Consider the following 134,103-nt stretch of genomic DNA (forward strand, 5'->3'; position numbering starts at 1 on the left):
AAGGTTTCACTGGGAATGATTTCATCGATTTCTTGGAATATTCTGGGTAAATAATGGACTGTGTTGCTTGATTGATATATAGCACCGCCACCCTTCCCACCCATCTTCCCATCCCCAGCCCCATCCTCTAGACTCCCCTACCCTCCTCACTCCTCCTTCTTCCTTCACCGTCTCTTCTGTTCTCTCTCCACCCCTCCTTTCCTCTTCCTCCCCCTTCCCCATCCTCCCCCAACCCCGTCCTCCCCCAACCCCGTCCACTTGATGTCCAGCGTACGCTGAAATGATCAAGACACAGTTTGCACTTAACCACTAAATCTTTATTGAATTTTTATTATAACATCAGTTGATACATTAGCAAATAGAGAGAAATACAGAGTAAATAGCAATAAATGGGCAAGGGTAGGGAGGTGGCGCAGGGGCAGGTGGGCAGTGAGGAGTTAGGAAGAAGGGGCAGGGGTAAGAAGAAGGGCCACTGACAGGGGCATAACCAACGGTTCTTATTCATCACTTTTCTGTAACTTCCATGAATCTTTACCATCTATAGTTATCAATATCACTCCAGCAACAATTTCTCAAAGGGCATCTATCTATCTTAACTCTCTAAAGACTGCTTACAATCTCAATCCCCGGAGTTAATCCTCAGGGCAAAGAGCCTCTATTAGATTATTTTTATCCAATCATCCCTGAACTTTCTCCCACTAATTTCTATCCGTGTCCAACAGCCCCCAAAAGGTTGATCTCCCTGCAGTTCCCTTCAAGTTTATCTGAAATCTTTAGGGGTAGCAATTATAGAGGAAAGAATCACAAGGAGGTGCACATGTTTACTTATAGCGGTATCTAATAGTATCATGCTTTTTAACTAATCCCACCCACTTAAGATTACTTAATAGTCCCCCCCCCAAAATACTTATGATTATATATATCCCCAAGTAAATCGTTACACAAAGAAAAAAAAAAAACAAGCAAAGTTTCCACAGACCACTTTGATAGCTTTCTACAATCTGAAACAACAAAGAACTCTCAATCCTAACTGATGCACCTTCTTTCTTTAAGACGAAAGCGTGGCATGGTTCCCATCAGGCTCTTCATCTCTGCAGGTGGTTCTCTTCATTTCTGCCCAGGTCTTTCCAGCAGAGCGTTCTCTGTTGCCAGTCTTGGAATTCTGATGTTAGATGTCTGTGGTGGATGATGACTGGATCAATTCAGGAGTCCACAAGGTACCTGCAAACTTAAACAGAAACCCTGACTGCACTGTGGAGGTGTGCCCTCTTATTCTGCCTGCCTGAAGTTCACTGTGCCAACTCACATGATTTATTCCAACCAACTCTCCATTTTCCAGTATCTAATACAAGTACCTCATTGCTCAAACTAAACTGACCCTTCAGAAATGTATATAAACTTCCTCCACTTCAACAATCTAGCATGGTGACCTTAGCTAGTTCTCTCCAGGTCTGCCTAACAATGGGAGCTTATATCTTCTTCCTTCATTTTTTAACTAACACTTACAATTTGGGCCAAAAGTCAATCAATTTTGTCATTGTTTCAAAAGGCAGACTGTTGGCTTTGCTAGTAACTTTGATGTTTTATCATCTTTATTTTGCTCCCTTTCCACATTCTTTAGAGATTAATTTGCTTTTCCTTTCTTACGAATAAAGGCATCTTGTTGGAAAATGCCAAAAGTTTTAAAGTATTCAATTAAAACAAAGTTGATGAAAACACATGAGCTAAAGGAAACTTAATAAATTCTGATTCTACAGAATAAGTTTGAGATTACTTATCTTGAACACCTACGCATATAGATAGTATATAGAGCTATAGGGCATAGTACACACTGCCAAACAGATTTTCACAAGCCCTACAAAACAGCCAAAGGTGTGTCAGGGATTTCCTCTGTGAGTTGTTAACTCACACCACCATGCTCCCTCATGATCGTTGTCGTCACATCTCCAGACTTCCGCTTGCAGCGATGGCAATGTCCGTGTGCACATGCTGGGGCTGCAGACAATAGCCCATTTCTAGGCCCTCTGCAGCTTGAAGATCAATTGACAACTGTAAATTTGACACAAAGCAACTTGAATTCAAATGGATGGAGGATGGATTGATTGAGGTAAACTGACGTGATGCTCCAAAAAGTCCAGAAGCACAAATGCACCATTTAAAAAGAAATTAACCTAAAACACATGAGTGACTGACAAGCTTTCAGATTCCATTGGAAAAAAGAAAAAAAGTTGTTTTGGATTAAATAGCCAATTAGGCAATTAGGTATTTTCTTTGAATTTATGTCTCATTTTGTTTGATTTTTAAAGGCCCAATCAAAAAAAAATTTAAACTATAGATGATGTTAAAATAGAAGTTTGAAGATGAACAGGATGAACTATTATACAAGCACTCCAGTCTGAGGAGCCTCTTATTCACAGTGTTGTAAGAGAAGTTCACAGTAAAGAACTATTTTACACTACCTTACGTATCAATTTTAAGTGATTTAAGAAGAGCTGGATAGTAATTCAATGGAAATAACTTTGAAAGCAGAGTCACTACTTTAAAACAGTGTTAAAGGACACTATCAACCTACAGCTAAAACTTTTAAGTATTTAAACATGCAAGGGTAAGGGTGAGTGATAATGAATATGTGAAGGGTGATGCTGATGAAAAGTGAAACTTCACCACTGGACTCCTCTTCATGACAGGCTATTTGAAACATACACCATATCGTTTGCTACTGCTCAAACTGTTGGAGACTGTGTTGAAACAGATGCTCCCAGAAGCCTGCCTCTTTCTTCTCCATGCCATGGAGGTAAAATGGAGTCTCAGCAACCAGGCAGGAAGGCTGTCAAATCCTGCAGCAGGTAAGTGGCAGCAGTAAACACAGAGAGAGGTTAGACAATCAGTTCAAGGTAGTAGCAAGGGGCCAGGCTAGAGGAAGTCAGGCAGTCCCAGGTTAGCACAAAGCATCCAGGAGACACCAGCCGATGTCACTGGATCGAAGACAACTCTTGTGTTGTCTGTTGCTTTGGGTTGCTTTCTGAGGCCTTTCATTCACTGGCAGCTTATCGGCTCCATCCTCTACAGGATGGTAAAATACACTCCCCCTCCCCTAGCATCCTAGTGCTATAGTCTAGTGAGGGGACTGGTAATGAAATGCCCAGGTGCATATGGAGGCAGAGACAAGGACAGATGCTCCCAAGATTTCAGGTGGCACCCTTCCAGCCAGTGAACAATGCTCGTGAAAATTCTTTCTGAAGTTCCGGGTCAAGGTGGTACCATTAACCGTGAGTCTCTCCTTTAAGACTTGGGTACAGGGATTTAGGAGTCCTTATTAGCTACTCATTAGCCCTCATACATGACTGAGAGGTGATCACATTTCACAAATATCTAACCACCTGGAGCCACCAACAGTCTCTGGTTACCAGGCTTTTTGTTTTGTGTGGAAGCCATTGCTGGCATGGTGATGGTAAGGTGTTGTGACAAAGTCAGAGTTATTGGGTACATATGATTTGCACCAGGATGTGAAGGCACACTCAAACATGCACAAATCCCTCTGAGAGCACTTCCTCCTGAGGCCTGAGGTGTTCTGTTGAAGGGGTTTTGCCTGCTCCCCAGAGAACTGGTCGAGTTGCCGCTCCTTGAGTCATGGAAATGGAGTCTGAAGATGGTGAAGTTTCAAAGGGTGCAGCCAGAAGATCACGGAAGCCGTTGGCACTGCACCAGTAATTGTGGCTTCCTTAATAAGGCCTCACTCCTCCAAGGCTGTAAAGTACCTCAACTGCAAGGAAAGTTATGTCCTCCTCCTCACCTCCCCCTCAGTAAAGAAAACAGCATTTCCTGTGTTTGCATCAGCTTCTCAGTAACTCTTAAGTGAGGAATCTGACAGCTCATAATTCAGATGGTGACAGAGGTTTCAGCAGGTAAAACCCAGGTTTCCAGGGTTTGCTGGGAAGTAAACTTGTTATGAATTTTAATTAGGTTGGCAGTTACAGTGGAAAACCAGAGATAATTTGTTGGTAAATATTTTGTTGCTCCCACCAAACAGTGGAGGTCAGTGGGTGCTTTGAGATGGGTTTCAGTCCAGGGTGGCCCTGACCTTCTGTAACCATTTCAGAGGAAAGCCTGTGCTCAGGTTGGTCTGAAGGTGCAGTGGCCCAATGTAGCACACAGTCACTGATGAGAAGCTGAACAGGAGTTCATTTTGAGGGCGGAGATCCTGAAGGGCAGGATGCCTATTCACAGGGCGCTGTAAGACGGAGGCGGGGGTGGCGGCGGGGGTGGCGGCGGCGGAGGCTGCGGCGGCGGGTACTGGGGCACTGGCGGCTGGCGGTACCAATGAGGATTCCAGGTGATCATCACGGGGACATAGAGGGATCGCCCGTGTCCATCTCGCCCCACGGGGTACCAGGCGAATCCTACTGGGTAGGTCGGGTACGCATAGGCGGGGTAGGTCGGATATCCTGGAATTTGAGGTACGTATTCAGTGTACGTCGCCAGGTGAGCTTGGTCATCTAAATTTGGAATTGTGAGTCGAGGATACTGATTCTGGATGGTGACACCGTTAGGACCCCGGCAGTCGTAAGAAACTTGCAGCTTCCACCCTCTTTTCACTTGGAGAACTTGGGCTCCGTTTGGCGCGATGGTGGGAGTGATCAGCCCATCCTTCACATGTCTGGCGACGAAATCTCGCAGGGCTGCCATTTCAGATTCCGACAGTGAGTACACATGCCCGCTGGGAATACTGTGCGCTCCGGGGATCATTTCTATGTTAGGGTCCACCAGACGGTGGTCTGGGTAGACGTTCTCATCCACTGGGGTGTACACATTCTGCACGTAGTAGTATCTCACAGGCTGGTAAACTCTGTACCCCTCTACCGGGTAATAGAACGCCGGTTGTGCTGGTGGCGGGAGAGGTGGTGGTATCGGAGAATACATCCGGCAGTGGTATCTGCAATATTCGGAATCGAAGACGATCGATCGGGTGCTCCACGTGATGTTGGGATCGTGTGTGCTCAGCCAGCGCACCCCCAGGACGATGGGGAAGAACGGAGACTGAGTCACATCGAACGACAGCACCTCGCGGTGATCTCCCAAGTCGACGATCAGGTCATGTGTTTCGTGGACCACGGGGCCCGATGCTATGGGACGTCCATCAATTGCTTCTACAAGTATGGGCCAGTCCTTGATTCTCAGAGGAATGCCGTTCTGGGCCACGTACTCGTGATCAATGAAATTGCCAGAAGCGCCAGAATCGATCATGGCTCGGACGAACAGGCTGTGTCGGCCCGGGAGATGAATCTGGAGCATCACTTGCAAGTGTGGAGATGACGCAGCATCATCTTGGGGGGACCTTATTAATTCCGGCCCGGTCGCTGAAGGTCCCTCTACAGCGGGGCCGGGGAGTTTCCCGCCGGCGAAGCCTTCGAGGCCTTGGCAGGACAGTTGTCAGCGTAGTGGCCTCCATTCCCACAATAGAGGCACAGGTTCAGCTTGCGACGTCTCTCTTTCTCTTCCTGCGTCAGGCGCATGCGGGCGCCCCCCACGGGCTCAGTCGGGTCTACCTGGTGGTTATGGTGATTGTTGACGTGCGGCGCCACCAGCGCGCGTGGCGGGGAGCGCGGCTTGCGGGTGGCGGCAGCCCGGGCCAGCCTTCTCTCAATGTGGATGCACTGGCCGATGAGCGCGGACAGCGACTTGGCCACTTCGAGGCGCGCCAGCTCTGCCTGGATGTGGTCGCTGAGGCCCTCGTGGTACTGGTCGATCAGGGCGGGCTCGTTCCAATCCAGGTCCTGCGCGATCATCTGGAAAGCATTAGAGTAGTCGACCACTGACCCCATGCCCTGGCGCAGACGTCTAATCTTGCGTTTGGCAGCCTCGCGCCGCTGGGGATCTTCAAAGACGTGCTTCATTTCGGTCATGAAGGCTGGGTAGTTGTGCATGAGATAGTGAGAACGCTCCAGTTTGGCCGAGGCCCAGCGGGCAGCGCGGCCCGTCATCATGCTGGTCACGAAGCAGACGCGCACGCGATCGACAGAGAAATCGCGGGTGCTCTTCTCCATGAAGAGCTGGCACTGGGACATGAAGGGAACCAGCATGTCTGGGTTGCCGTCGAACTTCTCGGGAAGGTCTTCTGGGCACTCCTCCTCGATAGGGGAGGCTGGGGCGGCGGCGGCCGCTGCACCGCACAGCTCAATGTCGTCCTCTTCCTCCTCGGGGGTGGGCTCCACTTGCTCCCGGAGGGTGGTGTTCTCCTCGGTGAGTTTCTGCACCTGGTTCTGCAGGTTGTTGTTCTCCTCGGACTGCTTCATGACCTTCTCTCTGAGGTTGTTGATCTCCTCTGAGAGATCCTCCCGCCGGCGTTCTCCCAGGTTTGGGTTGTACTGGCCCCTCTGGCTGCTGCAGGGGGAGTTGGAGGGGGAGGAAGGATCGTTGGGGGGAGGAGGAGGCGGAGGTGGTGGGCAGTCGGGCCCCAGGGTGATGGTTGGGGTGGGAGGAGACCTCCCGCGCGTAGTAGCTTCACTCCTGTGGCAATGGAGGCCTGTGTCCTGGCCTCCGCGTCCGCCTTTTCGCCTTCTGGTTTTCAGAAGCTTTTTGTTTCTGTAAGTGAAGATAAAAGCATAAATTCAACACATACATTCAAAGCACCACAATACGATGTATCTGCTAAAGTACTTTAAATACATGAGTATTTAAAGTATCTCTTTATTCCCCTTGTTTACATCAGTATTTAATAAACAGACCAAAGCCCCACAAAAAAGATGTTAATCAATTAGGACTGTGGACAATGAAAAGCATCCTCCTCTTTGATGTCCAAATGATCCTTTCCTCCTCAAGAATCACCTGTTCATCATAATTTAACAATATGCAACTCTTATAAGCAGCATGGTTACCTTTACTGACTAATAATGTAGAGACACTCCAAGTAAGAACCTTTATAAGCAGAGCAAGAAACCTTCAAGGCAAAGATACCAAAAAATTATGTAAAATAAAGCCAAAATGATAACTACTTGTTACTGGAAAAAACAGCTGCTATTCCAGCCAATAGAGAACCAAGAAAAAGAAAGGTGGAGGGGGGGGTTAAAATCACAATGACTGTATTCATCAACCCATCAAGGGGGGGGGCCCTTTGGCCCACTGTCCCTACCCTGATCCACCTTTATAGACAAGGTAACTATGAATGGTTATCAAAACAAACAACAACTGCCACAAAGGCAGCAGAGAACTGTCTAAATTCCTTTTCAAACCCTAATTAGATTTCCCCTTTGGGACAGAAATGGTACTGAGCAGCAACCTGTATATACTGCTTTCTCTCCTTATTATGCAGTCAACCAACAGTTATTGATTGATGCCTCTTAGGAGTAGCTAGGCTATAAAATAGAACATTCAAAGAATCCCAGTAATAGTGTCCCTCAAACTTACAATGAGGGTTTAATTAGATAATGCAAGTAAAGCACATAGTGCATATTCAACAACTGTTAGCTGATATTAATAAAGTTATTAATAAAAACAGAAACTTTAACTTTCTATATAATGAGGCTGAGATTAAAACAGGGAGGGGCTGCAACTATGGCAAACTGGGTCCCATATCCCACCTAAAGATACTCAGTTTTTTTAAAAAAAGACTGTGTCCATAGGGGTGAATGACTGTGTGAGGGGGAAGCGAGGAGGGAACTTATTGCCCTAATTATGGGTAGGGTGACAATAAATTACACATATATAAATTAGCACACAGGGGCACGTGTACTTCCTGGAAACAGGGTTAAATTCACTTAGAGTAATTATTTTAACACATCAATGATTTCTAAAATGGGCATTGAGTGTTCATATTTGGAAAACTAGGAAAGTGCTCAAAACTTTAAAAATGGAATATATAAAGCCCATAGACTGCCTATTCATTACATTTTAACTTGGCAGTCCTTGCTACCTGTTCCTTTCTGTCCCACCAAGACAAAAACAGACAGCAAATTAATTATGCAAAATAAAGCCACAAAAGTAAAAATGCTATTCAGAGGAGTTAGGTGAAAAACTGCTAATATTTCATCAATCCGGTACGGGTGGGGCGGGAAGGTGATGGTAATTAAACATGGTACCTGGCTACAGAGAAATACCCCTTCCTCCTCCTCTTTCTGAGACGCCTCCAAGTTCTTTAGCCCCTCCCCTGCCCCAGCCCCACCACCCACAGCCATTTCCCCTTATGCCCTAGGCTGTTGGTTCGGCCTCTTCAAGGAGGCTATGCAGCAAGCAGAATCCTTAAGGGACAGAATTACTGTGCCATTTTAATATTTTTAAACTGTTACTTAATTACTTTAATAACAGACTACGGAAACAATTAACAGTTGACATTCAAGATAAGACATTCAAGTTTAGAAAAAATGAGATGTAATTAACACATCATAGCCTGTGACATTGTTTCATGTCCAATTGCTTAAAGACGATTACATTGGTGACAATCAGAATATGAGGTCACCAAATAATGCCATTTTTATTAATTAAATGAAGTGTTTTAATGTCCCATTAAAAAGCAACTAATAAGCACAGGTCATTGTTTCATGTCATGATGACTGAGGTGCCACTTCCGTCATCAAAACAATAATACTTTCAAAAGTTAGAGACAAGACTTTGGAAAAGGCATTTCACAGCACGGCCTGGAGCAGGTCAGAAAGGTTAACCACCTATATGTCAATCACAGTCACTGGGGTGGGCTTTATTGAGGCCCAGGTCTGATGGTTTTCACATCTGCAAAAAAAGGACAGGACAAAAATAACAATACATTAGGAAATCAGTAAACAATCACTGAATTGTTTATGGAAACAGCAGATCAGTAAGACCTTAAAATTCAAATGCTTTTGGGGACAGGAAGATAATAGAAATGTGAAAAGAGACTGGACAATAGGGAGGGGCTACAGCTATATCACTTGGGGATGAATACCTCCCCCCACCCCTACAAACTCTTTTAACTCTTGTATGATTTTTTAAATCCAATGCCAGTCAAACATTCAGGGCCTTATTTGACCTGTGAGATCACTAGTTTGAGGTCCCTAACTTTTACCAGGCATCAGGCTTAAGGCTCCCACCCCCAGGGTTTGTAATTTTGGGGTGGGACTCTTAAGTCCTAAAAGAGTCAACTGCCCAGAACAGAGTTGTTTAACCATTAAAACTGATAGGGTAGTGGGCAAGCAAGTTAAGAGCCGAAGTAAAGTTTACAAATGTTTAAACAGCAACCGGAGCACCAGATGACAGGCAACAGGGGCACTGTGACTTGATCTGAATGACAAGACTATGGCTCCTTAAATGCCTCCTTAGTAGGGACTGGATTGCAGAGGTGGGGTCAAGAGGCCCCATTCCTAAAATAAAACCTCAAAGAACACACAGCATATAGCTAAGCCACCTGGGACAGATGCCACCTTTACACATGAAAAACAGTTCAGTACCACTCTATTTAAGAATTAAATACATTTGATTAATCTTTGACTCTTCACAATGATTTTTGAAACTTTCTATTCCCCCCACCCTACCCTCCCTCAATGCCCCCACCAAAGACACCAAAGCACAACAGCAGCAAAAAACCCATCACACGTTAACCATCACACTAGTAAATGATACTTCACCAAACAATGCTTAATTGTTTTACATTTGCAAATGTCCACATTTCTTTTTGAGAACTGTACAGTTGATGAAATGCAAATTCTAATAATATGCACATTTTAAAAACCATTGTTTTGAACCTCTTTATAATGCAGACACAGAATTTCCAAAGAGAAGAGGGGTTAGGGCGGCAAGGTGGCCAAATGGAACCTGGGGATTTGAAGCTGTAATTATGACATGTTATCCATATATCCATAGACTATATACTTGTTGGAGGCAGTGTGTGTGTAGGGGGTGATTGGTTGGGAGTGACAAATTTGGGGAGCCAATGCTTCCAAATGCCCCTGTAATAGTCCTGGTTCATGGTTTACAACATATGGAACCAGGTTTTAAAATTTCTTCATTTAATTAGAAACATAAATATCTAACTGGCAGTAAACTATAAATTTGTTTTATACAGATATTTTAAAATGCCAGCTAAAACCGTCAATCTGTATTGTGTAACGTAACCACTTTGTTACATTACACAAATTTTAAATATGACAATTATGTACCATTAACTAAACCACTTGCCCCAAATTTAAATAATTAGCTTTGCTTTTTAGTTTATAAAAAAGCTAATTATTTTTAGTGTTTTGAATTAACTTAGGTGTTTTGAATTATAATTACAGCTTACATTATTCAAACTTAAAAATGCAATTTTTTTTTGGTAAGATCCTGTTAAATGTGAGCAAGATAAAACAAGCAGCGTCTTGGACAACCCAGGACAACAAAACACCACAGGAAAGAGCCCGGAACAAAAAACCAGAAAACACCTGCACACACGGAGGAAGACACTGAATAAACCATTTTACTCTGATCATTTAATGAACGCCCACAATATGCCAGACCCAATTAATAATATGTAGGCAAGTCAGCCAGGGCTAATGCCCTAGAGATTCCAAGAAAAAAATCCAGAAATACACATCATCCTCCTTTAGAGGCCAAGCCAGTAGCACCAACAAAGTGACTTAAAACTCCTGTGAAACAAAGTTCAAGTTCTTTATTTTGTATTCACCAAAGCATCTGATTCCATTGGGTCCCAACACAAAGGTCCACTAGTGTGTCCAAACACTTTAAAAAGTTTACTTTAAAGAAATTAAATTTTAATTAAGATTTTAAAAAACCTCAAAACTTAAAAATGTTATTTTATTTTTCATTTGTAGTAAAAACATTTAGCTAGACTGCCTTTAGAGGCGCCAGCCATGTCAGTTTGGAAGCACCTTTCATATAACCCACTATCAGGAATTTAAATTGTGGGTTTATGTTATTTAATATATACAAAGTGCTTATAAAAAGTGGCTTTTTAATGCCATGTATAATTGTTATTGTTGTTAACTGTCCTTATATATTATTATTATATTTATTAGACACCAGTGGATAAAAGGCAAAACCTGCGCAGAAGAGAAACCACAGGAGAGAAACCGCAGGAGGGCGGGGCTGTGCAGCCAGGCTCAGGCAGCGAAGGTGCGCAGGCGCAAAAGGGGTGGGGGGGGGGGAACCCTGATGAGATGGCTGGGGGCGCGCACTGCGCAGGCGCAGGCACCCTCTGGAGAGGCGGGGCCATAGGCCAGCTCAGAAGAGGCAGGCTCAGGGTGGGGCCAAGTTTTGAAAGGCGGGGTCTGGACGAGCTACCTCAGAGGAGGCAGGCTCAGAGAGAGGCGGGGTCTGGAGGTGCCACCTAAAGGAGGGGGGGGTCAGGGGAAGGTGGGGTTTAGGGAAGCCGCCTCAAAGGAGGCGGGCTCCGGGGAGGCGGGATCTAGAAGGCGCGCTCTGGGAAGGCGCGCCACAGAGGAGGCGCGCTCGGAGCAGGCACTGGGCGGCGCTAAGCCTGCTCTGAGCAGATACTGCAGAGAAGGCGCGCTAGGATGGGCGGGGCAGGTCTAAGACGGGCTGCATGCCTCTCCCAGGATCCCCCCTCCCCAAACCCCTCCCACCAGCTTCCACCAGCCAGATTCATTTCATGCAACAAGAGCAATCACCCCCAGATCCAGTCCCCCACCACCACCCCACGCCTCCCAATACTAAGCAAACCAACAGTTTCCACAAACTGTTGCTGGATGCCAATTCGCGCCATCACTACAACTACACCACCACTTCAATCAAGTGCAACTAAGCAAGGCAGCCCCGCCACCACCAAAAGATTGCCTTTTACGCTTACAGTCAGAGCCCCTCCACTCCACTGCCATAGCAGGAATGGTGTGGGCAGAATGTTAAACACTAATTTTTGCCCAGGGCTCCATTTTGTCTAACAGCACCATCATGCAGAGAACCGTCCTAGAGAAAAACATAGTGGGAGCCATTCCAAAGGTGTGTTAGAGACAAAGGGTGGGGTTCCTCTAAGAACAGAGTGATCTTACTCTTCAGCTCCTGTCCGCTTCAACTGGTTTCTTTGTAGCGCAAAACAGTACAGCTTGTCTATTTCTGCAGCTGTTATTACTCTGTAGCGCATTTTAGGTATAAATCGTTCCACAGCTCGTGTACCTCTGCGGTTCCTGAGTCTCGTAGCGCAACGAAGCGCTGTTGTAGTGCTATCGTATCATTTTTGTAGCGCTAATCTTCCACAGCTCACATTTTGTAGCGCATTTAAAGCGCAAATCACTCATCAGTCTGTGGTTCATAAATCGCGGCAATTCATAAATCGCGGCAGTTCATACTGGTTTCAGTGCAAAAGAAGCGCCCATCAGTTTATAGCGCATTGACGCGCCCATCGCTTTGTAGCGCACTGATGCGCCCATCAGTCTGTAGCGCATTGAAGTGCCCATCGGTCTGTAGCGCATTGAAGCGCCTATCGGGTCTGTGGCGCATTTGAAGCGCTTATCAGTTTGTAGCGCATTTGAAGCGCTCATCAGTTGGTAGCGCATCTGAAGTGCCAATTAGTTTGTAGCGGATATCACTTTGCAGCACATCTGCAAATTGGTCTGTAGCTCATGTCCGTCTGCAGCTCATGTCTGTCCGCAGCTCATATCTGTCTACCACCCGTATCTAGACTTAGGTACTAGGAATCAAAGCCCTGAAGGCTTGGATTCTCCACGCAGTTTTGGGGTGCAGCCAGTGAAGGCGTGACAAGGTGTGCGTGGAGACATTCGAGGCGCTATTCCATCTTCCGCAGTTCTCGATAAGAACGGGGAATGAACGTGATCTTAAAGAAAAAGAAACATCCTCACCGCATACTCACCACGCGAGGACTCCTCTGCGAAGGCTGGAAAGACGGGGTCCCACACCTGTGCCAGGCGTGGGCGCCGCTGGCTGCTCGGCAGCCCGGAGTGGCTCCGGACGCGAGCCCGCTCAGCGGACCTTCCTCGAGGTTCGGTGGTCCGTCTCCGCTGGTCTCCTCAGGTCGTAGTCAGGTTTCTTCGACACACACCAACCGAAGTTGAAGCGCGTGTACCGGGAGCGCCGACCCGGAGCTTTATATAGGCTGAACCGAGGAGGGGGGCGCCAAATCCCAGCGTGCTCCGCGGGTTAGGGGGGGGTGGAGGAGGAGCGGGGGCGGAGGGGATGGGGGGATGGGGGAGATGGGGGTGGGGGCGACGGCCCCGCTACACTGGCCCGCCGCTAGAGGGAGTTCGGGATTAAGGAGGGGGGTGCAGGATGCTGATGCTGAACTGGCCGAGCTGGGAGGAAAGAAGAAAGGGAGGGGAGGGGAGAATCGAGGACGGCCGGCCTAGCCAGGCCAAGAATGCAATTGCCCTGGTGGTGGGAGCTGGGAGACCCTTGTGCTTGGACGGGACAGGGTCGGGGGACACGCAGGATGAGCCCCGCGACCACTGGCACCTTCTTGCTGACAGGTTAGTGTCCCGCGCGCGACGGGAGGTCCTGGGGCCAACAGGCCGCTGCTTCCCCACCCCCCCTTCCCGGGTTTGGGGTACCTGGGTGCATTTTCTGGGCATGAGCCCCTCATGCTGCAGAGTCCCCAGTGCACGCTTCCTCCGAGATGCCCTGCACCCCACTTCTGGAACCCTGTGCTTCCCTTGCCAGGCTTGACCCCTGGCCTTTTTTCTCTGCGCCCCCGGGGGCCCCTCCCTGCCCAGCAGCACCGAAATTCCATCTCCAGTTTCCATTCCCATTGCCCCCCACCCGTCCCCAGCAGTCCGGGTGATGAACCTCTCCGGATCCCTGCCTCAGAGGCTGGGGGTCGTCGACCATCTGGGGGTTGGGGGCTTACCTTGCGAATGGGGCTCTGTGGCCCAGAGGCGAGCCCTAGGAAATGGGTGTTGAGCTGTGCCCAGCTCTACCAACACACCACATCTTTTTTTCCCCCTTTTCTTGAATCCGATCTGGAGGGGACATAAAAATATGCATCTGACACGCCTAATTCTCCTTTCTGCCTAAGCGAATTTCTCGGCAACGGAAATCTCGTTTTTCTTAGGTTTTGCGGAGCAGGGAAACGGAATCGTGAAATGCTAGGAGCTAAACAGGGCATTGAGGTCAGGGTTAACCTCGGCTGGGGGCCAGAGACGCTGAAAACACAACGGTTTGCCCCACCAAGTACACTATTTCGAGAAAGCGAAAACAATTAAAAACAGCTGTGGATGCCTCCAGTGTATTTGGCGGGCTTCGGAGACTCCCAGCTACGGCCTTTTGGTGATGATTACGAGGTTTACGCAGAGACATGGATCTCTCTGCAACGTTACGTTTTTCTAAATCTTGTAGGGTGAATGAATACCTTTAGTCACGGTAACCGCAAGTTTAATCCTTTGAAGCGCGTTGCCAAGATTTGGCCACAAATATTTGTGTATGTTTATAAACGTATGTATTTTTCTCTAACGTATACGTTAGAGAAAATTGCAGTGAGTTACGAGACTAAAATACTGATGAGGAAGGAGCTGAAATAAAAAGCCTTAACGTGGATTTCAATTTAGGAAAGTGTTAGGCACTAAGAAAAGGGACAATCTGTTGATAATCTTAGTAAAAGAACTTTAAGTTAAAATGAAAAACCAATTGTCTACAACTGCGTGAGGTTCCTGAGACACAGATGAGACACAGATGAGATTTGTATTTAAAGGCTAAAATAGCAGATTTGAGTAACATTGCTATATATTAATTTGTACATAGAAGATAGATAAGAATTTGACCCGTTGTAGATGACAGAATGGTAGAGATCTCAGTTAAAGCCAGCCTTTCTAAGAGTAAACAAAACTCTAGCACATTTATTGAAACTCTGCTTTTTAATCAGAAATAAAATATTGACCATCAGATATATGAATAAATGAAGTGCAGATTTCCAACACTGAAAGATACCTTCCAAGGAAGTTGGGTGAATATAATTATAGTGTTTAGAAGTGCCTTAGTGTCTTTCCATGCTTAGGATGTTCACTCTTCCCTGCAATGTTGAATGCTTTCAGGATTTCTTATGTTTTCTAGAATACTGTTCTGGTGACTGCCAGACCGTCAAATTCTTCCCACTTTTTTAAATCCAGGAAAGTTACTTCATCTAGTTGTTTGGTAATTGATAGACATTCTGTTTCTAAAAGATGAGATTAAAAAACAGGATAGGTGATAGAAAAAACTCAGGTTTAAAAATCAAAAAAGTTTCACCAAGTTTGAATCTATTTGAATTTTTATTTCAGAATGTTAGCCAGGACTTTTTTTGGGGGGGTAGGGTGGAGGAAAAAAACGCAGCTTTAGTGTTTATCTTTATCATAGTAAAAGTAATTCCTATTCATTGTACAAAATTTAGGGGGAAAAAATCCAGAAAACTGGAGGAAAAAAACACCTCAAAAAGAAAATCAGGATCACCTGTAACCTCTTTATCCTGTGACAACCCCGGTAAACATTAGGGACTCTACTTTCTCTATATACATGTGCCTAAATAATGTATATTTTTCATAGAGTTGCACGGGTGTAATTTCTAAAAATTAAAAATGGGGTCAAGTTAATTTCCTCCATTTTTTTCTCTTCAAGGAGCCTTAGCTTTCTAAATAACATTAAATTTTTAGAATCTTTTTAAAAATGGAAATAATAGTGATTACTTTTTCTAATTGAAATTTAGATGAACATTAGTACAAAAATATTTAAAACCAAAGAACTGAGAGTTTCCTCTGATCTCACTATTCTAACACACACATAGTAATCTGGTATATATCCTTGTGTTTCTTATTCTCTATATATGAAAACATTTTTACTTTGCTTAGAAATAGATTTTTCTAAGGAAAAAAGCAACAATAGATAGTAGCTTTGAGAAAAAAACTTAATCTAAAGCAGCAAAACAATATCAAACATAAAAACAAAAATACAGTGTTAATAGGTAAATACTTGAGATGACATTTTCATGTTACCTAAAGCACAGAACAACATTAAAAATCACCCCCACATAAATACATAAGAATTTAAAACACTCTTTTGATATTTGATGTCATAAGTGAATTTTGGATTTTCTCAGATAGTTCCCAGTGTTATCTGTTTCTTACCCGTCTTGCACAAGATCACACGCATAGCAAAAAGAGATGCTAATATGCATTATTTACTTTATCAAATACTACTGGGCATTGTATGGGAACATTTTAATCCATTTTAATGAGAATTTCCTGTGGATCTATGAAGCTGTTGATTAACTACCTGTGTTTAACTTCAAGTGTAGTAGGAAAATTGTATTTCAAATCCAAGTGGGATGTTCACTTGTCAAATAATAGCTTTCTAATTGGATATTTTACTTATTTAAGACAATTTGCCATGTATCTGTGAAGCTGTTGATTTACCTTTTATATTTAGCTTAATGTCTAGAGTAGGAAAAATATACTTCATAAAAAGTGGAATTTTCACTTGCCAAACAATAACTGGACTTTCTAGTTAGACATTTTATCTGATTTAGATGACAGTTTGCTTTGGATCTGTGAATCTGCTGATTTACTACATGCAATTTGACTTAACTTTTAGTGTGGTAGGAAAAATTTATTTCTCAGCAAAGTAAACTTTTCAGTTGTCAAATATTAATTGGACTTAATACTTGATCATTTTATCCATTTATTATAAAGAGTTTGCCATAAATCTAAAAGCTGTTGATCGACCTCATCTATTTACTTTAAATTCTAGTGTGGTAGGCAAATTGTTTTTCTAAGCAAAGTGGAATTTTCACTTGTCTCTCGGACATTGAAAATTAGCAAGGGACAGCACCAGAGAAAACTGATGAGAAAGATAACGCATATCCAGTTTCTAGCACTGGTTTTAACTGATGAAAACCAGGCTTGAAATAAAACGTTGAAGCAGTGAGGAAACCTTGACATGTTAAAAAATTCTCCGTCAGTTATTCAGATGGGTCGGGGTTTTAAGAAGTGCAGTATTTATGGATCGCATTTTCTCTAAAATAACCAGACACTTTGTTTTTTCTTCTTTTTTACTAAGCGTCCATGCTTACTCTGTCTGGTCCCTTTTCTTTTAACTTACTGTTACCTCAGTTCTAAACACCCAAGGGTAGATTCTGTTGTTGATCTTATTACCCAATCTTGGTGTAAAAAAGGACTCTACGTGAATAGATAACATATGTTTACATGTCCGCTACAGATCCCTGGGCTGGAGCTCTGTGAAGTCCAGAGCTTCACGGAAATATTAACATGATGCTTTTTGTTTCTTTCTGTCCTTTCCAGCTTCTCCAACAGAGACGTGACAGAAAGACCGGCAGACACGGGCAGGCAGGCAGACAGAGAGACATGGACAGATAGACACACGGGCACACGCACATGCAAGGCATCAAGGCTTTTTCTAAACTTTAGGATGCAGTTCTTCTGTTTGCTGCCTCCCTGATTTCTAGAAATATTAAGCCACAAGCAGCACTGCAGAATTGAAAAAAGGAAGCTAGTGTTTCTGAAGATCAACAAGTCTTTTCAAGTGACTGGTTTTCCCGATTGGGGTTTTCAGGATGGTAGAATCAGATAGAGGCTCAATGCTCTTAAAGTTGTTTCACGCGGATGGCTTCTGAACAGCTTCCACACACATTTCTGTCTGAGCAAAATTCCGGGGACTTCAGGTTTTCAAACAGTGTAACTAGAGTAAAGACCGTGTTGAATAAAAAAGAGTAGAGTCTCCACAGTCTGACACGAGAACAAACATTTGCACTGATGTGCCTTCCCTTCTAGTCTTTGTTCCACGTGCATATGTATTTTCACTTGACTCTTAATTTTCGTATGTGTAGATTTTTTACACTTTGCTTTAAAAGATAAATGAATCTTGCTTTCAGCTAAGCATTTGTCAGGGCTTTTCGGAGGCTCTCGTATGTAAGATGCTGTATAGACAAGCAGGATTGCTTTGTGAGCCTGGGGCAATCCGAATTGGTTACTGGGTTTGGGTCTGAGAGTGGTCCTAGGTGAAGGATCACAAGCCTTTGCCCTGGGTCTTCTCTTTTTCAACATTTTTATGGATAGCTTTGATGAAGTTCTAAGATGCTTGCTTTAAAATCCATTGTTGACTTCAAAAAAGTCTATTACAAATAGATAACAGAATTGAGAGTTAATATGGTTTAAGTAGGCTACTATTTAGAAATATATTTTGTAGCAGTAAATGCCTCATAATTCATTGGCCTGTATAAAGGAAGGAGATGACTTTATATGGTAGCAGTTTTTGAGGAGAAGGACAGTTATTATGAACCAGTGGCATGGTGGCTGCAAAATTAAAAAAAAATTAAATTTAGATTCCAGTAATAGTACAGTGTCCATATGTCACAAAAATTAAGAGTAGCCTGCTCTAATTAACCACATGTGTAGTATTGTGTCCATTTCTGGCTGTCACATTTAAAGAGAGACATTGACAAATTAGACAACTTCCAGAACAATCAGTGGGGATGGTGAGGGGTCTGGCAATCTTGTCATAGGAGGTATCCTCAAAGGGTCTGGAAACGTTTAGCTTAAAGACTAAAAGTAGACATAAACTCTCTTCTGTTTGCTTCAGAAAGCAGAACCAGCTGTAGTGGGTGAAAGATAGAGATGGGTTTCAACTTGAGACCTTTCTAACAGTGAAGCTCAAGAAGGGAATCAACTTAGCACCTTTCTTGGTCTCTTTATTTTCAAGTGCCAGAAATATTTATCTTTCTTGCAATGAATATTTAATTTGAGGCCATAACATTTTAGTGCAGGACAGCAGAGACACACTGATGTCACGGTGTAAACATTTTATTTTTTCTGATCAACTGTCTAAAAGAAAGAGTAGTCCTGTGGGTTGCAGGTTGATTTCTTACAACTTGCAAACAGCTGCAACTGGACATTTTAACGCATGCTTTCCTCCCTTTTCATTTCATTTCAAACGTGAAAATCTGAGAACTAAAGTGGCTTTCAGTTGCTTCCTGAAATTGTTCCTTCCCTGGTGTTTCTCACTGCGGGTGTCCGGGGGGCGCCCTGGGTTAAGGGGGAGCAGACTGCTGCCAGCCGCTGGTACAGGACAGCTGAGCCCTACGCTGCTAGAGCCTCTTACCCAGGGGAAATGTGAGGCCATTCTTCTTCCTTCTGCAGTCCCCTCTTCTATGTCCTTGTAATACATAACAGTTACAATTTTTAGCTTTTCACTTGCAAAGAAAACCTTTCAATCAAAAGTAGGCCGCTGACCTTGTGCTCTTTTAACTCCCTTTGAAGTGAGCCTGGTTCGTCAGTGCCCTAGGAGCACCGGCTTCATGTCTCAAACATGTCTTGGGGCAGATTTTCTTTCCACCTGCCTATGGATTGTTTATTTTGATTACGATCTCCAACTCTGAAAATGTGATTGATTGCTCAAAGTTCCTTAGTGGAGTAGGCACATAGGACCTCAGTTCTAAGAAGTGATAAGCCCAACACGTCTCACTCCACGGTGACGATTTTTATGCCTGTGAGTGACCCTTGAAAACTAAGGGGATTCTGATGACAAATGTGAAGAAGGAAGACACCATTCTTCAGGCATCTTTTAAAATCAACGTTGTCATGCTTCTTTGACTCCTGTCCCTTCTCCCCACGCCCAGAACTTTCTCCTCCACTCAGATTGTGAGGTCAGAGATATGGTCACTCGAACCCTGAATATGTGAAGTGTATTTTTAATGTTAAACATGTTCTCTTCTCATTTTCTCTATCTTTTAGAAAAGTGTAATGCACTTTTGTGGGCTTGTAGTAATGTGCTGGGCAGCTTGCGACGGCCGATGGCCCGGCTCCCAGTTGTTGAAGATGCCACAGGCGTCCTGAGCTGAGCTCATATTTCCGAGAGAGAAATGCTCAAAGCCTGAGTGCCTGGCTTGTCAACGCTCGTGCACCTGATCTGCAGGAGGCTACTTGCAATTCCTTGAATGCAGTACTTGCTCCTGCTGCTGGGTTTGGGAAGTAAATAATCCCCAGTGTTTAAATTTTAAAACTTCAGGAAGTTACCTTAGGAAATAAGCAGGTTGCTACGAAACATGTACTGCTGGTATACTTGTTAATGTTATATTCTTGCCAAACTCAATGTTAGAAAAGTGCTGTTTTCTTCTTGGGTCACTTTGGTAAAAATCTTATGTTTTATGTCTTCATCTGAGAATTCCTATGCAGTGTCTATGCAATAGTGTTTAAATGTGTTTCATCACTTTAAAAGCACTCATCTTTAGCATGTCTCATTTTCTAGTTAATTGCCTTGGACTAATCAGTTTTTTTAGACTAGCTCTTTGGCATTCTGTACCACGGATATTGCCCCCGCTTGTGTTGTGACACGGAAGGCAGACATTTCTCTTTTCTGACAAATGAAGCCTCTCATTTCAAAAATGTTTAGGAGTTAGGCAGCTCCAGTGTAAATTCTTTCCCATTCTTTAGCTTTCCACTCATTCATTTGTTCACCACTTTGATTCTTATGGAGATTTGGAGTTCACTGTCAATTTGAAAGAAGAGATCACAGTTAATTTTGCTATAGCAGTTCAAGTGAAATATTTTAGTTCTCTGGGATTTCTTCAGCAATAGACAGAGAAGTAAAAGTTGATTTTTTTTTTTTTACCTTGGAATGCAGAGGGAGAGCAAAATTAGCCCCAAGGTTTTTCATTTTTCTTTTCTCCTTAGCAAATTGGCGCTCCTCGCTGTGCAGTAAAATGACAGTGGCTTTTCTCTCCTCTGAAAGAGTTAATCGATGTAGCACTTTACCATCTTTCATCTTCTGTAGTTACAGAGCTGATTCTAATCAAAGGCCAGTACTGCAGAAGTAGAAGCAGAACAGGTTGCTACATGTGCTTATCAAGATTTGAGATATATGTTATTTTTGTCTAGCCATTGACATTCTAGGAGTTTAGCTTACAAAGATACTCCTTTGGGTGATGAAAAATAAAAGTATAAGGATATTTATATTGATGGTAGTCAATGAAAAATTAGAAAAAATCGTGGCTCCTCTTACTAGCTAGTACTTCTTTTATTCAGTTATTTTTTGAGTGTTGACTGGTTTTGAGACTGTGTTAAATGCTGTGGAATACTCGGTCCTAGATTAGGGAACTTTTAAACTAGGGTGTTGACAAAGATTAATCAATCACACATATCAATGTGCCCTTAGAACTATGGTAAGTGTTACAAATACTAATAGAATTTCTAAGCAGGGGATTTGGCCAGTCAGGGGGATTAAGGAAGGCTTATCTGAGAAGGTACTCAGACCTGAAGGATGAGTAGATGTGAGTGAGGTGAAAAGGAAAAGTATATTGGAGGTCAAAAGAAGAGCTCTGTAGAGGCTCTGTAGCAGGGTGCCCTAGCAAACAGAAGGTGCTCTAGAAAGTCCTGTGAGGTTGGTGCCCGGGTAGAAGGGGAAGCACAGTATGAAGAGGCTGGATGCGGGGGTCAGGGAGCAAATTTTGCTGGGTCCGTTAGACTGCCTCAAAGAGTGTAATCTTCATCCTAAAATCTAAAACCTACCTCTTGGGAGGGCTCTAAGCAGGACTTGATCAAATTTGCGTTTCAAAAAAGAGCACTTTGCATTGTGATAAAAGGATTGGAGGGGTCAGAATAGAAGCAGTAGTTCCAAGTCTACTTAGTAATGCAGAGCAGAGAGGAAGAGATGACCTCCCTTGCTAGAGTAGTGGTGGGGAGATGAAGTTTGGAAGAACGTGTTGAGGGGTAAATAGCAATAGGAGTGGGTCAGGGGTTGAATTTTGGGTGGAGGGTTACCAGAGACGATTTCTCTAGGAAAAAAAATCAGGGATGATTTCTAGATTTCTGTTATATTCATGAGAGTGAGTGGTGACGCCATTCTCAGGATAAGGAATGCTGGAAGAAGACCAGACTCTAAGGGAAAGATCGGGAGCTTGAGGTGATGATAAATAAATTATAATTGAGCCACAAAGGGTAAAGCTATGCAGTCTTAAAATGTGATATCATGTAAACGTGTCCAAGATACATGCTAGGGAAAAAAAGTGTGATCACATCATGGGTAGAAAAGCATGGTATGTGTGTGTTTATATGTGTTTGTGTCCAAACATACATTTATATATGCATAGAATATAGAATGATGTGAGCACTGTTGAGAGGGGATACCCTTAGCAGTGGCGTTGGAGGGACAGCAATAGATATGTAGGAAGGAACTTTTATATTTCATACCCTCCTGGTTATACTCTTTGGATGTATTACAGTGAAAATGTGTGGCTTCTATAATAAAGAAAAATAATGACAGTTTCAAATAAGCACTCATTATTACTGTATTTCTATGTTTTTTTATTTTGGACAGAATTTTTTCCTACAGTTTTACTTCCTGAGCCCAGTCGCTCTTACTGCTTTGCCTTTTAATCCTTTCCCACTAGATTGCACTGTTAGGCTAAATTTCAGTCTGCATCATGTTTTGTATTCTGCCTTTCATTAATTTTAATAATTTTGAAACAGTCCAACATTTTGCAGATGGGGACATTAAATTGTTATGCATATAACTATTGCATGTTTTATGTATCCCATTTTCAAAGATCTCAGTGGATCTCAAGGATCTCCTTCTTCATCTAGTATTTTTGAGATAGAATATAGATAGTACTGTATCCTATCAGTGAAAACCCAGTATGTGCCTCGCTTGGGCTCTTAAACCACAAAGAGAAGTGGATAACCCTCCCTTCTCCACGAACTAGTCTATTAAACCATTGCTTTTTCTTTGATTGGATGTTTCTGTTTTTCTCCGGTTTTGATATGTGATGCAAAGTTGAATCTTGTGCCCATGCAGTTTTTGTTTTTGTGGCATTATTTCCTCAGAATAAATACCTAAGAGTTTATGACAGTCAGACAGTACAGATGTCAATATAACTTACTTCTCATTCCACCTGGCTTTCCTCAGAAGGGTTAAACTGCGGCTCTCCACCAGTTTGCCTTGGCAGATACTGGGAATGAAGACTTGCTACCATACCATCTTCTTAGCCCTGTGGAGCCTGGAATGGTTGGAACCCCTGGGCGTTTGTCTCTGCTGGAGAGCAGCCTCCAGCGTTTATTCCGCTCCACCATACAAATATCATTTTTTCATGTGTCTCCTGACTGTGAAGGAGGCAAAAAAAAAAAAAAAGAATGCTGTATTCTGTAATGCCAACTGCAGTGACAATGGTTTTTTCATTTGAATGTCTGTTTTTTAAAAAAACAAAACACATTTAAAGAAATCTAAACTTTCCTTCATATTAAGTGAAGTTTAAGGGTAATAACAACTCATTTTTTTTTGAGAATGTCATCGTGCGCTAGGCACTCTTGTCAGGGTTTTATGTATATTCACGATGTCTCTATGAGGTGAGCACTGTTTGGTTCTTACCAGTTGAGGAAACTGAGGTTCAGAGACTTTGAATAACTTGCCCAGTGGACAGAAACTGGGATTTTGAACCCAGGTGCTCTGTCTCCAGAGATGCTGATTTTAAACACTAAACACCAGCCTTTCTGTGTTCTTAATTTTTATTTCACTCTGAAGCCTAAAATCTTACCAAGCTTATGCTAAAATTATGAAATTCTAATAACTTTACATTATGTTAAATAATTGTTTATGTTCTGCCCTGCCACGCTCTGCTGTTTTAACAAAGTTTAGAGGCTTCTTATTTTGGCATTCTCGGTTTAAATTCTTGCTGTTATACTTCTCTCAGGAATATTTTTCCTTGACTCCCTTGGAGGTTGGGGTGGACAGTTCTCAGCAAAGCCATTTTTCTCTCCGTAGGTTCCAGCTAACCTTTTAACTTTCTTCTTTTAATGAATTGTTTGTGTCTGTACCTAACACACAGGATTAATTTCCATGGGCATTTCCTCATTGCTAGCTATTTCTAATCTAGCACTCAGGGAAAACTTATTTTGTTCTAGAAAGAAAAGTAAGTTGAAGAGGACCTACTGGTAATAATAATACTATCTCAAATTACATAAAATACGTAGTTCACAAATTGCATCCTCATTTAACCATTTGGGGATAGTATTGATGAGTAGATGATGGAGTCTTTGCAGTCAGCCAAGAAAGGGGTTCAAAATCCAACTCGGCCTCTTACTAGACATATGATCTGGGATTAAGTCATATAATTTCCTAGGAGTTCTTATTCTTATTTTAAAATGGAACTAATAATACCTATTTTACATAGCTGATGATGTAGGGATTGAAATAGTTATCTAGAAAACCTTTAGTACCTTGCACTTAGCACATAAAACTTGGTAGCCAGTGATAATGTCAGCTAACGTTTTTAAGAGAGGAAAATATAAAAACAAGATTTCAGTGTAAGAGACAGTTTACAAAATATTAAGGACAGTTGCATGAAAAAAGGAAGGGAAAACAGAAGGCAAAGGAGAGACATAATGATATGGGGGATGGTGAGAGAGGGGAAGAGATGAGGGGGGCATGAGCTGTGTATCCCATCTGTGCTCCCCTTTGTGTTCTCGTCTGTGTCCCCTTTGAGTGAAATAGGAAAAGAGTCTGATGAAACAGTGGGCAGAGAAAGACATGACAGTTCGGTTCTAAGGTAAGTATATTAACGAGATTACATTTCATTTGGCGTATCCTGCTATTTACTTGAACAGTGATGTCGGACTAAGTTACTATTTATTATTTCTATCCCTTGACATTTTGATTAGATCATCAGCAATCAGTCACTATTCACAACTCTTCAATGGCTTTTATTAAATAGCAAACCCCACCTCCCTAAGTCAGCAAATTATTCAGGTTTGGGAAAGAGTAATGTTTCTTCAGAGAGTGTTTGCCCCCGGCCAGATGAGATGTAGTCACGCTGCTACGAGACTCCAGATGAATCATGGAACCTTAAGACAAACTTTAAGTATTGGATGGTTTCTAGGGAATTTAAGGTCCTGCCAGCCACCATTGGATTCATTCAGGCTTTGAGGATTTTTGAGAGGGAGCATTGAAGAATTGGTTAAATTGTATATCATGCTATGTTAGCTAATTGTGTGACTGTCTTAGTTTGGGTTTTGTAAACACAAGATTCATTTTATTCTTTGCTTTTGTATTTATGAATTAGAGCGAAACTCACATCCAGGTACAACTGTAGCTCATGAACCCAATGAGCACAGTGGAGTTCCTTTCAGGATTTCTGAGGATGGTCCATTATCTTTGGAAAAAGTCCAAGAACCAGTCTATACAGGCTGACATTTTTCTTTTTAAACACTAGATTTAATCTTGAAATGTAATGTATAGAATAAATATTTAAAAAATTTGAGCCATTTTTTCCCATCCTAACAAAGGAAATTTGTTCTCATAGAAAAAAATGGGGTGATCTTTTTCAATGAAAATCAAAGTTATTAAAATACTAGCTTTTTTCCACCAGTAAATATTCTCCATTTCTTAATGTACAGATTGTAATAATTTTCTTTTTTTAATTTAAATAATCTTTTAGTCAATAAAGAATAAATTTCAAAAAGTCTTTTTTTATTAAGCATAAATGAACTAAAGGGGAAATTCAAGATCTAAGGAAGAAGACCGTAGTCACCATTATAGAGATTATAATAATTTTCTACACAAGGAGTTAGTTGGGTTGATCCATGATCTTGAATGTGTAACAAAAAATAGATATTTCAGTATTACTGAGATTTCTCCCTCAAGGTGTGGGACTCGAATCTTTAAGCAGACATGTTATCCATGGTGTTGTGTCTTGCCTTTATTGATGCTGTCTGGTAAGCAGAGGCGTAAGAAGTTGTCTTTTTATTGAGATTTATTGGACTGTGGTCTTATGTGGTCAAAGTAGGACTTTAGATGGATCAATATAAACTTTAAAAAAATGAACATGCTCAAAGCAATGCCAGCCTTAAAATAGAGCTTTATTTTTAAGATGTGTTTGAACTGTTTTGTGCTGTGCTCAGTTGCTTAATCATGTCCGACTCCTTGCAACCCCATGGACCATAGCCTGCCAGGCTCTCCTGTCCATAGGTTTCTCCAGGCAAGAATACTGAAATGGGTTGCCATTTCCTCCTCCAAGGGATCTTCCCTACCCAGGGGTTGAACCGGTGAATCCTGCATCTCTAGAATTGGCTGGAGGGTTCTTTACCACTGAGCCACCTGGGAAGCCTTTTAAAATATTTTACCCTGCCTCTAATTTTTAACAATTGAAGCACCAATCAGATTTGAATTTTGAAATTTGTCTGTAAAAGTCAAGTAGACTGCACTTACACAGGACCTGGAAAGTATGAGCCATGGTGTGTGGGTTCACCCAGCAAGGGTGTACAGTGGCATTAAATCTTACGAGTTTAGTGAGGTTCTGAAAGCCAGAGTGTAAGACCAAAAAAATTCCATAAACTTAAGTTACCCAAGTCAATCCTTTAAGCTACTATAAAGTACATATGTGTAGTTTTGTGTATATAACTGAACAATTACTCTTAGGCACAGCATGGTCTGAGAACCACTGGACTAGAATAAAGAAAGGAACAAAAGGGGTACTGTGTGGACACACACCCCATACTTTTTTTATGGTAACTTCCCAATTGATAAAGAAGTCTGGAACTCTGACAGTGCCTGCTTGCTTGCAGGATTTACTCCATTCTGCTTTCACTTTCATGCGTTGGAGAAGGACATGGCAACCCACTCCAGTGTTCTTGCCTGGAGAATCCCAGGGCCGGGGGAGCCTGGTGGGCTGCCGTCTGTGGGGTCGCACAGAGTTGGACACGACTGAAGCGACTTAGCAGCAGCTATAGGATCAAGTGTCTGTAACCTTCAGACATGCTAATACCTTCTCTTGGTTTTGTAAGGATTGAACTAGACAATCTACATGAAAGCACCTAGCTTGGGACTAAATGATGCGATAGATTTAAATGTAGGTGGTGTTTTTCAGGTCCACATAGATACTTTGTTCTTCGAAGAGTTATGGAGGAGAATTTGGCTACCTGCTTCGTGTCTGTCTAGGTTGAGATTTCTCACTGCCCAGCAGTGACTTTCGTGTTCTTTCAAATTGGCTACACGACTGAAGCGACTTAGCAGCAACAGCATGGGCCAGCTGGAGTTAAGAGAGAGTGAAGGTTTCAGTGATAAGGTTACCCCTACATCTGGCACCTTTGACGTACTTGGTTGAATATCTTATATACTCTTGGGTTCTGTAAGGCTTCTGTTGGTCTTCTAGAGTTCGTATTTGTGTGTGAGAATCACCTGATGAAATTGTGTAACCCACCTCAGCTGGACTCTCCATGGTGGAATCGTGAATATGTGTTTTAAAATTCTTTGTTATACATTTGATAGGGTGTGTGAGAATATGTATTTTTAGAGAGCTGCCCAGATGATTCTTATGTAACCGGCAGGTTGCCTTTGGAACCCAGCAATTAGGAAAAATTGGGGGGTGGGGTATTTTGCCACAAGAGACCATGAACACTTCTGACCCTATTTCATGTTAAATTCCTTGGGAAACGACTACGGTATTCTTCATCTAGATTTAAAAGGACATAACTTCAGTTCTTAGGTGACAAAACCATTTATTAGGCGAATCAGCCATGAGATTGAGCTTTTAGAAGATAGAAAATTAGTATACTTACGTTTGCATGATTTAAAAATTCAATACCAACCAAGTCATTTACTCACGTGGGATGCTAAGGCCTTTGCTTTCCACTCCCAGGTATCACTGAAATGATCACCTGGGGTTTTGTTCAGTTGTTTATTTTTAATAACTTGGGTTTTGAATTGTATTCTCTTTTCATTTTGGAAGGGGACTTGGTATGTTTTGTAATTTAAAGTTCAGAATTTTAATTTAAAGTTTAAAATTCAGTTGAAAAGAAAATAAACTTTTCATCTCTGATTCGCTAAAGTGAGGACCCCTTTCACCATTAGGTGTTCTGTACCCCCAACAAATATCTCTGTCTTCACTTGTCCTTACTCTCTGGTTCATAAAGTATTTTCTTTGCTTATATATGCTTGGTCGCACCCGTTCTAATTTTTCTGGGATTGTGTCTTGTCATTTATGCTCCTTTTCCTTACACCTAGTCTCTGTCTCTCTCTTCCTGTGTCTTTTCCTCAGCTTATAAACACAGTCTGTCTCCCCACACTAAAAGGACCAGCCTTTCTCTCTACCTTGCTGCTCTTCAGTCTGCCATATCATTTTATTTCTTTGCTTCCCTATTCTGGCAACTATTCCTAAAAGATTTACTACATCTGTTGCATCTACATCTTGGTCTTTTGCTTCTGGTTTCTACTCTTATCACTTTATTGGAGCTCCCCTTTAAGGAGTCACCGCTGACTTCTCCCTTTTCACATCTAGCAGTCATCTTTTCTACGCTCTCATCCTTTTTGACCTTTTCACAGTAAGTGAGGTTGTTGATCACACTCCTTTTTGGCATCTCTTCCGTTAACATAAATATGACACTTCAAGCTCAGTTGTCCAGCCTCTCTGACTGCTTTGTCTCTTCCGTCTTTGCTGAATCATCGTGGGTTTTGGCTACGTGAATGTATTTATTAACATGTTCCTCTGCCTTTTTTGTCCCTTTCACTTTTTGTGGATCCCTTCTTGCTGTGTATTTCAGCTCCAGAAGCTTGGGCGGAGGTACGGGGTGCACCCAGGGGGATTTGGGGACTGAGCTAAACCCAGAGGGAACATATCTGAGATGGCTAGAAGAAAAAAGAATGAGATGGTGACCCAATGTTGTAGTTAGGGAAATGGTACCCAAATATCAAGTCTGGAAGATAAGGATGAAGGATGGGAGAGTAAGCAGTAAGACTGGCAGTTTGGATAATTGGGAATAGGATAGGCAAGTAAGCCAAGAACGTTAATGTATATCTTCTCCAGATCATTTTGTACCTGACAGTCTAACACAGGTTACCTGAGGGCATGATCCCTTTAAGGAATTACACTGGGGCTTTGGCTTCAGCAATCATTTCTCTGGTGATGAACTTCAAATCTGTATCTGAAGCCTGCATTAGGTTCTCTTATGAACCAGAGCTCTATTTCCATCTTCCTCTTAGCTGGTTTCACCTAGATATCCAATGGGTACCCCAAATTTGACATATCCCAAATTAAAGTTACCATCTTTCTCCAGAAATGAACTCCTTTTGGGACTTCCCTGGTGGCTCAGATAGTAAAGAATCTGCCTCCGATGCAGGAGACCCTGGGTTGGGAAGATCCCCTGGAGAAGGGAACAGCAACCCACTCTAGTATTCTTGCCTGGAGAATTCCATGGACAGAGGAGCCTGGCAGGGTACAGTCCATGGAGTCGCAAAAGTGTCGGAAATGAAGAGACTTGCACTCACTCAGTCAATATAGTACTGTTCTGTGGCATTCTGGGTCAAACATTCAAAGCCATCATTGATTCTTTTTTTAACCCACGTCTAGCAATTTGAAAAGGATTATCAGTATTATCTCCCATGATGTCTTATAACTGGCCCCACCTTTACTCTTCTTTTCTTCAACCCTTGATTTATGCTGATTGCTCCTTTACATTCCAGAGACAGCCCCTGTTTAGTGTCCCCTGCTCCGATTCTCTGTTCATTGCTGCTGGTGTAATGTTACCAAAACTCAACTATAGATTTAAAAGACATGTTAAAGTTATCGTAATGTTCCTCACCAGGGAAAATTGTTTTCCCTCCAGTAGCAGTTACAGTTTCTACCACTGTGTGTATATGTGTAATTGCTATACATTTACAGTATACGATATATTTCTGTGCATGCATATATATTGTGTGCTCACCCAGTCATGTCCGACTCTTGGTGGCCCCATGAACTGTAGCCTGTCAGACTTCTCTGTGGAATTTTCCAGGCAAGAATACTGGAGTGGGTTATCATTTCCTACTCCCAAGGGATCATCCTACCGCAAGTACTGAAACTGCGTCTCTCACGCCTCCTGCATTGCAGGTGGATTCTCCACCACTGTACCACTTGGGAAGGGGTTATATAATATATATATATATTTCTATATATGACATATGTATTTCTGTACATGAAACATCAGTCCCTATAGACTGTAAGCTCCTTGGAGGGCAGGAACTGCATCTTTACCTTGTATCCCCACATATTCCCTATACTGACATGCAACAAATATTTATTGAATGGAATTCAGTAGCTTGCTGGGCTGGAAGGAATCTGATCCCAGTTAATAAGTAATAGGTAATCTGTGATAGTCATTTTATTTTGACATTAATTTCTTTTTTTGTGCATTTGTTTCATTCTGAAAAGCTTTTTTATTAAGCTGTGCTGATGGCATAAATGGAACAGTTAAATGGAAGACCAAACAGGCCAACAATTTTATTATCAGCAGAAAAATGACTGCTGGGAAGAAAGATGGTGAGTTTAGGTTATAATCTGAATCCCTTTTGGGGAGCTGGTAAATGTCCGCTTCCGATAGTCCTTTTGCTTTTTTAGTCATGTGTGGATTTTTTTTTTGATAAGTCAATCTGAAAAAAAAATCTATTTTCCTAATCTTCTAAACCTTATAATCGTCTGTGTTCTTAATCCGTTATTCTCCAGGTTTATATTTTTACTTTGCTGTAGTTTTGCCTTTTTTAAAAACTAAAAATAATACTTTGTTTTTAACCTATCCAGTCACTAGCTTGCCACTTACACAATTTATTGCAATGCAGTTATTATAACTATTTGTAACATTGAAAAACATTAAGAAGTATGTTTAATATTAATCTCTTAAAAACAGTATTTGCATAACCTTAGAAAAATGGCAAAAGTCATAAAATATTTTGGCTAATTATCAATGATTTTTTGAATGATTTTTGTTGCAAAACCAAATTAGTATGTTTTGCTATTAAATAATTAGATGGCATTTGTTTTCTGTTGAAAAGATGTCCTGACCCTGGAATGATTGACTGTCCTTCTAAATTTTTCTTCCCTATCTTTAATGTGTCCATTAGCAATATGTCAGGACCTTTGAAATAATGCATTTCATCAGGAAGAAAAAGACTTACTTAACAACGGAAAGATTAGTTGTTTTAAAAATATCAATTATCATCATGAGCTTTCACTTAATATTTCTGGATTATTTGTCTTTACAATCCCTCTTAACCACATTCCTCCCATCCCCTCACCTCCACCCCCAAATTTCTACCCTATGTGCTATGTAGCAGAACAGTAGGTTGGTTTCTATAACTTTGGGGTAATCAAATTATCTATTAAAAAATAGCAATTTAAAAATACTTTGAAAAGAACAGGAATTTTTTGTGATAAAATGGACTTACTGCCATATAAGACTTTCTTGGTATTTATAGGAGTGATTCCTGGCTTACCTCATTTTCTTCTTACATTTCTGAGTTGGGGTCACTAACTTTTTTCTAGATAGCATCAAATTATTCCTCAGCTGAAGTCTTCTACTCCCAGATCGGTTTCACAGTAGGACCGAGGCTCCCAGGATCTCTTCTGCTCTTTTGTTTTTGAAACAAACCCATAAACACCTTTGCATGTTTAAGGAATTTTCATCTCTAATATCTAAAAGAAAACAGAGTTTTGTGACAGTAACTTCTCATGGAGAGTTTGCAAAAATTTGTTTTAAAAAGCAGTAGATGCACTTGTTCTAGGATCTAAGCGATTTGTCCCATAGCCATTTCCCCACACCCTCCTTAGATACTCTCAAGGAATTTTCTCTTTTTCCTTCAAGGTATTCATTTCTGAATACTTGATCTGCGTGCATGTGGGCTAAGTCGCTTCGGTCGTGTCCAACTCTTTGCAACCCTATGGACTGCAGCCCGCCAGGCTCCTCTGTCCTTGGGATTCTCCAGGCAAGAATACTAGAGTGGATTGGCATGCCGTCCTCCAGGGGATCTTCCTGACCCAGGGATCGAACCCCCATCTCTTACATCTCCTGCATTGGTAGGCAGGTTCTTTACCACTGCTGCTAAGTTGCTTCAGTCGTGTCCAACTCTGTGTGACCCTATAGACGGCAGCCCGCCAGGCTCCCCCATCCCTGGGGTTCTCCAGGCAAGAACACTGGAGTGGGTTGCCATTTCCTTCTCCAATGCATGAAAGTGAAAAGTGAGAGTGACTAGCATCACCTTATCTGGTTGTTCCTTAATCAAGCTGAGGACCTTCAGCTTCTTCCGCACATCCACTCTTCCTGTTATCTAATCTTTCTAGTTATGGCCCCAGATTTGGCATAGTATTTCTATTCTGTCATCTCCCAAGGATTTGGGATCTGCCCTGATTACTGCTGCTTCACATGAAATTACCAAAACCCTTCCTCTGGACTTCACACTATTTTGCACTTACCTGCAGCCTTCTTTTCCCTTTTCTTTGGTTTCTTCTTTTTAACTTTGATCTCTAGACTTTCTGTCCTCTTTTCAGCATGTCACTCCATTCCTATTTGATTTTCTATAGATACTCTCTCACCAGCTGTTAAGCTCAGTTGAATCCTCCGCTATGGTGGTATTCTTAGTGAAATATACTATCCCAAGGCTTTTACTGTCACATTTTTCAGAATTGCCAAGAGATCCTTATCTCTTCCTGCTTCAAGCTTCATGCTCCCACTGGCCCTCACAATGATTTTCTCCTTGGAACCTGAGCCAGAACTATAGTTCTCAAAATAGAAATGGTCAATACATCTTGAATCTGCCGAGGCAACCAGTTCAGTTTTCTGTGTTCTCTTATTTCCCCAGTTTGTCTTGAACTCACTCTTTAGCTTTTTCTCCCTTCCTGGTCTCCTCCTCTAATTTAAATCCTATTATTATAGTTCTGCATTATTAAAATATCTATATGCAGCAAGCACTGAGTTGACTGTAGTGGGGTATAATAATGGACAGCCACCAAGTGTATTACCTTATGTTATCAAAATCAACAAAATGCATAACTACTCCCAGTTCAAATTCGGGCTTTTCCTCTTTCTAGTCCTGTAGACTTGAACCTGTCCCTCAGTCTCTCTCGGTTCAATGTTGTTGACTCTAAAATTGGAGGACTGAACTTGTTTTTATGGATGGTAACTCTGGTATTAACTAGCAGGAATCCTGGGTTGAGTAGAATGCTGAGGCCATATCCAAATAGGAAGTGGTGCAATGACCTGTCCCTTAGTAGAGAATGGTGTTTGGCACATCCCGACGGATGATATATAAAGCCCTTTTCAATTGCAGTGTTCTATGTGACCAAGTTTATTGATTATCAATTAAAAATGGTTTGCAAAAAAAAAAAAATGGTTTGCAACCACTTTCCAACTGACATTTATGAAAAAAATAACAACAACAGAACAAACACATGTGATCTTTCCATGGAAAAATCAAGATATTTAACTCCATGTCGAAAAATGGTTTTAGTAAGTGGCTTTGGTTGGGGAGGAAAAATCTCAGGAAGAAACTTCTCCGCTTTTTTGTAGAAAAAAGATCCAGGTAGTGGTTTCTTTTCTACCTCATGTAAAGAAAAGTGGTCCTATCTCTTAGAGGAATGACGTTTGAAAAGGCAATTTAATGCCTTCCCGGTGATGAATTCTATCGCCCAAGTGTGGACTATCTGGGACTGAAATAAAAACAATAGCTGACCACTGTTGAATGAATGGTCTTCAGGACTTTGATGTTGAGTAAACTCAAGGGGTGAAGGGCAGACTGCCGAGAAAAGCTTTTGATTCTAAGCCAAGATTTATAAGGCTGGACTGATAAAACACACAGTAACTTTTAAAGAGGAAAAAAAAAAAAAAAGGCAAAACAGGTTGTATACCAGCTGGATATTGATGCCTTTCAAAATATTTTTCTATAGACATTATCTGCTTTAATAATTAAATTTCAATTAGACTATAGAGATAACACATTGAAAAATAAATTAGGGAGAAAACCGTAGATGTATCTGTCTCTGAAAACCCTAAAATGAGTTCTCTTGATGCAGAGATAGCAAAATGGAATTCATCTCTTACAATCAATTCTGATTAATCGGTAGAAGCTTCTTGGAGGGCTGTGTATACAGGGCTCTGAGCCTCATAAAGAGCTTTTAGATATTAAAGCTATAAAAGAGAAGGCTGCGGCTGCTGCTAAGTCACTTCAGTTATGTCCGGCTCTGTGCGACCCCATAGACGGCAGCCCACCAGGCTCCCCCGTCCCTGGGATTCCCCAGGCAAGAACACTGGAGTGGGTAAAGAGAAGGCAAAGGTTATTTTTTCTGTCAGCACTTATACTTCTCAATGATCAGCGAAGCTCATACAGTAAAATAGGTTTTCAGCGATTGTATTTTTTGTGTAACTTTCTTTTTTAATAATAATACAATTCTTCACTTTAGCAGAGAAGTGTTTCTTCTATAAATAGGATTTTGAGGAATTGGGAAATTTAGTTGCTTCGGCAAAAGTTTATTTGAGAAGCTGTACCAGGTAAGTGGCTATTCAGTATTATCTTTGTATCTTAAACATATTTAAAAGTCGTCTTCATCATTTTTATCCAAAATTTTTTTCAAATAATACTTACTATTAAAGCAGTACTGTGAACATCTGAAAAACGTTCAGTCTTATTTAACTAATTTGCACTCGGATAAGGCACCCTTGTCATGCTTCCCAGTGAGTAGCTTCCAAGAGAGGCAAATTAACAAAATTGAAATGCTCTTGTAAACAGGCTTCAATTTCTTATTAATAAATTACTTATTTTAGTGTGTTGTAGTCTTAGACTGATTTAACTATTGCTAAGGGTAATAGATCACTTAATCAATAGTTCTCTTTGTTTAAATTGTGCAGTGTATTTCCCACCCAGCAAATATGTAAGAAAGTATTTTTATAGAGCACATTAAATCCATTCATTTTGATTTGACAGTTTGTTTATGTTACATATGGATTAAATAAAGGCTTTCTATGGTACACTTTTTTTTTTCTCTGAATACATTTAATATGTAGAGTTTATGCTGCCATCTCCTCAAATCATGGCTGGCTCCCAATTATAGTAAGATCATCTTTTCAGAATATACTGTGTCAACGAAGAATCGGGAAATATGCCACAAAAGGGTCTCTGGGTTGCCAAAAGAGACGTGGCAGATGCAGGCTTCTTTTTTTCAGCTCTAGCAGAGCCTTGTGAGTGATACGACAGTACAAATTTGTTCTTACTTTAACACGCAATCCCACCTCATTTGGTAGTCTGGTTTCTAAGCCTGCAGCGGATTAATAGCTGCAAATTAGAAGGCCCAGAGAAGCAGTTAGAGGAAACATTACTGACAGCAATGAGAAATGACAGCTGACAGCTTGTCTACAGATGAGAAAACAGAAAATCTATAAAACGCACAACCTCAAAACGCATTAGCAGACGGCTACCTGCTAAGCACTAGCATGATCGGTAAATGGCAAGGCAACCAAACGCCTGTAAGGGCGTCATTGTATACTAGAGCGGAGTGCAATAATTGATGTGCTAAATGATGATCTTATACCCATAATGAAAAAGGATCGACCGCCGAGTACTTGAGAAAACTCAGCTCTCTAAAATGTTTCCTTCCTTGGGGTTCCTGGTAAACTGAGATTTTACCGTATTCTCTTAAACCGCAAAAAAAATTAGAAGATGATAATGTAAGTGGACCTTTGAAAGTGATTAATTTGTTGATAAGCATTCTATGAGAGAGAGATCAACATAATAGCTGCCTAATAAAGGTCACCTCTATGTGAATACTGACAATCCTTTATGACTTCTTAAAGATTTCAGAGGAAAGGAGGCTTTAAGATTTCAGTCTAGCTGAGACTTGGTCCCACACTCAGCAGCCAGTTTATCTTTATAGTCATCTCCTCCTCCTTGATGCAGACAAAGGCTTGTAAGTGTTCTCTGGACGTTTTTGTGGCGAGTGGACTTTATATATGTCTCTGCACATGTATATGCCGTTGAAAAATCATTTTGATAATTGTGAAGTGTCCTGCTCTCGATTTGCTGGCAGTGTATCACCACAGTCCTTTCAGATTTGATGTTTGGTTAACTCATGCAGATTTGCGTTTGTTTTTAAGTAATTGTAAATAAGCACACAAATGTGCACCCTCCTATTTTCATCTCAGTGTTGCTCCCATGGGGAGAAAATTTCAAATGGACTATTAATAAAGAAAGACAGGATGCTATTTAGCTAGCATGAGGTCCCACTTGATTGCTACTGCCATCACTGTCTGTTATTTGGTTCTTGGCTCTCTGTGTTCACATAATATACATTGTTGAAAATGGTCTGTAGTTTCTATGCCTTATGACGAAAGCATACAGAGAATATAGTTTTATGGAAAGATTTTGCTGGCATGTTAACAAGGGATTTTGGAGCTGCATCAAGATGGTGAAATATTACCCCAACCACTTGTGCCCACATATTCTTTTGCTCTTCTTAACTCAGCTATGTAGTTTTTCCTGTAAAAAATTCTGTTACTTATGACTACCTGTTTTCAATTTTTAATCTTTGCACATCTAGCTACCCTTGTGGTTTGAAGATGATGTTTTTGACCCCCTGTGAGTTGGACTTTTGGTTTAATTGTTTTGACCATTAATGGTGATGGATTTGTATGGATTTAGCAACAGACTGGTTTCCTGTTTCATTTGTATCCATTGGCATGTGCTTGCAGAGGTGATGGATTTGCAGCCATAGACGATTGCAGAGCCATGCGATACACAGAGCGGCCAGACCCTGTGACCTCAGCTTGATTAGCACGACACAGTATGCTTGTGTATTTCAGAGACTGTTCAGCGTATTTCAGAGACATGTCTTTCAGAGATTCTTCAAGTGTTTAAATTTGATTTTCAAAACTTCCTTTGAGAGAAAACAGTATGCTCCAAACTTACTATTTGTGAGGACTACCTAAACATCTGTGAGTGCAACATGTGTTCACTGTTAAGGAACAGCCTTGGTTGGTGTTAATGCAGACTTGCTCAGTATTGTTTGTATAGCCCATGTTTAGAATAGGAGCTCATCACTTTGAATTCTCTGTGTCATTTGTTGTTTTTGAAAGGAAGCTAGGTGTAAATACTGCCCCAATAGCCTCTATTGAAGAGCTGTTTGTTTTGCAAGTAACAAATGGGAAAGGTAAGGTAAAGGGCACTTCTCTAAAATGTTGTGTGGGTGCCCATCATTTAAACTGATGCTACAGAAAGGAAGTATTATTTTCACAAACAAAACATAGTGGCTTAGTCATTTTCCATTTCTAAGGCGATGAATGTGCTGTACGTCTGTATCATGTTTTCCTCCAAGTGAATGGCATACTATGCTTAAAGCGGAGCAGAGTCGCCAAGGTAACTGACCAGCAAGTATGCAGTTCAGCAGATTGCAGAAAGGCAATTGAGTACACATGAATAAAGAAATATGCATGTCATCTTAAAACCCAGGAGGGCCATGGTAGATTGTGGTTTGGCTCAGTAGATCATAGAAAAAAATTTTTGTGTGTGAAAGCAGAAAGTGAGATGTTCTATACTAGTCCTTGAAGTGAGATGATAAGCAGTGACAGGCTCCTTTTATGGTTCCGTTTCAGGCCCGGCCACAAGCCATATAGGAAAAAGAATCAGTTCAATATTATTTAATATGAACAACCTTTCTTTTTGATTTAGAAGCTAGCATTTGCTACCTTATGGCAGCAGAAACTAAGGGAGACTGTTAGTAGTTTATAATGTAAATGAAGAATGGTAACCCATAAACTGCTACACACATATAGGAATTAATGTAAGTTACGAAACTGAAATTGAAGTTAAGCATTATATATGTTTAGTACACAAACATAAGAACTGTTTCCCTGTACCTTTTGCTATGTATTAGATTGGATTAATCCATTCAGTAGGCATTTATACAATTATTCACATATGCCAGACACCTCCGAGGTGCCCAGAAAAACAACACAGGTAAAGTCCAGTGCTGGACTTAACATGTTTTTAATCTCTAGAAAGAATGAAGTGGATAAACTCTGAAGAGAGTCTTTAAATTATGTAAAGCATTCCTGTGCTTTGGATGTGAGATTGTGATCTAGAATTTAAACACCCTTCTGTATAGCATGAAGTAACTTCTCAGCAGGAGTTTACAGCTCTTTGTAATTTGGTTCTTCTTCCCAGTTTTCCTCTCCCTACCAGGATCTAGCATCAGTGGCTTAATTCCCTTTCTCAAAAGGGCCCCACAGTCTCCCACGATTGTATCTTGCATGTTTCACCACCGAAATTGTCCATCTCTGAGTTTCAGAATCTTGCTGGTACCCAAAAAGCCATATTGAATTCTACTTTTTCCATAAACCTTTACCAGATCTTTCCAGCTTCCATTGCTCCTCACCATCTTTCCAGGTCTTGCCACAGCAGTTTGTCTCTCTGTGAGTCATACCTAGTTAGGTGGGTGTCGTTGTCCCAACCAGAAGGGGAACTCACAGAAGACAGGGATTGGGTTTCCTTCATCTTCACAGTCTCCATAGCACCTAGCACTCCGGGGACACTGGAATCTTGATTGGTGAAAAATCTCTAGTTCTCATCCCCACTATATTTCTACGATGTATTTGTTCATTCTTTTTTTCTTTTTTTTGGAATGAGACCATGTTCACAGGTGAGTTCATTGCTCTTGGTGCTTAAAACCATGGGAATGCTTCCTAGTGCTGGTACAAAACAGTTCCAGAAGCAAGTCTCCCTACGGACCTCGGTTACACCTACTTGCTGCTTCCCTCCGTCTGTTACTTTAGCTTTTGAAGTTGTGTTTTCCGTAGTAAAGCTATGGATACATGAAGCTACCAGCCAAATGTCTTAGTTCGGTTCCTCATTTTTGGCAGCCATCCATGGAACTGCAGGGGCAAGTTTTCACAGATACAGCAATGTTTTTTGTGAGTTCCTATTTTTATGCTGAAAAATTACTGTCAGTGATTTTACTCTTCAGAGCTTTTAGTTAGTTGTGAGCCTGGAGTGAGCAGCCTTGGGTTCTTAAGGTTAATTACTGCATTTACAAATCCATCAGTGACTAAGAGAAAGAACTTGCCTGGTAGGGTTTATCTGTTTAAAAATTGCAGCCACTAGCCAAACAAGAAGATAGAAAACCAAAAGAGATTGGAGAGGTGACAAGGGTAATGGCAGTAATGTGTTGGTGGAGATGATGATATCAGAGGGAAAAAAATGATAAGTTGAAACTAATCAAACCAATTTAGTCATTTTAATGTACTCACATCATGTGTCTTCAGGAACCAGTAAATCGTAAAATCTGCCCCATTTCACTTAAAGAAGTGATTTGCCCTGAATTTTATTATGTAATTGTTATTGCTTATTTAGGAGATAGCATAATAGACTAGCTTATATGTATGAATTATTAAATGTCAAGATCAGGTAAAGTGGAATAAATCATTTCTAGGAGAGGTATGAGAACTAATACTCAAAGAGTACCCAATGCCTTTTTGTAAGTATTTCTGAAAGTCACCTTATATTTATCAATGGTATTTATGCTTTGTCTGGCAAACAGTTAATACAGTGGAGATTCTTACCGTTTAAAATTTGCTCTTTATACTTTTCTTTGAAAAAAGGTAAAATGAAAAAGATACTGTAGCAATGATATAGTTGACCACTTCTCATGATGTATTTCATTGGTAATAATCTCCATAAAAATTACCAAAGAGATGTTGTGGTTGTCTTTATTATTTAATAACAATTTAAAAAATTAATTGTGCCTAAATCTGCTGACATAGTGCTTGAAAAGTCTGTAAACACACCAAGTTGAGAGTTGTTCCATGTTTTGTCCTAAAACAAACTTTAACTATCTTGCATGTTGCTTCATTTTTCTCAGAAATGCCTCTATAGTGAAACCCGGTTTGACAGTGTAAGTGAATCTGCAAAAGCAGACCTCATTATTTGTCTTTCTGTCTCTTCTCTTGCCTTTTTGTTTGCAGTGTACACTATTTTCTCCAAGGTACACTCTGATCGGAATGTCTACCCCTCCGCAGGCGTCCTCTTTGTTCATGTTTTGGAAAGAGAGTATTTTAAGGGGGAATTTCCACCTTACCCCAAACCTGGTATGTTCTTGGTGGGGGAAAAAAAAAGAGGTTAATTTATTAAATTTTTTTTCTTTTTATTCAGTGTGCATAATCCAGATAATGTTTAATCAGATATTTCTGACATTATTTGACATGGTCAGTATATATGATAAATTGATTATTATAGGATATTTCCCATTGTAAGATTCAACATTTAATTACAGAAAATAATTCATTTTTGAATTTTGAAGAAAGCATATTTCTGATTGTCTAGTCTTGAGTTTTGTACTTCTGACAAATCATCTACCTATATTCTCATAGAAATAATTATAGCTATAAAATTATGGTTTTCCACATTAAGACTTAGAGTCTTACCTCAGACATTGACTTTTGGAAAATTATACACATATCATAGAAGAGAATGAAATAATGGTAAAAGAAAATTTTCAAAAAAACTTTTACAATATGAAATAATTTTATATAACTTCATGATAATATAATGGGGATTAATTTTTCTTCAAAGTAATACCAATTACAAAGCCTTATTTAATCATCTATTTGTTTAAATTATGTTCTGTTCAATTGTCATAAATGCCATCCAGTTAATGAAGATATAGAAAGAATAGCAAGAGAAAATATATTCTTATTATGACTCTTACTTAAGTAACAAAAATGAGTTTTCTGAAAAGTATGGCATAAATATTATTTTTGTAGATGATATGATGAGTAGTATATCTGAAAATACTCATTTAGTTAAGCATGTTTTCACCAGTATTCAAGAAAAAAAGGCAATCTTTTCATCAATTATTTATAAAATGTTTTCTCATGAGGCATTGTACTTTTGCAAAACTGTATAGCTAAACCTTTTAAGCAGCAGAAGAAAACATATAGTTTCATATAGTTAAGAGCATAGTTTCTGGGGTCAACCAGGATTAAATTCTTGTTTCCCCACTTAATTTGACTATGAGGAGTTAACATGGAAAATTACATATTTCATCGGTAAAATTACGGCTGTAATAGTACTACTTTTATTGGTATGTTTGGAATCAGATGAAGTAATAGTGCCTGTAGAGGCTAGACACAGCAATGAGGCTTGGTACATGCTAATAAAATGATGCTGTTGTTATCGTTTATTATTAATAAATGTCATGTTATTGAAGTTCTTTTAGATTTGGATTTTTCAACTCATCCTCCAGTGTTTTGGAATTACGTTATTTTTGTTTTCATGATACTTTTATAATTTTGAGATATCCCTTAAGATTAAGTTGATAGTGTCCAGAGTTGAATGAAAGAAAGATTTCTCAAAAGAATGAGCATAGGAACCTGATTTTCCTGAAAGTTAGTCGTCTCATTGATAGAACTTCTCCACTGCTATGTGACCCCCACGCCCCCCCAAAAAAATTAAAGGAAAAGATGGTTTGAAAAAAATTGCATGAATATGCTCTTCGTTGTGTCAGATTTCTAGATAAACTAAACCACTAAAATGATTTTCTTCTTTATGTGAGGTCCTAATGTAAATTCTCAGATGGATTTCTTTGGGTTTTATTTAATTTGCTACAAATGTTAAGAAAAAACTTGTTAGACAGACATATTTTTGTTGAAACTATCAAAGCAGCACGTGAAAATAACTTTTATATCTCACTTCTGTGTTTCTTACCTAGGTGAGATTAGTAATGATCCCATAACATTTAACACAAATTTAATGGGTTACCCAGACCGTCCTGGATGGCTTCGATATATCCAAAGAACACCATATAGCGATGGAGTCCTTTATGGGTCTCCAACAGCCGAAAATGTGGGGAAACCAACGGTCATTGAGGTAATTTACTTAGAGCAAAATTATATTCTTGTTTATTTGTAATTTGAGTTTCAAATGCAATTAAAGTTATATGGCAGTGGTTTTCAGTATTTTATGCATGGAAAGACATGAGATAACATTTGGAAATATACCATTTCTTTCTGTTCATCTACAGAGTTTTCTGTTTCAGCTTTTATATATAAAAAGGGCAGTCTAAATTAGTGAAAAAAATTAAAAGACATTTAAAATAAATAGATTCCTATGAATTATATTTAAGAAGATGAATCTACTTATTTCCTCCAGATTTTAAATTCAGATTTCATGTTCATTCAAATACAAGCATTTAAACAGATGTCTTTTGAGCCCCTACCATGTACTGAGCATTATGATAGGTGTTCATGGTAGAAAAATGAATAGTAGCCATCCCCTGCCATGTCTTACAGTTCTGGGGTTGAAGCACTGGAATGGAAATTCAGACTTAGCCAACACTGACATAACTGTTATAATAAGAAGGTGCTGTCTGATGCAGAGTTGTAAGAGGGTAAATAGAAATTCACTAAGTAGAAGGAAGGGTATTTTAGGAAGAAGATACAGCACATCAAAATCTTGAGGCATAAACAAAACCACATGGTCTTAGAGAACTTTAGAGGTAGTTAGAGGACAGCATGCACTCCAGAGGCCAAATGATGGGAACAGAGGTGTTGATGCTGATATGGGCAGATCTTGGAGGGCTCTGTAAGCCATGCAGATATGTTTGACCTTGACTTTGGGAGTTATGGTGGTGCTATAATTAATCAGCTTTTTATCAGTACCTGACATCATACTTGGAAGATATTAGAAATTAAGACAATAAGGACTTCCCTGGCAGTCCAGTGGTTAAATCCAGTAGTTGCTGCTGCTGCTGCTAAGTCACTTCAGTCATGTCCGACTCTGTGTGATCCCACAGACGGCAGCCCACCAGGCTCCTCTGTCCCTGGGAGTCTCCAGGCAAGAACACTGGAGTAGGTTGCCATTAAGGCTCCACATTTTCTCTGCAGGGGACATGGGTTGGATCCTTGGTCAGGGAACTAAGATTCCACATGCCATGTGGCATGGCCAAAATAAAAAAAGATATTAAGACAATAAAAACAATGATGACATCAAACCTTTAATGGGAATTAATTTTTTTTAATGAATGGATATAAATGCTAAAAGTGTTTCACTTTACTATACCTAACAAAATCAGAATTACACTGGCAATTAATGGCAAGAGAGTTCTACAGTTTTAGGCCTCAATGCCTCTAAGATCTTAAATTGGAATTAAAAAAAATTTTATTATTATTTTTTAATTTTATTTTATTTTTAAACTTTACAATATTGTATTAGTTTTGCCCAACATCAAAATGAATCTGCCACAGGTATACCCATGCTCCCCATATTATTTTTAATTGAAGGATAATTGCTTTACAATATTGTGTTGGTTTCCTCTAGATATCAGCGTGAATGAGCCATAGGTATACCTATGTCCCCTCCCTCTTGAACTTAACTCTCCAGTTCTATAAAGACTTACTGGTAGTGACCAGGGCACCAGCATCGGAACTGCTTGTGGAATTGCCAGGGGTTTGCACAGGTCATGGGTGGCATGTTTTCTACCACCAGAAATTTGTAGTAATTTTACAAATTCTCAGGAGGCTACATGCTTTGTGTTTTTCTCCAAAGTTTTAATCAGCCATGGACTGTGGATATGAACTTCCATGTTGACTGAGAGAAGGTGTTTCTTCATCTGAACTGAAGTTTGTATTAACATGACTTTTCGATGATGTCTGTCTATAAATCTGCTTTCTTAAGGCAGTGTTGATATAGAATATATGTAGATATAGGAAAGTTATTTGGAGTTATTGTCAAAATAATTCTTAAAATATGTAGTCAAGTTATAAAAGAAGTATATAAATGGAAGTCACCACATTGCTAGATTCAAAAAGAAAAACACAGTTACCTGGATAGATTCAAAGAAAGCGTTGACTAAAATTCAACACTTCTTCTTGATAAGAGAAAAGAAACTCTGAGCACACTAGGAAAGCAAGTGAGCTTCCTTAACCTAATAGGTTATATATGGAAACTAATAGCAAACATCATTTTTTTAATGGGAAAACACTAGGAGAATTCCATTTAAATTCAGGAACAAAACAAGGATAGCTCCCTTTATCACATCTATTACAGAATATTTTAGAAGTCCTAACCAGTGCAGTAAATAAAGAAATTTATAAGTGTTTGAAAGGAAGAAATGGAATAGTCAATGATATAAAGAGTCTGTAGGCTATTAAAATCTTAAGAAAGCCTGGCAGTTAGTTATAGGATTGATATAAAAAACTTAATCATATTTATTTATTAAATAAGTATTGAGAAAAATGCAAGTTTTTAAAAGATACCATTTTTAGCAATAAAATTCTAATGTACTTGGAATAAATCTAACAAAAGGTATATATGGGAAAAATTATAAAATTTTATTGATTTTAAATAGTGCCTGAATAAATAAAAAGCTATCCTATCATTCAGGGATAAGAAGACTCAAAATCATGAAAGCATTGATTTCTCCCTAATTGATCTATAGATTCAGTGCAGTTCAAATAAAAAAATCTCAATAGGTTATTTCACAAAACTTGACAACTAAAATTGTCTAGGTCTAAAATTGATAAATTAATGGCCAAGAAAAATCAAGACTTTTAAAGACTTTCCTTTTAAAGAGGAAAAAAAAAAGGGAGTAAAATTTCTTTCCTTTCCAGATATCAACATTTATTGTGAATCTGTAGTAACCAATCATAAGTTTGTATTGATACACAAATAGAGAAATTAACCAATGAGTAAAATAGGGAGCCCAGAGACAGGTCCATGTACTTAAAGAACAACAGTATATATCTAAAGAAATGGTACCACATATCACAGATTAGGGAAAAGGAAGCCTATTGGCTGAAACTCAGCCGCATGGCAAACATAAAATTAGATTCTTACTTCCCAAGAAATACAGAATTCATGTCTAGGTATATTGAAGATTTAGCACATTTTTAAGCTATTATATAAAAATGTAGATTTATCTCTGGGCTTTCTGTTTTGTTCCACTGATCTGTATTTCTGTCTTTGTGCCAGTACTGTACTGTCTTTATGACTGTAACTTTATAATATAGTCGGAAGTCAGGAAGGTTGATTCACCCAGAGATAAATCCATGCACCTATGGACACCTTACCATTGACAAAGGAGGCAAAAATATACAATGGAGAAAAGACAATCTCTTTAACAAGTGGGAAAATTGGTCAACCACCTGTAAAAGAATGAAACTAGAATACTTTCTAACACCATACACAAAAATAAACTCAAAATGGATTAAAGATCTCAATGTAAGACCAGAAACTATAAAACTCTTAGAGGAAAACATAGGCAGAACACTCTCTGACATAAATGACAGCAAGATCCTCTATGACCCACCTCCCAGAGTAATGGAAATAAAGACAAAAATAAACACATGATACAAGCTTTTGCACAATGAAAGAAACTATAAGCAAGAATAAAAGGCAGCCTTTAGAATGGGAGAAAGTAATAGCAAATGAAATAACTGACAAAGAATTACTCTCCAATATACAAGCAGCTCAATACCAGAAAAATAAACAACCCAATCAAAAAGTGGGCCAAAGAACTAAACAGATGTTTCTCCAAAGAAGACATACAGATGGCAAACACACACATGAAGAGATGCTGAACGTCACTCAAAACCACAATGAGGTACCATCTCACACCAGTCAGAATGGTTGCCATCAAAAAGTCTACAAATAGTAAATTCTGGAGAGGGTGTGGAGAAAAGGGAACCCCCTTACAATGTTGATAGGAGTACAAAGTGATACAGCCACTATGTAAAACAGTGTGGAGATACCTTAAAAAACTGAAAATAGAGCTGTCATATGACCCAGTAATCCCACTGCAGGGCATGGGCATACACACCGAGGAAACCAGAACTGAAACAGACACATGTTCCCAAATGTCATTGCAGCACCATTTACAATAGCCAGGACATGGAAGCCACCTGGATTTCCATTGGCAGACGAACGGATAAGAAAGCTGTGTATCAGATCAGTTGCTCAGTTGTGTCCGATTCTTTGCGAGCCCATGAATCGCAACATGCCAGGCCTCCCTGTCCATCACCAACTCCCAGGGTTCACCCAGACTCATGTCCATCGAGTCAGTGATGCCATCCAGCCATCTCATCCTGTCATCCCCCTCTCCTCCTGCCCCCAATCCCTCCCAGCATCAGAGTCTTTTCCAGTGAGTCAACTCTTCGCATGAGGTGGCCAAAGTACTGGAGTTTCAGCTTTAGCATCATTCCTTCCAAAGAAATCCCAGGGCTGATCTCCTTTAGAATGGACTGGTTGGATCTCCTTGCAGTCTAAGGGACTCTCAAGAGTCTTCTCCAACACCACAGTTCAAAAGCATCAATTCTTTGGTGCTCAGCCTTCTTCACAGTCCAACTCTCACATCCATACATGACCACAGGAAAAACCATAGCCTTGACTAGACGAACCTTTGTTGGCAAAGTAATGTCTCTGCTTTTGAAGCTGTGTATACACAATGGAATATTACTCAGCCATTAAAAACACATTTGAGTCAGTTCTGATGAGATGGATGAAACTGGAGTCTATTATACAGAGTGAAGTAAGTCAGAAAGAGAAACACCAGTACAGTGTATTAATGCATATATATGGAATTTAGAAAGATGGTAATGATGACTCTATATGCAAGACAGCAAAAGAGACACAGATGTAAAGAATAGACTCTTGGACTATGTGGGAGAAGGCGAGGGTGGGATGATTTGAAAGAATAGCATTGAAACGTGTATTACCATATGTGAAATAGATGGCCAGTGCAAGTTCGATGCATGAAGCAGGGCACTCAAAGCCAGTGCTCTGGGACAACCCAGAGGGATGAGGTGGGAGGGCTTTTCAAGATGGGGGGACACATGTATACCCATGGCTGATTCACGTCAATGTATGGCAAAAACCACCACAATATTGTAAAATGATTAGTCTCCAATTAATTTAAGAAATGTAGAGGAGTATCTTTCTGAATTTGGGGGTAGGAAAGGATATCTTAAATAAAACCTAAATCTTTTTTACTTAAGAGAAATACTTGATCAAGTTACCATAGTAAACTTGTGAACTTCCATTCATCAAAAGAAAACTTTAAAGAAAAGACAACCCACAAACTGGAAGATGATATTTGAAATATATATAACTGACTAATAAGTATGTAAAATATGAAAAAGGACACCTACAATTTCAGTAAGAAAAAGACATGAACAGACATTTTTACAAAGAGAAAACATAAATGCCATTTAAGTAAAGAAGTTTAATCACTATAAGGAGGAATATTCAGATTAAGACTGCAGTGAGAATTTCACCCTCAGTAAAGTTCTTTGGCAGTGGATGTGGGAATTGGACTAATCACTTTTACATAGCTGAATATCGTGGTAGCCTATGATCTAGCCATCCCACTTCTACATATGAACTTAAATACTTGCAGGGAATTCCCTGGCATTCCAGTGGTTAGGACTCGGTGCTTTTACTGCTGTGGCCTGGGGTTTAATCACTGATCGAGGAACTAGGATCCTGCAAGCCATGTGGTGTGACCAAAATACAAAAAAAAGGAAATATTTGCAAATGTCCAGCACCCAAAGGCATGCACAGTCATGTTCCTTGAGCAATGTTTGCATAGAAAAACATTGGAGACCCACAAACCAACCGAGACCCAGAAGTCCATCAAGAAGAGAGTAGATAAATAATTCCTGGGACTGTTATTTCACATAGTGAACACTTACAGCAAGAATGAAGTTAGACTTGCCTGGCAGCAGGAATAAATGCTTTACACACAATGCTGGAAAAACCCCACACCTCTGAAGACTAGTTTATGGTCTTTATAGAGTTCAAAAGCTATCAAAGTGAACAATGTATTTTAAACATACATGCATGTATAATAAAACTATATTTAAAACTAATGGGATGATAAACACAAAATCCAAAATGGTTTCTCTGGTGGGAGAAAGGCAAGCAGCTAGGACAGAAGAGAAACACGTGTGTTGAGCCATGATTCACAGGGGTTCATTATACCCTACTACCAAAATATAAGGTTATGAATAAGTATCAAATAATATCTTTAAAAAGGATGAAAACAGCATATCTTTCATCTAACACAAGTAGTGTTTTATCTGTAAATAACTCATATCCATCTATAAAAACATTTTTAGCATTTTAAAAAATTCTTTTAATAATATAGTGAAAAGATTTTGCATATCTTAAATATTTAGTCACTTACATCCATAATTTATTCAGTAGATATTTATTAAGCATCTAAAATAAATCCACCACTGTTTTAGAAATAAGGTATCCAAAAGTGTACACATGTGCGTATCTCTTTGCTATGAAGGGCTTCACATCATGATAAGTAGACTCTGACAGATGATATTATAGTATTTAAATATCTCATTAGAAATGACGAAAGAACTGAATTCTGTTATAGCTTTTAAAATTAAGCATTAAATATAAATCTGGATAATAAAATCCTTCCTCCCGATTTATGAAAATGTTCTTCACTCTCTTATGTCGCCTATGATTTTAAAAAACTTATTAGAATTATGAAATTTACAATAATGAACTTTCTGATAATTATGTTAAGGCTAGCCAGAAGAATATTACAGTTAATTTGAAAACGTTTAACTTTTTCTTCCTGAGCATTAGCTTTAAGATGTTATAGCAAATAATATTTAGTATTTTTTCCATTGAGAACATGATTAAAATTTTGCAGAGTAAACTTTTAAACTCGTGAGCATTCCCAAATGTCTTTTGCTTCTTTGCAAACAATAATGCCCCATTTATTTAACGACTAGTCTTAATTTTAGTGTTTGGTTGTGAACCTCATGGATCATGTGTCCCAGCAGAGAGCAGCAAAGAAGTCACTGAATCCAAAAGAAATCTGACAGATTGTGGAGAGAGAAGTTCTTTTATCTTTGTGGAATAATACACTTTTCAGAATATGTACTTTTAAATATTGTTAAAGTTTGAGAATTTTTAATTTCCAAATTCTGATTTTTCACTGTTGTCTCAAATGATACTTCTGATGAGGGTGGTATATTTAAAGCTCATCTGTGGTGCTTAAAATCTTTGATACTGGTTCTGAGTGTGCAAGGTATTTCTGTTGTCTGACTTTTTTATCTCAGTGTCAACTGTGGCTGCGATTACTACCAGGACACTGCTGGGATGCTAAGACTGTCATTTGTTTTGTTTTGTTTTTTTGAGGTACCGCAGGCCTGTCTGAGTGATTTCATATCTGTTATAAAGTTAATTATTCCTAGATTTTTGAAGCCACATCCTGCTGTTGGCCTTTGCTTTGTTTGTTGTTTGCAGTGGCTGTTTCTGAGTTGACTTTGATGTAAGTTCATTGACTCCACAAACATTTACCAATTTTTTTTGTGAAGGAATTGATTTGTGGTTTTGAGCATGTGCCATCAGACTGTGATCCCTACTGCTGTGCTCCATCGTGAGATATGATTTCCAAAGGGGTCCTGACATCTCCTGACGGTTTGGTGTGCAGTTTAGTACTAAATGCAGACAACACAGAGATATGCTTGTTTTAAAGTGCACTTTCTGATATGATCCTTAAGTTCCATTCAAAAGTACAGAAATAGATTTTGTATGTTTTTTTTTCCCCAAGTTTAGAATGGCTCTGGTAAGTAATTCATAATAGTTAATCCATTTACTAATGATGCATCTGCATTGCCACTGGCACTTAACAGTCTTCTATAAAAGGGTTTTTCTGATTTTAACTTGTTGTTTTAGCATGTTTAATAGACCTGACTAATTATCTATTTCCCATAATATTGCTAAAAGCTCTGATTCTTGTTGTTCAGAGAAGGAATATTTTGTAAGTATATAGACAAATAATGAAAATGGAAAGAACGACAATTTGTTTTCATTTAGCCCTTAATGAATTTCATTTTTCAAATAACATTTCACTTCTTTAATATGACTTTCTTTTTCTAATAGATAACAGCCTATAATAGGCGTACCTTTGAGACCGCAAGGCACAATTTGATAATTAATATAATGTCAGCAGAAGGTAGGTATGGGAAAATACGTTATTGATTGTTTCCTTATTTGCAACAAGTATTTCACTTATGTTTTATAGGTATATAAAATCTAGTTCAGGATTTTAAAGCTCCACATACCTACCATACCTAATGAAATAGTAAAATGTAGAAAAGAAAACAAGCAATAAAATTCATGACAAAATATCATGACTTGTTTTGGTGCTGAAAACCTCAGGACAGGGAGCCAAATATAGAAGCCACTTATTTCTCCAGGCCTTGGTTGAATCATCTGTTCAGCGGGACTAATACCATTCCTCTTGTAACTCTGAGGTAAGGAAGCGATCATTTAAGGCTCAAAATGTGCTTGACGTAAGGCTGGTCATAGAATTCATCATTGGTATGATTTTATTTTAAAACCTATCATAGCTTGTAGTCTAGTTGTGTTGATGATAAAGAAATGTTAATGGAAATAAACCATCATTTGGGTCATCATTTGGGTCACAGTCTCCTTTCTAAATAGCTAATCATTTAGCTGGAGTAATTGTTGGAGTCCATCAACAATTTAGAATTACACATGCTCAAATTGTTAAGTGATACCTTAGGATTTAGAAGGTTAGGGACACAAGAGTTACTCCGACACTTAGCATATTCTGATGCTGTTTTGGCATTCAGTTGGGAAAGACATACCCCTAAAAACTTAGTGGTTAAAATTTCTAAATCATGGGATGCTATACCAGATATCATTTATGAGGGTGATGGGAGAAGAACTGATACAATATTCCCCCCACCCCATCCCAGCACAGAAAAACAATTCTGTATCCTGAATAGGAAAATTCTTACTTCTGTTTTCTGCTGCTGCTGCTACTAAGTCGCTTCAGTCATGTCTGACTCTGTGCGACCCCATAGACGGCAGCCCACCAGGCTCCCCCATCCCTGGGATTCTCTAGGCAAGAACACTGGAGTGGGTTGCCATTTCCTTCTCCAATGCATGAAAGTGAAAAGTGAAAGTGAAGTCACTGAGTCGCGTCAGACTCTTTACGACCCCATGGACTGCAGCCCGCCAGGCTCCTCCATCCATGGGATTTTCCAGGCAAGAGTACTAGAATGGGGTGCCATTGCCTTCTCCGTCTGTTTTCTAGTACAACACATTTTATCAGGGCCTACTAATTTGGAATTCATAGTAATTCAGTAAAGGCTGTGTTTAAAGTTATCTTTACACTCTATGAAAGAAAGTAATTTCAATAGAAATGAAAATGTAATGCAATACATAATTGAGGAGGATGCTTGATGATTTTGAACCCCTTAACATGAGTTTTTCCTTTTGGCATTTTAGCTGTATTAATTGCAGACAACAAATGTGCTAGTTTAAAATTTAAAATGACTGTTCCTAGCTGCTCAGTTGGTAAAGAATCTGCCTGCAGTGCAATAGATCTGGGTTCGATCCCCGGGTTGGGAAGATCCCCTGGAGAAGGAAATGGCAACCCACTCCAGTACTCTTGCCTGGGGAATTCCATGGACAGAGGAGCCGGGTAGGTTACAGTCCATGGGACTGCAAAGAGCTGGACACGACCGTGCAACTTTCACTGTTTCTTTCATATATGAGAAGAAAGTCCAAGTGCCCATTCCTTTGGCCAGGACAGAAGATTCTCTGTCCACTTTTCCACTTCCCAGGGGCTTTTGTAATTTTGTACCCAGTTGTAATTGGGTACTTGCTGTCAAGCTGTCTATGTAAAATTGGAATATCCTTAATGAGAAGAATGGTTGTGACGTTCCTTTTCCTTGGGGATCTGTCAGTTTAGTTATATTACAGTGGGCTTGGACCACTAACCTCACTAGTATGTTCTCAGAGGGACTCAGAAGTCTTTTGCAAGGTATTTTGAATCCCTACAAGCAAAGAGTTGGACACGACTTAGCGACTGAACAACAACAACAAACTGAAAAATAACCTGGCCTGTGGTTTGAACTGCTTTCTTTTCAAGTCTGGTCTCAGTCTAGTTGACACCGACTATATCCTAACAGGTGATGCTGACGTGTGGGAACCATATTCAAGCAGATACTAATGGAAGACTGCTAGTCAACTATAGGATTGAAAGTTGGCCTGAGGGGCTATTTATCTAAGTTAGGGTTGGGAGAGAACGAATATCTGGGTTTAGAAAGCCTCCTTTTATAGATTATTAGATTGCATTAGATAGTAAGAGGGAGGGGAGGAGGAGAATGAAGGGACAGAGAATGAGATGGTTGGATGGCCTCACAGACTCAATGGACATGAATTTGAGGAAACTCCAGGAGATAGAGGAGCACAGAGGAGAATGGTGTGCCTACCATTCAAAGGGTCACAAAGAGTTGGCCACGACTGAGTGAACAACAGCAGTGGCCAAACCTCTGAAAACCGGTGCACCGCCAGGCAGTCATTTTTCCTTGCTCTTTTTGCTGGAATGCATGTGGTCATTAGGGTATGTGTCTGTGGGCGACCTATACGTGGGCTGTTGGCCCCCAGATAAGGTGAGGAAATGCAGTAACGGGAGCTGAGCATCAGGATAACCATGCTCAGTTCTGTCTCCTGCTGTTTGGGAGCTGCCTCCTGCTCTGGGACGTCTAATGGGAAATGAGTCGTGTGGAATCGCACAATGTGAAGCCCAAGGAGAGTATGTAGAGTGAGTCTCTAAATCAGGTTTTAGTGCCACCACTCTGTTGGCCTCCTGTTCCCTTGGCCTCCGTGGTGTCCAAATATAGCAGGTGCGGGATTTCCCCAAAGTTAGAAAGCTCCGGTGACTCATCTCTAGGAGACTTGGCAAGAGCACTTGGCTGGGTAGCTTATACTGCCTGGAGCCACGGAAGGGTGTGGCAGCTGCCAGCCTCTTTAGGAGCCATGGAAGGTCACAGGCATTAGGGAAGGCCAGGGAGCAGCTCTCCAAGGAGGAGCCTCGATGATAAACAGGAAAAAGTTTTGCATGCTTTTTTTGACAAGTGGATTTAAAAACACCAAATGAAGTGAATAGATGATAGAATTCTAGCCTATTCAACAAACTATACTTGGTATTATTTATAAATATTATTTATTGCCAAGAAACTGTTCTTCCTGACATTTTTCTGCATGACTGTTTCTCAGTATGGGGTGGGGGTGGGGGAAATGTAACATGATTAAGGTACTGTTTATCTATATAAAACAGGAAACATATCTGTATAAAACAGGAAACTTATCTACATCAAAGAGAATAAACAGCATATTTTAGAAGATTACAGATGGGCTATACATCAAACAAATCTAACAAAAGCATAAGCAGAATAAATTACAGTGTAGGAGAAGGGTGAAAAGCCTTCTGGGATTAGGGCTTTGAAAAACTTAATCTTTAGAGACACTACACTCCAGAAAACTCTCCTGAAAACTCTAGAGCCAGAATATCTCCTGACTTCAGCTCTGGCATCAAATGTCCTTTAATATTAAAGAGGTTTCATAATAAATGAGGTCATCGAGGTTTCAGTTATTACATAATTTTTTTATTTATTAAATAAGAATGGACAGATAGTACATGAGTTATAGTAAGTCAGAGGGGAAAAGACCCTGGCGCTGGGAAAGATTGAGGGCAAGAGAAGGGGTCAACAGAGGATGAGATGGTTGGATGGCATCACTGACTCAATGGACATGAGTTTGAGTAAACTCTGGGAGTTGGCGATGGACAGGAAAGCCTGGCGTGCTGCAGTCCATGGGGTCACAGAGTTGGACACAACTGTGCCACTGAACAACAGCAGCAATACATAATGTAATTATTATTGGGGACTTTAAATCTGTGGATAGTCCAGAAATTTTCACGGCAGAATCCAAATAAGTAACATGTGCATATTATTATAAGAATTGCTAAAGTTTAATATTTTCTAAGTTCTTACTGTATATTAGGAGCTCTGGTGAGCACTTTATATACACAGTCTCTTTTAGCTCAGGTAAAAATCATGTGAGGTAAGTTCATATGATCTAAAAATTAGCTTCCTCTTCTGAAAGCATGGAGAAAAATACAAGTACCTACTCGCTTTCTGATTGTGAGTATTAAATATGGTAATTCACCTGTTTCCCTTGAAAGTAGCTTTTATTATTACAGAAATATTACTAAACGAGAAGAAAGCTCTTCTTTGTCTTAATAGAACAGCCAGAATATAGGAAATGACATTTTATAATTCAAGACTAACATTTGAGAAGCTGAAATCAATTATATTTATTTCAAGTTTCTTATATCAAGAGTCTGAATTGGACATTGGGTTGGCTTAAAATATTCTTTTTGGCATCTTTAGAGGGAAATTATTGATGAGACTTTAAGGAGGAAAAAAGCTAGGTAAATCTCTAACAATGTGAGATATGGAATTTCAACAGAAACTTTACGATTTCTCTAGAATATCTAATTATGGAGTGATCCAAAGAATGAAATAGTTATGATTTCAAAGTACTTATTGAAAATGCAGTCAATATTTATTTTAGTTAAATGTAATGTTTTAGCATGCTCTAAAAAGATCAGTAATACTGCAAATTAAAAATACGGTTTTCCATATCCTATATAAGCAACCCACAAACAAGTCCCGGTATTTTGTCATATCTTCTCTATTTGAAAGGATACTGTTCTGTGTCTCAGCTTCCTCCTCTGTTCAAATAGAAATAGCACTGCCTAGGGTTGTAATGATTAAACAACGTGAAAAAGATCTGTCAACTTTAAAACAAGACAAACACAAAATATTTTTCTCAGTTCTGGAAATGCTGCTTCTACCTGGGTACGTTGGCCGGGTGAGGAGGCTGGCAGGCCACTGGCAAGTTAGAGACAGATACGAGATTTGGCGTTTTGCCTTTTCTTTCTTTGTTTCTTTTTTCTATAATTGCAAACTGCCCTGCTGTCCCTTGGATTTGATTACATCATAGATAAAATTCTGGGTCAAATGTATGTGGTGTTTTTAGATAAGATATAGCCTCTGTTACTCGGAAAGCCTTTGAAGTCAGGAATAATATTGTTCCCCAAAGCCAGGACTGTGACACGTCAACAAATCTCAAGTTCTTTTGTTTCCCTTTCAAAAGACTCCCTCATTAAAGGTGTGCATACCCTTTTCCCACCAAAATTAGACTTCCCGTTACCCTATCAAGCAGAATTCTTCATTAAAAATATGAACGTAGAAGAAATGCTGGCCAGCGAGGTTCTTGGAGACTTCCTGGGGGCCGTGAAAAATGTGTGGCAGCCCGAGCGCCTGAACGCCATAAACATCACGTCAGCCCTCGACCGGGGTGGCCGGGTCCCACTGCCCATCAACGACATGAAGGAGGGGTAAGCGGACTTCATCTCATCGCTTTAAGTGTGGATTTTTAAATGTGGTGATATTACCAAACTTAGTGTAGATGGAAGAGGGCCTGTGGCATTTTTCTTTTTAATAAGCGGTAGGTATTGCAGAGATGTGGAAAAAAAATAGCAATTTTCTGTATTGACAAAGAGGTTACGTTAATGGTCCTTTATATCTGATGTTCCAGGTCCTTTGAAAGCTAATTGTAGATCAGGACTTGCATCATAAATTACAGTGCTAAGTCTTTTTTGTACCTTCTGTAGAGAAGCTGATTATTTAGGGCCCTGAGTTTCAAAGGAAATTGATGCCCCAGTTATCAGCTGCAGAAGGACATACAGATTGCTGTAACTTTATTCTAGGAAACTATTTCTTCGCCTTTAACATTCTTTCCACCATGTGGCGATGATTGATGGCTGGGGTGGATTTGAAACCCATTCCTAAAGCCTGGCCTTGTCACTCACAAGCTGGGTGACATTGGGCAAACTGCTGCACCCCTCTGGGCTTCAGCTTCCTCGTCTGCTCCAATGGGAACAACCTTGGGGTTGTGGTGAGGATTAAAGAGAGAATGCATTTGAAAGGGACTTGTCTATTCTCAAGTCTTACAGATATAGAATGTGACTTACACCCTTGTAGGGGTTATAAAACACTTATACCCGAGCACAATGACAGATTGAATGCCCACATTGATGAAATTTTACTGTTTAATTTCTAATCTGCAAATTGAGGCAGATCTGCTTTAAAAAAAAAAAAAAACTAAATCCTATAAAAGTACGAGATACAGAATAAATCACATTGTGCGTAACATATGCTTTTCCATCTTTTCTTTTATCCATATTCTTGGTAACATTTATACAGAGGACATCTGGAATTAACCAGAATGTCTGGATTAATAAGAATCAAATGTAAGGGCAACTTCAAAGGAGAACTTTGTTGGAAATAAGGGAAGAAATCCCAAATAGACACAGATAAGGTAGAGTGAGTAGTCAGAAAGGGGATGGAAGCATAAGCAATGACCTGCAAAGTCCAACTCACAAATTTCAGAATTCAGTTGTATCTCGTATGGTATAATAATGGGTTTTTGAAGTCAGTCAAGCATACCTGCAAGTGTTCGGAGAAAAACAGTTGCTTTATTTCTTGCCTGTCTGCTGGTTGGCTTTCTCTTTGAAAACAGAATTCTGGGCTTAACATTTTACTTCAGAGGTTACAACCTGGATCTTTTTCCCAGTGAGTAATTAAAGTAGAACCATAGGAGGAGATGAACAGGAGTATCTCCCACATTCTCCAAATGTGGAGTCTATTAAAGAAATGTTTGTTGATTTGGCTCTATTGAGTCTTAGCTGTGTCATGTAGAATCTGTGGTTGCCGTGCACAGGCTAGCTGTGGTGCTGGGCTCAGTAGTTGGAGTGCATGGACTTAGTTTCTCCATGGCATATGGAATCTTGGTTCTCCCACCAGGGATCGAACCCACGTCCCCTGCATTGCAAGGTAAATTCTTAACCAGTGAACTGCCAGGGAAGTCGCTGGAGTCTTTTCAACAGTTTCTTAAAGCAATGTGTTCCACAGTGATTGTTAAAACAATGACTAAAAGATGCTGGAGGAAGCAACAGGAAAACCAGTCATTGGTAGAGTCTGCCATGGTTGTGCTTTCTTCTGGACTCACCCCTTCCCTAATCAGTAGTGTAGGCGCCACCCACAGAGGCACTTTTAGCCACCACTAGACTAAATTAAGGGCTTTCCTGGTGGCTCAGATGGTAAAGAATCTGCCTGCAACACGGGAGACCTGGGTTCGCTCCCTGGGTCAGGAAGGTCCCCTGGAGGAGGGCATGGCAACCCACTTCAGCATTCTTGCCTGGAGAATCTTCTTGGACAGGGGAGTCTAGTGGGCTCCAGTCCATGCAGTCACAAAGAGTTGGACGTGACTGAGTGACTAAGCACAGCACAGAGACTAAATTGAGCTAACACCTCTCTAAACCAAACTCTGACTTAAAACAGTACTGTTCAAATGTGTCTAGCTTAAGAATTGCCAGTAGAGTTTATTAAAAATATATCTAGGTTGCTGGCCTCTGATCCCCCCTAGAGATCCTGGATCTTTTGAGTCTAGGGCTGGGCCTGAGCATGTGAGTCTAAATTAAGAACAGAATTTCTTGTTGTACAAGTACTTGTTGGGAATCTAGTCATTAGCTGATGACCCCCAGCACCTGCTAGCAGGAGGCATGTGTTGTCAGTCCCGTGGCATTTATTTGGACCCTGTTGTCTCAGATCCCTTCCCAACTAGAAATGCTTTCCATGAGTTTTAATTTAATGTTAAGCTGCAACCTTTGCAAAGTATTCATATGGTAAGTCATTTAAAATAGAATTTCTATAAATTGTACCCAATGCCAACTTTATTACTCCAGTGTACCTATATGAGCACCAATGGAGTAGGATCCTACTTGAGTATAATTGCATAAGAAAAATTTGTCCCTGGAAATCATTTTGCATGTTTTTTTTGGTTGTTATGTAATGTCAAGGTAACAAAAATAGGTTTTGTTTTTTTTTTTTTTTACCATATTTGCCTTAAATTTAGAATAAATTCAGTGCTTAACTCACCTCTTGTGCCTTTCTTCCTTTTTAATGGTGAATATCATGATTCTTAATTCACTTGTTGAACTTTTGGCGGGGGGCTTCCCTGGTGGCTCAGCAGTAAAGAATTCACCTGCAATGCAGGAGATGTGGGTTCAATTCCTGGTCAGGAAAATTCCCTGGAGAAGGAGATGGCAATGTACTCTGGTATTCTTGCCTGAGAAATCCCATGGACAGAGGTGCCTGGTGGGCTGCAGTCCATGTGGTCATAAAAGAATTGGATGTGACTTAGCGACTGAATAACAACATCATGATTCCTAATCCACTTATTAAACTTTTTGCCTCTGTACTTTCTTTTGAAAGTAACGTGGCCTATAAATGTCATTAAAAATGAAATACTGGAAAGATCAAGGTTATGGTCAGAGATGCAAAGGAATTGCATCACTTTATTTTCTAAAATTTTATTTAAAAATATACTTCAGAAGTATTAAACACCTACTAACTGTGTTCTGCTTTATACTTTGAGTGAGTTTCAGTCCGTGATTTTAAAAAATCTCCTTAAATTATTTCCTATTCTGACGCATGGCAGCCACAATTTACTAACTGAAAAGTTTTCCACATTAGTCAAACTCGCAGCAGATGGCCAAGAGGAGCTCTCAGTAGTAGACCCTCAGAGTAAGCCTCCAGCCCTTCCACAGCCCACAGTGCATTAAATATCAGTCACCAGGAGTCCCTGCTACAGCGCCCAAGCTCCTCGTCTTTCTCAATGTGCATTTTTCCCCCCTCATTTCTGCAGACCTCACTGACAGCTTTTAAACTTCTAAATCTAACAGAAACCAATGGTAAAGATTTCCTTCAGAGTGAATAAGCTCCTGCAAAGGAAAGCTGAACCTCCTGAAAAGATTCCCTTTCACTTTCCAGACCCATAACCCCAGGGCAACTGTGCTCTGTCTCTGGGTGTGGTCTCAGGGCTGCTTTTGCTCTTGAGTTTGAGCCAGAGACTAAGGACTCGTGGATGCATTTAGCCTGGGATAAAGCTGGTGGAAAGAGGAGCAGGTTCATATTTCAGTCTGAGCATGGCGTAGCTGCCAACTCAGGGTGAGTGATGTGGTGTAAATGGTGGTTATGAAGGGAATGATGGGGTGTGAGGATTAAAGAATATACTCACTTTTCATAAGAGATTGTCAAACCTACCACTGTTTCCTCTGGTTACCAAAGCCTGTGGATCTAGCCTCAGTCAGCAACAGAGAATCCTAGTTTATTCTCTAGACAATCTCACAGAGTGCCGCACTCTAATTAATTGTCTGCTTTTTGCCCTGTGAAGGGCTCAGAGAGAAGTTACACTTGGAGAAGAAAATGTAAGTCAGAGGCTGCCAAAGACTCATCTGATGCAAGGCCGTGGTCCGGGGCAGTCTATAGTGCTCTGCTCAGTCAGTCCCCATCGTTGGTGATTGATAAGATAGCCTTTTATTCTTAAATAATGTGCCTCCTGTATTTTTGATGCAACTATTCTTTCTTTTAGGGAATGATGATATGAGATTGGACTTTTTGAGCCTTTAATAACATAATTGGAAGCCAATATAAGCCCATTTTTATAAATATAAACATAAGTCAATTTAAAAAAATCCATGCAACTCTGTATCTATATGTCTGTAACTATATGTCTTTAATTTCTATTCTTCTAAGTTCTAGGCATAGATTTATTTTCTTTCTTCCATTGTTTAGCATTTAGTAAATACTTTTTATGGGGGAATAATGTATTACTCTCTAGGGTACAGTTATTTAAAGAATACAGTTGAAACATATACATTACCATATGTAAAATAGGTAGCCAGTGGGAATTTGCTGTCTGATGCAGGGAACTCAAAACCAGTGCTCTGTAACAACCTAGAGGGATGGGATGGGGAAGGAGGGGACCTATGTACACCTATGGTTGATTCATGTTGATGTATGGCAGAAACCATCACAAGATTATAAAGTAATTATCCTCCAATTAAAAATAAAATTAAATTTAAAAAATAAAGAGTATAGCCTATGCTCACATCTCTTAGGGACCAGGAAGTAATCAGATAATTAGAAAACAGTGTTGTATGTATCGTAGTTAAGGTATTCATGGAGATGACTCCTCCCCCACTTCTGGTCGATGTCAGAGGGTTCATAGAGGAGATGAGGTTTAAAATATGAGTACAAATTAGCCATCCTAAAGGAAACCAGTCCTGAATGTTCGTTGGAAGGACTGATGCTGAAGCTGAAACTCTAATACTTTGGCCACCTGATGTGAAGAACTGACTCATTTGAAAAGACCCTGATGCTGGGAAAGATTGAAGGCGGGAGGAAAAGGGGAAGACAGAGGATGAGATGGTTGGATGGCATCCCCGACTCAATGGACATGAGTTTGGGTGAACTCTGGGAGTTGGTGATGGACAGGGAAGCCTGGTGTGCTGCAGTCCATGGGGTCGCCAAGAGTCGGACACGACTGAGTGACTGAACTGAACTGAAATGAACAAATTAGCCAGCTCAAAAAATGATAAAAGGAGAGTTTGGGCAGAGGGAGCAGCTTGAGCAAGAGCCATTAGGTGGGAAGAAGCCAGGTGGATTTGGAAAGTTGCTTTGTGTGTGCAAATGGGGGACAGGGACCCACAAATAATAATGACTAAAGAGGCAAAGACCAGACCATGTTAAGACCTCGTACTCCAGGAAGAACTGTTTGGATTTTATCTTGGGTAGCACTAGGGACCTTGCAAACAATCGTGTATGTTAACATTTTCATTTTAGCAAGTAGGCCTGCTGAGCCCCCTGCACTGCACAAGCTAAAAGAGTAGATCAAACCCAAATGCCTCCTTTCTTCAAGCAAGAAAAGCCTCCCACAAAATCCCCCAGAAAGGTCTGAGTCTTGGGTGCCAGTTGATAAGATCATTCTTCCCTTCTTCAGTAAAGAGGAGAAACAAACAGTAGTAGAAGTAGAGTCTAGAAATGACCTTTATTCTTTATTTTTTGTTCTGAATTAGATGCTTTATTTAGTTTTATGTCTTCTTTGTTTTTCATCTTATTTTTAAACTGACTGATATGCACAGAACAGAGAAGTGAACAGAGGCAAGAATCAACATGTATTTTTAAGAGTTCCCAGGTAGCATGTAACGTACCTGGACACTTTCTTCTCTAAACCATCCTCTGTCTCTTATATACATAAAATCACGAATAAAATACATTCATCATTTGGACAACTAGGTAAAGAATATAATCATTGGATCTGTTTATCTGACTGTTGCTGGAAAAGCAGGAGAGTTTTGACATACTTTTTTTTACCTGTAACATGGTTTTGCACTTTGTATGCGTAAAGACCATAGTAAATGGGTTTTACCTCAAGGGAAATTGAGTTGTTCAAATTGGAAGAAAAGGATTCTTCAGAGGAGCAAGGTTTATTTCGAGTACTCAATTCCTAAGATTGTGAGTCACCGTGTTTTGTTAACATTTTCTTGAGAGCCTTGTACTTGATAATACACTGCCATGCCATCTGTTTACATATATTTGAAAGTTTGAAAGCATGGCTAAGATCATAAATGTAAAGATCATCCTCATTTCTCTTCATAAAAATTTTTAATTTCTGCCTACCAAAAAGCTAGCCTGTCAAAATAGCTGTAAATCAAAAACTGCATATCAAAGATCTAGGAAAAGAGCAGATTATGAAAAATATATTTTAGCATGTATAGCATGAATTATTATAATTATTACACATGGCCTCATACAAATTTATCTTTTAAAAAGCCAAGATGTTAAAACTTACTGGCTGTACAAAACAAAAAACACTAAATACCTATTTTTTAACCTACAAGTCTAATCCAATATCTACTTCTCTGGAGTAGTCTGTTTGCAGTTTTTAAATTAACTTGTTTATTTTTCCAATTTTGTTATAATTGATGATGTAACATTGGATAAGTTTAAGGTGCACAGCATGAAGATTTGGTAGAAGTATATGTTATGAAGTGATCACCACAATAACTTCAGATAACATCCATTACCTCACAGTTAGTTTTTATTTTCTTGTGATGAGAACTTGTAAGAACCACTTTCTTAGCAGCTTTCAAATATACAAATGCTTCTGTTTCTAAACCGGTATCTTTCCTGCTGCAGATAGACGCCCTGAGGACAGGGAGGGAGACTGAGTTCCAGGCGCATAGTCAGGGTGCTGCTGCTTCACGCCCTTGACTAGAACTGGGGTGTTGGCTGTGGGAAGGGACAGAGTGGACAGGTGTGTGCGAGAGCTCTTTCAGGGCAAATGTCAGAGACAGATGATAGGGAAAAGGACGGGAGTCAGTGATACTGGGGCTTGAGCATCTGCCCTTGCCAATCACTGAGAGAGAAGAAGATGGAAGGGGTGACAGGTGGAGGTGGGATAGGGTGATGATGAGCTCAGTTCGGAACATACTAACTTTGTGAAGCTGCTGGATCGTCCAAGTGGAGATGAAAGTAATTTGGCAGTGTGTGTCAACTGTCATAAAAATGTTTCCACTTCTAGGCATCTCTTTTAAGATAGTAATGTTAAAGAATATGCACAGAGATCATCTTTACAGTATTATTTATAACATCAAAACATTAGAAGCAACTTATGTGGCCAGCTCTGAAATAATTATGAATAAATTCATGTGCACTTAAAAATTATATTCCTATAAAAATGTAATTGCAAAGACTATAAAATATGGAAAAATGCTTATGAGAAAAATGCTTATGATGCATTAAGTGAAAAAGTGGGATACAAAATTATAGTTTGGAGATGATTGCAATTAGGTTAAAATATATGCACTTGAAAAGTATTCTGCAAGGTACATTGGAAAATGAAAATCATGATCTTGGTAATAGAAATTAATTGTTTTTATATCCCAAGTTTTATGTAATGTTTTTATATTGCTTTTGTAATTTGAGGTAAAAAAAAACATTTCAGAGCACCCAAAACTGATGCTTATGCCTATTTATGTTATCTTGAAGTGAATTAATTTAAAATCTTACTAATTATAAATGCAAATCAATGTTATGTAAAAGCAAGAGGACTTTTAACAATTTTTGAAATATTTAATTTCTGTATTTACAAATATATTTCACAGTTATCAAGGAAAAATATGGTCTTTGCAAGGCAGTTAATAAGAGGATAGAAATTGGCTTTATATGAAGCTTAAGAGTAACAAGTTGTTCTAAATGGAATGTATTTCTCTTTAAAAATTTTTATTGCAGAGTAGTTGATTTAGAATGTTGTGTTAGTTTCAGGTATGCAGCAAAGTGAGTCAGTTATACATATACGCATATCTGCTGTTTTCCAGATTCTTGTTCCGCATAGGTCATTACAGAGTACTGAGTGGAGTGTCCTGTTCTATGCAGTAGATCCTTATTAGTTATCTATTTTTTGTGTAGTAGAGTGTATATGTCAATTCCAGTCTCCCAATTTATGCCTGCTCCCATCCTTCACTTTCCCACCAGTAACTATAAGTTTGTGCTCTACATCTGTAACTTTATTTGTTTTATTAGTAAGTTCATTTGTACTATTTTTTAGATTCTGTGTATAAGTGATACCATATCGTGTTTGTCTTTGACTTCATTCAAGTTTGACAGTCTGTAGGTCCCACCCATGTTGCTGCAGATGACATTATTTTGTTCTTTTTTATGAATGAGCAATATTCCTGTAAATGGAATCTATTTCTACTCACTAATCCTGTGAATTCTTTACCAGTGGTTTCTTCTACTTTTTCTGAACTTATAAATTTTTAACTTGACATAAAGCACAACCAGCTGAATCTGTGTAAGTGTGCTCTGGGACACAGCTGTTAATTAAGGATGTGGCTTCACAGTCACATAACTTTGAATTTTTGTGCCATGCTTTTATTTCATTTCATTAAAAAACAGCTTTATTGAGATATATTTTACATATTATACAATTCACCTATTTAAAGTATATACAACTCAATATATTTTAGTTTATTAACAAAGTTGTACAATCATTACCACGGTCAATTTTAGAGCATTTTTATCCTTCTGACACTCCCTTCTCACATGCATTAGCAGTCACCACCACTACAACCCCCAGCCCTAGGCAACCACAATTTATTTACCTGCTGTCTCTATGAATTTGCCTATTCTGGGCATTTCATATCAATGGAATCATACAATATGTGGTCCTTTGGGACCAACGTCTTTCACTTAGCATATTGTTTTCAAGGGTCATCCATGTTGTAGTATGTACAGTACTTCATTGCTTTTTATGGCTGAGTAATATTATATGGGGGGCTTCCCTGGTGCCTCAGAGGTTAAAGCGTCTGCCTCCAATGCGGGAGACCCAGGTTCGATCCCTGGGTTGGGAAGATCCCCTGGAGAAGGAAATGGTAACCCACTCCAGTATTCTTGCCTGGAGAATCCCATGGACGGAGGAGCCTGGTAGGCTAAAGTCCACGGGGTCGCAAAGAGTCGGACACGACTGAGCGGTATTATATGGATATTTTACTTTTTATCCATTTGATGGTTGATGAGTACTTGAATTGTTTCTGCTTACTGACTATTACGAAGAATGTGGCTATGAACAAGGTTTTTGATAGATGTGTTTAAATTTCTCTTAGGGTATGTACTTAGGAATGGAATGGCTACATCATATAGTAACTCTGTATTTAATCTTTTGAGGAACTCCCAAGGTGTTTTCCAAAGTGGTTGCACCATTTTACATTCCCACCAGTAGAGTAGGAGAGTTCTAATTTCTCTACATCCTGGGCAGCACTTCCTATTGTCTGTATTTTTCATTATAGCCATTCTAATGGATGTAAAGTGGTATCTCATCGTGGTTTTGATGTCTATTTTGCTGCTGATAATGATGTTGAACATTTTTTCATGCACTTATTGGACATTTGTATATCTTCTTTGGAGACATATATATTCAGATCCTTTGTCATTTTAAAATTAGGTTATTTGTCATTTTGTTATGGAGTTGTTAGAGTCTTCTATATGTTATAGGTGTAAGTCCTTTATTACATATATGATTTGTAAATATTTTCTTTCATTCTGTGGGTTGCCTTTTCACTTTTTTGATGATGCCCTTTGAAGCACAAAGTTTTAAATTTTGATAAAATGCAATTTATTTTTTTCCTGTGATTGCTGGAACTTTCTGTGTCATAACTAAGAAACTACTGCCTAATCCAAGGCCATTAAGATTTGTTCCTGCTTTCTTTTCAGAGTTTAATTGTTTTGGCTCTTACATTAAGCTTTTGATTTTTTTTTTCCTTGAGTCAGTTTTTTATATGGTGTGAGGTAGGGGTCCAGTTTCTTGCTTTTGCATGTGGATAGCCAATTGTTCTAAAGTACCATAAAGACTGTTTTTTCCCTCATTGAATTGTCTTGGCACCTGTGACAAAATCAACTTGCTAAAGATTTTCTTTTTGGATTCTGAATTCTGGTCCATTGGTCTACATGCCAAGCCTTATGATAGTACCACATTCTCTTTATTCCTACTGCTTAGTAGTCAGTTTTGAAATCGGTAATTGTGAGTCTTCCAACTGTGTTTCTCTTTTTCAAGAATTTTGTGTGCATGTGTGTCACTTGAATTTTCATATGAATTTTAGGATCAGTTTGTCAATTTCTGTAAAAAAGATGGCAGGAATTTTGATGGGTTTATTCCATTTTATAAGTAATAATGGCACTGTCATTAAGAAAATAACTAATATTTATTTAGAGTAATCTTCTGGTTTTCCCTTTTCTTTTGAAAAGACCTTTGAAATCCCTAGCTGCTCAAGCTGCTCCAAGATGACTTAAACACTATTATCTGTCTTCTCTTTTATTGTGAAACTCTTATTGGTCAATTAAATTGAGTTCCCCTAGTTGCCAAGATACATATCAAGAAAATAAATTTTGTTTGCCTAATTTGTGTTTACTAAACAGGAGTTTTTCTCTTACGTCAGCTTCTTAGATAAAGATTTAGAGACCTTGTATTGAGGCACCTACCAGTAGGGACTCTGTGCCGTAGAAAAGCCTAAAAGATAGAACTATTAGAAAGAATAGGTCTGCCTGCAGTTCCACACCTCAGGATGTAATATCACAATCTTATTAAAATGAAATTAGATGAAGAATTATTACTGATGATTATCTTAGTGATAATATTATTTAAACAATTTAAGAATATTTTGAATGGAGTCTATCAAATCTAATCAAAATATGATACAGGGTGAAAAAATTTTTAGGAAGTAACAAAGTCAAGAGAGTGTCTGTACACCAAAACACTCAGTAAATATTGGTTGAATAAAGGAAAGAATGGAAAGAAGCCCCTACATGAATCACTGCTTTAAAAGCCCAGGCCTCTACCTTAGGGATGATTCTAGATAATCCCTCAATTCAAAAGGATAAATCCTGCTTTCAGGGTAGATTTATTTCAGTGTTTCCAATTTTCTTAAAGGATAACCTGAGAATTTCACATTTTTGCAGCGTTTATGTCATGGTTGGTGCCGACGTCCCATTTTCTTCTTGTTTACGAGAAGTTGAAAATCCTCAGAATCAATTGAGATGCAGTCAAGAAATGGAGCCTGTAATAACATGTGACAAAAAATTCCGTACTCAATTTTACATTGACTGGTGCAAAATTTCATTGGTGAGTTTTTATTTTGTTTTTGCAACTGTAGCTAGAAGTGATGTGGCCGAAGATAGCATTTGACTAAAACCTGAACTGCTTTTAGGAACAAATCCTGGGTTTACTTTGTTAACTGCAGTTGACTTCCCTTGACTTTTAGGGATTTGGTGAGACCGTTGACAGTGCCTCCATTTAAGATAGTGTGCCTCCACTTTTGTACTCAGTCTACTCTTGATTAGTTGTTGGGGCCGGATTAGCTTGGCAGGTGGTCTGAATGATCCCCCGGACATCCAGGTGGCTACTAAGTCAAGTTTTGGAGTCTGTGTAACATGGGCAGGAAGCCTCAAGTATGCTGCCTTGTCCCACTTTGGAAGGCAAGACTGGAGTGCAATGATAAATCTGAAACTAAAGCAAAAGTGTGCTATGATTCTGTGTCCTGGAAACTCATTGTCGGGAAAGATCAAGGAATAAAGGAAAAGAAGAGGAAAGTTAGAATCTTACCCAGAACCTCTTAAATATTATTTTTCCAAATCACTTTTTAATTAGCATGCTCAAAGACTTAGGAACATGTGAGTAAGATTTCATATGTATGTCAGATACATATGATATTGTACATACAATTTCTATTATATTTTTGATCCTCCTTTCTGGAAGCTAGGAATGTTGGTTTACTCCTTTAGTGACCTTTAGATTTAACTTCAGTCCACTCTTAATGATTGGTGGTGAGTTAGGTCTAAGTTTAAAGTTGACATTTGAACAAAGTTATTGACACACAAACACAAGTGTCACGTGATGTCTTAGCAAACCAGCTGCAGGTGCCTGTCCCAGATCCGGGACGGGGAACACCCTGCTCACACTGAAGCACTTCGCACCCGTCGCCCTGTGCCCCAGCATCCTCTTTCCACGTCACATGTGCCTTAGGAAGATAATGCTCTTTCTCTGTTTTCTCAAACTCAGTGAAAGTATTCAGATGCTGTGTGGTTTACGTGTTCCACTCAATGAATGTTGAATTTGCAAAGCTCAATGTTTTGGCCATGTGCTAATCATAAAAGCACACAAAAGATGGAGTGGCTGCAGTCGTAACTTAAATAGATCCCTCTCACCAGAGCAGCAGACAGAGAGCCCTGGAGATGCCATTTTACCTGTGCTTGAGCTGTACACTATTCATGGTTAGGAAAATTATCTAATTTCTAAAGGTTTAAAAATGACATGCTTTGAAGACTGCATTTTCTGTGGTGAGACTGCATAAAAAGAAAGGTTGGGAGTTTTTGTTTTTTTCTTTTGCATGTATGTATGTATTGGTTACATCTTACCACAGAAGATTTCAAGACGCTTAAATAAGAGTCAGATAAATAAGCATAATAGAGCAAATATAAAAGAACTGGAAAATCAGGACCTGCACTTTACCAAAACATAAAGCCTAAGGTCAAGTTTGACAGTAAGCTTCCTAATGTCCCTGGTAAAATGAGGAAGTTAATTTGTTATTTAGTTCTCATTCTTAAAGGAGGCAGAGCATCAATTCCTTGGCAAAAGATATCCTAGCACTATATCAGTAGCAAAATTCTTCAAGTGGTGTTTAAGGGCGAGGATACTGAAAAATGCTGCAGATAATTCTCCCCAATATTTTTTAAGGCAGGGAACAAATGTAGTAACAAATTTCACATGGCTGTTTTATTGTGTCCTTCAATAAAACCCTTAGCATAATTAAATGCAGCTTAGTGAAAGCAATTCAGTTAGTGTGGAGGTAAATTAATATAGTACAAGTGTTATACATTTTTTGTGCCTGGGATAGAATTTACTGAAGCAATAGCATTGAATGTTCCTTAAATTATTTTTAAGGAAAATAGTTTATTTTTCCTAAAAATGACTCCTGTCTGCTGGATGGCAGAGGATCAAAGTTGTAGGCATTTAGAAAGTGTCTCTCTCCCTCTCTTTTTTGACTCCCTTTCACTAACCTTAGAAACCATACCTGCATACTGGTTATCAGTCAGTTGACGGTTTGTTGACATCTGCACTAGAGATTTGTCACTAAGAAACAAGAAGTATGCATAGTCATGTGGAGGATTTTTGCTTTGGGGGAAGTAAAGTGAAAAAGAACAATCATACACGTGTACACATTTTTTGTGTACATATATATGTATGTATATATGTTGTAGGAAGGACCTAGAAAGGCCAATATAAACTTTTAATTTGTTAACTTTCATTTATTACTTCTTCCTAGTTTCCATAAATAATTGCAAGTTCAAGGTGATAAAGTAATCAGGAAAGGTTGCTTTTTAGAAATTAGTCTGTCTTGGTATGTCTAGATCTTAAGCTGTCATAATATTTGCAACTATTAATTTCATGTGTAATTATCTTCTTTTGTATCAGGTTGATAAAACAAAGCAAGTGTCCACCTATCAGGAAGTGATTCGTGGAGAAGGGATTTTGCCTGATGGTGGAGAGTACAAACCCCCTTCTGACTCTTTGAAAAGCAGAGACTATTACACGGATTTCCTAGTTACCCTGGCTGTGCCCTCGGCGGTAGCACTGGTCCTTTTTCTAATACTCGCTTATATCATGTGCTGCCGACGGGAAGGAGTGTGAGTACTTTAAAACACTAATAAAAAAGTATAGAACTGCTAAGATAATATATAAGATTCCATTAAAACCCAAGTTTCATTTAGCTCATAAAACACCTTGTAAATGAAATTTTGTTCAAGTCAAACTACAGTACTTTATTCCTTTCAAATGAATTAAAATAGTTTTGAGTCTAGTAAACTAGAGGTTGTAATTATTATATTCAAAAATGATTAAGGCTAAATGTAAACTCATACTGCCAAAACAGTCCCAAGGATAATTGAGGCTAGCTATTTTGGTTATATAAGCCGTCCTGTGTAAGCAGAGACTGTGGAACCTATTGACATGGTAATTGCACTTTAAATAAATTGTCTCAGTCTCAGTTTGATCAGAAATGATGGTTAAGATTTCTTCTTGCAATTTTTCTGGATGTCAAGCAGGGCAGTACAACCTAAATGTTTAAAAGTACCTATGTAGATATATATAAACCTAGGAGTTAAGTAATGAAAATAAAATGATAATTTGAGCAATGAGTCTTCACTTCATGAATAGTTAGTGCTTTCAGGACATCTGTGTCAATTAAAATAACCTCCTGAGATTATCTGGAAGTCAGGGTGACAAAGCAAATGATAAAATATTAATAAAGCAGCAAGTAACAAATTCTTCCATTTTTTCATGTAGCCTGATTTCATTATGTCATAGAATTTATTTCCAAGAGCTCGATGCTTAATCTCCATTTTTTCCCATTTTTTCCTGTGTTTCTCATCAGTATTCCATTTCTGTGTGTGTATTCATCCAAGTAATGTCATAAACCTGCTGGCAAATGCTGCCTGGTTGCATTTAATAGTAACAATGTCAGCATTTCCACCTCATGCGAGATCTGTGCGCATATAGTCTTAATGTTCCAAATTTCAATGCTATTATTTAATTCATAAATTTTGTTTTGTTTCTAGGGAAAAGAGAAACATGCAAACACCAGAGTAAGTGTCTTCTTTCCTGTTATTTTCTTGTCATTTCTTTCTCATGTCTCAGTTGCTCATCACGTGCCATACATGTGTCATGCTTTTTTTTCATTCATCATCTTTCATAGTTTATTTCATACATGTGAAAGCTGCTTTCTAAATAGAGAAATTTAGGAGGGGTAGAGAATAAAAAAGATGTGAAAACTAAGATTATATAGGTAAAAATTAAACCTAAAATATTTCAGGTTCAGAATATTAACTTGCCATTTATATTATGTGATTTCCCAATCTGCATTTCTATAAACCAGAGAACAGATGAAAAGACCTTTCATACACGTATTCCTGAATCTACAGTAATAACCTACCATAAAATGAAACTTATGTGAGTATGTATAAATGCCCCATCAGAAGCAACAGTATAAAAGCTATGGTAGTTTTATATTAATCGTAGAGATTAAATAGAATAGTAGTTTGCTACCTAGGGCTGTAATATTAACACAGTGCTTTATAGCTTAGTTTAACGAGAAATAACATTTATTTAAAAGTTAGTTTCTAATTTTCAGTTTTGTTGTTAAAAGTATGTGAAACTTATCTTTTTCTGAAATAACTTGTAGAATGCCCAAAGTGCAATAATGTCTTCTTATTTAAAAAAAAAAGATTTTGTAACTTTTTCAAACTGATAATCTGTGGAGCTAATATGTGATTTTAAATCTGTGTTGTTTTATTTCTTTTTGACCTAGCATCCAACTGGTCCATCATAGTGCGATTCAGAAATCCACCAAAGAACTTCGTGACATGTCCAAGAATAGAGAGATAGCATGGCCCCTGTCCACACTTCCTGTATTTCACCCTGTGACTGGAGAAATCATACCCCCTCTACACACAGACAATTATGAGAGCACCAATATGCCGTTGATGCAAACGCAGCAGTAAGTGTCCACTTGGAATCGTCACTATTAATGCATGAATGTATCTGCTTAATGTCTTTCAAGACCAGAGCTCTTCATTATGGTTGCATTTGTTTGTTTGTTTATAACTGGAGGAGAAAAGTACCCAAAGAACACTGATAGTGTAGATCCTAACCCCACGGCACATACATAAAATTACTTTGAGGAAATTTTTTTTTTTTCCTTCACTAGTCTAAACAAGATGACATTCACCTTAATGTTAGCACAATGAATGAACTCACATATGCTTGCTCAAAGATGAGTTAACTGTGAAAAGAGAGGCATATCCTAAAGCATAGCAAATTGATTATTTTTTAAAGCTATTATTAGAATTATTTGGTTCTGTTAACCTGTTGTTTAATGATCTTACCAGAGAGCTATTTAATCTAAATTTTTGCCTCAGGGTTTTTAAGGTTTGGGGTTTTTTTTTTAAATGATTTTCTTATATATCAAAATGAATAGTTCCAATTTTGGCTGTAAAGACACTTTAGTACAGACCTTCTCTGTTGTGCTAGAAGGACTGTGGTCAGAAAGCTTGGAGGACACCTTTGTAAGGGGTAGGTGTAGAGGAAATTAGTTGAGGAGATTGCCCATTTGTTCCTGAGAACCCATGATATATCTAGAAACTCTGTTTTAGTGTAAAGAACTTGTAGGTGAAAGTGTCATTTACTTCGAAGAACACGACTCTTACTTTTTTAAACATATGTTAAAATGGGTTAAATTCAGTTTCCCTAAGGAAGTCACAGTTTACTTTTGAGAGTCTTCTCTTTTTCAGTTGACTTTTGTAAATAGAATGAATATATCTATCCCTCTCACCCCCAAACACACAGACATACATACATACAGAGATACTCACACATAGATATTAGGATAGGATATAAAAGTAACCTCTTACTGGTTAGAGATTTATTTGAACAGCATATTGGGTACATTTTTACTTTGCAAATGCTTGTTTTACAGCCATGTAAATGACATGTGGTAATTTGAAGATTAAATAGTGATTAATATGAGTAGTATAGACAGGCTATAAATTTATCAAAAGATTTTGCCAATCTAAAAGTATTACGAAAGCATGCCTAGCTAGCTCAGTCAGTAGAGCATGAAACTCTTAAAAGTGTTATGAATATTTTCCTGAAGTCCTCTAGCAGTATGCTCTTATTATTGAATAGGCCAAGGTATGTATTTGTGTGTACGTGTGTGTATGTGTGTGTCTGTGAGTAACTGATTCAATCTATTAGCAGTAGGGAAAATGGCATATGTTTAAAAGTTTGAGTTTTGGAAACAATATTCTATCATTGATATAAATATTAAAGTTTCACAAAATCGAGTTGTACTGAACGGAACTGATGGATTTTTATGTCCTCAAATGGTTAGTGGGGTCACTGTGAAACCTCTTTCTTAGGATTATTAGAAGCCGTTGAGAAAAATTAGGAAATTCAAGAATGTTGAATATTACAGTATCCAAGAATATTGTAATAGTTCACAATTTTGCAATCTCTCCTGTCTTTCTTAGATGACAGGAGAAATTATGAACAGCTTTATTGTTCATTTTCAAACTGAAAAGAATTGAAGAATTCTTTCAAGTTTCTATTTCTCACATTCTTTCCCTAAGAATGCTAGTAAATGTCAATACCTGTTCTTCAAAGGTTGATATATATCTTCAAAAAAGAAGCAGTCACATAAATTTGAGAAACAGGACTTTTTGTTTTTTGGTTTAAACTGGGGGAGTTCTCAGAGCCTTTAGTGTGTTAATATGCCCTGTGAATCCATGGGAAAGGATCAGAAGAGGTAAAGAACGAAGTTTGGGAATCTTCTACTGACAAAATAACAGTGCTGTCAAATTTTAGAAGAGAAGAATATTCATTACAATGAATAGGGGAAATTTAATGTGACTTTACAATAAGTCAGTAAAACTTTAAGGGAGGATAAAAGGCTGGGTCATTTTTTAGATGTGCTTTCTAACTATATATGTTGAGAATAAGGATAACTCCTTAAGCTTTATTTTGATTCTCTGTGACTAGGATTTGACAGTGTTGCTACTAATACCCAAGTAAAATAAAATTTCCTGTCTAGTTTATAAATAAATGCATCTTCCTGGTCCTTCCATAACCCCATCAAGACTGTCATTATGTTGATCAGATCTCCCTATTTGCAAATGCAATAGATTATTTTATTGAACTTGCAACAATTTGACCATACATGTATTGTTAAGTCCAGAAAACCTTTATATTATTCATATTTCTGCTAATGGAAAAAGTCCATTAACTAGCACTTCTATATAAATAGGGTACATAGATAATTGATGATGTTCACAATGATTATTCTGAGCCACTGCAAGATCATCAAGTGCGTCTGACTCATCAGAGGAAAATTAAATTACATTCGATGTAGTTTCGGTGTTGAGTGTATATTATCTTTCTTTTATTCTTGGAAATGGATAATATGTGCATGGTCTCTATGGTAACTGTCTATAAGCCAGAATATGTGATTAACCTCATTTTCCAACCATGCCAGAAAATAGGGAATTTATTGTATCGGGTTCATCACAATTGTCCTTTATGCGAATTCAGTTTTTGCTCCTAACCTGTTTTTGAAGGTTTGTTTCAGCTCAGGTACACACATACATAAATATTTTGGTCATTTGGATCAAACTGAATTCTCAGTGTTAAAATGAGATATTATATTTGATGAGGCATTACAGAACTTGATAACCAGGTATATTCTTGGATAGAGCTGCCTGGTATTTATTAAACTTTTTCTAAAAGGGCATGAGTTTCATCTTCACATAGGCATACTGACTGTACTGAATTTATTGTTCATAATGTGGATAGCTACATCATTTTGTATTTATTCTTCAGATTTGACATCAGAAATATTTAGGCATAAGATAGGGTTGCACGTTTATGTTGACTTCTAAGCAAGGCTTAAGAACGTTCAAAGCTTTTCTTCAGAGCTGCATAGAAGCCTGTTTGGGTCTTTTAAAGAAGTCAGTCTGATGTATAGCAAGCCTTGTAGCACTGCAGTCTAGAGAAAGCTGTGTAATGGGGATGCTGCCACTGTCACTTATCAATTACACAACCTTCTTTTTTGGTAGAAGGCTTCATATGACTCCAGACTGGCCCCTTAAATTAGATAGTAAAAAATGTTTAATCATTGGCAGATAATAAAATTGAGGTATGGATAAGAGACTTTAAATCAGGTCAAAACCAGGATTAGATTATTTACCAGTCTTGATAGCAAGTCAGCGATAGATGCTGTGATCATTGACCTCTAGGATTTCTGATTCAGGCTACAGGCAATGTGATTGAACAGATAGTAGAAAGGGTAACTGGAGCAGGTCCAGAGACACGGGACTTGCTAGAAAGGAAGTTATTTTCTGTTCCTTCTCCTTTTCAGATTAGACAGACAGCACAGATGAGCTTAAAATTATTACATGTATAGAAATATAAAGCATATTTATTTGATGTTTGCTAATGTCTTTATTGTTCGTGTGTGTGCTTAGCTGTGTCTGACTCTTTTGCCATCCCATGGGCTGTAGCTCACCATACTCCTCTGTTCATGGAATCTTCCAGGCAAAAAATACTGAAGTGGTTTGCCGTTTTCTTCTCCAGGGGATCTTCCCGACCCAGGGATCAAACCCACATCTCTTGTGTCTCCTGCATTGGCAGGCAGACTTTTTTTTACCACTTGCATCACCTAGGAAGCCCCAGTGTCTTTATTGGTTAATAAACTTTAATTCTGGACTGATTTAAAAGGTACAGAAAAGTTGCAAAGATAATACAGAGTTCACAGAGGTGCCCCCACCACAGTTCTCCCGTTGTTAACGTCTTACTGTCCCATAATACATGTGTCACAACTAAGAAACCAACATCGCATGCGTGCTATGTCACTTCAGTCACGTTCACCTCTTTGTAGCCCACAGGCTCCTCTGTCCATAGAATTCTCCAGGCAAGAATACTGGAGTGGATTGTCATGCCCTCCTCCAGGGCTTCTTCCTGACCCTGGGATTCAACCTGCATCTCCTATGTATCCTGCATCGGCACTCAGATTCTTTACCACCAGCACCAACTGGGAAGCCCAAGAAACCAACATTTCTGCTTTACTATTAACCAGACTTCAGACTGTTCCCCCCCACCCCAGCCCAGATTTCACTAGTTTTTCCCTCAATGAGCTTTTTCTTCTCCAAGATTCTGTCTAGGACAGAATAATCGGCATATCTCTTTAGTCTCTTCTGCTCTAGGCAGTGTCTTAGACTTTCCTTGTTTCTCATGACCTTGACAGTCTTGAGGAGCACTGGTCAGGTCTTCTGTAAAATGTCCCCCACCCTGAAGTATAGTCAGACTTCTTACATCTGTGTTTAACAGCTTGTCTTTGTAGCTTAGTGAATATGTGACCGTTAATAGGAAGAATTTTTTCCACTAAAAGCAGTTTCCTGACTTATTACAATTTATTGCTAGAAAGCACACTCTCAAGTAATTCTTAAAAGTCAGTTTGCTTTAGGGACTTTGCTGGTGGTCCGTGGTTAAGACTCCCCCTTCCAGTGCAAGGGGTGCAAGTTTGATCCCTGGTTGGGAAGCTAAGATCCCACATGCCTCTTGGCCAGAAAACCAAAGCATGAAACAGAAGCAATGTTGTGGCAAATTCAATAAAGACTTTAAAAATTGTGCACATAAAAAAAAAAAAAACTTAAAAATAAGAGTAAATTCTCTTTGCCCAAAGAATCATTTTTGTGATTAGATGTTATGTTTCTTACCAAAGACATAATATCAAAAATATAATATAGTTTTAACTGATGTGTGAGGAACCTGCCTGCCTACGCAGGAGACATAAGAGACGCAGGTTCGATCCCTGGGTCAGGAAGATCCCCGGGAGGAGGGCATGGCAACCCACTCCAGTATTCTCGCCTGGAGATATTCCACGGACAGAGGAGCCTGGCAGACTACATACAGTCCATAGGGTTGCTAAGAGTCAGACACGACTGACGTGACTTAGCACACACGATGAATCTCATCAGATCAGATCAGTCGCTCAGTCGTGTCCGACTCTTTGCGACCCCATGAATCGCAGCACGCCAGGCCCCATAGGTAAGCTTTTATATTCATTTAAATTATGAGCTTCCCTGGTGACTCAGATGATAAAGAATCTGCCTGAAATGCAGGAGATCCGGTTTCAATCAGGAAGATCCTCTGGAGAAGGGAATGGCAACCCACTTCAGTATTCTTGCCTGGGAAATCCCATGGACAGAAGAGCCTGGCAGGCTACAGTCCATGGGGATCACAAAGAGTCAGACATGACTGAGCGACTAACACACCGTAATTTAAATTAAGAAAGTCAGATTCCAAGGCATAGAATTTTAGGTCCTAAAAGGACTATTGAGAGATAATCTAGCCTGGTTATCCCCAAACCAAGTTTGAGGCCACACTCCCCTGTGAGGCTTTAACAATACAGATCCCAGGGCCCTGCTTCTAGGGTGTATTATGGTGGAGCAGGAAAAATAAAATTGGGAATCCCAGCTTTTAAATATTTGAAGTGCTTCCATTTTAGGATTCAGGTTTTCTGGCATTTCTGCTGAGGGTGGTGGGAGGGAAACAGTTTCTCCTAATTCCCCTTGAGGGGTCTGTGCGAAGGAACATGTGGCAGTCTAGACTGTTGGGCTTCGTGAGTTTATTATGCCCATCAACCTCTCTGCTTTCACACTCCCTTAAATTGCAGAAGGGGATGGTGTGGAGAAGTGAGAGGTGAGTGATGACTAGAAAATGATGTCTTAATGGGATGGAGAAATGGTAAACCTTGAAAGGATAAAAACCACCCAGGAAATTGTACTCACTTTGCAGTTTTATGGACAGCATTGACCAGAGGCTCCCCAATATTCAATTTTCTAAAAAATGATTTATTCTTAAATTTATAATGTATCATGCAGTCTTTTTTGGGGTAGATCTGCCTCCTCATTATCTTTTTCTTATACCAACATCAATATCAGTTGATTTTTCCTTCATGGGAGGCATCTTCAATGAAGAGTTTATGTAAGGAATGATAAGGGAAGGTAATCCAGACATTTTCCAGGAAGATTTTACTTGGCTATACCAAAATTTTCCTTATTCATTATGCTAAACGTAACACCTAATCTGGGGTGATTTGGTCTCCCTCAAAACAGGAAGTAGGTTGTGTTTAATCTTTTACAAATTATCAGTATAAAAGTAGAATTAAGTCTTCTAATTATAGATATTTAGTAACTAATCATTTTGCTTTTACCTAAAGTATTTTTCCATTTGTCTTCCCTTGGGTACTAGTGAGAACCAACTTCATGGTAAAATTCCATAAATAAAAAATTAGGTTTCAATAAAAGTTATTATCAGTTGAAGAGACTTTCTGGAGATGAAGATAATAATTTCTTGTTGACAAGAAGTGTCAAGCAGCCAAGGATATGTCAGAGCCATTGACTTTTTAAAAAATTCAGCAAGGATACACTAAAAGCAATAAGTATATCTCTCTGATGGGTTTTGATTCTAGTGATTTTGACTCCATTTTAAACTTGTGGTAGACTTGCTTTTGGCTTTATAAAAGTAGGAGGGAAAAACCTAAAATAAACAAATATCGCCTTTCTTCTTTATATTGCATGTATATTCTACATCGATTTTAACTAAAATTAGATCTTGAAATTTAAATTTGTGGTGATGTTTCCAATTTCTTTGTGTCCTTCCTTCCTTCTTTGAGCCAAATAATGACTTGATTCCTTAGTAAAAGTAGTCATAGGACCCAAATCAGCATTTCTGTAGAAAAGAATTTGTAGAAAATTTAAGGTTTGGTAATACCAGTTTTTGTTGATAATTGAGAAATGCCCCAAAGATGTTACTATTTCGTATTGTTAAATGAATCCATACTAATTCACAAGAGAAGTGTTTTGTGTTCCCCGTAACTAAACTAATGTCATTTGTTTTCAACTCTGGCACAGATTCTGTGGCTTTTATAGAAATCACTTAACCTTTCTTTGCTCTGGGTCTTCAAGCAAGTGGGAATATAATGAGTTGATAATCCTCAACCTTACTCATAGAATAACTCTACGGGGTATCCAAGAACATCAAATTACTTTAAAATGGTTATACAAATAATAAATGATTGTGTACTCCCCCTAAATCACTTATTTGTTAATTTGCAAGTTATTACCTTTGCTATCTTAAAGGATAGAGTTTGTGCAATAGCTAATTTACATAATTTTCTATTTAAATACCTGTAATTAATGGTAGTAAAATAGAAAATAATTAATGCTGATAATTCAGAGAATTACAGTTTTTGTAAATCTTTTCTCTACATAGTTCAGTTTACCCATAATAATCTTTCTGTTAGTCCTTTAATAACTTAATTATTCTAAATAGTCTTATGACTTTATAAAGGTCCTTTCTTTGAAGGATTATAGGACTTCTATTTGAAGTCAGACCCCACTCTCCTGTCTAATTGCCTTTAGCAACCTGCTTTCACCAAAGATGAAAACGTTTCCATTTTCTTACTGCATTCTCTGCTCAGCTATAGCGAAGTCAGTAGTGGGGCATTTTTTCAGTATGCCTTAAGCAGCGCTCTTATGAGGTATCCCTTCCGCCTTTAAATGAAATACGTACTTCAAATACGCCCATCATAGGTATATTAACACTCACAGGCTCACACGTAGCCACAAGTTTGGACAACCACAAAATCAGGTATGTGTATACACCTTGGAGACAGAGGAGGTTGAATCTCCACAAATTTTTTGTTGAGCACCTTTTTGTACACACTGTGCTTACATATATGCAACTCATGTAAGTTTCCGTTGAAGTTGCAAGGAGCATATGTACATCGTTAACCAACTGGGACACACGCTGCAGATACTTTTAAATCTCTAAACCAATGTAGCACACACAGTTGCTCATACTTCTCTTAATTTTTTGCTTATTTGTGTGTGGCACTTTCTCAACTAATCAGTTCTCTTCAAACTTAACCAACCCCATAGCTATTTAGAAAGTTGTAGCAGAAGAGGGGGAAAAAATGATGGCTAGAGAAGAAATTACAGGGTATAGATCGACTCAGATCTATGATTTGAAAACTGTGCTCCACAGAAGGGTAAGAGGGCTGACCAGTGTGTGGGGTGGGAGTGGGCGGCAGCCACGTCATTCACAGCTTGATTTCTGAGTTTGGTTATCTTTATCTAGGGTTTTTGAGATTTTCTTTGTCCTGTTTGGTGTCTCTGTTTTGTCAAAATGTATTGATTTAATCCATCAATAGGCTAAATAGAGCTAGAGATGATAGGAAATGAGGATGTGTGTGTGTGTGTGTGTGTGTGTGTGTGTGTAAGGTATATTGTATTTGTTTCCAATGTAGAATAGACCCAAAGTTAGTTGTACCTAAGATGTTAAAACAAAACTCTTGTTTCCTCTTGAAGGGGCAAATATCCCCTTCCCAAATGCCAATGAAATTACATTTTTGACTTTGGTAGTAAAGATGTTTGTTCTTCCATCTTTAAATCTATAACTTAATGTCCTTTCCGTGATTTGTAAATTCATCTTTTTACTTTTGTGATCAAAAGCATTTACAAATACATTTTGTGAAGTACTGAAAGAATAAACAAAGAAAAATACTCCTTGAGACCTCACAAGGATAAATAGGGCTGATAGGTAATAGCAAAAAAAAAAAAAGAATGTGATTATTGAGATGAATTATAAAGTAACTTTTTCAAACTGAATTAAATTTGATTTTATTTCCTTAACCATATCTTTTAAATAGAATAGAAATTAAAAAAAAAAAATCACTTGAGGTCATTAACATTCCTATGGATTAGTTTAAGAGTTTAAACAATGTTTAACTAGCATGTCCTGTTTTCCAGTTTAGGCCCTTGTATTTGGAGCATAATATTTGCCTGGCTGAAATGATTCAGATCAGTGGTTTTCAAACTCTGTTTCTTGGAGGTTTCTTTAAAATGCCTTAGGGGCCAGCATGAGAGGCAAAGGAAACAAAGGAGACGGCATTCCTGGCTCCCTTGTTTCAACCCAGGCAACCTCACATTTATCTCTTTTGTACATCAAGAGTTCTGCTTAAGATTTCAATTAAAAGGAATTCCATTCCTGAAGAGAAACAAAAAAACCTTGAAAATCCCTGGCTTAAAATCTAAGCCCTATTGACTCCTAGAATTTCTTCTACACGGAATCTAAACTGTACATTTTTGTAAACTAGTTTTCATATCAAAATATGAAAATGAGTGGGTGAATGTGTGTCAGTGAACATGCACGTTACATTAATCTTTTTAAGTATCTTCATTTTTGTATGTGTTCATTCAAACGTTGTACGCTTACTGCTAGGGGTACTATACAAAATAGGAACATTCTTATTGTTAAGGCACTTTGGGGCAATTAAATATTAAGTGAGGAGAAGTACAGTGAGAACATGTATATGAAAGCATGCTGAATGGTAACCTAATTGGGGAAGGAATGCCTGGAGAGGACAGAGGCATAGAAGAGGTGGTACTTGAGATGTTACTTTCTAAATTAAAAGTAATAAGTTAAATATTTTAATTAACATTCCTTGTGGGATACTTTAAATTATGGGAGTAACAAGAGGCCACTCTAACAAATTTTGGGTTGAGTTTGCAAGGATAAATGAGGGCTAGTTGGCGGCAAGAGGTCACAGAGGCCATGGTGGTGGTGGTTCCGTTTCAAGCAGTGCAGGGAGGGCTCCATATAGGAGCTAGGTATGTTGGGTTGGACTTCTGCACCACACTAAGAAACTTGAAACTTAATTCACAGGTAGGTATAAGGAAATAATGAAATGTGTTCATTTGAATGACATAGTCAGATTTGTGCCTTGGAGGATCGTCTGGCTGCAACGTGCACAGTAAGTGATGAGGAAACAAGAACGGGAATGAGGAAACAATTCAGACCAGTTGCAAAAACCCAAATGAGAAATGGTGATGGCTTCCACCAAGGCAGCAGTAGAGATGGGGAGATGTGAACAGATTCACAGGAGACTGAGGAGACTCATGAAGGGTTCCCAAGTGATTGGATGTGGGGACTGAATGAGGGGGGGAGAGTCAGTGAGGATTTCTGTACTTTTGACTTGTCCAGCTGGTGGATAGCCAGTGTCATTTCCTGGAAGTTGGAGGGAGGAGCATGGACTTGGCACAGTGACTGAAGATGGTGATACATGTTGTTCTGTGAGTGTGTACATGTGATCTAGACCTGGATCTGAAAGTGTACAGGTTATAGGCACGCAGCCAGGAGTCCCTGTGTTCACATCTTTATCTACCACTTCCTAGCTATGTAGCCTTGAACCTCGGCCTACTTCCTCATCTGTAAATTGGGAAAAATAATATTGATACCTACCTCCTTGTGTTCTCATGAGATAAAATTTAACAGGTAGCAGAAACTCCCTGAATCTTATCAAATATTGTTATTATTCATCTTTCTCAGACCTCGGTTTCCTCATCCATAAACTTGTGAGGGTTGGGGGACCATGTTTGTGCTGGATTAGATGATTTCTGGGGTCCTTTCTAGCTATGAAGTTTTTCATTCTAATGTGCCTGCTCTCTGTTTACATGTGTGTGAATAAAAACAGTTTTACTAAAAAATGTTAATCATTTCTAGGAACTTGCCACATCAGACTCAGATTCCCCAACAGCAGACTACAGGTGAGTACTAAAAATAGTAAGTTGATGTTTATGAATGAAGCTAATAGATTAAAAGATTGTTTAGTAGTAGATAATTTATGAAGCTTTAGCTCTACCAAGTAAGGCAAAACAGTAGTGTCATTCTTTAATCAGAGTTAGAACCTCAGGATAATAGCTTAGATTATTGCATAGATTGGCATCAGAGTGATAAACACAGCGTAAATGATCTTAAAGCAAAAGCATCCATGGAGGTCCTGTCTAATTAAGGAAGGCTGAATAAAATCCCCTTCCTTCAGCAAAGCTCCCTATTCTTCCCCTTGGTATGAAAGATTCTTAGCTTGGATGCTTCCAGGATTTGTCTCAGTAAGTGAGCAGCTTGAAACTGACTCTTACAAAAGAAAACCATTGTGGCTAATCAGTGAGGCTTCAGGGGGATAAAGGAAAAATGGTTGGCCTGGTTTTAATGCAGCTTTAAAAAGCTGTTATAACATGACCAATAACAAGATGGCGGACAATTCTCCCTGTTTCCCTAAGACTTGCTTTCTTTAAGTTTATTTCTTTCAAGTGTCCCTAAAAATATTCCACGGCCAATTATTTCATTCATCTCTGTACCAAGTAGATAACTTATTCATGATTGTCTTCTAATTAGTGGTTGATTCCTAGTTCTAATTGCCAAGCAACCAGTAATGCCTTTGTAGCTCTTTTGGAAAAGCAAGAGAAGTTTTAAAACTGTAAGTTGGATGTGGAATTCTGAGTATGAATAGTGGTATTGTGGTGGGGAAGCTATTAAGTAAGTCTCGTTAAAACTTTAGGCACATATAGAAAATCTGTGCATATTTTCATTCAAAAAATTATCTTCTCTATTAATGCTTTCGGGGAATTTAAGGAGATTTTCGTTTGACAACTTTTCAAAGATTTGAGGCAAGTATAATGAAGTTGTTCATCAGATTTTAAGTATGAGATAACGTTTATACGAATTTTCCCCAGAGTTTTGATTGCTATGTTTTAATTAAATGTTAACATGTTTCAACAAGACTGTTCAATATATTGATGCAGTGATTCTATTGTGTGAGTGTTCAGGTGATTGATGAAGGAACAAACTGCTATAAATGTGCCTAAAGAGCAAAGAAATAAATGAGTCCTTACTACCACTAATTTCATGACTTTTTTTCAAGAGATAAAATTTTAAAAGGGTATTTCTGCAGTGAAAATGCTAGAACTTCTTCCTCATAGGCTTCAATCTCTCCTAAGATGTCTTTCCTCTGTTTCTTAATTATTTCAGACAAGGAATGAAGGAAGATAATATCTAGAAAAATAGTAAATAGTTCTTTTGAATATATACAAAATCTAGATTTTACTTCTCTCCCCTCCCATTGGGGGAAATAAAGAAACCTAAGTATATGATGTTAGAGAGATTTATTTAATAGTTGCATAAATTCTTAGCAAGTAGACTTGTTAGCTTGCTACATTTTAGTAATAGGCACCATTTCCAAATTAAAAGACAATTTATGCCTGAGCAAGTGTTATAAGAGCCAATGAATTTCCCTAGGGGGATTTTAGGTTGTTCAGCCTAATTTTCTAAGTTATTTTTCTAAAACAGGTTTTGGGAAACAAGCATTTTGCTTGAGTCAGGAAAGCTTTCATCTCCTTTTTAGTTAACACTATAGCCTATTACCTTCTTGTTTTCTTATATTTTTCTGTTATTTGGGGTATATTATTGCACCATCTCTTCTTGGTTATTTTCGACTTGTTCTCGTTTTCAGTGAGTCCCCAAAGTACCTAAATGCTAAAGGGAGAGAAACCACCCTAGCATCTTTTATAATTGTGATAGATTGTTGTGTTTCTTCCTCTGATAAATGTAACACCAAATAGACTTGTGACTCCTGGAGAGAAGAGCTAAATGGGCACGTTACACTCCTTACTCCCTTTCTATTCATTTGAATGAAAAAATAAAGTTTGTTTATCAATTTTATTCCATTCTGTGTGCACATGTGTAGATTCAGTGCTATGGATGTGTCAAAATTTCCATGGGCACAACTTTGCTGTCCCTCCATCCTGGTTATCTTAGTATCACGAGGAGGCAACAACATTTGTGCAGGGTTTACATAATTTGCTTTTTGCAAGTACCTCAAAGCATTATGTTGATATCACAGTTTTCTTTATGAAGGTGATTTAAGCACAGTGTTTGTCTCTTGGATATCAAGATATTTTATTTGAGCTTCCTCTATGGAATTTGCCAATGGAGAGTATATTTTGAAGTTTGTTTTCTTTAGTTAGTTGTTTTCTCTTAAAAGATCATCAGAACTTTAAGAAATGAACTAACTGCTGGGGTTGTAATCCTGCACTTACGCACTGGCTCAGATAATAGAGCAGTTAAGAGCTGACAGTAAGTAGTAATACCATTTAGACCAGCCGAAGCCATCAGTTCTGACATCCCTTCAGATTCTCTCATTTTCTCTGTCCTTTCTACCCACATGATTTTTTCTAAAGAGCTGTGATTAAACAATGCAGTCATACATCCCACAGTCAGAACCCATTCTTTTTGTTTATTGTGGGAGGAATTTTCAGACCATACCTTTTGAGAAATATAAAACATTATAACTTTGACCCAAGAGTGAAAGTCGTTCAGTCATGTCCGACTCTTTGCAACCCCGTGGACTATACAGTCCATGGAATTGTCTAGGACAGAATACTGGAGTGGGTAGTCTTTTCCTTCTCCAGGAAGGAGAGGACTAATTTAGACTTTCCTCTTTTTTTTCTTGTTGTTGTTGAAAACCAAATGCAAAGAAATAATGCAACATAATTATGTTAAGAAGATAGAAAATTACACCTTGCTATAATTTGTTTTGCTCAAAGTCTAAAAGTTGTCCATGTCTAACTCAAACTCATATTCATTCTTACATATTGCAGGTAAATGGTATTCCTGAAGAAAGAAAACTAACCGAAGCGATGAATTTGTAATCAGATAATATAGCACTTTTGCGTGTGTGAGTGCTCAGTCACTCAATTGTGTCCAACTCTTTGGGACCCCATGGAATGTAGCCCACCAGGTTCCTCTGTCCATGGGGTTTTCCAGGCAAGAATACTGGAGTGGGTTGCCATACCCTCCTCCAGGAAATCTTCCTGACCCAGGAATTGAACCCATATCTCCTGCATTGCAAGTGGATTCTTTACCACTTAAGCCACCTGGGAAGTCTTAATATAGCACTTTCATTTTTTTCTCTCTTCCAATAATGCATGAGCTTTTCTGACATATGGTATGCATGTTGACAGTATTAAGTATATACCAAATAATATACAATATAACATTCATTTTACTAATTTTTTTTGTACTTAAGGCATTTTTGACAATTTGTAAAACATTGATGACTTTATATTTGTTACGATAAAAAGTGATCTTTAAAATAAATATTATTAATGAAGCCTGATGTGTGGCAAAATTTACTTCAGAAACTATTTGATAGCCTCCTGTATAAGTAGGAATCTTTTATTGCTAAGAACAGGTTCACCTATTTATTCTTTATTTAATGAGATTTTTATTAAGCACTTCCTGTAATATATGAATGTATGCTTTTGTGTTCCAAGTAAGTAACACATTTACTTAAATAGCATTGTGGCCCGTAAAGCTTATTCTTTCATATACTGCTTCTTGGAGTGTTGTAGGGTAAACGTGGTTCTTTGGATCTGACAGTTCAGATCTACAGTTCATGAAGGGCCGCCCAGACTGCATATTTACCCTGACTCTGTAATCACATATTTGGTTTTAGAAGCATGCCAGGAGTTGTTGCTCAAAAAGAGAACAGTTGCCTGCTGATGATGACATGAAGTAGCTCCAAAACCCCAGGATCTCCTGTGGTAACACTACTTTCAAGGCTTAGCAGAGTGTCTTGATAACATATTGGCCTGCTTCCTGCATCATGGACACTATCAGATCAGTGCGTCCATCAGACAAGCTCAGAGGCTGTCTGGGAAACCTTGTGGTCTAGACCATCTGGAAAATCTCCTCTTAATCTGCTCTGGGCAGATTTCTGTATTACCTATTAATTAATTGCTCAGAGTTACACAAATGCTATGTAAATCTGATTCGAGAATCCAAAAAGATTCCCCATCAGTGTTGTGTGCCACGACTTGTCTTCCACTTAGGGGGGCATACTCTATCATGTCCTTGACATTGAAACTTCTCCTCCCAGGCACACCTTCCTGGGACTTAACAGAGAATGTGGTGTTGGTGGTTTAGTCATGAATCACGTCTGACTCTTACAACTCTATATAGACTATAGCCTGCCAGGCTACTCTGTCCATGGGATTTCCAGGCAAGAATGCTGGAGTGGGTTGCCATTCCCTTCTCTAGGGGATTTTCCCTACCCAGGGATTGAACCTGCATCTCCTGTGTCCCCTTCATTGGCAGGTGGATTCTTTACCACTAGCACCGCCTAGGAAGCCCTGAGCACTCATGAGTCAGCTACAGTTTGTGTTACAGTTTTCCCTCCAATGGCTAGCAAAAGGGTAGGGTACATAAGGTTGAGTGTTCGCCACAATCTAATGGACAGAAAAAGGCAGGGATGGTATCTTATTCACATTTCACAAAATTAAAATGTTATTTATGTTTTATTGAAACCTTACCACATTATTAACAAATCTCATGTTTTAAAAGATTGTACATGGGCAACAAGGATTTCCGTGGTTAGATCATCTCACTTTATGTTCCATTAATAGGCTGCAGTTCATCATAGGTAATTTATCACGTAGTTTTCATATTGGTGTTTATATTTGTTAATATCGTGGCAGCGATGGTGGCGTGCTGCTTGGATCTTCTTTCAGGAAAGAATTTGCCATTCAGCTGCGAGGAGAGTGGTTAGCTGAGAGCTTCCAGTTGTTAGCACCTTCAGGATCCGCTCTTGGCCTTTGAACAAAGGCAGAGCCTTCCTGGGCAGTTGCCCTCTAGCCATGACTGAGCACGGTCTGAGTCCTAGGGCCTGGTGTGTGTGTGTGTGTGTGTGTGTGTGTGTGCACGTGTGCTCAGTCATATCTGATTCTTTGCGACCCCATGGACTGTTGCCTGCCAGGCTCCTCTGTCCATGGGATTCTCCAGACAAGAATACTGGAGTGGGAAATCTTTATTTTGAAGCTTTCTATTGGATTGCCTGTGACTGTCAGATGTATGTTGTGGTCAGATGACCTCCTTCCCAATCCTGCTTCCTCTCCACCCCCTTTCCTTTCAGAGATGTCAGATTCCCATCATTGGGTTGAAGATTTTCCCTGAGGTTGAAGATTTTCCTTGCCCATTTCTGCTTCCATCCCCTCTTAACTGTCACAGCTTTGGTCCTAATAAACATTTGAACTTGCAATTCCATTTCAGCATCTACTTTCCAGAGGCTCCAACTGATCATTATGATTCTTCTTTACATTCCCAATGTAAAGACCCACAAATGTAATGTAGGTCTTTGTAATGACCCACAAATGTGGATCAATGGTTCAAAAATGGCTCACTGAAGGAAAAAAGTGATAAAAAAATAAGCACCTTATATAGGTACACAAACTATAATTCAAAACAATGCCATGGACATAAGAAATGATTAGGGCTCCCATTTAAAATATAGACTATAAATCTCTACGTACTGGAATACATGATTTTTGGTGTGGATTTTACATCAAAGAAGCCCAAACAGAAAAGTGCCAGCCTTAAAAGTGGATTTTATTGGGTCAGAAATCTGTTCCCTCAATAACTAGTTTGTTGTCTGTTTTGACTAATGTCTGTTTTTGCATCCTTTTCAAACAATACATAATTCCTTTTTAATAAACCAATTGGGAATGAAACTGATTGAATTTATAGATAAATTCAGCACAGAAGTAGTGAATTAGCTTGGTTCTCCCCAGAACAGGCCGTTCATTTTGGGAGGTAATCCCAGGAAGCCAGAGTATAGAAGCAGAAAGGGTTGAGGAGGTTAGGAAGACAATGAAGGGTATGTCATTGACTCTGGCTCTTCTGGAAAGCATAACTCAGTCCTACTGGGATCCTCTAGTGAACTGTGTAGCATGAACCTCGGAATTTTCCCACCATGTGACAGAGGTTTAGACATTTCATTCACTGATTCACCATCTTGTAGATGAGTTGCTCGGCGGGGCATTAACTCCCCTGCACTGGTGGGCTCTGGCTGGGTGAGATGCTGGTGCTCTGGAGAAAAACCTGGGGTAGAGCAGCTCACAGATGCTATGGACACTGGAGGTGAGAAACTCAGAAAGCTGAATGAGCTTTTAGCAAAATGTCTTGATCAAGGATTGTTGACAGTCAGGGTTTAAAGGCAATTATTATCACTAGTACTTATTAGCTGACATTTCAGTCCACAGTCTTGCAGAACATGCCAATTAACTTGTGGTATACATGAGAGTCATATGTAAGGGAGAATTGCCTGATCAGTTTTTGCTCTATCTTTGAGGTCTCATGCCTCGATTTTCACATAGGATTGATTTTCATGTAGGGAAAAGATTACGTTGTGAATTGTGTTGATGTGACAAACATATCCCGAAATCTGTGTCTTAACACTGTGAAAGTTTACTGTTCAGTCACATGAGAGCCCACCACCCCTATGTCAGCCTTGCTCTGTGCATGTATGATTTGGAACACGTGATATCCAGGACTTCTATGGAATAGGAAATTAAAGCCGAAAGGTCTCGTGGATTGTTTGTAAGAGATGGGCTTTGAAATGGCTTCTATCCCTCTTATGTGTACTCTACTGGCTGGTAATATCTTATTACCCAGACATAATCGTCATGGACACTGGGAAATACAGTCTTCCTGTTTACTCAGGAAGAAAAGCTGGTGTGCTGAACACAAGCGCTGTCCCACAGATGTGGACTGGACACAGCATGTGACCAGTGCTCATGGATTAACAGCTACGTGTGAAAATGAAGGACATACGCAGGGAAGTAATTCTGCCATCCCGGTGACCTAATTTGTCAAATAGCGTTTTTAGTTCAGTGGGATTAAAGACAAGAAAGAAACTGCCTAGGTATAAAAATCAAGCTAAAAAAACCACATTTTGGAGAAATACTGCATTGAATTATTATAGAAAAATACGTGATTTTAAGTTCACAGTCCTTATCTGCTATTTCCAAATCCAAAGATATCAATTTTTTAAATAGCTTCATAGAAAATCCATTTAATGATAGAACTTGACCTGAACAAAAAGGAATGCTTATCCTTCTCAATCCTACTTGGTATGAGTCTTTGCTATAGGAAGTTTAACATTTATTATAGGGTATTGCCCTTACCCTATTAACTATGTTACATAATATAAGGAACATACCTTATATTAGTTGCACTTAAAGAATCTTAATATTAAAATATACCTCTTCTCAAGAGTTTTCAGTAATGTACTGTGGACTTAAGTCAGTAATTTTATAAATAATATATTTAATGACTTTTGTATGACAAGTTTATTTTTATTGCCTAAATTTGGGGGTCCATGTATGTGTCTAAAGCAAATTAAGTACTAAAACAATAAGGCAAGATTGAGATAAATTTGTCTAACAATAATATATTTTCCTGTTCCTTTTTTCCCCCTCAAATCATCTCAAAATTTCTTATTGGATTTAGTATCAGGTCATTTCATTCATTCATTCAGTGAGTATTTATTTAGGATCTGTTATGTTCTGGGCATGGACTTACGCTTGGTAAATAAGATGGACATAATGTTACGAAAGACAATAAACAAAGTCTAGTACACTGGCGCTAGTTGGTGTTAAATAAATATTTGTTGAGGGAATTAATCTAATGTTAATAAGTAAAGGCTATGAAGGTTAAAGTAGTGTTGCAATAGGGAATGAAGAAGGGAGGTGCTTAGATTAAATGATGAAAATAGGTCTATCTTAAGGGAAAACATTTAAGATAAAATTGGAAAGATGATCACATGCCAGTCATGGTTAGCATTTGTATCAGATGAAATAGCATGAAAATGGACCCAGAACACCTTCTTATGCCAGAAAATTTTTAAGTGTCCAAAGAATAATGGAGGTTTACCCAAGAGAATTCAGGAGCCAGCTGGAAGGGGCTCACACTGCCCGTATATAGGACCATTTGGGTAACAAAATTAGTATAGTAATATATTATAAACTATAGATCAGAGTCCCTGAATCTACACTGATAAAAAATGAGTGAATGCGTGCATGCATGAATGAATAAATGCCTCATTACAGTAGAATATCAGCTAATGTAGAAGATAATGATGGCATTAGCAAATCATCATTTTGGAACCACCACAGAGGTAACTGTTTAACACAAGAATCATAGATAATTAAGTAGAAACCAAGATCTGGATACTAGCTATTCTAGGGTGTCATTGCTTCTGAGTCCTCCCAATGAACACAGCTAGAAAATATGAAGATGTATATATGTACACACACACATCTTCTCTATCTCCGCAGTAAAATAGGATGTTTACATAGTCTCAAAATATCTCCCTATAATGTAATGATTAAGTACTATATTAATTTCCTGAAGCTGCTCTAATATAGTATCAAAATCTGGGTGGCTTAAGACAACAGAATTTTCTGTCTCACAGTTCCGCAGGCTAGCAGCTGAAATCCACATGCCAGCAGGGCCATGCTCCTTCCACAACCTTAGGGGAGAATCCTTTCCTGCTTCTTTCTGGTTTCTGGTGGTTTGCTGGCCATCTTGGCATCCTTCCTTGCACTGCATCCCTTCACTCTCTATCGTCACATGGCATTCTCTCCTTCTGAGTCTGTGTCTTGTATTCTTCTCACAAGGACACCAAATCGGATTAAGGGCTGACTCTATTTCAGTGTGACTTCTTAACTATTACATCTGCAACAACCTTCTTTCCAAATAAATTCACTTCTGAGGTGCTGGGAGTTAGGACTTCACTGTAACTTTTTATTTCCCCACATTTAATGTATTAATTGTCAAAATGCTTTCAAGAAGGTAAGACCAAACTGTGTTTCTTATTTAGTTGCTAAGTTGTGTCCCACTCTCTTCAACTCCATGAGTTGTAGCTCACCAGGCTCCTCTGTCCTTGGGATTTCTCGGGCAAGAATACTGGAATGGGTTGCCATTTCCTTCTCCAGGAGATCTTTCTGACCCAGGGATCAAACCTGTGTTTCCTGCATTGGCAGGCAGATTCTTTGCTGCTGAGCCACCAGGGAAACACAGCCCAATACCAAGCTATACTCCAATAAGAAAACAAAAAGATGATAATGTCAATTTACACCCTAATCCATGCAAAGGCTGGTTGGCAAAGATGACAATAATGATAATATTCATTGCTACTATTGGTTCTAATTAATATATATAATTTTTACACATAAGATTGTTTATTGCAGCAAAATTTTGCAAGTATTTTTAATACCACAAATGAGAGATTGAATAAATTGTGGTACTTTCCTACAACCATTTAAAATGAGTGTAGATTTACAAAGCAATCTTCTTAAAAAATTCTTTTTAATTTTGTATTGGAGTATAGCAGATTATCAGCATTGTGATATTTTCAGGTGGACAGCAAAGGGACTAAGCCATACATATGCATGTATCCATTCTCCCCCAAACTCCCCTCCCACCCAGGCTGCCACCTAACATTGAACAGAGTTCCTGTGCTATTAGGTCCTGTTGGTTATCCATTTTAAATATGGTAGTGTGTACATGTTGATTCCAAGTTATCTAACAATTCCTTCCACCCATCCTTCCCCCCAGCAACCTGTAAGTTTGTTTGCTAATTAATATTTGTTTGATTACCATTAAAGACGAACATTTTTTACACAGTGTTCTGGCCATCTTGTTTTTTCTTCTTACTGTATAACAAAAACCACACATAGTATTAAATTTGCAATCTTAACTGTTTCTAACTGTACAGTTCAATCATGTTAACTGTATTCAGGTTGTAGAGCAACAGATTTCTGGAACTTTGTCATCTTCCAAAATTGAAACTGTATAATCATTAAAGACTAATTTCTCCTCCCCCTTGTCTCAGTCTTTGGCAACTACCTTTCTACTTTCTATTATGATTTTTGACTATTTCATGTGAATGGAATAATATAGTATCTGTCCTTTTATGACTGGCTTATTTCAGGTAGCCTAATGTCCTGAAGTTCCTTCTTGGTGTAGCATATGACAGGATTTCCTTCTTTTTTTAAGGTAGCCTAATATTTCATTGTATATCTATATCACATTTTCTTTATCCATTCATCTGTTGATAGACATTTGATTTGCTTCAACCCCTTGGCTATTGAAAATAATAGAGCAGTGAATAAGTGAATATGGATATGTAAATATCTCTTCAATATCCTGCTTTGATCAATATATCTTAACAATAACCTTGGCAAAAAGCAGTAACTTTACTGTAAAAAAAAAGTATGAAAGACACTTTGAACCAAGCTATTAAAGTTACCATCAGCAGTAATTAATGGGACAAGTTGATACCACATGCTTCCAGAAAGAACGCAACAAAAGAACCACCATTTCTGTGATATTCTTGCCAAAAATGCCTATCCTAAATCTAGACAAGAAGAAATATCTGATAACACCGAAATGAGGGATGTTCTATGAAATAACTGGCCTTATTGTTCAAAAGTATCAAGCTCATTGATATATATATCTGAGGAACTCGAGATTAAAAGAGACTAACCAAATGCAATGTGTATCTTGAGCTGGAATTCTCAGCTCTTTTAGAAAATAAATTTTATAGCTAGAGAAATAGATATATACGTAGAAATAAAAAATTCAAGTGTGATAAAATATTAATGTTTCATAAATTTGAGTATGTGGTAAAGTTATACTGTATTTAAAATGCTTTGCAAATCTGAAATTATCTCAAAATAAAATTCTTAAAGATAGCACTAACTAAAATGTTAAGAACGGATAAAAGAACAAGGGGTTAAATGTAGAGGAAAGAGGAGCAACTTTTGAGAATGCAGATGAGGAAGCAAAAACAGAACTATTTGTCTTTGAGAAATATTTTGTATACAGAACTGATGAGATTTGTTGAAGACTTGAAAATGTGGGGAAAGGAGGAACAAAAATAATTTCTGGAGCTTTGTCCTAGTTCTTGGGTATATTTTTTTATTTACTGAGTTTGAAAAGGTTGAGCAAAGAATATATGTCAAGGATAAAACCAAGAGTTCAGTTTTGAATGTTTTTTTCCTAATTACAAAGGACAGACAGCTCTTACCAGTGCAAAGAGCAAGGTTAGACATGCTGTCTCAGGAATTTTCTATGCCATTTGCCAAATTTTTGTGTATATAAGTTGGTGGTAAGCCCCTGAAACAAATTCTATTGGCTCTCACAGATAGTGAAACGTTAACTGGACATGTATGCTGAAGTGTGGTAATGTCTATTTCAGTCCAAAGTGTTCAAAGGTTCTGTTATTGATATAGATAATGAAGTCCAGGGGTCCTGTTTCAGGTGAATGTGTAACACGGGGCTATCTTAGACAAACCTAAAGCAGAACAAACACATTTCAAAAGTAAATAGTTATGGCTTCATTTGTCTGTGGGGATTCCTCATCTGTGAAAATTATTGAAAAATTGAAGTGAATAATTAAAATGGATTCCTGTTAGTGTTCAGGGATCTGAATATTGAGATCATGAACCACAGGCCAAGCTAGGTAGTTAGGGTCATCTCAATGAATTCTTTATTGACTGTACATGGAATTTCTGGTGAGACATACCAGTGTCTTTGGTGCTACAGCTATCAGATAATCATGGATTAGATATACACATGAGATGTTTCTTAAAACAGCTTGGATCTATCATGATGACAGATTCTACATCAGGGTGATTCAAGCCTATTTTGTGAGAAATGACAAGTGCTTAAATTTTTTAAAATGGGTTGGAAGTTGTATGCTTCAACTAGATTATGCTAAGTATCTTATTTCTTGATGTGTCATTTATCTACTGCTACAGTTCTGCTGTGTAACAAATTACCCTCAAAATGATAAGATTTTTGGGCTCACTTTGAGCCAACCATTTAGGCTGGGTTTTATTAGAAGTTTCTTCTAGTCTCAGTTAAATTTCCTCATGTATTGTGGTGCTGACTGACTACTGATCTAGGATGGCCTCAACTGGTACGGTGGGAAAGCTTGGTTTCCTCCAAGTTTATTTCATTTAATTGGGCATTTTTATTCATGGGCATTTTCTCATAGCATGGCAGAAACACAAAAAGGTTAGCAGAAAATGTACTTCTTTCAAGCCACACTTTGGGAAACAGTTTCTAATATGTCATTTGTCAAAGCAAGTAAACTGATGGAGCCCTAAATCAGAGTAGGAGAAGAATATGATTACCCCTATAAGATCACAGGCATACTAAATACGGTACAGTTATTAACTGGGGCCATTAATATAATCAGTCTACCATAGTCTGCACACTGACCCTGAATGTTTATGTTCCTTTCACATGCAAACTATACTAAGCCCCTTTCCAGGCTCCAAATTCTCACCCTAATACAGCAACAGAACTTAAAGTACACGATTTGATGATCTACATCAGATGTAGATGCTTCTCCTTGAGTGTGGCCCTTCTTGATATGAAGATATACTAAACTGAGTAATTGCTCTCATTTCCATAATTTCTCATAGAATGATGAGATAGAGACTTGATAAATACAATGGGTACTTCTTTTTAAAAGACGGAAGCATTGGAGACGTAGAATAATCAATGGTTTGTTTTCAATCACTATGTAGAAATTATCATACACTTAACAGCTTAGAACAACACAATGATCTCACAGTTTCCATGAGTCAAGAATCTGGGTATGGATTAGATGAGGCCTCTGCCCAGGGTCTCACCAGGCTGAACTCAGGGTACTGGCCTGGCTATGATCTCATTTGAGACTCAGGGTGCTCTTCCAAGCTCATGGGTTGCTGGAAGAATTCAGTTCCTTGTGGTTGTAGTACTGAAATCCCTGCTCTCTTGGTGGGTATAGGTTGGAGACCCTCTCACTTCCTCAATTTTACTCCAAGTTCCTTGTCCCTTGCATAGTTATTCACAATGTGGTATTTCCTTTTTCAAGGTCAGCAGAACCTCTCTCATTTTGAATCTCTCTCTTTAGGAATGGCTCAGACATTATTTTAAGGGCTTCCTTAATTAGGTCAAACTTGAGGACAAACACTTTTTCAATGAACTAAAAGTCAACTGGTTAGTTACCAAATCACACCCTTTTCTTAGTCCCCTCTATACTCAATGAGAAGGGATTATACAGGGTATAATTATATCAAGTATGAATAATGGAAGTTATCTTAAAATTCTACCTGTTATGGTCCTTCCACTAGTTCCCAAAGATTCATGGCCTTTCCAAACATTTGCTCCTTTCCTAGGGGCAATATTCCCAGGAATATCATCCTATTATAAAATCTGTTTAAAGTAAAAAAACAGTAAAGTAAAAAAAAGAAAAGAAAAGAAAAAATCTCATCATCTAAGTTTGAATTTCATGATGTTATCAGCTCCAAGTCCAAAACTTCATGATAAAGCATTATTTAAAAAAGATGCAAATAAGGCTCCTGGATGTCATCTATTAAGTGAAGTTCTTGAAGTCTGATTTCTCTTAACCTATGACCCTGGGAAACCCTGTTATTTTCCCCCAACACACCTTGGCTACAATGGTGAGAGAAGTGTAGGATAACAGTTATCAACATTCTGGCTCAAAAGAGTGAGAAAACAGTAGATTAAAAGGAAACATTGGTCCATTAACAGTCCTGAAATCCAGCTGGGCAAATGTTTTTTCTTATATTAGGTCTCAAGAATTGGGAAAAATCGTATGTGACTCTTGCTTTCATTTGAAGACACTCATTTGAGTCACTCATTCTAATTTCGTGAAGGATATTTGAATCACTTATTCTAATGTCATGAAAGCTAGCATGTATTATCCAGAGAAGGCAATGGCAACCCACTCCAGTACTCTTACCTGGAAAATCCCATGGATGGAGAAGCTTGGTAGGCTGCAGTCCATGAGGTCGCTAGGAGCCAGACACTACTGAGCGACTTCACTTTCACTTTTCACTTTCATGCATTGGAGAAGGAAATGGCAACCCACTCCAGTATTCTTTCCTGGAGAATCCCAGGGACGGGGGAGCCTGGTGGGCTGCCGTCTATGGGGTTGCACAGAGTCGGACACGATTGAAGCGACTTAGCAGCAGCAGCAGCAGCATGTGTTATTAGCCTGCTTCTTGCCAGTAGAATTTGGGAGTGTATGGGAGGTACTAAACAATTTCCTTTAAATTTTATCTTTACCTTTTCTCAAGAACTTAATGGACTTTTCCACGGATCTCATGGAGATCAACTTCAGTAAACAAAAGCCAGATCCCTAGACTTTTTTGAGCTAATTCCTTCTCTGTCTTTGATAAACATATCCTCTCTATCTCATTTCCTGCTGAGATGGCCAAGGGACAGCGCTTTTATGTCTCTTTGAGGCCCTGTGGTTTGATTGGAAAGATCTGGGAGGCACACCCTTAGTCTCTTGCAGTGGTCATTTATGTGACTGAATACATTTAAAATTTTTAAAGTTTTTTCTTTTTTAGGAAAGCAAAGGGTGGTGTACAGTATAGGACAGCACAAGACTTGGAAGTAGACACATGAGTTTAACTGTTTTTACTCTCCTCACTAGCTGTGTGAGGTTCCATGAAATAGGGGTCTCTGTTCCCTTAGCCGTAAAAAGGGCAGGATGAGCATCCTCTGGGGTGGGGAGAGGATGCTTGTCATGCGGTGGTAAAGAGTATAGAAACTGGTTCCCGGAGTTCAAATCCCAGCTCAGCCACCTATTAGCTATGGGACCTCAGTGTCATTTTTTTTTTCCTTTGCCATCTTTAAAAGAAAAAAATTAAAAAAAAAAAAGTTGGCTGAGCTGAGTCTTACTGCTGTGCATAAGCGTCCTCTAGTTGTGGTGCATGGGGGCTGCTCTCTGGATGAGGTGGCTTCTGTCGTTGTGGAGCATGGGCTCCAGGGTGCATGGTTACAGGGTACAGGCTTAGTTGCCCCATGGCGGTGGAACCTTTCTGGACCAGGGACTTAACGTCTGTCCCCGGCATTGGCAGGTGGATTCTTAACCACTGGACTACCAGGGAAGTCCTGTGACCTCAGTGTTCTTACTTGAAGGGACAAGAGGATATGCAAGCAATGCCAACTTTAGAGGTCCAATTGTGTGAATCAGAGACGTTTGACCATTTGGCTCATCCACCTTTTTCCTTATGCCACATTTGGTAGCCATTTCTGTCTCTAGGCTTTTTGTGTCACCTAGAGAGGCCAGAATTTCAAAAGTTAACTTTTAGTATATATTGTATATAATATTTCTTCCCTCAATTTCTCTTTGCTGTCATATTTAAGGCAAATCAGGAGTATCTTCAACAATTTTTCTTGAAAGTCTCCTTGTCTATATATGCAAATTTATTGCTTGTGAGTTCCGTTTTCCACATTAGTGCAGGACACAATTTTTCTAAGCTTTCTGACACTACACAACAAGAATATATCTTCCTATAATTTCAAATAATCGATTCCTTATTATTGTTTTGAGCTCTCTGTAAACCCAGATTTACAGTATCTGTAAATAGTAGTATTTGTAAATCCAGATTTCTACTAAAAATCAGTTCCAGGAAATTGAGTCTTTTCCTATCATGTTCCTCATAATTCTTTCTGCTTAGAAAAAAACTTTAAACAGAGTTCTATACCCAGTTTTTAAAAAATGAGGATGTAATTAACATATTTCCAGATAAACAATAGCTGAGGGAGGCCTTTTTTTCCTAACCATTAAATATGCTTCCCTGGTGACTCAGTGGTAAAGAACACTCCTGCCAATACAGGAGACATGGAGTTCAATCCCTGGGTTGGGAAGATCCCCTGGAGAAGGAAATGGCACCCCACTCCAGTATTCTTGCCTGGGAAATCCCATGGACAGAGGAGCCTAGCGGGCCACAGTCCATTTGGTCACAAAGAGTCAGACACAACTTAGCAAGTGAACATGCACACACGTAAGAATGCTAAAAGGAATCCTTTGGGGTGTAATGAAAGGACATTCAACAGTAACTTGAAGCCGTATAAAGAAATAAAGATCTCCAATAAAGATAAATACATGGGAAAATTTAAAAGCCAGTGTTACTGGAATTTTGGTTTGTAACATAACTACACTTTTTCTTTTTTACATGATCTAAAGACAAATGCATAAAAATAATTATATAAATCTGTTATGTGACATAATAGATAAAAACACAGTTTGTCTCATCAATAACATCAAGGAGGGTACTGCTATATAGCAGCAGAATTTTTGTATGCTATTGAAGGTGGTATCAATTCAAATTTAAATGTTAGGTGTGAGTCCTCTGGGGTGTGTGTATGTGTGTATGAGTGTGTGTGTGCTTGTCTGTGTTAGGAGATTAGTCCTATCTGACTCTTTGCAACCCCATGGACTGTAGCCCGCCATACTTTTCTGTCCATGGAATTTTCCAGGCAAGTATACTGGAGGGGGTTGCCATGCCCTTCTTCAGGGGATCTACCCAACACAGGTATCAAATCCAGGTCTTCTGCATTGTGGACAGATTCTTTACTGTCTGAGTCACTAGGAAAGTCATGAGTCCTATGGTAACCACAAGGAAATATTTATACAATGTACACAAAGGAAATGAGAAAGAAATTAAAGAATTTTCACTTCAAAAAATCAACTAAGCACTGAAGAAGGCAGTGATGGAAGAATGAGGAGATAAAAGGTACATGATATGTTTAAAATAGTCCCTGCTAAAGGAAATAAATCCTAAATATTCATTGGAAGGACTGATGCTGTAGCTGAACCTCCAATACTTTGGCCACCTGATACGAAGAGCTGACTTATTAGAAAAGACCCTGTTGCTGGGAAAGATTGAAGGCAAGGGGAGAAGGGGCGACAGAGGTTGAGGTGGTTGGATGACATCACTGACTCAATGCACATGAGTTTGAGCAAGCTCTGGGAGTTGGTGATGGACACGGAAGCTTGGTGTGCTGCAGTCCATGGGGTCGCAAAGAGTTGGACACTACTGAGCGACTGAACAACAACAAATATCTAAAACAGTGAACAAAATGTCAGAAGTAAGTCCTTTTATAAGTAATCACTTTAAAAGTTAAATGGATTAAACTCTTCAATCAAAAGTCAGAGATTGGCAGAATGAAAAACATTATTAACTCTATACTGTATACAAAAAACTCACTTCAGATCTAATGACACACATAGGTTGAAAGTTGTCAACTGATTTGCAGTCCGGGTGCCAAGAATGTTTAATGGGGAAAAGGACAGTCTTTGCAATAAATTGTGCTGGGAAAACTGGATGTTCACGTGCAGAAGAATGAAGTTGAACTCTTACTTTATACCACATACAAAAATTACTTCAAAATGGATCAAAGACCTGTAACAGGAAGTGTACTTTCATTAGATTTAGCACTATATTATTTTATAACATATTATGACGTAATATTGGAGAAGGAAATGGCAACCCACTCCAGCGTTCTTGCCTGGAGAATCCCAGGGATGAAGATGCCTGGTGGGCTGCTGTCCATGGGGTCACACAGAGTCGGATACGACTGAAGTGACTTAGCAGCAGCAGCAGCATGACATAATATAACATATAATAGAGCCTCTATAATTAAAACTATATAGGGCTGTTGCATAAGTAGCTAGTAATACAGAGTAAAAAGTACATAAATTGTTACATTCACATGAATGAATTTAGTATACATTATAGATAACATTCAGAAAACTAAGATCATGGCATCTGGTCCCATCACTTCATGGGAAGTAGATGGGGAAACAGTGGAAACAGTGTCAGACTTTATTTTCTTTGGGGGGTGGGCTCCAAAATCACTGCAGATGGTGATTGCAACCATGAAATTAAAAGACGCTTACTCCTTGGAAGGAAAGTTATGACCAACCTAGACAGCATATTAAAAAGCAGAGACATTACTTTGCCAACAAAGGTCCATCTAGTCAAGGCTATGGTTTTTCCAATGGTCATGTATGGACGTGAGAGTTGGACTGTGAAGAAAGCTGAGTGCCAAAGAATTGATGCTTTTGGTTTTTTTTTAATAAATAAATATTTTATTTTTATTTATTTTTAATTTTTTTATATTTTATTTTATTTTTTAACTTTACAATATTGTATTGGTTTTGCCATATATCAACATGAATCTGCCATAGGTATACATGTGTTCCCCATCCTAAACTCTCCTCCATCCTCCCTCCCCATACCATCCCTCTGGATTGTCCCAGTGCACCAGCCCCAAGCATCCAGTATCGTGCATCGAACCTGGACTGGCCACTCGTTTCATATATGATATTATACATGTTTCAATGCCATTCTCCCAAATCATCCCACCCTCTCCCTCTCCCACAGAGTCCATAAGACTGATCTATACATCAATGTCTCTTTTGCTGTCTCATATACAGGGTTATTGTTACCATCTCTCTAAATTCCATATATATGTGTTAGTATACTGTATTGGTGTTTTTCTTTCTGGCTTACTTCACTCTGTATAATGGGCTCCAGTTTCATCCACCTCATTAGAACTGATTCAAATGTATTCTTTTTAATGGCTGAGTAATACTCCATTGTGTATATGTACCACAGCTTTCTTATTCATTCATCTGCTGATGGACATCTAGGTTGCTTCCATGTCCTGGCTATTATAAACAGTGCTGCGATGAACATTGGGGTACACGTGTCTCTTTCAATTCTGGTTTCCTCAGTGTGTATGCCCAGCAGTGGGATTGCTGGGTCATAAGGCAGTTCTATTTCCAGTTTTTTTAAGGAATCTCCACACTGTTCTCCATAGTGGCTGTACTAGTTTGCATTCCCACCAACAGTGTAAGAGGGTTCCCTTTTCTCCACACCCTCTTCAGCATTTATTGCTTGTAGACTTTTGGATCACAGCCATTCTGACTGGTGTGAAATGGTACCTCATAGTGGTTTTGATTTGCATTTCTCTGATAATGAGTGATGTTGAGCATCTTTTCATGTGTTTGTTATCCATCTGTATGTCTTCTTTGGAGAAATATCTATTTAGTTCTTTGGCCCATTTTTTGATTGGGTCATTTATTTTTCTGGAATTGAGCTGCAGGAGTTGCTTGTATATTTTTGAGATTAGTTGTTTGTCAGTTGCTTCATTTGCTATTATTTTCTCCCATTCTGAAGGCTGTCTTTTCACCTTGCTTATAATTTCCTTTGTTGTGAAGAAGCTTTTAAGTTTAATTAGGTCCCATTTGTTTATTTTTTCTTTTATTTCCAATATTCTGGGAGGTGGGTCATAGAGGATCCTGCTGTGATGTATATCAGAGAGTGTTTTGCTTATGTTCTCCTCTAGGAGTTTTATAGTTTCTGGTCTTACGTTTAGATCCTTAATCCATTTTGAGTTTATTTTTGTATATGGGTGTTAGAAAGTGTTATAGTTTCATTCTTTTACAAGTGGTTGACCAGTTTTCCCAGCACCATTTGTTAAAGAGATTGTCTTTAATTCATTGTATATTCTTGCCTCCTTTGTCAAAGATAAGGTATCCATAGGTGCGTGGATTTATCTCTGGGCTTTCTATTTTGTTCCATTGATCTATATTTCTGTCTTTGTGCCAGTACCATACTGTCTTGATGACTGTGGCTTTGTAGTAGAGCCTGAAGTCAGGCAGGTTGATTCCTTCAGTTCCATTCTTCTTTCTCAAGATTGCTTTGCCTATTCGAGGTTTTTTGTATTTCCATACAAATTGTGAAATTATTTGTTCTAGCTCTGTGAAGAATACCATTGGTAGCTTGATAGGGATTGCATTGAATCTATAAATTGCTTTGGGTAGTATACTCATTTTCACTATATTGATTCTTCCAATCCATGAACATGGTATATTTCTCCATCTATTAGTGTCCTCTTTGATTTCTTTCATCAGCGTTTTATAGTTTTCTATATATAGGTCTTTAGTTTCTTTAGGTAGATATATTCCTAAGTATTTTATTCTTTTTGTTGGTGAATGGAATTGTTTCCTTAATTTCTGTTTCTTTTTTCTCATTATTAGTGTATAGGAATGCAAGGGATTTCTGTGTGTTGATTTTATATCCTGCAACTTTACTATAGTCATTGATTAGTTCTAGTAATTTTCTGGTGGAGTCTTTAGGGTTTTCTATGTAGAGGATCATGTCATCTGCAAACAGTGAGAGTTTTACTTCTTGTTTTCCAATTTGGATTCCTTTTATATCTTTTTCTGCTCTGATTGCTGTGGCCAAAACTTCCAAAACTATGTTGAATAGTAGTGGTGAGAGTGGGCACTCTTGTCTTGTTCCTGACTTTAGGGGAAATGCTTTCAATTTTTCACAATTGAGAATAATGTTTGCTGTGGGTTTATCATATATAGCTTTTATTATGTTGAGGTATGTTCCTTCTATTCCTGCTTTCTGGAGAGCTTTTATCATAAATGGATGTTGAATTTTGTCAAAGGCTTTCTCTGTATCTACTGAGATAATCATATGGTTTTTATTTTTCAACTTGTTAATGTGGTGTATTACATTGATTGATTTGCAGATATTGAAGAATCCTTGCATCCCTGGGATAAAGCCCACTTGGTCATGGTGTATGATCTTTTCAATGTGTTGTTGGATTCTGATTGCTAGAATTTTGTTAAGGATTTTTTGCATCTATGTTCATCAGTGATATTGGCCTGTAGTTTTCTTTTTTTGTGGCATCTTTGATAGGTTTTGGTATTAGGGTGATGGTGGCCTCATAGAATGAGTTTGGAAGTTTACCTTCCTCTGCAATTTTCTGGAAGAGTTTGAGTAGGATAGGTGTTAGCTCTTCTCTAAGTTTTTGGTAGAATTCAGCTGTGAAGCCATCTGGACCTGGGCTTTTGTTTGCTGGAAGATTTCTGATTACAGTTTCAATTTCCGTGCTTGTGATGGGTCTGTTAAGATTTTCTATTTCTTCCTGGTTCAGTTTTGGAAAGTTGTACTTTTCTAAGAATTTGTCCATTTCTTCCACGTTGTCCATTTTATTCGCATATAATTGCTGATAGTAGTCTCTTATGATCCTTTGTATTTCTGTGTTGTCTGTTGTGATCTCTCCATTTTCATTTCTAATTTTATTGATTTGAGTTTTCTCCCTTTGTTTCTTGATGAGTCTGGCTAATGGTTTGTCAATTTTATTTATCCTTTCAAAGAACCAACTTTTGGCTTTGTTGATTTTTGCTATGGTCTCTTTTGTTTCTTTTGCATTTATTTCTGCCCTAATTTTTAAGATTTCTTTCCTTCTACTAACCCTAGAGTTCTTCATTTCTTCCTTTTCTAGTTGCTTTAGGTGTAGAGTTAGGTTATTTATTTGACTTTTTTCTTGTTTCTTGAGGTATGCCTGTATTGCTATGAACTTTCCCCTTAGGACTGCTTTAACAGTGTCCCACAGGTTTTGGGTTGTTGTGTTTTCATTTTCATGTTTCTATGCAAATTTTGATCTCTTTTTTGATTTCTTCTGTGATTTGTTGGTTATTCAGCAACCAATTTGTTGGTTCTTCAGCCTCCATATGTTGGAATTTTTAATAGTTTTTCTCCTGTAATTGAGATCTAATCTTACTGCACTGTGGTCAGAAAAGATGCTTGGAATGATTTCAATTTTTTTGAATTTACCAAGGCTAGATTTATGGCCCAGGATGTGATCTATCCTGGAGAAGGTTCCATGTGTGCTTGAGAAAAAGGTGAAATTCATTATTTTGGGGTGAAATGTCCTATAGATATCAATTAGGTCTAACTGGTCTATTGTATCATTTAAAGTTTGTGTTTCCTTGTTAATTTTCTGTTTAGTTGATCTACCCATAGGTGTGAGTGGGGTATTAAAGTTTCCCACTATTATTGTGTTATTGTTAATTTCCCATTTCATACTTGTTAGCATTTGTCTTACATATTGCGGTGCTCCTATGTTGGGTGCATATATATTTATAATTGTTATATCTTCTTCTTGGATTGATCCTTTGATCATTATGTAGTGACCTTCTTTGTCTCTTTTCACAGCCTTTGTTTTAAAGTCTATTTTATCTGATATGAGTATTACTACTCCTGCTTTCTTTTGGTCTCTATTTGCATGGAAAATCTTTTTCTAGCCCTTCACTTTCAGTCTGTACGTGTCCCCTGTTTTGAGGTGGGTCTCTTGTAGACAACATATATAGGGGTTTTGTTTTTGTATCCATTCAGCCAGTCTTTGTCTTTTGGTTGGGGCATTCAACCCATTTACATTTAAGGTAATTATTGATAAGTATGATCCAGTTGCCATTTACTTTATTGTTTTGGGTTCGAGTTTATACACCCTTTTTGTGTTTCCTGTCTAGAAAATATCCTTTAGTATTTGTTGGATAGCTGGTTTGGTGGTGCTGAATTCTCTCAGCTTTTGCTTGTCTGTAAAGCTTTTGATTTCTCCTTCATATTTGAATGAGATCCTTGCTGGGTACAGTAATCTGGGCTGTAGGTTATTTTCTTTCATCACTTTAAGTATGTCTTGCCATTCCCTCCTGGCTTGAAGAGTTTCTATTGAAAGATCAGCTGTTATCCTTATGGGAATTCCCTTGTGTGTTATTTGTTGTTTTTCCCTTGCTGCTTTTAATATTTGTTCTTTGTGTTTGATCTTTGTTAATTTGATTAATATGTGTCTTGGGGTGTTTTGCCTTGGGTTTATCCTGTTTGGGACTCTCTGGGTTTCTTGGACTTGGGTGATTATTTCCTTCCCCATTTTAGGGAAGTTTTCAACTATTATCTCCTCAAGTATTTTCTCATGGTCTTTCTTTTTGTCTTCTTCTTCTGGGACTCCTATGATTCGAATGTTGTAGCGTTTAATATTGTCCTGGAGGTCTCTGAGATTGTCCTCATTTCTTTTAATTCATTTTTCTTTTTTCCTCTCTGATTCATTTACTTCTACCACTCTATCTTCTAATTCACTAATCCTATCTTCTGCCTCTGTTATTCTACTACTTGTTGCCTCCAGAGTGTTTTTTATCTCATTTATTGCATTATTCATTATATATTGACTCTTTTTTATTTCTTCTAGGTCCTTGTTAAAACTTTTTTGCATCTTCTCAATCCTTGTCTCCAGGCTATTTATCTGTGATTCCATTTTCATTTCAAGATTTTGGATCATTTTCACTATCATTATTCAGAATTCTTTATCAGGTAGATTCCCTATCTCTTCCTCTTTTGTTTGGTTTGGTGGGCATTTATCCTGTTCCTTTACCTGTTGGGAATTCATCTGACTCTTCATCTTCTTTATATTGCTGAGTTTGGGGTGTCCTTTCTGTATTCTGGCAGTTTGTGGAGTTCTCTTTATTGTGGAGTTTCCTCGCTGTGTGTGGGTTTGTATAGGTGGCTTGGTTAGGGAAGCTTGTGTCGGTGTTCTGGTGGGTGGAGCTGGGTCTCTTCTCTCTGGAGTGCCAATGAAGTGTCCAGTAATGAGTTATGAGATGTCAATGGATTTGTAGTAACTTTGGGCAGCCTGTATATTGGAGCTCAGGGCTGTGTTCCTGTGTTGCTGGAGAATTTGCGTGGTATGTCTTGTTCTGGAACTTGTTGGCCCTTGTGTGGTGCTTGGTTTCAGTGTAGGTATGGAGGCATTTGATCAGCTCCTGTCAATTAATTTCCCCTGGAGTCAGGAGTTCCCTGGAGTCAGGGTTTGGACTTAAGCCTCCTGCTTCTGGTTTTCAGTCTTATTTTTACAGTAGTCTCAAAACTTCTCCTTCTATATAGCACCATTGATAAAACATCTCCTTTTGAAGACAATGGACTGCTTTTCTGGGTGCCTGATGTCCTCTGCTGGCTTTCAAAGTTGTTTTGTGGAATTTACTTGGCGTTTAAATGTTCTTTTGATGAATTTGTGGGGGAGAAAGTGGTCTCCCCGTCCTATTCCTCTGCCATCTTAGCTCCTCCGGCCGTAGGTCTTAGCAACCTCCTCGTAGGACTTCTTTCCTTCTTAAGTCACCTTTTCACTTAGAGGAAGCACTTCACGACTTCTTTTTGGCATACCCCAATTGCCAAATCATTACTCTAGAGTTTTGGCGTCATTATTAAGTAAGGGTCATTTGAACATAAACCCTGCTAATATTAAGACTGCGGGCCTAGAATTAATGCTTTTGAACTGTGGTGTGGAGAAGACTCTTGAGTGACTCTTGGTGATGGACAGGAAGGCCTGGTGTGCTGCTATTCATGGGGTCGCAGAGTCAGACACAACTGAGCGACTGAACTGAAGCCTAAATCATGTTTATATCCCTTTGCCATGGAACTGGGCACTACCCTAACTTGTAGTAACATAATAATACAGTGTGGCTGTCTTTGAGATATCAATAATTTAAGATCAGGTATGGATGTGAGAGTTGCACTATAAAGAAGAAAGCTGAGCACCAAAGAATTGATGCTTTTGAACTGTGGTGTTGGATAAGACTCTTGAGAGTCCCTTGGACTGCAAGAATATCCAACCAGTCCATTCTAAAGGAGATTAGTCCTGGGTGTTCATTGGAAGGACTGGTGTTGAAGCTGAAACTCCAGTACTTTGGCCACCTCATGCAAAGAGTTGACTCATTGGAAAAGACCCTGATGCTTGGAAAGATTGAGGGCAGGAGGAAAAGGGGATGACAGAAGATAAGATGGCTGGATGGCATCACCGACTCAATGGACATGGGTTTGGGTGGACTCCGGGAGTTGGTGATGGACAGGGAGGCCTGCCGTGCTATGATTCATGGGGTCACAAAGAGTCAGACATGACTGAGCGACTGAACTGATAGATAACATATAAAGTCAATGATGGAAAAAGTGGACTATTCAACAAATAGTACCGGCAAGTAGGTAGTCATTTGAAACAAAATTAAGTTGGAGTCCCTTTTCATGTCATCAGTTCAGTTCAGTTTAGTTCAGTCGCTCAGTAATGTCCGACTCTTTGTGTCCCTATGAATTGCAGCAAGCCAGGCCTCCCTGTCCATCACCAACTCCCGGAGTTCACCCAAACTCATGTCCATCAAGTCGGTGATACCATCCAGCCATCTCATCCTCTGTCGTCCCCTTCTCCTCCTGCCCCCAATCCCTCCCAGCATCAGAGTCTTTTCCAATGAGTCAACTCTTCGCATGAGGTGGCCAAAGTACTGGAGTTTCAGCTTCAGCATCAGTCCCTCCAGTGAAAACCCAGGACTGATCTCCTTTAGAATGGACTGGTTGGATCTCCTTGCAGTCCAAGGGACTCTCAAGAGTCTTCTCCAACACCACAGTTCAAAAGCATCAATTTTTCGGCGCTCAGCTTTCTTCACAGTCCAACTCTCACATCCATACATGACCACTGGGAAAACCATAGCCTTGACTAGACGAATCTTTGTTGGCAAAGTAATGTCTCTGCTTTTGAATATGCTATCTAGGTTGGTCATAACTTTCCTTCCAAGGAGTAAGCATCTTTTAATTTCATGGCTGTAGTCACCATCTGTAGTGATTTGGGAGCCCCCCAAAATAAAGTCTGACACTGTTTCCACTCTTTCCCCATCTATTTCCCATGAAGTGATGAGACCTAGGAAAAAAATACAAGGGATTTCCTTTATTAGTTTGGAGTGGATAAATCTTTAACTATTCAAAATCCAAAAGTCACAAAAGAAAAGACTGACAAAACTTTATATGCTTATAAAACATCTACAAAGCAAAAACACCAAAAGCAAAGCAAAAGACAGACTTGAGAAAATTATCTGTATTTTACATCATATGAGCATGTGAAGAATTCCTTGAAGTTGATAAGAAAAAGACCTACAATACATAAATGAGCAAACAGTATAATCAAAGTAGTCACAGCAATTGAACTAGAAATTGCTTTTAAATATATGACTAGATGGGACTTCCCTGGTGACTCAGACTGTAAAGAATCTGTCTGCAAATCAGGAGACCCAGGTTCAATCCCTGAGTTGGGAATATCCTCTGGATAAGGGAATGGCTACCCACCTCAGTATTCTTGCCTGGAGAATTCCATGGACAGAGGAGCCTGGAGGGCAACAGTCCTGGGGTTGCAGAGTTGGACACGACTAAGTGACTAACATTTTCACTTTTTTTTTCAACATTGTATCTGGGGTGTAGGCTGTGAGAGACAAGCATTGATTTGTTGTTGGTTGTAAGTGTAAATTGTGAGGGTCCTTAAGGAAAGCAATCTTGCTATAAATATCAAAATTGAAAATGCATATATCCTGTGACCCAGTTATCCCATATCTGTGAACTTAACTTTTATACATAGATCCCTATTGGTAGAATCAGCTCAGTTCAGTCACTCAGTTGTGTCCAACTCTTTGCAACCCCACGGTCTGCACCATGCCAAGCTTCCCTGTCCATCACCATCTCCTGGAGCTTGCTCAAACTCATGTCCATTTAGTTGGTGATGCATTCCAACCATCTCATCCTCTGTCATCCCCTTCTCCTCCTGCCTTCAATCTTTTCCACCATCAGGGTCTTTTCCATGAGTAGAATATGACATATAAATTAGTCTATTCACTATAAGTATTATTTGTAATAGCAATTTGTTGGAACTAATTAATAAGAGGATGGTGGGAGTCAATAAAGGAATGGTAGATTGCTGTTGCCATACAACCCTACTGAGGGGTTACAAATAGTGGGAAAACTATACATGAATAGGGAGGGATCTGTAAGGAATATTGCTAAGTGGGAAAAAAAAGTACAGAAACCTGGATAGTATATTTTATGTTAAAGAAATGGAAATATGTATTTCCTTGTGCTATATAAAGGGATTTTGAAAGAACACAGGAAAAGCTAGTGAAAGTGGCTACATGTAATGGGGGATAATTAGATGAGGAAGAGTGGAGTTAAAAACATTGGGTTGGCCAAAAAGTTTGTTTGGATTTTTGTGCAGTCTCACCAAAAACCCTGAGCGAACTTTTCAACCAACCCTAGAAAACTTTTCTTTTAATATATTTATTTTTGAGCCATCTAAATGTATTCTCTATTCAAAAATAAATAAATTAAAATAAACAGTGCAGGAAGTTGACCTTGAGGGAAGATGCTAGGGACATGGCTGGCGCCAGTATACATTCCTATTTTGGTTATCACCACATATCTCCCCTGGTATTTTAAAGATGAGCAGAATGCTGAGAGAGAGGCTTACCAATCCTCTGGTGTCTTCTTTCTGATATCCCCTTATAACTCCATTGGTATTTTCAAAGCTAGCGCCTTGCCAAAGATGAAGTGTACACATGTTTCATGCGGGAAGTGATGGCAATTTTAATTTTTGTTCCAATAATATGCCTGTTCCTTTTACATGTCTCCACTCATATAAAATTAGAACTCTGAGAAAAGAATTAAAGATAATTTTGGTCTGGTAAAAAGTAGATATCAAAGGTTTAAATCTGTAGAAAAGAAAAAAATTTGGACAACTGTAATATGTTAGAGGAAAATAAATCACAGCAATAGAAAGTAATCAAATAATATAAAACAAGATGGAAGTAATAAGACTAAAAAAATACAGTTAGCAGTATAAATAGGAAAGTGTAAAACCCCTCTGGCAATATCTGGCCTACAGCTATTCTGTTTGGTTGATTCAGAGTGCAAATTTAAACAGAACCTGGCAGGGGACCAGGGTTAAAGAAACATTTTCTCTGTGTCTTGAAAACCAAAAGAACCATCATTCTGGTGCGCCAGGAGTGGCTCGGGGGAGTAAAGACCACGCCAAGATGCTCCTCAGGAACAAACTTGGAATTTGCTCGTAATCACAAAAAAGCGGGCCATTGAGGACCCAAGTTTCTGCTCTATATAGCACAGACTCAATAGTTTTATTCTGTAAAATGTTTAAAGAAGGTGTAACCAAAAGCCCACTGTGGCACATTGGGGGAAAAAACAAAAAGGAAAAACTCAATAAAGCTCCCATAGAATGACCAGCGTTGAGCACTGTTGCTTCCCGTTAAACTGTTTATGTAATGTAGCCAAAGTAACGGAATGAAGTGATTTGGAATCGCAAACTACACACCCGTCATAAGTGGGAGAAAATCTTGCTTTAAAAAGTAAAACTGTAAGAGTTTCTTTATATAAGAATATGGAAAGCAGGTCTATTTATTTTTATAATACTTTTAGATTTGCCTTTTAAGTTATTTATGGCATTTCTTTTGACCAAGAGAAATCCTGTTCTTTTTTTAAAAAATAAATTAGTATCCCAATTGTGGTGGGATACTTCGATGCTGGGAAAGATTGAAGGCAGAAGGAGAAGAGGGTTACAGAGAATGAGATGGTTGGATGGCATCACCGATTCAATGGACATGCACTTGGGCAAACTCCGGGAGATGGTGAGGGACAGGGAAGCCTGGCTTGCTGCAGTCCATGGGGTCTCAAAGAGTTGGACATGACTTGGCGACTGAACAACAACAATCTCAATAATGGGCTTCCAAGGTGTCTCAGGGGTAAAGGATCTGCTTGCCAATGCAGGAGACTCAGGTTTGATCCCTGGGTTGGGGAGATCCTCTGGAGAAGGAAATGATCCACTCCATTATTTTGCCTGGGAAAATCCCATGGGCAGAGGAGCCTGGTGGGCTACAGTCCATGGGGTAGAAAAAGAGTCAGACATAACTTAGTGACTAAACAACATCAATAATCCTAATCCTTTGCATTTTGCTTTCTTCTTTTGGGTGTATGTTTAAGCTATTCTTTCTGTATTAGAGATTACATTAAAACTAAGTTGTATTTTTTCCCCTCCTTCCCTTGCTTATGTAAAATTCTATGTTCACTATATTAAGAATTATCCTGTATAAGACTTGATTTCCAACTTTTTCTTCCACTCTTTTGCATGTAGCACATGAATTTAATTGTAATCTTCTGGGTTTCTTCATTCCTGTTGACTTCAGATACTTCCCTTATTATTTGCTGTGGTTGCCCTGGAAGTGTGCTGTTCAAGTCTTCTCTCAAAACATATATGGGATAAGCCAGTACACAAGAAGAGGAGTTGCCATTTTGGAAGGGGCAAAAGAACCTGATCAACAGTAGGAGGTAGGGCTACTTTTCCATGATGGCAGATGGAAAGGACGTATGTGAAGCCAAGGTGATCCACTAGGGTTCCACTCGTTACTCCCTTATCCTACTGGAACTGCAAAGGAACAAGTGTATCAGTGGTAATGCACTAATAAGAGTAGGATTGCCAAGAACTCAGACCCTGCTAGAAGGGGAGTTTGGATCACAACTCCAGGTGAGGCATCGAGAACTGCATGGCTAAGGGCAAAAGAGATTTAGAATTGATGGTGGAGAGGGGAGATGTGAGCGTAAGCTGTGGCCCAAAGGCTAACTGCAGACACAAGGACTGTAATGTGTCCTGTTCACTTCTGTTTTGAAAATTCGTCATCAGAAAAAGTGGCCCATTGAAATTATGCAGGACACATGTGTGGGTGTGGAGGGTTCGTGTCCACCACCAGCAGTGAACTGTGGTGGCTGTGGAGGTCCCCTGTTCACATCTCCCTTCAAGAGAACCCGATGTGAAGAAAGTCGTAGTGGATGGTCTGCAAATACAGCACATACGTACCTGCCTCATTGTTCAGGCTGAGGTCTTCATTTCCCTGGGCTGCCCCAAGCCAATAGTGAGAATGATGGGGGTCCACTGGCCAAGCTATTCACCCCGAAGGCAGAATTCCTCTGAATGGGGGATCTTTGACCCAGGGCACCTCAAAATAGCCCAGTTGAGACTTTCTTAGTATTTCATACATGCTAACACTCCTCGTACTCAAATTTCTATCCCTTCCCCTTTCCTTTCACAAATATCACAAATACATCATTATTTGAGGGAAGGAGAGTAATAAAAGTGGTATAAATTAGATTACTGAAAGAAAGGCAAACCTTTAGTCCCATATGGATAAAGGAAATGAGTAAGCATTTTATTAAGAAAAAAATTGAAAAATGAAGATAAATAATTGTGACTTAAAGGCAAAACACACCTTCTCTTGAAGAATTCTTCAGCTATGTATGAATTTGTGTGCCAAGTCCTTTCAGTTGTATCCCACTCTTTGTGACTCTGTGAACTGTAGCCTGTCAGGCTCCTCTGTCCATGGGATTTCCCAGGAAAGAATGCTAGAGTGGGTTGTCATTTCCTTCTCCAGGGCATCTTCCCAACCCAGGGATAGAACCTGTGTCTCTTACGTCTCCTGCATTGGTAGGTGGGTTCTTTACCCCTAGCTCCACATGGGAAGCCCATGTACGAGTTTCCCAGAGTCTAAATATGATCTTCTCAGAGAGCCCTTTTCTGACCTTTGCGTGGAAGAGACCTCTGTAATATTGCCTCTTTTTAAAAAATATGGAAAAGGCAATGAGGAGGGAAGCAGTATACCCTCCTCCAAGTGGCATGTTCTTCTTTTCCTTTCTCTCTGTCAAGGGTCACTTCTTACTGGGATATAGATCGGGAATTCATGAGTTAGAGTCCCTCTGATTTCTCTCAAGGTCCCTATGTGTAAGTAGGGGTTGGGCATGGGGCAGATCCTACTCTCCTTTCGGTCAACCACATATCAGGTTGTTGTTGCATATTTAATTGCTCAATCATGTCTGGCTCTTGTGAACTCACGGACTGTAGCCCGTCAGGCTCCTCTGTCCTTGGGATTCTCCATGCGAGAATACTGGAGTGGGTTGCCGTTTCCTTTTGCAGGGGATCTCCCCCACCCAGCAATCGAACACATTTGTGGGATATTTTATGAGCTACTCTGGGGATGGCTCTGTCGCAATGCTGGCTGGCGTGATCTGAAGACGCTTTATGACTGCCACTTTGCCTTGTTCCAACAAAGGCTGTAAGATGGCTTACAGCACTAGGCAAAATGGAGCCAGATAATATCAAGGGAATGGCTACCCACGGCAGTATTCTTGCTGGAGAATCCCATGGACAGAGGCGTCTGATAGGCTACAGTCCACGGGGTCGCAAAGAGTTGGACACGACTGAGTGACTAACACTTTCACTTTTAACATCATTTGAAATAGGTGAGAGGGGGATAAAGGGGCCAAGAATGAGGCTGGCATACGTAACGAAGACCAAAGTGCCCTGTATTCTGGGATGGAGCACAGACTTAACTCTGGTTTTTATCAGCAAGTTTGAAAAGCCAACTCTCAGGGTCCATAAGATAGTGGCAAATGAACTAACTGTTCAGGAGACGCACAAATATCCAGTGAGAAGGGCAGAACGAAATAACTCTTGAGAGTCCACATAAAGAGGCCATTGTGCAATGTAATCAACAACATTCTTACAGGAGCACAATGATAAATTTCATGTAACCATTTTGCAGAATGTCCTGCAATGCTGACCAAGGACGATGCAAACCAAGGACGAATCCTGAGGGTACGAAAAGAATTTTCTGGGTGCCTGCCTGATTTTAATTCTGAGGTACATTTTAAAGGATCTGAGGAAATAGTAAAAACCAAATCCTTAATGTTCCTTTATACATTTGGCCCAAGGTATCAACCCATAGCTGATAGATTATTAGGTAGCTGGAAGTTCAAAACTGGATATCTTCCATGTGGAGTTCTACTATTTCAGAGATCTAGGGGGAAGTAGCAACACAATGGAACATTGAGTAAGTGTAGGAGTGACACCTTTTGGGTAAATTTAGCAGTCTCAATAATCAGGAGTTTCTGAGGGAGTACTCTAGTGTTTGGCCAAGATTCTCTTTAGGGAAAAAAAAAAAAGTGGAATATGTACTCTCAGACAGATGGGCCATTTAGGTTCCAAATTTCTGCTCAGTATAACCTAGTCTTAATTAATATTAGTCTGGAAAATGTGTAAGAAGGGCAAACTAAACACTGTGGCCATTAAAATTAATCCTCCCCTCCCCTAACTCCTGACAAACATCCATAGAAAGCCTGGCTTTGAGTCCTGTGATTTCCTGATGTTCTTCCAAGTTAAATGATTTTTGTAATGTACATCAGGGTATCTGAATGAAGTGGCTTCTGTATAGAATTAATCAGGAGCCAACTGAAATTCAGAAAATACCTTAGTTTACATTTTTGTCCAGTACTCATGTTCTAAAATATTCTGGCTTGTAGTTTTCCTATATAATATCTTCTGGCATATTGGTTTGACATTTCTATGTAATGGACTATAACAATTCTGGTTTTATCTTTTGCCTAGATCTTAGTAGATCTTTTCTCATCTTGAGATATTTACTTGCAATAGGGAATAACCTCTGTCTTCGGTTACAAGTTAATCCCTAAAAGGGTATTGCCTATAAGTTTAAAATATACGTAATGGCCCATCTCTGGGAACGCTGCCTACCAGGTAATGAGAATTTAGCTAAAGTACCTTTCATTGGTTCACAGGAAACATCCTGACCAGGCCCACCTGTGAACAGTTAAAGGAAGGGGAAGTTAACACATCCCCTCTGGGGTTTGGGCGGAACCAGGACTTTAACTCCACCCCCTTCAGTATAAAAGAAGCCTGAGTTCTCACCAGGAAGATGGCTTTTTGGGATACTAGCCCACCATGTTCTTAGTCTGCTGATTTTCCAAATAAAGTCACTATAACGTGACCAGCAACTCTTGATTTACTTGCCTGGCTTTGGTGGGAAGTATGAACTTGGATTTGGTTAACAAATTGACAAAGCCAGTCGGGAGCCTTGCTGCTGGTGGGCAGTCAGTCTCAGTTGGGGAATTTTCAGGTAAGACCTTAATCAGGGCTGCTTGCCCTGAGGGTCTTCCCTTCAAGATTACCAAAATGGAACTGGCGGCCCCAGGGCGTGGCAACGGGAGCCGGGAATCGATATCCAGGAAATATGGACTCAGTACAGTAGGGTAAGTCACTCTGGTATGTGAAAATGCAAGAAGTTCTTTCTCTTCCATTTTGGGTTTTCTCCTCTGGAATAAACCAAACTTGTTTTCTATTTGAGTAGGGTGTGTGTGTGCTGAGTCACCTCAGTTATGTCCAGCTTTTTGTGACCCTATGGATTGTAGCCCAGCAGGCTCATCTGTCCATGGGATTCTCCAGGCAAGAATACTGGAGTGGGTTGCCACGCCCTCCTCCAGGGGATCTACCTCACCCAGGTTTTGAACCTGCATCTCTTTCTTCTCCTGCATTGGCAGGCACGTTCTTTACCACTAGGGCCACTGGGAAGCATCCTGTTGGAAAGAGAAAATAGTTCTTGGACTTTTACCTGATTTGTGAACAGGTGTTTTGTTTCTTTGGATGCTAGCATGTGCATGCTGTTTATTTTGTTTGTTGTATTTCTGTGTTTTAAAAATGGGGAATATTTCCACGATTCCTAGAGCAAGTTCTCTGAAGCACATTTTGGGTAAGTGATTACAGCTATGAACCCACGACTGAGAGGAAGGTTTCTGGTTGTAACAATGGGTGGCAACAATCCCTGGTAGGCTCTCAACAAGGGCTTGAGGCATGGTTACCTTGGGATCCTGTGCACCTCGTATTCTCACCCTTGCTGGTCAAGCACATCATTTGTGGCTTCTTGTGTCATTGGTGTGGATCCAGCAGCTCTCTGAGGAGTCATGTTGCCGTGGGGTTAATGTTTCTTGCATTATGTAAAACCCTGAGACCAAATTTGAGGGTTTATTTAGGGTTTTCTGTTTGGTCTTCAGGTTTTTCATTTTGTCTTGATACCATTTTTTGTTTACAGACTAATGTCAAATGGAGGAAAGGAACAACAGCAACAACAAAAAACCTATCTGTTTTTGTCTGAAAGCGGGATATTCTCAGGGAGAAGATAAAGTTTCCACTTGGTTCCTAAAATCACCCAAAACCCCATCCCTGAATTCAGCCTGGCTGGCTAATGTCAAGGGAAAAAGGCATTCTTTTAATGGTTAGAGATGATCAATTGCTGTTTATGGTTTTATAGTGGCCTTTGAATGGCTCTATAGCTATTCTTTGAAGAAACAGGGAAGAAGAATGATGAAATCCTCTATGTGTGGCATTTGTGTTACTACATCAGAAAAGCCAGACAGTCGTCACCTTTATGGTAAAAGAAGTGAAGTGAAATCACTCAGTCATGTCTGACTCTTTGCAACCCCTTGGACTGTATCCTACAAGGCTCCTCTGTCCATGGAATTTTCCAGGCAAGAATACTGGAGTGGGTTGCCATTTCCTTCTCCAGGGGATCTTCCCGACCCAGGGATTGAACCCAGGTCTCCTGCATTGCAGGTAGATGCTTTACCATCTGAGCCACCAGGGAAGCCCCAAGGGAAAACTTGTCATATATGAAAAAAAAAAAAGTGGGGGGATGAGGGTGAGGATATGTTGCTCCAAGCTCTGGCTGAGCTGACCGTCCCAGCTCCTCCAGCTGTTATGCCAATATACCCACCACTTCCAGTGCCTCTTGTTCTTTGTTTTGTCATTTAGTTGTTCAGTTGTGTCTGACTGTTTGCGACACCATTAACTGTAGCCCTGTCAGGCTCCCCCATCAATGGGTTTTCCCAGGCAAGAATACTGGAGTGGGTTTCACCTCCTTTTCATGGGGATCTTCCTGACCTAGGTGTTGAACTCACATCTCCTACATTGGCAGGCAGACTCTTTACCACTGAGCCACAGACGAAGCCCTGCCTCCCAATCCTGTCCAGTCCCAGTTCCCTACACTGGGGATTAGGAAGTGGTCAGACTGGCTCCACCTTCTCAGAGAGTCAATTGGAAAATCTGTGTTAGTTCCTGGGGCACAGAGACCTAGTCTGGCACCAGCTTTAACTGCACAAGGCACTCAGTCTGGGCCAGGAGCCATCTTGGACCAGGGCAATCTCCCTGGTGCCGATATTCTGTAGGAGGTTTTAATACAAATGGCAGGCACCCGGGTTTCTATGAATCCACGGTCTTTTCTCAGACTTGTTTAATTGGAAAGATGGCAGCCCTCCTTAGAGGGAAGATATGCTAACAGGAACTGAAAGGTCATTGATAAGGCCAGGGAAGAAGCGTACCAGCTCTGCCTGATAGACCCAAAAGGCACACAGGAAGCACGTGTGCCAGTGCCCACGACTGAGCCAAATCGGAACCCCAGTGAGTGAGGAATGCCCTTATTGGAGCTCTGTCATAAGTTCATCTTGGCAGGGCTTTGAAACGAGGTACCAGAGCAAAATGGTTTGAACAAAATTTAGGAAATTCAGCAAAAAACAAAGATGCCTCATTTTTTTTTTTAAGCCAGCATACACCGTTTTTATTGCTATAATAAAACTTGAAACTCATATGTGTGTGTGCACGTGTGCACTCGTGCATATTCAGTCATGTCCGACTCTCTGCAATCCCATGGACTGTATCCTGCCAGCCTCCTCTGTCCATGGGATTCTCCAGGCGAGAATATTGGAGTGGGTTGCCATCTTCCCGAATCAGGGATTGAACCTGCGGTGGCAGGTGGATTCTTTACCAAGGTGCCACCTGGGAAGCCTCTGGGGACAGGGGGAGTAGACAGCAATTGCTCTCACCAAATCACTACACAGGACAGCGAAAGGGTGGGGGGCAAGGAGGAGCCAGGGAACTCTGAGATCAGTAGGGGTTGCCGAGCATAAAAACCAGGAGATGCTGAAGCTGTGATGACCGTCATTTTCTTGAGGCAACAGGATTTGTCATGATGGCTGGGCTTTCTTGGGTGTTAAGTGTCTACAACAGCACCCTCAATTTAACTTTCAATTAAAGTTTTTAAAATTTAAGAAGTGGTGCCTGGATGGTTATGAGATTATAAGAGTCATGAATATCCATTAGAAAAACCAGGCTGTGAAGAAGGCTTCAGAGGTCCCTGCTGGCTTGGGGACAGATACAGGGGATGGTAGGGGTGGGACAGTGGAGGCAAAGACTCTCCCCCTTCCCATTTTAGTTTTGGGTTGGGCTTCTAATTCAACCCAAAGACATCTCTAAACTTGGAGAATAACTTGGCCCTCAAAAGCACCTCAGATCTACTTTGCAGTGCGCTTTGAAGTGCAACAGCAACAAGAATGTTTAGTATGTAATAAAACTGTCATCCAAAAAAACAAGATACAGATTCTTGCATCACCTCCCCCCAGCCCCACACACACACATATACCAATTCCCGTTCTAAAGTTAACCCATAACTTGTGCTGTTAATACTTGACTAAAACCCTAACTGGAAACAAAAAAGACTGAAACTCAATCTTCACCTCAAAATGAAGACAAACTAAAATGAGCAACGAGATTTATGGCCCGTGGTTCAGGTCAACACCCATGTGAGGAGAAAAGGGATGAGCAAAGCCGGTGACAGAACAGAGTCAGCCAGGGAAGATGTTTCTACAAAGAGTAGTGGAACATCAGGAAAAGCTACTTGCAGATTCGCTGTGCATAGCTGGAGGAACCAGATCCTTCTAAGGCACATCCAAGAATGGGGAGCCCAGGAAGGAGACCATTCCAGTCATTCCAGTTTTAGAAGCTCCCACAGAGACCAGGATGATGCCTGGATTCTCAGCAGCACAGTAGGCATAGTTTGGGGAAATGGCTTAGCCTTGTGACCCAAAGGCATCTGAGCAACCCTTTCATTTCAGCCTCAGATCACTTCCTGCTCACTCAGCACCCAGGACAAACTTAAAGGGCTTATTTCTCTCTTGGGAGGAATCAGATTTCTTTCCATCCTCAAGTGCCTCGTGTAGTGCAACACGCAGGCCTGGCTGCTTTTGGGGAAGGAGGGCCGGGCTCCAGGAAGACGGGGTCTCCACCTGCACTCCCGTGGTGTCGGGGCTCAGGCACACTGGGTGGGTTGGTGCTGCAAAGGGCCACGTGACCCAAGAACGGACCTGCAGGCAGTTCTGCTGCTCTGCCTCACCTCTGAATTTTTGAAAAATATTGATCAGGTTACAGACACTATCCTGATATAGATCCCGAGACTCCTGAAAATACGAGAAGGGTAAATTTGACTGCTTTTTTGGGGAAAGAGTGTCAGATATCAGGAGAAAGTTGCAAACGTTAAATGGTGCATTTGGAGTGAACCTTTCTCAGTTGGTAGATGTTGCTTTTAAAATGTTCAACAACAGGGAACAATGACTGCATAAAGAAGATGCAAAGCTAAATGCCATTTTTTCCTTTCATTACTTTCTAAAAGTGAAACGTACTTTGAGTTACAATGTTGTGTTGGTTTCAGGTGTATAGCAGTAAGTCAGTTATACACACACACAGTCACACACACACATGTATTCTTTTTCAGATTCTTTTCCCTTACAGGTTAGTACAAAATAATAAGTATAGTTCCCTGTGCTATACAGTAGGTCCTTGTTGGTTATCTATTTTATATAAAGTAGTGATTATATGTTAATTAGGATTAACATATAATCCTAATTTATCCTTCCCCCTCCCCGTTCGCTTTGGTAACCATGTTTGTTTTCTATGTCTGCAGGTCTATTTCTGTTTTGTATATAAGTTCATTTGTATCTTTTTTCCAAATTCCATATATAGGTTATAATATTTGTCTTTCTCTATCTGTTATAGGTCACTTAGTGTGATAATCTCTAGACCCATTCTTGTTGCTGCAAATGGCATTATTTCATTGTTGTTTCATGGCCGAGTAATATTCTGCTGGGCTTCCCTGGTGGCTCAAAGTTAGAGAATCTGCCTGCAAATGCAGGAGATGTGGGTTCAGTCCTGGGGTTGGGAAGATGCCCTGGAGAAGGAAATAGCAACCTACTCCAGTGTTCTTGCCTGGGAAATCCCATGGGCAGAGGAAACTGGCTGGCTATAGTGCATAGGGTTGCAAAGAATCAAACATGATGGAAAGACAGCAACCTACAAAAGACCATCCAGGAAGTCACTCAGAATTGCATGAAATGTGCTTAAAAATAACTGAAGACTGCTGTCAGACCTCCCCAGATGAGGGCTCAACACAAAGGAATCTGCCCCACCGGGGACTGGCAAGTAGACTTTACTCAAATGCCTTCAGCTGCAGGAAATTTCATAGACTTGCCAGTGTTTTGGGTACTTTTTCAGGCTGGTGGAGGCATATCCCATCCAGACAGAAAAAGGCTCTGAAGTGGTTAAAGTCCTGCTTAGGGAAATTATTCCCTGATTTGGATTGCCTCATGCCCTTCATAACGACGGTGGGACTGCGTTTGTCTCCAGTATAATCAAACAGCTGTCTAAAGTGCTGCAAATTAATTGGAAACTATGTTCATCTCGGAGACCACAATCAATAGAAAAAAACCAAGAAAATGAGTCATCTGTTAAAAAGGAGCATTGCTAAAATGTCAGGAGACTAATTTAACTTGGGATAAGGCCTCAAGAGTGGCCCTGCTACGGATCAGAGTGGCTCCTAGAAGTGGGCTTAAACTAAGCCCCTTTGGAATATGGTGTGGTCAGCCATTCCAGGTGTTTGCCTGGGTGGGAGAATCTCTAAATGCTCTAAAGACCTAGAAATTGCCAATTATGTTAAAACCTTGGACCCTACAACAACCCCTGCTTATGAGTTTGCTTCCACTGGAAGTAGCCTTTCCAACTGAAGTTGCTTTACATCCTTTCTGACCTGGAGACTGAGTCCTTCCTAACGTCCAGAGAGAATAAGGGCCTGGATATCAGTTGATTGCAAGGTGGACAGGGCCACACATGCTACTGTTTACCATGCATTCATCTGTCAGACTGGCTGGAGTGAGCCATGGATTCATCACACTGGGATAAAAAGCAATACCACTATCGTCCAAAAATGACCCTATTTCTGAGAGGCCTGGAGAGCAGTGGGTTTGTGAACTCTTAGACTTTACCTTGCTCTCTCAAAAAAAAAAAAAAAGCCAAATGTTCATTATAATTTCACTGTAGCTAGAGAAGGGTCAGCATATTTAATTTTGTCCAAATAAATGGCATAGGAATTTATATGTGTTGGGACCAGGAACCAAAACCCCAAGTTCAATTAAATTAGACAATAAAGTGCTAAGGGCTTAAACTAGATTCAGATAGTTGTGGATGAAAAAGGAAATATGACGGTACTACTGGTCATGTATGGATGTGAGAGTTGGACTGTGAAGAAAGCTAAGCGCCGAAGAATTGATGCTTTTGAACTGTGGTGATGGAGAAGACTCTTGAGAGTCTCTTGAACTGCAAGGAGATCCAACCAGTCCATTCTAAAGGAGATCAGCCCTGGGTGTTCTTTGGAAGGAATGATGCTAAAGCTGAAACTCCAGTACTTTGGCCACCTCATGCAAAGAGTTGAGTCATTGGAAAAGACTCTGATGCTGGGACAGATTGGGGGCAGGAGGAGAAGGGGACAACAGAGGATGAGATGGCTGGATGGCATCACTGACTTGATGGATGTGAGTTTGAGTGAACTTCGGGAGTTGGTGATGGACAGGGAAGCCTGGTGTGCTGCGGTTCATGGGGCTGCAGAGTCAGACACGACTGAGTGACTGAACTGAACTGATCAAAAGATTCTAAGAAATATTTTCTGTTCAAGGTTGACCAATTGCATTTTGTAATCACCTTTTTGTCATCCCTTTTCAGCTGGAATTAGGGAGATCTTCGTCCCTTTTCCCACAGGAGTCTGAAATGGATCATTGACAGTGGAAACTGTAATAGGGAAGAAACTCTGTATTCAATTACAAATTAACCACTAAAGGGATATTGCTTATAAGCCTAAATTATACATAATGGCGCATCTCTGGGAACCCTGCTTCCCAGGAAGTGAGTGTTGAGTTAAAATAGTTTTGTCTAGCTCACAGGAAACATGCTGACCAGGCCCACCTGTGAACAGTCTTAGGCAGTAAGAAATTAACACATCCTGTCTACGATTTTACCTCCTCCACCCTGTTTTAATATAAAAGAAGCCTGAATTCTTTTTTTTTTTTTTAACATTTCTTGGAACTTTAATGGGTTACAGAATGGAGCAGAGGGTTGTTCGTAGGGGAATGGACTATGCAGGTTTCAGTGAGGCATGGAGACCCTGGGAACTCACCCTCCCTCTGTCACAATGTGAATACCTTCTCTTCCTGATGATCCCAGTATTCCTTTTCACCTCTCTCTGAACTTAAAAAAAAACAAAAAAAAACAAAAAAAAACCACACTTTTATATTGGAGTATAGTTGACCAACAATGTTGTGATGGTTTCAGGTGAACAGCGAAGGGACTCAGCCATGTATATACATGTGTATCCACTCTCCCCCAAACCCCACTCCCATCCAGGCTGCTGCATAACATTGAGCAGAGTTTCCTGTGCTATAGAGTAGGTGCTTGTTGGTTATCCATTTTAAATACAGCAGTGTATACCTGTCCGTCCCAATTCCCTAACTATCCCTTCCCCCTATCAAAGAAGCCTGAGTTCTAAATCAGAAAAGATGGTTTTTTGTGACATTGGTTCATTGAACAATAGTTTATCATCTTCTCACTCTGCTGGCTTTCCAAATAAAGTCACTATTCCTTACCCTAGCAACTCATCTCTCAATTAATTGACCTGTTGGGTGGTGAGCAGTATGAGCTCGGACTTTTTAATGTACATTTTCTACTTCTTCTTTTGTATGTCTTTAAATCCTTTAATCACCTTAAATATCTTTTGATATATGGAGTTGTTATTCAGTCACTCAATCATGTTCGACAGTTTGCAACCCCATGTACTGCATCATGCCAGGCCTCCTGTCCATCACTAACTCCCAGAGCTTGCTCAAACTCATGTCCATCGAGTTGGTGATTCCATCCAACCATTTCATCCCCTGTCATCCCCTTCTCCTCCTGCCCTCAATCTTTCTCAGCATCAGGGTTTTTTCCAATGAACTGGCTCTTTGCATCAGGTGGCCAAAGTACTGGAGCTTAAGCATCAGTCCTTCCAACAAATATTCAGGGTTGATTTCCTTTAGGATTGACTGGTTTGATCTCCTTGCAATCCAAGGGACTCTCAAGAGTCTTCTCCAGCACCACAGTTCGAATACATCTGTTCTTTGGTGCTCACCCTTCTTTATGGTCCAACTTTCATGTCTGTACATGACAACTTGAAAAACCATAGCTTTGACTATATGGACCTTTGTTGGCAAAGTGATATCTCTGCTTTTTAATAGGCTGTCTAGGAGCAAGCATCTTTTATTTTCATGGCTGCAGTCACCATCTACAGTGATTTTGGAGTCCAAGAAAATAAAGTCTATCACTGTTTCCATTTTTTCCTTGTCTATTTGCCATGAAGCGATGGGATTGTATCCCATGATCTTAGTTTTTTTGAACGAGTTTTAAGCCAGCTTTTTCACTCTCCTTTAACCTTCATCAACAGGCTCTTTAGTTCCTCTTTGCTTTCTGCCATTGGGGTGGTATCATCTGCATATTTGAGGTTACTAATATTTCTCCTGGCAATCTTGATTCCAGTTTGTGCTTCATCCAGCCCAGCATTTCGCTTCCAGTCCGGCATTTCGCACCCAGCCCAATACTCTGCATATAAGTTAAATAAACAGAGTAACAATATACAGTCTTGAGTAAGAAAGGGAATTTATTGCCCCCATTCAGACTCAGGTTCAATCCCTGGGTTTGGTAAGATCCCCTGGAGTAGGAAATGGCAACTCACTCCAGTATTCTTACCTGGAGAATCCCATGGATAGAGGAGCCTAGTGGGCTACAGTCCATAGGGTTGCAAAGAGTCAGACACGACTGAGTGATTACCCATGCATGTATACACTCCCACAATTAAGCAGTTGTCTCAGGACTATTTAAAGACTATGTCTATCTTTCCTTAGCAATGTGAATCAAATATTACCTTATTCTAATATTTTCTGAATTAAAATATTTGTTTTATATTCTATTAATCTATATATTCCACATTAACACCTAGAGCTTAATGTGTCTATACATCCAATTGTTGCAACACAATTCCTACTCCTTCCATTGTATGTGTGTGTTCCTTCCATTATTCTATTTAAATTCTTCTTTGGATAGCCATGCCCACACATTACTTTTCTACAGTTTCCCTTTAAAATTTCACAATCTCTAAGTGCTCCAGCTGTTTCCCTCGTGCGTGAATGTGTTTTGAAAGTGCTGGACCTTTTGGTCTTCAAGTAAATGTTTTTCCATGATTTTTTCTTAGTGATACTGTCCTGAGGTGAGGCTGAGATGGAAGGAGGTGAGGTGGGTTCTTAATTCTAGTTTACCCTCTCTACATCAGAGATGGCTGTCACTATTTTTCTCCTGAATCACTTAGGAAAAAACTCATCTTGCTACCCCAAACCTATCTAGTCTAGTCTCACAGAGTACAGTATGATCCTCTTAATTAGGGCTTCTCTGGTGGCTCAGATGGTAAAGAGTCTGCCTGCAATGCAGGAGACCCAGGTTCAATCTCTGAGTCAGGAAGATCCCCTGGAGAAGGAAATGACAAACTATCTTGAAGATAATGAAGACTTTGTACAAAGACTGGCAAAGACTTCTGAAATTTCTCCGACACTGATTGTCAGCCTAGCCACATTCTACAATATGTGGCTGCAGAACATATAAGAAATACTAATCTTCATCTACCCTATGAGATTTTAATTTCATTGACCTCATTGGCCAGAATCTGATTTAATATGCAACACTGAAAGAGAAAGGAAGAAGAAAATGATCTAGGTAAAGATAAAAGCAAAACCAGATATTTCCAAATTCTAGAGGAGAAATAATAAGAGCCTGAACAGAGGCGGTGGCAACGAGAGAAGAGAAATGTGAAGACTGAAAAGGATTTAAGAAATGGATTGCATGGAATGTATGAGAAAGGTACAAGAGTTGAGAATGATTCCTAGATTTTCCACTGGGGAGAAAGAAGGATGGTGCTACCTTCCACTGAAGGAGGAAACACAGGAGAAAGTGTTGGCTGCTGTTTTCTGAGGGGAGGTGAGGAGAACATAGAAGATGCTCTCAGTTTTATTTACCTTGTCTGGAGAATCCCATGGACAGAGGAGCCTGGCGGGCCACAGTTCATGGGGTCACAGTGTCAGACATGACTGAGCGACTCACACTGATCCTATGATTTATGAGACAAAACAAAACATACTGACCTAGTTATGAAAAAACTATGGTCAAAAATCAAGTACTTTGATTAGAGAGTCAAGAAAGCTAAGAATTAAAGAAAAAAAGACCCACAACTACCAGAAAACCTTTTTATTTTTAATGTAAGATGCTGTAAGCATTTAATATAACATGTTTATAATATTGGAGATATTTTAAATTTGAAAATAAAAAATGCAAAAGTTTTCTTTGTTGGTTTACCTTGAATTTGGAAAAAGAATCTTGGTACCATTTTTTCTTAAGATGTAAAAATGTCAGATTTTTTTCCATTATGATGTTTAGTAAAATTTTATCTTTGAATCCTTTAAAGACAAAGCATTTCATTTTGTCCTGTTTCATAGTTCCTCAAATTCTTCATAATGGATAAGATACCTGTATAATGTTTATATTTTAAAACAACTATTCCTGGTGTTACCTAGGACTCAGGTCTTGCAATTTTGTCAAATTTAGGTTTGGGGACCATATTGAATGGCAGCCATATAACTTGCACTTTCCCCTCATAGTTCACTTGTACTGTCACTATTAATATAAAAAGGAAAACAAATAGTGCTTTTACATTTTATAAAATTTGAAACAAGAAAAAGTTTTCTAGAATTTAGTCTTCCACCCTATAATTTTGGAAATGTAGGTGCCAACTGTTCCTTCTGTAGAAACCATTTTTAGTGTAAAAAAATGAACCAGAATAAATGTTGCCAAATACATTTCTCCGAATCTCAGCTATCCTGAGAATGAACAAATCGAGTCATATATTCAATCAGTTTTGAATGTCTTTGCAGAGAAATATTCAAACTGGTAAGATGAGTTGAAGAGCCAATCAAAACAGGCCATCTTTATTTCAGTCTTTGAAACCAGGCTAACGGTCATTTTCTCTTGACTTATGAAAAAATTTTAATCTCTTTCAAAAGTTTTAAAGAACTCTAAGTACAATGCCATGTAACCTCTTTTTATATAGCAGGCTCCCGTATGGTACAATCCGATTTATCAAAGAAAATACTGACTTGTCCATAAAATAAGCCACCAAACATTCCCAGTTTATGGTATCAATGACTGTATTCATCCTATATCAAACTTTAGGATCTCCTCAATCAATCAGTTTATCATTTTCTTATAATGAATAGGACATTGGTATATTTCTGAGTTGGTTACATTAGAATTCTCAACGTAAGCACAAATATAATTAGGTGGCCATATCTTGATATACTGAGGGAGATAAGTTTTCCTCATTAGCCTTCTATTTTCAAAGCTTATTTTTTTGGCATGCAATTTCTGCTACATTCAATAGATATGATTTAAAAACTTACCATCTGTTACATATTCTGATGTAATTTTTTCAGTTAATATATACCTGAATTTCACAGCATTTATTATTTAATAAGTTTTCATTAAAGTCCTGTTAAAATTTCAGGCTTTCATTTAATTCATTAATCTGAGTTTTACTTATACTGGCACCCACATATACATTTTTATGTACTGGCAATAGTTTTTCGTAGAGTTGATTTCATAATGGTTTTTGAAGTAGTATTTTTAAGTAGTTTTATGACAGTCACATTTTGTCTGAACACAGAAGAATATTTTTTACTTCCACAAAAAGCACAATCTCTTTTTAAAATATATAGCCTTCCTAGTTTATCTGTTCATTTTCCACTTTTGGTGGAGATAGGATTCCAAATAATTCCCGCTACTACAACAAATATAATAGCATAAGTACAATGACAAATTGCAATTGACATTTTTCCCAGCATAAAGCAAGAAGATGAAAAATAGTAGAATGCACAGCAAGTAAGATCCTGTTCTGCCTAGCATGGCTAGCACTCAGGCATGCAAGTGGCTTCCATCAAGGCTGTAAAAACCCTTAGGCTCACTTGTTCAGTCCTGTCAGACTCTTTGCAGCCCCATGGACAGTAGCCCCCCAGACTCCCCTGCACATGGGATTCTCCAGGCAAGGATACTGGAGTGGGTTGCTGTCTCCTACTCCAGGCGATCTTCCTGACCCAGGGATCGAACCTAGGTTTCTTGGATCTCCTGCTTTGGCAGGCAGATTCTTCACCTCTAGTGCCACCTGGGAAGCCACACAAAAACCCTTCTTTGCTGCAGAGTCACAGGTTAGGTGCCATGTGACTATTTGCACTCATTCTTTATCTGACCACGTAAGTGGGTTAAATTTTTTATAACAGTATTCAAATCAATATCCTAAAACTCAAATAAAGCATATTTTTAGCCTCTTGTCCAAATCACTAAGGCGGCAGCTGGGAAAATAATTTTCCTTTTCATCATTTTGCAGGGCTGCCCACCTGCCCTGTATGGGATTAGTACTTGATACTATTTCTGTAGCTTTTATTAATTAGTTCATTTGGCAAATAATTATGAGGTATTATTCTAGGAGCTGCGGATACCATAGGGAGTAAAATAAAAAACTTGTCCTCGAAAGAGTATGTTCTAAGGAGGGGCGAGATGGAAGCTGAAAAGCATAGGTGTGTAAAAAGAGTAAGTATGGCAGACCTACAAAGAAAAAAGCTGACTAGTACCATAATTCAAGAAAGAGCCAGCGGACTTCCGGAACAGAGTGATCACATTGGAGATGCTGAAAAGTGGTTGAGTTACTGAATTATGGATCTATTTTGAAGATGAAAATGACAAGATTTACTAAAGTATAAAACAAAAAGTATAAGAGTCAAAGTTTTTTGAACAACTGAACAATGTAGTTGCCATTTACTGAGAAAAAGACAGTGGGTGTTTTTGTGCTTGCCGCAACTATTGAAGCCTGTACAAATAGAGACTATGCTCTGCAATAAGAGAAGCCACTACAGTGAGAAGCCCAGGCACTGCAACTAGAGGAAGCCTACATGCAGCCATGAAGACCCAGCACAGCAGAAAAGGAAAAAAAGCTAGGCCTCTTAAAAAAATAAAAAAGACTATAGGTGTTTTTGTTTGTGGCCAGTAGTGGAGAAGCCTAGTTTTAGACCTGTTAAGTTTGAGATGTCTTTTGAATATTCAAATAGAGATATTCAGGTATCTAGATTTGAATTTCAGGGAAGAAGTTCAGACTAAAGACATAAATTTGGCTGGTAGACATCAAAATACATCCAAATATAATGTTTAAAGCCATTTGACTATTTGTACTCACTCCTTAAGTAATATCGCCTGAAGTTCTGAGGACTGAGTCAGAGACTGATAGAATGAGGAGGGTCTAGTTTCTAGGACTGTGACGGAACGGCTGCTGAGGCGGTGAGAAAGCAGGAAGTGGTGACGTCCTGGAATCACAGTGGAAGAGATGGCAGTGAATCGACTGTGTCGAACATAGGTTAAGTAGGGTGGAAACTAAGAGAGTTGATCAATAGATTTAGCAATATGGAGGCACTTGTTGATCTTGACAAGAGGCAATTCAGGTCTGTAGGAGAAGATAAATGAAGCAGTAGCTTTGGGAATGCTAGAGATAGAGGAATTTTGTTTTTAAGAGAGCAGAAGTAAAACCAGAACTCCTTAACTGATGGCCAAGCATTTCTAGACCTACTTTGTGTATAGCACATGACTATATCCATCTTGACACTGGAGTTGCAACCTTACTGAAGGAGTGGAAAAAAAGGACAATATAATGGAACCAGGTAATTAATGCTAGAACAGTTGAAAAGAATATAAACTGTTAGTTTCACAGAGGATGTGGAGTTTAAATTCTATGTTAAAAAAGTTGATTTAGGTGGATCAAAGAGTGGGAACTAAAGAATAGTACATTTGGGGAACAGTAAGACTGGTCTCTGTTAGTCTTTGCCCTGCTTCATTCCATATTCCAAGGCCAAATTTGCCTGTTACTCCAGGTGTTTCTTGACTTCCTACTTTTGCATTCCAGTCCCCTATAATGAAAAGGACATCTTTTTTGGGTGTTAGTTCTAAAAGGTCTTGTAGGTCTTAATAGAACCATTCAACTCCAGCTTCTTCAGCGTTACTGGTTGGGGCATAGACTTGGATTACTGTGATATTGAATGGTTTGCCTTGGAAACGAACAGAGATCATTCTGTCGTTTTTGAGATTGCATCCAAGTACTGCATTTCAGACTCTTTTGTTGACCATGATGGCCACTCCATTTCTTCTGAGGGATTCTTGCCCGCAGTAGTAGATATAATGGTCATCTGAGTTAAATTCACCCATTCCAGTCCATTTCAGTTCGCTGATTCCTAGAACGTCAACATTCACTCTTGCCATCTCCTGTTTGACCACTTCCAATTTGCCTTGATTCATGGACCTGACATTCCAGGTTCCTACACAATATTGCTCTTTACAGCATCGAACCTTGCTTCTATCACCAGTCACATCCACAGCTGGGTATTCTTTTTGCTTTGGCTCCATCCCTTCATTCTTTCTGGAGTTATTTTTCCACTGATCTCCAGTAGCATATTGGGCACCTACTGACCTGGGGAGTTTCTCTTTCAGTATCCTATCATTTTGCCTTTTCATACTGTTCATGGGGTTCTCAAGGCAAGAATATTGAAGTGGCTTGCCATTCCCTTCTCCAGTGGACCACATTCTGTCAGATCTCTCCACCATGACCCGCCCATGTTGGGTTGCCCCACGGGCATGGCTTAGTTTCACTGAGTTAGACAAGGCTGTGGTCCTAGTGTGATTAGATTGAGTAGTTTTCTGTGAGTATGGTTTCAGTGTGTTTGCCCTCTGATGCCCTCTTGCAATACCTACCATCTTACTTGGGTTTCTCTTACCTTGGGCATGGAGTATCTCTTCACGGCTGCTCCAGCAAAGCACAGCCATTGCTCCTTATCTTGGATGAGGGGTATCTCCTCACCTCCGCCCTTTCTGACCTTCAACATGGGATAGCTCCTCTAGGCCCTCCTGTGCCCGTGCAGCCACGGCTCCTTGGACATGGGGTGGTCACCCCTTGGCAAACATTCTGCACTGTCATCTTAAGGAGTCTACTTCCTCGGGAATGGCGGGGTTTTAGAAAAGGCAGAGGAACCAGAGATCAAATTGCCAACATCTGGTGGATCATGGAAAAAGCAAGAGAGTTCCAGAAAAGCATCTATTTCTGCTTTATTGACTATGCCAAAGCCTTTGACTGTGTGGATCACAATAAACTGGAAAATTCTGAAAGAGATGGGAATACCAGACCACCTGATCTGCCTCTCGAGAAATTTGTATGCAGGTCAGGAAGCAAGTTAGAACTGGACATGGAACAACAGACTGGTTCCAAATAGGAGGAGTTCGTTAAGGCTGTATATTGTCACCCTGTTTATTTAACTTATATGCAGAGTACATCATGAGAAACGCTGGACTCGAAGAAACACAAGCTGGAATCAAGATTGCCGGGAGAAATCTCAATAACCTCAGATATGCAGATGACACCACCCTTATGGCAGAAAGTGAAGAGGAACTAAAAAGCCTCTTGATGAAAGTGAAAGTGGAGAGTGAAAAAGTTGGCTTAAAGCTCAACATTCAGAAAACGAAGATCATGGCATCTGGTCCCATCACTTCATGGGAAATAGATGGGGAAACAGTGGAAACAGTGTCAGACTTTATTTTTCTGGGCTCCAAAATCACTACAGATGGTGACTGCAGCCATGAAATTAAAAGACGCTTACTCCTTGGAAGGAAAGTTATGACCAACCTAGATAGCATATTCAAAAGCAGAGACATTACTTTGGCAACAAAGGTTCGTCTAGTCAAGGCTATGGTTTTTCCTGTGGTCATGTATGGATGTGAGAGTTGGACTGTGAAGAAGGCTGAGCGCCGAAGTATTGATGCTTTTGAACTGTGGTGTTGGAGAAGACTCTTGAAAGTCCCTTGGACTGCAAGGAGATCCAACCAGTCTATTCTGAAGGAGCTCAGCCCTGGGATTTCTTTGAAAGGAATGATGCTAAAGCTGAAACTCCAGTACTCTGGCCACCTCATGCAAAGAGTTGACTCATTGGAAAAGACTCTGATGCTGGGAGGGATTGGGGGCAAGAGGAGAAGGGGACGACAGAGGATGAGATGGCTGGATGGCATCACTGACTCGATGGACGTGAGTCTCCGTGAACTCTGGGAATTGGTGATGGACAGGGAGGCCTGGCGTGCTGCGATTCATGGGGTCGCAAAGAGTCAGACACGACTGAGCGACTGATCTGATCTGATCTGATCTGAAGACTGGTCTGGCTGGAACTCATATTAAGAGATAAACATGGAGAACTTTCCCCATCAGCTAAGTTCTGGTTTATTATTTTGGCAGTGGAGATTAAAAAAATTAAATAATCCATCTGTGGTAGCTTCAGAATTAAGAAAAAATTATTAATACTTTTATGATCCTTTTAAGCAATTTTCATTATTAAAAAATTCTCTCAAGGGACTTCCTTGGTGGTCCAGTGCTTAGGAATCCGTGAGCCAATTCAAGGGACTTGGGTTCAACACCTGGTCTGGGAAGATTTTGCATGCCGTGGAGCAACTAAGCCTGTGTGCCCCGACTACTGAGTCTGGGAGGCACAGTAAGAGAAGCCAACCATAATGAGAAGTCCACACACTGCAGGGAGAGTAGTCCCCACTCACCACAGCTAGAGAAAAGCCCCAGTGAAGCACTGAAGACCCAGCATAGCCAAAAAGAAAGAAAATTAAAAAACAATCCTATCAAATATCTTCTATGGAATAGGACCACTAGGTATTAGGGCGTGCATGCTAAGTCACTTCAGTCTTGTCCAACTCTTTGTGACCCTATGGACTGCAGCCCACCAGGAGCCTCTGTCCATGGGATTCTCCAAGCAAGAATGGGTTGCCATACCCTCCTCCAGGGGTCTCCCTGCACCTCCAGGGATCGAACCTGGACCCCCTGCATTGTTCAGTGGATACTTCACCACTAGTGTCACCTGGGAAGCCCAGGTATTAGTGAAGTAAATGATAATACAATCAGCTGAATTTTAAAATATGATTACTTTTAAGGATGAAGATTTTGCCTGCACATGACAATCACTTCCAGGCAAGCATTTCCTTTTAAAATGTTGATCTACTTCATTTTTATACTTTAGAATGGTATTTTAAAGTGTTTCACAAATAATTTTGTATAAAATTTTGTATAAAAATATATATTTTGTATAAAAAGTGAGAGTTTTAAAATTTGGATCCATTTTGTCTTTCTTCTTGAATGGCTGTTGCTAAAACTTCTAAAATATGTTGAAAAAAAGTGGCAGGGAATGGACATCCTTGTCTTGTTCCTGGTCTTAGAGGGAATGCTTTCAGCTTTTCACCACTGAGAATGATGCTAGCTTTGGGTTTGTTGTATATGGTCTTTATTATATTAAGTTCCCTTTATGCCCACTTTCTGGAGAGTTTTTATCATGAGTATTGAGTTTTGTCAAAGTTTTTTCTGCATCTATTGAGATGATCATATGGTTTTTATTCTTCAACTTGTTAATATGGTGTATCACACTGATTGATTTGCAGATATTGAAGAATCCTTGCATTCCTGGGGTAAATCCTACTTGATCATGGTGTATGTTCCTTTTAATGTGTTGGTGGATTTGGCTTGCTAGGATTTCGTTGAGGATTTTTGTCTATATGTTGATCAGTGATACTGGCCTGTAATTTTCTTTCTTTGGTGGTATCTTTGTTAAGTTTTGGTATCAGGGTGTTAATGCTTTTCTAAATGTTTCATACAATTCACCTGTGAAGCCATCTGGTCCTGGACTTTTGTTTGGAAGTATTTTTAATCACAGAAATTTAAATCTTATTTCTTAATCTATTAGATAATTTATACCTCATAATATATTCAACTCTACTCTTAGAAAATAGTCTCTTATACTACCTTATCAATCTAACTTTTAAGCAAGTTTTATCATTCTAATGTGTAGCATATAAGACACTAGAAGTGACTTCACTAAAATATCAGAATGGATTTAAAGATGCTTTTCAAGCATGAGTATTTAGAATTTTTGGTGTCAAAATCAATTCTGGAGGTAACTATCCAAGTTGTTTTAATCAAGAGAAGCTGTTGAGTCCCGTTTTGTAGGTCAAAATGACAGTGTATTAATGATTTAATACTGCTCAACAAAAAAAATTCCAATTTGGCTCTCAGGCTTACTAGATTTTCCTTCCCATTTTTATCCATCTGAAGCAGAAGAGGCATTCTCCTAGAAGTTGTATGTTCCTTGACAAACTGTCTTTTATTAAGTCTGTTTTATGAAGGTTCTACCCTAGGTCCTATGGCCTATTTCATAGGCTTAATAGTTTACACATGTATTAAATATTTTTTACAATCTAGTTAAAAAATATAATAATCAAACATATATATGCTTATTGTTAAAGTTAATTTTACAATGCTTAAAAGCCTTCTAACATTTGAAATAATATTCACCCATTTAAAAAATTTTAACTGGCAACTTGTCTTACAATGGAATGGTAGGATAGAAATGTTGTTTTATACCAGCACCTAGAGTAATAGGATTCATTTCATAGGTACAGTGAATGGTTTTATGTGAAGGCTCTGAATTTTTTTAATAATTTATTTTTTTATTGAATGATAATAGCTTTACCGAATTTTGTTTTCTGTCAAACCTTAACATGAATCAGCTACAGGCATACATATATCCCCTCCTTTTGAATCTTCCTCCCATCCTACCCCTCTAGGTTGACACAGAGCTCCTGTTTGAGTTTCCTGAGCCACACAGCAAATTTCCATTGGCTATCTATTTTACATATGATAATGTAAGTTTCCATGTTACTCTTTCCATACATCTCACCCTCTCCTCCCCTCTCCCCACGTCCATAAGTCTATTCTCTATGTCTGTTTCTCCACTGCTGTTCTGTAAATAAATTCTTCAGTACCATTTTTCTAGATTCCGTATATATGCAGTAGAATACGGTATTTCTCTTTCTGGCTTACTTCACTCTGTATAATAGGTTCTAGGTTCATCCACCTCATAAGAACTGACTCAAATGCGTTCCTTTTTATGGCTAATACTCCATTGTGTATATGTACCAGGACTTCTTTATCCATTCAACTGTTGATGGACATCTACATTGCTTCCATGTTCTATTGTCAATAGTGCTGCAGTGAACAATGGGATACATGAGTCTTTTAAATTTTTGGTTTCTTCAGGGCATATGCCTAAGAGTGGGATGGGTCATATGGTGGTTTTATTCCTAGCTTTTAAAGGAATCTCCATACCATCTTCAATAGTGGCTATATCAATTTATATTCCCACCAACAGTGCAAGAGCAGTCCCTTTTCCCCACACCCTCTCCAGCATTTATTGCTTGTTGACTTTTTGATGATGGCCATTCTAACTGGTGTGAGGTGATATCTCATTGTAGTTTTGATTTGCATTTCTCTAATGAGTGATGTTGAGTGTCTTTTCATGTGTTTGTTAACCACCTGTATGTCTTCTTTGGAGAAATGTGTTTGTTTTTCTGGTATTGAGTTCTATGAGCTGCTTGTATATTTTGGAAATTAATCCTGTGTCAGTTGTTTCATTTGGTATCATTTTCTCCCATTCTGAGGGTTGTCTTTTCACCTCACTTATAGCTTCCTTTTCTGTGCAAAAGCTTTTAAGTTTAACCAGGTCCCACTTGTTTACTTTTGTTTCTATTTCTTTTACTCTAGGAGATGGGTCATAGAGGATCGTGCTTTATGTTGAGTGTTCTGCCTATGTTTTCCTCTAAGAATTTTACAGTTTCTGGTCTTACATTTAGGTCTTTAATCCATTTTGAGTTTATCTTTGTGTTTGGTGTTAGAAAGTGTTCAAATTTTTTTTTACATGTAGCTGTCCAGTTTTCCAGCACCATTTATTGAAGAGGCTTTCTCTGCCCTATTGTATATTCTTGCCTCCTTTGTAAGAAATAAGGTGCCCATAGGTGCATGAGTTTATTTCTTGGCTTTCTATCTTGTTCCATTGTTCTATGTTTCTGTTTCTGTGCCAGTACCATACTGTCTTCATGACTGTAGCTTTGTAGTGTGATCTAAAGTCAGGAAGCTTGATTCCTCCAGTTCCATTCTTCTTTCTGAAGACTGCTTTGGCTATTCGAGGTCTTTTGTGTTCCCGTATGAATTGTTAACTTTTTTGTTCTAATTCTGTGAAAAATGTCATTGGT

General features: G+C 39.2%; 2 protein-coding genes and 1 long non-coding RNA gene across 10 annotated transcripts; 1 reads left to right on the forward strand and 2 right to left on the reverse strand.

Annotated features, from left to right (window-relative positions):
• Positions 1 to 295: 295 nt before the first annotated feature.
• Positions 296 to 13,010, reverse strand: PEG10 (paternally expressed 10). The gene is given in 3 exon segments (XM_027540138.1): positions 296 to 5,396; positions 5,399 to 6,582; positions 12,777 to 13,010. Coding segments are annotated over 3 exon segments (2,364 nt in total). The 5' UTR covers positions 12,782 to 13,010; the 3' UTR covers positions 296 to 4,221.
• A 185-nt stretch (positions 13,011 to 13,195) lies between these two features.
• Positions 13,196 to 84,614, forward strand: SGCE (sarcoglycan epsilon). 8 transcript variants are annotated; one of them, XM_027540139.1, is made up of 13 exons: positions 13,198 to 13,400; positions 30,083 to 30,190; positions 39,648 to 39,770; positions 41,393 to 41,550; positions 49,591 to 49,663; positions 54,733 to 54,931; positions 65,955 to 66,117; positions 68,467 to 68,678; positions 69,609 to 69,635; positions 70,358 to 70,546; positions 81,169 to 81,212; positions 82,078 to 82,112; positions 84,102 to 84,614. In XM_027540139.1, exons 1-13 carry the CDS (start codon positions 13,292 to 13,294, stop codon positions 84,150 to 84,152), a joined length of 1,491 nt encoding a protein of 496 aa, XP_027395940.1. In that variant the 5' UTR covers positions 13,198 to 13,291; the 3' UTR covers positions 84,153 to 84,614. The 8 variants fall into 8 exon arrangements, with proteins under 8 accessions (XP_027395942.1, XP_027395940.1, XP_027395944.1 ...); XM_027540141.1 differs by lacking the exon at positions 69,609 to 69,635 and having other exon boundaries at positions 13,196 to 13,400; XM_027540142.1 differs by lacking the exon at positions 82,078 to 82,112 and having other exon boundaries at positions 13,200 to 13,400.
• LOC113891722 lies at positions 18,698 to 34,184 on the reverse strand. Its single transcript, XR_003510866.1, has 5 exons — positions 32,117 to 34,184; positions 31,141 to 31,339; positions 22,787 to 23,006; positions 20,521 to 20,713; positions 18,698 to 20,397 (listed from the first exon to the last, which is right to left on the reverse strand). It is a non-coding gene; the product is annotated as an uncharacterized LOC113891722 (long non-coding RNA).
• Positions 84,615 to 134,103: the final 49,489 nt, after the last annotated feature.

Source organism: Bos indicus x Bos taurus, chromosome 4 (genome assembly GCF_003369695.1).
Source record: "Bos indicus x Bos taurus breed Angus x Brahman F1 hybrid chromosome 4, Bos_hybrid_MaternalHap_v2.0, whole genome shotgun sequence".
Lineage (NCBI taxonomy): Eukaryota > Metazoa > Chordata > Mammalia > Artiodactyla > Bovidae > Bos > Bos indicus x Bos taurus.

Excerpts from the sequence above, each read along its gene's own strand:
- SGCE (XM_027540139.1), top strand. The coding sequence starts at position 13,292 with ATGCAATTGCCCTGGTGGTGGGAGCTGGGAGACCCTTGTGCTTGGACG. Across the intron at positions 41,551-49,590 it reads GGAAACCAACGGTCATTGAG|ATAACAGCCTATAATAGGCG; the intron begins GTAATTTACTTA and ends TTTTTCTAATAG. Across the intron at positions 54,932-65,954 it reads ATCAACGACATGAAGGAGGG|CGTTTATGTCATGGTTGGTG; the intron begins GTAAGCGGACTT and ends ACATTTTTGCAG.